Source organism: Malus sylvestris, chromosome 3, assembly GCF_916048215.2.
Source record: "Malus sylvestris chromosome 3, drMalSylv7.2, whole genome shotgun sequence".
NCBI classification, from domain to species: Eukaryota; Viridiplantae; Streptophyta; class Magnoliopsida; order Rosales; family Rosaceae; genus Malus; species Malus sylvestris.
Window position 1 is genome coordinate 20181216 of NC_062262.1, and position 144179 is coordinate 20325394.

The window sequence follows — 144179 nt, forward strand, 5'->3', positions numbered from 1 at the left end:
TTGGAATCCCTTTGTGGCTGGAACATAGGTGAGGAAAGATTAGGAAACTTCCAAGCCACGAATAGAAACTATCAAGAATGGAAACCTCCAAGAATAGAAACTTCCAACTTTAGAAACTTTGGCTTCCAATTTTGAACACTTCGTTCTTTATTTGTCTTGAATCCAATTCTTCACATCATCATTCAATCCTATGCTCATTTGATCTTCAATTTCGTCCATCTTCTTACCTCCAAGCATATGCAATCCATTTGATGCCCAAAATTGCTCCAAAAGGCTCCAAAAAGCACATGTATGCATACTTTGTCCTTAAAACCTGAAATTGCACGAAAATAGCTTAAAATACTAAAATTACTAAGTACTAGCAACGTAAATGCAAGGAAACAAGCTAATTAAGTCGCATAAATATGCTCCTATCAGAATGGCAAGGGAAAGTGATCCTTCCTTGTAGTGGCATTTAGCTTCCTATAGTCGATACACACTCTCCAACTGGTTTGAATGCGAGTAGGCACAAGTTCATTCTTTGCATTTGCTACCACCGTCACTCCAGATTTCTTCAGAACGCATTGAACGGGCGAAACCCACCTACTATCCGAGATTGGATAGATAACTCCACAATCTAAAAGCTTGATAACTTCTTTTTTCACAACTTCCATCGTAGGAGGGTTGAGTCGGCGTTGAGCCTCTCGAGATGTTTTAGACCCCTCCTCCAAAAGTATGCGATGCATGCAAGTTGTGGGGCTAATTCCTTTGATGTCGGCCAACGTCCATCCAATCGCTGTTTTGTACTCCTTTAGTGCCCTCACTAACTTACCTTCTTCTTGTGCCGTGAGTGAAGTGGAAATGATAACGGCAACGTCTCATCCTCCCCCAAGTAAACATACTTCAAGTGACTAGGCAATGGCTTAAGTTCAAGTGTAGGTGGCTGCACAACTGAGGGAAGCATCTTATTAGTTGAAATTGAACTTAAAATTGGGTAAAAAAACTTACCAGATTGTGATGGCAATGACTCAAGGGCAGCCACCATCTCAATGACTTCATCACTAGGGGGTACAGCAAAAGAGTGTCCATGTATGCCGTGGGTTCCCATGGTTGGTGCTTCAACGTTTTGCTTGTCCATTCCTCGTGCAATGACCAATTCAAGTGCATCGTCATTCAATTTGTCAAAATGGTCCTGTGCTAAAGAGTCAATTACATCAATAGCAAAACATGAATGATTCTCACTAGGATATTTCATAGAATCAGAAAGATTGAAATTAATAACTTCCCCATCAAATTCCATCGTCAAAGTGCCATTAAACACATCAATCTTTGTACGAGCAGTTTTCATGAATGGCCTTCCAAGTAGGATGGGCAACGAAGGGGCATGGTCTGACTCGTCCATCTCAAGCACGTAGAAATCCGCCGGAAAGATCAAATGATTAACCTGCACTAAAACATCTTCCAAAACTCCCTTTGGATAGGCATTAGATCTATCGGCTAATTGTATAATCACACCATCATTTTTCAACTCTCCTAGGTTCATAGATGCATAAATCGAATATGGCATGACATTTATGGATGCACCTAAGTCTAACATGGCAGATTCAAACCTAGTATTACCAATGACACAAGGAATTGTAAAACTACCCGGATCTTTGCATTTAGGAGGTAGTTTGCGTTGCAAGATGGCTGAGACATTTTCACTTACCTTTACAACCTCCTTGGTCGAAATCCTCTTCCTAGTGGTGCAAAGTTCTTTCAAAAATTTAGCATACCTTGGTACTTGTTTAATTGCATGGTTCTTGATGCATCCTTTGTGTCTAGTGCTGAACGGTCCGGTCCTATCTTTGCTATTTTATCAATGGCACAACAAGAATGAACAACATTAGGAGTCTCTGATGCGTTATAAACTAACACACAAATTAAACCCTCTTGTTGTCAAATTGTAGTAAAGATGCAAGTAGGGATCGTTCTGGACCGGGGATTAGGAGGGCTTGCTAAAACCTCTAAACTGACTTAGAAACACAAAAATAAACTTAAAAACACTTAACAAGACTCACAAGACTCAAATCAAACTTAAAAGACTCAAAACAGCACAAAACAATGAAATTGACTCAAATCTGCCACCTAGAGTAAATTTGGACGAAAATTGGTTTTAACTTGACTCAAGACACTTAAAAACACAAACCAAAACAGATTTTAACTAATCTAACACTTCAAAGTAAAGGGGATTGGGTTTTTGGACGAAAATAAGCAAAACAAAACAGAAACTTAAAACTAAACAGATTTTGGACGAAATTAAGATGAATGGATGGATGATGGATTAGCTAGAAGGTCCTTCCCCACACATGACACACTTGCACATAAACCAATTTTCAGTTGTTCTTTCGATAAATCATGAAACTCAACACCCCAGGTTAATTAGGTCCGCTTAAATTAACCTTCAAGTTCTCCTTAAGTTAATGAATTGGATGGGAAAGCGCATACAACAATTCAAAGCATTCTTCAAAAGTCCTTTACGTGAAAAGCACAATAAAGATACAATCAAAGATCATTAAGCATCATGAAAACTATAAGTATTGACGAGGCATTCGTTACTATGATGAGCATGAAACTAGTGCCAAGAATTCATTTAACGCGATCGTTTATAAGCGACCTCCACTACTTGTGAATATAAGTTTGTAACTATTAGGTGAAACTCCCTTATACTCTAGCATCATATTCATGCATGCAAACTAAGTAGGCCTCCTTAATCAACATACACGAATAAGTTATCAATCAAGCAGTTAAACAAATTGAATTCACAACTTATGAAATCACAACTGAAGGTAATCAATTCATATTGCAAATATAATCATGGTTTCGAAATTCCCCCTAGCCAAGAGGGGTTTAGTTCCTCATACTCGCAAAACAAAGATACATAAATTTAGATATTGAAAACAAAGAATGAAAACACCTAGAAACGCTCCAACAATCCAATGTCTTGAATGGCAAGCACGTCCAAGGGTCTCCTTCCTTCTTCTTTTCTGCGGCACAAAGGATGGGTGATGGTTTTTGTGGTGATTTGTGGTGGTGGATGGATATAGGTTAGTTATGGTGAAGGGTGAAACTCCCAAAAGCTGCTGCAAGGGTCTTTTTTTATAGGGCAAGGAAGGGCTACGAATTTGAAGTAGTTTTAGGGAAGGATTTAGCTTTCCAAATCCCCAAGAAAACCTAACAGAAATTAATGAATTTAGGAGAGGAAAATATATGGCAGATTTGAAGGAAAAGAGGTAAATAATTGTGGCAGAGAAAAGGAAAGTGAATAGAGGTCAGAAATTTGAAGGAAAAAGGGAAGGTAAGTGCAGGAATTAAAGAGAAAAAGAAGGGAAATTCGGCAAAGATTTTAGGGCAGATTTTAGGAATGTGTTTTGGGTCACAAAATAGGTAAGAACCTCTCCCCTTGTGTGGCAAGGCTTTATAACAAAGGGGAATGTAATTTTGGGTCAGAAAATAGGTAAGGAGATGAGGTAGGGTGCAGCAAGGATGGAAGAAACAAAAGGGGAATGTGAATTAAAATCAGAAAATAGGAAAGGAGAGGATCCCATGTGCTGCAAGGATTAGGGATAGGTCTAGGTCTCCTAAAATCATATAATTAAGTGTCCTAAATGATTTAGGAACCCCTTTTGTGGCTGGAACATATGTGACTTAGGATTAGGAAAGTGTAGAGCCAAAGATGGAAACCTTCACAAATGGAAACCTCCAAGAATAGAAACTTCCAACTTTAGAAACTTTGGCTTCCAATTTTGAACTCTTCATTCTTCATTTGTCTTGAATCCAATTCTTCACATCTTCATTCAATCCTAAGCTCATTTGATCTTCAATTTCGTCCATCTTCTTAGCTCCAAGCATGTGCAATCCATTTGATGCCCAAAACTGCTCCAAAAGGCTCCAAAATACACTTCTTTGCCACTTTAAACCATTGGACCTACAAACACACGAAAATAGCTTAAAATACTAAAATAACTACGAACTAACAACGTAAATGCATAAGAACAAGCTAACTAAGTGGCATAAATATGCTCCTATCAGTCTCAATGGATTCAGAAATTTAAAAACTAATCATGTCACCACCAAATGCCATAGTTACTAATCCTTTGGCCACATTAATCTTCGTTTGAGCCGTTTTCATGAATGGCCTTCCAAGGAGGATAGGCAATGAAGGGATATGGTCCGATTCATCCATTTCGAGGACATAGAAATCCGCTGGAAAGATTAAATGATCAACCTGCACTAAAACGTCTGATATGATATTAACTAGCACTCAAATTAACCCTCTTTTTATCAATTGTAGTAAGTATGTAAGTAGGGATCGTTCTAGGCCGGGGATTAGGAGGGATTGCTAAATCACTTGAAAACTGACTCAAAAACGTAAAAACAAAGTTTAAAACACTAAACTATAACTTAAAACACCAAAACAAACCAAAAGACTCAAAATAACACAAAAACACTCAAAACTACCTTAAAACCACTTTCTGGGCAGTTTTGAACTCTAAACAAGATTTTGACGAAAATAGGTTTTAACTTGACTCAAAACACTTAAAAACACAAACTAACACACTCTCTAACTAATTTGACACTTGAAAACAAAGGGGGATTTGGTTTTTACGAAATTGAAAACAAAACATAAACTTGTAAATCAAAACAGATTTTAAAACGAATTTGATTGAATTGAATGGATAGAAAGCTAGCTAAGGGGTTCATCTCCACACATGTTATACTTGCATTCAAAACGATTTCCAATTGCTTTTCGATAACCCATGAATTCTCAACGCCCCAAGTTAATTAGGTCCGCTTAAATTAACCTTCAGATTTTCCTAACGTTATTGAATTGGATGATTGCATACGACAACCCAAAGCATTCCCCACAAGTCCCCTACATGATTGCATAATAGAGATACAAGCAAGAATCATTAAGTTCTATGAAAACCATAAGCATTGACGAAGCACTTGTTACTATGATTGCATGAAACTTATGCCAAGAATTTACTTAACACGATTGAGATCATCAACCTTTACTACTTATGAATATAAGTCCATAACGATTAGGTGAAATTTCCTTATATCCTAGCATCAAATTCATGCATGCAAATTAAGTGTCGACCCTCAACCAACATACACAAATCAGTTTTAATTCTTGTAGATAAGTAAATTGAATTCACAACTTATGAAATGCAATTAGAAGTAATCAAATCATATAGCAAGCATAAACATGGTTTCGAATTCCCCCCCTAGCCAAGGGGGGGTTTAGTTCCTCATACTCGCAAAGCAAAGATACATAAATTTAGAAATTAAAATCCAAAGAAAGAAAACACCTAGAACGCTCCAACTTGGCAGCAAGCGCATCCAAGAATTCTCCTTCCTCCTTGCTACGGCAGAGAACTTTAGAACAGGTTTTGGGTGGTATTTATGGTGTAGAATGGATGGGGAATGGTATGGAAAGGTGTAGGGTTGATGGGTGGTGCGGCTAGGGATGATTTTGGGCAGAAAATATGGAATATGGTGGTGGAAAGGTGCGGCAAAGAGAGCCTTTTTGTTTCTGACGTGAATGATGTATATGGGAGGTGATATATCCGGCCAAAAGGGTTTAATGAGTATATATAGGCACTTCAAAACCCTAGCAATCAGATTAGGGTTTCTAGAAGCCCAAATCCACCATAAATTAGGTTAAAACAATCAGATTTTTAGTGGGAATAAGGCCTAAGGTGCGGCTAGGGTTAGGGTTTAGAGATGGGCCTTCTAGAATGCCTTGCAAGGCAAGGAAATCAGATATTCTAGAGGCCTAGGTGCGGCTAGGGTTAGGGTCCACAAGGAATTAGGGTTTAGGTCATCTAAAGCCCAAAGCCAAGAATAGAAACTCTCGAAAATGGAAACCTCCAAGAATAGAAACTTCCAACTTTAGAAACTTTGGTTTCCAAATCTGAATTCTTTGTTCTTCACTTTCATTTCTTCATTTCTTAAGCTCCTTTGACCTTCAAACTCGTCCATTCCTTGTGCTCCATTAGCATACACTCCATTCCAGCTCAATTTTGCTCTAAAATGCTCCATTTTGCACTTCTTTGCATACTTCGTCTCTAAACCTGAAATTGCACGAAAATGACTTTAAACACTAAAATAACTAAAGAAAAACAACATAAATGCTTAAGAACAAGCCAACTAAGTCGCATAAATATGCTCCTATCAAATTCCCCCACACTTAGCTTCTGCTAGTCCTCGAGCAAAACAAAGAAACAAAACAAAACAAAAACACAATCTAAGCCTTCCAACATTTGCCTCAGGGATTTCCAATGCACATGACATGTTAAAAATCATCACTCCCACAGATTTTAGTCATCTTCACACTTAAGCACATACTTAATCATAGTCACCACGTACTAGTTCACATTTAACCAATTAAAACATGATTTTGAATGTAGTAACATGCCTTAGAGAATGTGCTCAATTCCTTACTAGATATGCACTCAATTTTCACTCAGATTTTCTGACTACACACCCTATACTAGTTATATGTGAGAAGATTGATGTAAATATGAAAACGAATGCTCACATATATGTATAACAAAGAAAGCACTTTTCGGAGTTAATAAGCATGTTTAGATATAATCTCATGAATGGAATGCTACTACTTAGATGCGAGAACCAGTGACATCATATGCTCATACCAATTTTAAACTCCACAAATTGAAACACATAACACTCAAGATTAAAGTCAAGGGTTGTAACAGGGCTAGGGGAGTTGGCTAACAACGAAAGGATAGGGAAAACAAACATTCTTTAAGCAATAGTAAGCAAAACAATGAAATCGTACTCAGAATTCCCATTAGCATGCAGAAATTAACTTTTAAACACAAAGGGAAGATTCAACAACAATTAGGGCCGAATTCACTGTTTTGGACCCTTCCTTCAACAAACAACACTTAAGAACTCTTTTTCACATCTTTTCAACTCCTTTTCATTCTTTTCACAACTTTTTCGTTCTTTTTTTTTTCTTTTTATTTCCCACGAAATTTTTCTTTTTCTTTTCTTTTTCGTGCCTCATTGAAGACTTTGGCACATCCACAACAAAACTCACTTCCCCCACACTTGTTTTCTGCCAACAATGACCAAAAGGAATTCATTTTGAGTCATTCATTACTATGCTTCAAGAACGAAGGTATGGATGGTCCTAATCTAGGCTAGGTGAGGATAATGTGGGTTAACGAAGAAAACATAGGCTAAACAAGGCTCAACGGGGTTAAAACCTACAAAAACGACTGCATGGAATGAAGGCTTTTTTGCTATGGTGGTAACTACTAACTTCATCTTGAATATGTGTTATGTAATTCAATAACATGTTTTGAATGAAATTGGCATGAGTTCTAGCATTTGGAACTAAATGATGAAACGCCTTCTAAGTAATAACCAAGCAAAGAATAATGAGATCATGCAACGACTTTAGAAAACAACAATGCACAGATGTTAACTCTCCAAATAAACGTTTAGGCTCAAGTCTCACAAGGTTGTAGCGTTTGTTTGAGTTCCTTCCTTCAAGCATGTTACAAAAACTAATTTTTTTTTCTTTATGATTACATGTGAATTCATAAGTTATAACCACAACCAAGCATAAACCAAAGAGTAAATCAAACTTTTATCCATGTTTATAACTCGCTTTAACAATCATGCAATTACAAACCGAATCCTCATCATTGTGTTGGAAGGTACCCTAAGACACAAACAAACACACAAAAACAACTCTTTTTGGGTTTTTAAAACAATTTTTTCAAATTTGTATGGGATTTTCGGATTTTTGAATAAAAACACACTAGAACAGCTTAAAAACACTTAAAAACAGCAAGGAACAACATTTAGAAGTTATGAGTGATAAACCCTACGAATTTGCATCAAAACACTTTGGTTACCCCCCCCACACTTAAATCAAACATTGTCCTCAATGTTTCAAGCATAGATGCACACAAATAACAAACAAACAAACCAAACAACAACTAACACACTAATCATGGCAGAAACGAAATAGCAACAAAGAGAAGGGTTTAGGAACGCAAATCTGGAATTGGAGTGCTTTCTCGGTCTTCCTTTGTTGAATGCATGGGTTGCCTCCCAAGTAGTGCTTTCTTTAACGTCTTGCAGCCAGACGATGCTCCATTAAAAGTTTATGGAACCCCACGGCATGGAGGGGTTTTTCCACAACCTGTCCTACGAAATACTTCATTCTTTGGGTCCTTGAATGGCATGGGATAATGATCCTTTCTTATTGTCATGTTTTGCTTCTCTAAATCAACACGAACTCTCCCACCACGTTGTCTTCGATTAGGTACCTGCACCATACAAGGTAACAACCTATTAGTTGAAATGGGAATCGAATTTGGAATAGGTGGCTTACCTTTGTACGGCAAAGAAGTGGTAGCACTATGGACATATGCACAAGGGTTGCACTCGGGCAGATTTGATGATTTCAAGGTTGGGGCCGTGCACTCTTTGTTGTTCACTCCAATTCCTTCCTCGATGGTGGGTTGTGGTACATTCTTCTTGACTAGTGTTGAACATTCCTGCCCTATATTTTCAATTACATTAATAGCACAACAAGAACGAACATCATTAGTATTCTCTACCGATTCAGAAATCTTAAAGTTAATCATATCACCACCAAAGGCCATAGTTACTGCTCCCTTGGCCACGTCAATCTTGGTTTGAGCCGTTTTCATGAATGGTCGTCCAAGTAAGAGTGGTGATGGTGGAGAGTGGGTTGAGTCCTCCATATCAAGCACATAGAAATCTGCAGGAAAAATCAAATGGTCTACCTGCACCAAAACATCTTCCAACACTCCTTTGGGATATGCATTAGATCGATCGGCTAATTGAATAATAACACCATCATTTTTAAGCTTTCCTAGATTCATAGATGCATAAACAGAATATGGCATGACATTTATAGATGCACCTAAATCTAACATAGCATGATCAAACCTCGTATTGCCAATAACACAAGGGATAGTGAAACTACCTGGATCTTTGCATTTAGGTGGTAACTTTCTTTGCAACAATGCAGATACATTCTCACTTACGTGTACCACCTCTTTCTCCCGAATCCGTTTCCTTGTTGTACAAAGCTTCTTCAAAAACTTGGCATACTTCGGGATTTGCTTTATAGCATCGAGGAGAGGGATATTGACATGCACCTTTCTAAACGTCTCAAGAACGTCTTGTTCCTCTTCTTCGTTCTTGGCATGCAAAAATCTGCTAGGAAAGGGTACATCCGGAGGAATAACATTAGAATTAACTTGAATTGTACCTGCCTTACCTTTATTGGCCGAATTGGATGGCCTGGGTGGTTGCGGCAAGGATTGCTCAATCCTTGCCGTGGCTTTTGCTTGCTCCTCCTCTTCTATTTGCAACTTCTCGTCCTCCTTGAGGGCAGATTTGGATGGTTTTGGCTCGGTTCCCACTTCTTTTCCGCTTCTTAGCATGATGGCCTTGGCAATTTCGACTCCTCCCCTCGGATTGACAACCGTTGAACTAGGCAACCTTCTGATAGGAGCATATTTATGCGCCTTAGTTAGCTAGTTCTTATGCATCTTTGTTATGTTTTCTTCGTTAAAGTAGTCTTTTAAGCTACTTTCATGTGTTTTCAGGTTTAAAGGACATATTACATGAAATGATGCAATTTGGAGCTTTTGGAGCAAAATGTGAGATTGGATTAAAAAGGACATGCTTCGAACACAAGGTTGGGATGGAATTGAAGATTTGAAGATTTGAGGTTTCCTACTTGAAGTAGGAAAGCTAAGCCTAAAAGTTTCCATTTTGGGTCGATCTTTCCTAAATCGGAATTGGCAACCAAAGTTTCTAAAAGTTGGAAGTTTCTATTCTTGGAGGTTTCCATTTTCGAGAGTTTCTATTCTTGGCGTTGGGCTTTTAGATGACCTAAACCCAAATTTCCTTGTGGACCTTCAACCCATGCCGAACACTAGGGCCTAATCATCTAAAATCTGCCATGTTAAACCCTAGCCCATTCCTCCTAAACCCAAGCCGCACCTTTCCACCTAGAAGCCCTATTTTACAAACCCTAAACCCTAGTCCACTTAAGTAGCCGCACCTAACCTTAGCCCAATCTGATTTATTTAGGGTTTTAGGTGTCTATATATATGTATTTTTACACCTAGCCGCACACTATCACCCTCTCCATAATCCAGAAATTAATCCTTCACGCCAGAAACCATTCCCCATCTTCAACAGCACCTATCCTTCATCATTCACCATATTTTCTGACCCAAAACCACTCTAGCCGTCCCATACACCTATCCTACACACTTTTCCACCATTCTACACCATCCATAACCCCCAAAAACCATCACAAACCCCTGTGCCGGAACCAAGGAAGAGGAGGAAGGTTCTTAGATGTTCCTGCTGTGCAATTTAGATTGCTGGAATTTTTAGGTGTGATCTTTCTTATGTCTTCGATGTTTCAATTCAATAAACTTTATGTTGTGAGTATGAGGAACTAAACCCCCTTGGTTGGGGGGTAATTCGAAACCATGTACATGCTTGCAATTTGATCCGATTACATTCAGTTGTTATTTCATAAGTTGTGGATTCAATTCGTTCATCTATTTTATTGATAATTTATTTGTGTATGTTGATTGAGAGTGCACGCTTAGTTTTCATGCATGAATATGATGCTAGATTATGAGGGAGTTTCACCTAATAGTTACAATCTTATAATCACAAGTAGTGAAGATCGCTTGAAACGATCGCGTTGAATGAATTCTTAGCATAAGTTTCATGCAATTCATAGTAACAAATGCTTCGTCAATGCTTATGTTTTTCATAGAACGTAATGATTCTTGCTTGTATCTCTATTATGCAATTCATGTAGGGAACTTGTAGGGAATGTTTTGGGTTGTCGTATGCAATCATCCAACTTGATAACTTATGGAAAAACTGAGGGTTAATTAGTGCAATTCACGGTTAATCTGGGGCGTTGAGTATTTATAATTTATTGGAAGAACAACTGAAAATCGTTTTGTTTGCAAGTGTGACATGTGTGGAGAAGAACCTCCTAACTAGCCTTTTATCCATCTATTTCACCAAAATCGTTTTTACAATCTGTTTAGTTTCAAGTTTCTGTTTTGTGTTAAATTTTCGTCCAAAACAAATCCCCCTTTCATTTGAAGTCTTAGATTAGTTAGAAAGTGTTTTGATTTGTGTTTCTAAGTATTTTGATTCAAGTTTTCATCAAATTTCGTCCAAATTAGTGTAGGTGCTCAAAACTGCCCAGAAAGTGGTTTTTAGGCAGTTTTGAGCCTTCTAGTTGCTGTTTTGAGTTTTAGGTTTGTTTAAGTGTTTTAACCTTTAGTTTTGCATTCTTTGAGTCTAGTTTAGTGTTTTAAACTTTGTTTTTGAGTTTTTAAGTCAGTTTCCAAGTGTTTAGCAATCCCTCCTAATCCCCGGTCTAGAACGATCCCTACTTACATCTTTGCTACAATTTGACAAAAAGAGGGTTTAATTTGTGTGCTTATCTATTTCGCATCAAATTTTTGGCGCCGTTGCCGGGGATTAGCAAAGTTGCTAATCCCTTGGATTGTTTTTGTTTCTTTTATTTCACTTTGTTTCTGACTTTGTTTAAGTTTCTGACCTAAATTTTGTTTCTTGTTTCTTAGGTACTAATGTATGACTAGAAGCTCTCAACCGATTCGTACAAACATCTTGGATTTTGACGACGATTTTGAGAGGAAGTTAAGAAGAGCTAGAAACCAGCAAGAACACCATCCACCCAATTCCGAATCTGACCTTGAAGAAAACGTACAAGAAGAGGAGGAGGAAGCCACGGCAGGGATATTTGAAGAAGTCCAAGGCATGGCCATGGACAATCGTACACTCAAGGAGCTCTCCGCCTCGGGTTTGGATAATGCCGCACCCTTGTGCATCCAATACCCTAGGGCTGCCCAAGGTAAGACGGATGAGTTTGAATTAAAGTCAAGTTTGCTTCATCATATTCCTAAATACCATGGCTTGTCCATGGAAGATCCTAACAAACATTTGAAAGAATTTGAAGTAGTTTGCTCTAGTATGACTCCCGTCAATGTTGACGGAAATATATTGAAGATGAAGGCTTTTCCATTCTCTTTGATGGATAAAGCCAAGGATTGGTTATATGAGTTAGCTCCCGGCACTGTCACTTCTTGGGAGAGTATGAAGAGAGCGTTTTTGGAGAAGTTCTTTCCAACTTCTCGCATCATCCTCCTACGCAAAAAGATAAGCGGAATTCAGCAAGAAGAAGGTGAGTCTTTTCCTACATATTATGAACGGTTTAAATCACTTGTTGCTTCTTGTCCACAGCATCAGATGAAGGAGGAATTGCTCTTGCAATATTTCTACGAGGGCCTCCTACCTCTAGAACGTCAAATGCTTGATGCTTCGGCGGGCGGAGCATTGGTGGATAAAACACCCATGGCTGCCAAGGTCTTGATTGCTAATAGAGCGTTGAACGCTCAATAGTACGAGGGTGTAGGCCAAAGAGGACCCTCACGGCACCATGTACATGAGGTAAGTGCGACTTCCGATCTTCATTCATAATTGGCTAATCTTACTTCTATTGTTTCACAGATGGCCGAGGGAATGAAGATGCAAGGACCTGTGATATGTGGCGTATGTTCTATCCAAGGACATGTCTCCGAAAAATGTCCTCAACTCATCGAGAATGGCGGATGGGAGAGTGCGAATGCCATTGGGTTTCAAAGCCAAAATCAGTCAAGACACGATCCATACTCCAACACATATAATCCGGGGTGGCGAGACCATCCAAACTTCAAGTGGAGGGATCCCCAGCAACCTCAGAACCAAGGAGGCTTTAGGCAACAACCCCCGGGGTTCTTTCCCAAAACCTACGGCCCACCCCAAAATCAAGCTCAATCCGGCCCAAGTGCCTCAGGTACGTCTCTTGACAATGATGCACTTCTTAAGATACTAACTAAGTTGTCTAATGGGCAGGAAGATCAAGCTAAGGCTATGCAAAACCAAGATAAAAGGGTGGATCAACTTGAGAAACAAATTGGGCAGATTGCCGAGTTTGTAGGTAAGTTTCGAGATCCCGGACAACTCCCTAGTTCCACCATTCCAAATCCGAAGGGAGGTTTCGAAAGTGCCAAAGCTATCACCCTAAGAAGTGGTAAGGAAGTTGGGGCAGGTTCTACACCAAAAACAGGTCATAATGAGGATGAACTTTTGGAATTGGAAGAGGAGGCATCAAAGCAGCCCACGGCAAAGGTGGTTCCACCTTTGCCGCAAATCCCTAATGTCCCAAATCTGCCCAATTCGTCCCACAAAGGTAAGAACGTGTCCAATCCAGTTCATACTAATGTTTTCCCTTCAAATGTGCCTTTTCCTAGTAGGTTCATGCAAACGAAGAAAGAAGAGGCCGAAAAGGATATCCTTGAAACCTTTAGGAAAGTTCAAGTTAACATACCTTTGTTAGATGCAATCAAGCAAGTTCCGAGGTATGCTAAGTTCTTGAAGGAGTTGTGTACCACAAGGAAGAGGATGGCGACCAAGGAAGTGGTCAAGGTAGGTGAGAATGTGTCCGCCATCTTGCAACGCAAATTACCTCCCAAATGTAAAGATCCAGGTAGCTTTACCATTCCTTGTGTTATTGGGAATACTAGATTTGAGTCTGCCATGCTTGACTTAGGTGCTTCTATAAATGTTATGCCATATTCCATTTATGCATCTATGAACTTAGGAGCATTGAAAAATGATGGGGTAATAATACAATTGGCCGATAGATCTAACGCCTATCCAAAGGGAGTTTTGGAAGATGTTCTTGTGCAGGTTAATCATTTAGTCTTCCCAGCGGATTTCTATGTCCTCGAAATGGATGAATCGGACCATGCTCCTTCGCTGCCCATTTTACTTGGAAGGCCATTCATGAAGACGGCCCGGACGAAGATTGACGTGTATAGTGGAACTTTGTCTATGGAATTCGATGGGGAAGTTGTTAATTTTAATATTTCTGATTCCATTAAATACCCTAGTGAGGACCATTCATGCTTTTCTATTGATATAATTGACTCTTTGGCGCAGGGATATCTCGACGATTTAAATGACGATGCGCTTGAAAAAGTCATTACACGAGGCATGGAACTCAAAACAAAGGGGGCTGATTGCATGCATGCTCACGGCATACATGGTTCATCCCATGCCGTGCCCCCTAGTGAGGAATTACTTGAAGTTGTGGCTGCCCTTGAGTCCTTACCTAAGCTTGATGGTAAGTATACTAACCGTGAGTCCATTCCCATTTCGACTAACAAATTGCTTCCATCTATAATTCAGGCACCTATCCTTGAACTCAAGCCTTTGCCAAGCCATCTGAAGTACATTTTCTTGGGAGAAAAGGAAACATTACCTGCCATCATTTCCTCTTCCCTCACGACACAAGAGGAGGAGAAGTTGCTTCGCGTTTTGAAGGAGTTCAAATCTGCTCTAGGTTGGACATTGGCCGACATCAAAGGTATAAGCCCTACGACTTGTATGCATCACATATTTCTTGAGGAGGGGGCCAAACCAACTAGAGAGGCTCAACGCCGTCTCAACCCTCCGATGATGGAAGTAGTGAAAAAGGAGATCATAAAGCTTCTAGATTGTGGGGTTATCTATCCAATCTCGGATAGTAGGTGGGTTTCGCCGGTTCAATGCGTACCAAAGAAATCAGGAGTGACGGTGGTAGCTAATGCTGAGAATGAGCTTGTCCCTCAACGGATTCAAACCGGTTGGAGGGTGTGCATTGACTATAGGAAGCTAAACACCACAACGAGGAAGGACCACTTCCCATTGCCGTTCATTGACCAAATGCTTGAGAGGTTAGCGGGTTATGCTTTTTATTGTTTTCTTGATGGTTATTCTGGTTATAATCAAATTGTCATTTCACCCGAGGACCAAGAAAAAACCACTTTTACATGCCCGTTTGGTACCTTTGCATATCGTCGCATGCCTTTTGGTTTATGTAATGCACCTGCTACATTTCAAAGATGTATGATGAGCATATTTTCTGATCATGTAGAAAAGATAATTGAAGTGTTTATGGATGATTTTAGCGTATTTGGTGATTCGTTTGATAGTTGCTTGCATAATCTAAGTGTGATCCTAAAACGTTGTGTTGAAACTAACCTTGTACTTAATTGGGAAAAGTGTCATTTTATGGTTAAACAAGGTATCGTTTTAGGTCATATAATCTCTGAAAAGGGTATTGAGGTTGATAAGGCGAAAATAGATCTTGTACGTCACTTACCCTCTCCGACTTCGGTTAGAGAGGTTCGTTCGTTTCTTGGTCATGCAGGATTCTATCGTAGATTTATCAAAGATTTCTCGAAGATAGCACAACCTCTTTGCCGACTCCTACAAAAAGAAGTGGCTTTTGAATTCACCAAGGAGTGCACGGCATCATTCAACCAACTCAAGGAGTTGTTGACCACGGCACCCATCATTGTTCCACCGGATTGGAGTCTACCTTTCGAGCTCATGTGTGATGCGTCCGACTATGCTTTAGGAGCTGTTTTAGGACAAAGAAAAGACAAGAGGCCGCATGTCATTTACTACGCCTCACGGACGTTGAACGATGCACAATTGAACTACTCCACTACGGAAAAAGAACTTCTTGCCGTTGTCTTTGCTTTAGATAAATTTCGATCATATTTAATTAGAACTAAAGTAATTGTTTTCACTGATCATGCAGCTCTGAAGTACTTGCTCACCAAAAAGGAGGCCAAGCCACGGCTAATTCGATGGATATTGTTACTTCAAGAGTTCGACATAGAGATTCGGGACAAGAAGGGAAGTGAGAACGTGGTGGCGGACCACTTAAGCCGAATGGTGCATAATGAGGAGTTGGTGCCGATTTTGGAGACATTCCCCGATGAACAATTGCTGTCCATTAAGGTTAGTGCACCTTGGTATGCCGATATTGTTAATTTTTTGGTGTCAAAACGTATTCCAAGTGAGTTCACTAGGCACCAACGTGATAAACTTAGGCATGATGCACGGTTTTATGTGTGGGATGATCCGTACTTATGGAAATTTTGCCCCGATCAGATTATACGTCGTTGTGTGCACGATTCTGAATGTCATTCAATTTTGAGTTTTTGTCACACATATGCATGTGGAGGGCACTTTGGTACACAACGCACAGCCCTTAAGGTGTTACAATGTGGATTTTATTGGCCTAGTATTTTTAAAGATGCTAAAACTTTTTGCTTAACATGTGATAAATGCCAACGAATGGGTGGTATTAGTGCTAGGGACCAAATGCCGCAGGTTTCTATCCTAAATGTTGAAATTTTTGATGTTTGGGGTATTGATTTTATGGGTCCTTTTCCTTCTTCGTATGGTTTTACATATATTTTGCTTGCGGTTGATTATGTGTCGAAGTGGGTGGAAGCAAAGGCCACCCGAACTAATGATTCTAAAGTGGTTGCAGATTTTATTAGAACTAACATTTTTGCAAGGTTCGGAATGCCACGAGTGATCATTAGTGACGGAGGGTCACACTTTTGCAATCGGACCATTGAAGCGTTATTGAGGAAATACAGTGTCACCCATAAGGTTTCTACACCTTACCATCCTCAAACTAATGGGCAAGCCGAGGTTTCCAACCGTGAGATCAAGCAAATCCTAGAGAAGACCGTTGGGCCAACGAGGAAGGATTGGAGTCTACGACTTGATGACGCACTTTGGGCATATCGTACGGCGTACAAAACCCCCATTGGGATGTCCCCCTTCCGACTTGTCTATGGCAAGGCGTGCCATCTTCCTGTTGAATTGGAGCACAAAGCACTTTGGGCCATTAAGAGATTTAACATGAACCTCGAGGAAGCAGGAAGTCAAAGGAGATTGCAATTGAATGAGCTTGATGAGATACGGCTTGAGGCGTACGATAATGCAAGCATTTACAAGCAAAAGACCAAAGCTTTCCATGACAACATGATCCGTGGGAAATCATTCTCAATTGGGCAGAAAGTGCTATTGTTCAATTCCCGGTTACGGTTGTTTCCCGGTAAGTTACGTTCTAAGTGGATTGGACCGTTTGTTATTACTAACATATCTTCTTATGGTGCCATCCAGATTCAAAGTCTCAAAACAGGTCATGAATTCCGAGTGAACGGACACCGTTTGAAGCCATATTATGAGAACTTTGTTGAACAAACCGTGGAGGATATTTCTTTGGGTGCCGTGAGCACAAATGGAGAATAAAAGGGCTTTTCGTCCGGCTGTACGACGTTAAAGAAAGCGCTACTTGGGAGGCAACCCATGCAATTCAACAAAGGAAGCCCAAGGAATCACTCCAATTCCAGATTTGCGTTCCTAAACCCTTCTCTTTGTTGTTTATTTTGAATCTGCCTATTTAGTTGTTTTACTTGCTGTTTTATGTTTCTTTTTGGTTAGTTTGATTTTATGCTTGAAACATTGAGGACAATGTTTGATTTAAGTGTGGGGGGGGTAACTAAGTGTTTTAGATGCAAATTCGTGGGATTTTATCACCCTAAACTTGAAGACTTGTTCCTTGCTGTTTTTAAGTGTTTTTGAGCAGTTTTGATGTGTTTTAGTGTGTTTTGAAGTAAAAATCCGAAAATTACATAAAAAATTTAAAAATTTGTTTTAAAAACCCAAAAAGAGTTGTTTTTGTGTGTTTGTTTGTGTCTTAGGGTACCTTCCAACACAATGATGAGGATTCGGTTTGTAATTACATGGCTGTTAAAGAGAGTGATTAACATGGATGAAAGTTTGATTTACTCTTTGTTATGCTTAGTTGTGGTTATAACTTATGAATTCACATGCAATCATAAAAGAAAAAAATTAGTTTTTGTAACATGCTTGAAGGAAGAAACTCAAACTAACGCTACAACCTTGTAAGACTTGAGCCTAAACGTTTATTTGGAGAGTTAAACTCTGTGCATTCTTTGTTTTCTAAGTCGTTGCATGATCTCATTATTCTTTGCTTGGGTGCTACTTAGAAGGCGTTTCATCATTTAGTTCCAAATGCTAGAACTCATGCCCATTTCATTCAAAGCATGTTATTGATGTGCATAACACATATTCAAGATGAAGTTGTGTAGTGACCACCACCTTAGCCAAAAAGCCGGGTGCCCTATGTCATTGTGATTTGTAGGTTTTAACCCCATTGAGCCTTGTTAGCCTTCGTTATTTGTTAACCCATGTTTTCCTCACCTAGCCTAGTTTAGGACCATCCAAACCCTTGTTCTTAAAGCGTAGTAAAGCATGATTCAAATTGAATTCCTTTTGATTTATGTTGGCAGAAAACTAGTTTAGGACCATCCAAACCCTTGTTCGTGGAAAAAGAAAAAAATGAAGAGAAAAAATATGAAAAGTGTGAAAAAGAGTTGAAAAGTTGAGAAAAAGAGTTCCAAAGTATTGTTTGTTGAAGTAAGGGTCCAAAACAATGAATTCGGCCCTAAGGAGTTGTTTAAATCTTTCCCTTGTGTTTTAAAGTTAATTTCTGCACTCTAAGTGAATTCTAAGTCTCAATTTCATTGCTTTGCTTACTATTGCTTGAAGAACGTTTGTTTTCCTTATCCTTTCCTTGTTAACCAACACCCCAAGCCCCGTTACAACCCTTAACTTCTATCTTGAGTGTTATGTGTTTCAATTTGTGGAGTTTGAATTTGGTATGAGCATATGGTGTCACTGGTTCTCGCATCTAAGTAGTAGCATTCCATTCATGAGATCATATCTAAACATGCTTCTTAACTCTAGAAATTGCGTTCTTTGTGATACATATATGTGAGCATTCGTTTCATTTCTACATCAATCTTCTCACATATGACTAGTGTAGGGTGTGGAGTTAGAAAATCTGAGTGAAAATAGAGTGTATATCTTGTAAGGAATTGAGGGAATTCTCTAAGGCATGTTACTACATTCAAAGCGTTGTTTTGATTGATTACTTGTGAATTAGTAAGTGGTGGCTTTAATTAAGTATGTGCTTGTGTAAAGATGACTCAAATCTGTGGGGATAACAATCTTTAACATGTCATGTGCATTGGAAATCCCTGAGGCAAACGTTGGAAGGTTTAGGTTTTGTTTTGGGTAGTTGGTTTCGTTCTGTTTCCTTTCTTTTGTTTGTTTTGCTCGAGGACTAGCAAAAGCTAAGTGTGGGGGAATTTGATAGGAGCATATTTATGCGCCTTAGTTAGCTAGTTCTTATGCATCTTTGTTATGTTTTCTTCGTTAAAGTAGTCTTTTAAGCTACTTTCATGTGTTTTCAGGTTTAAAGGACATATTACATGAAATGATGCAATTTGGAGCTTTTGGAGCAAAATGTGAGATTGGATTAAAAAGGACATGCTTGGAACACAAGGTTGGGATGGAATTGAAGATTTGAAGATTTGAGGTTTCCTACTTGAAGTAGGAAAGCTAAGCCTAAAAGTTTCCATTTTGGGTCGATCTTTCCTAAATCGGAATTGGCAACCAAAGTTTCTAAAAGTTGGAAGTTTCTATTCTTGGAGGTTTCCATTTTCGAGAGTTTCTATTCTTGGCGTTGGGCTTTTAGATGACCTAAACCCAAATTTCCTTGTGGACCTTCAACCCATGCCGAACACTAGGGCCTAATCATCTAAAATCTGCCATGTTAAACCCTAGCCCATTCCTCCTAAACCCAAGCCGCACCTTTCCACCTAGAAGCCCTATTTTACAAACCCTAAACCCTAGTCCACTTAAGTAGCCGCACCTAACCTTAGCCCAATCTGATTTATTTAGGGTTTTAGGTGTCTATATATATGTATTTTTACACCTAGCCGCACACTATCACCCTCTCCATAATCCAGAAATTAATCCTTCACGCCAGAAACCATTCCCCATCTTCAACAGCACCTATCCTTCATCATTCACCATATTTTCTGACCCAAAACCACTCTAGCCGTCCCATACACCTATCCTACACACTTTTCCACCATTCTACACCATCCATAACCCCCAAAAACCATCACAAACCCCTGTGCCGCAACCAAGGAAGAGGAGGAAGGTTCTTAGATGTTCCTGCTGTGCAATTTAGATTGCTGGAATTTTTAGGTGTGATCTTTCTTATGTCTTCGATGTTTCAATTCAATAAACTTTATGTTGTGAGTATGAGGAACTAAACCCCCTTGGTTGGGGGGTAATTCGAAACCATGTACATGCTTGCAATTTGATCCGATTACATTCAGTTGTTATTTCATAAGTTGTGGATTCAATTCGTTCATCTATTTTATTGATAATTTATTTGTGTATGTTGATTGAGAGTGCACGCTTAGTTTTCATGCATGAATATGATGCTAGATTATGAGGGAGTTTCACCTAATAGTTACAATCTTATAATCACAAGTAGTGAAGATCGCTTGAAACGATCGCGTTGAATGAATTCTTAGCATAAGTTTCATGCAATTCATAGTAACAAATGCTTCGTCAATGCTTATGTTTTTCATAGAACGTAATGATTCTTGCTTGTATCTCTATTATGCAATTCATGTAGGGAACTTGTAGGGAATGTTTTGGGTTGTCGTATGCAATCATCCAACTTGATAACTTATGGAAAAACTGAGGGTTAATTAGTGCAATTCACGGTTAATCTGGGGCGTTGAGTATTTATAATTTATTGGAAGAACAACTGAAAATCGTTTTGTTTGCAAGTGTGACATGTGTGGAGAAGAACCTCCTAACTAGCCTTTTATCCATCTATTTCACCAAAATCGTTTTTACAATCTGTTTAGTTTCAAGTTTCTGTTTTGTGTTAAATTTTCGTCCAAAACAAATCCCCCTTTCATTTGAAGTCTTAGATTAGTTAGAAAGTGTTTTGATTTGTGTTTCTAAGTATTTTGATTCAAGTTTTCATCAAATTTCGTCCAAATTAGTGTAGGTGCTCAAAACTGCCCAGAAAGTGGTTTTTAGGCAGTTTTGAGCCTTCTAGTTGCTGTTTTGAGTTTTAGGTTTGTTTAAGTGTTTTAACCTTTAGTTTTGCATTCTTTGAGTCTAGTTTAGTGTTTTAAACTTTGTTTTTGAGTTTTTAAGTCAGTTTCCAAGTGTTTAGCAATCCCTCCTAATCCCCGGTCTAGAACGATCCCTACTTACATCTTTGCTACAATTTGACAAAAAGAGGGTTTAATTTGTGTGCTTATCTATTTCGCATCACCTTCCTTGCTCACGAAATTGCCCCATGAACTCGGCAATTTGTCCCACTTGCTTCTCCAAGTTGTCCACCCTCTTGTCTTGGCTTTGCCTCTATTTGTTTTGAGTTTGGACTTCCTGCGTCAAAGTAGTAAGTAATTGAAAAATCTTATCATTATCACTTGAATTACCTGCATTGCTTTGGGCAGGTTGTGCTTGGGCTTGTGGTGGTGCCAACGGCTTTTGATAGAAACCCGGGGGTTGTTGCCTAAATCCATCTTGTTGTTGGCCTTGTTGGGGGTCTCGCCATTTGAAATTCGGATGATCACGCCAACCGGGATTGTAAGTATTGGAAAACGGATCACCACGTGATTGGTATTCGTTGCCATATCCCACGGCATTTAGGGTCTCCCACCCTCCGTTCTCAATCAGTTGTGGGCACTTGTCCGTAGGGTGTCCTTGCATGGAACATACGCCACACGCACTTACATTTTGAACTTTTGGCCCTTCCACAACCTGAGAAAGCAAAGTAGTAAGGTTAGCCATTTGATTTTGAAGTTCGGTTATGGCACTTACCTCATTCACTTGGTGTTGCCGTGTGGTGCCTCTTTGTCCAACACCTTCGTATTGTTGAGCGTTCAACGCTCGATTGGCAATCAAAGTCTTTGCTGCCGTAGGGGTCTTGTCCACCAACGCTCCTCCCGCCGAGGCATCTAGCATTTGTCGTTCGATTGGTAGAAGTCCCTCGTAGAAGTATTGCAGAAGAAGCTCCGCATTTGATGCTGTGGACAAGAAGCAACAAGAGATTTAAAACGTTCATAGTATGTAGGAAAAGACTCACCTTCTTCTTGTTGAATTCCACTTATCCTTTTTCGTAGGAGAATAACTCGAGAAGTTGGAAAAAAACTTCTCCAAGAAAGCTCGTTTCATGCTCTCCCATGATGTGACAGTTCCGGGAGCCAATTCGTACAACCAATCTTTCGCCTTCTCTAGGAGAGAAAAGGGAAAGGCCTTCATCTTCAAGATGCTCTCATCCACGTTCACCGGAGTCATGCTTGAGCAAACGACTTCAAACTCCTTCAAGTGCTTGTTCGGATCTTCCATGGACAGCCCATGGTACTTCGGAATGTGATGTAACAAGCTTGACTTCAATTCGAACTCGGCAGTTTTGTCCGGAGCCGCCCTAGGGTATTGGATACACAGAGGTGCGGCATTATCCAATCCCGAAGCGGAAAGCTCCTTGATCGTTCGGTTGTCCACTGCCATGTCTTCCACTTCCTCTTCAAATTCAGAAACGGACTCGGAACTTGCACTTGATTCACTAGGTTCCGGGTTCTTCCTCTTTCGTCTCAACTCACGCTCAAAATCGTCGTCAAAGTCTAAAATATGTTCGTGAACCGGATTAGAACTCCGAGTCATAAACAAGTACCTAAAACAAGAAACAAAATAACATAAGAATCTGATCTAATAAGAAAAACGAAAATAACAATCCAAGGGATTAGCAAAGTTGCTAATACCCGGCAACGGCGCCAAAATTTGATATGATATTAACTAGCACTCAAATTAACCTTCTTTTTATCAATTGTAGTAAGTATGTAAGTAGAGATCGTTCTAGGCCGGGGATTAGGAGGGATTGCTAAATCACTTGAAAACTGACTCAAAAACGTAAAAACAAAGTTTAAAACACTAAACTAGACTCAAAGAATGTAAAACTATAACTTAAAACACCAAAACAAACCAAAAGACTCAAAATAACACAAAAACACTCAAAACTACCTTAAAACCACTTTCTGGGCAGTTTTGAACTCTAAACAAGATTTTGACGAAAATAGGTTTTAACTTGACTCAAAACACTTAAAAACACAAACTAACACACTCTCTAACTAATTTGACACTTGAAAACAAAGGGGGATTTGGTTTTTACGAAATTGAAAACAAAACATAAACTTGTAAATCAAAACAGATTTTAAAACGAATTTGATTGAATTGAATGGATAGAAAGCTAGCTAAGGGGTTCATCTCCACACATGTTATACTTGCATTCAAAACGATTTCCAATTGCTTTTCAATAACCCATGAATTCTCAACGCCCCAAGTTAATTAGGTCCGCTTAAATTAACCTTCAGATTTTCCTAACGTTATTGAATTGGATGATTGCATACGACAACCCAAAGCATTCCCCACAAGTCCCCTACATGATTGCATAATAGAGATACAAGCAAGAATCATTAAGTTCTATGAAAACCATAAGCATTGACGAAGCACTTGTTACTATGATTGCATGAAACTTATGCCAAGAATTTGCTTAACGCGATTGAGATCATCAACCTTTACTACTTATGAATATAAGTCCATAACGATTAGGTGAAATTTCCTTATATCCTAGCATCAAATTCATGCATGCAAATTAAGTGTCGACCCTCAACCAGCATACACAAATCAGTTTTAATTCTTGTAGATAAGTAAATTGAATTCACAACTTATGAAACGCAATTAGAAGTAATCAAATCATATAGCAAGCATAAACATGGTTTCGAATCCCCCCCCTAGCCAAGGGGGGGTTTAGTTCCTCATACTCGCAAAGCAAAGATACATAAATTTAGAAATTAAAATCCAAAGAAAGAAAACACGTAGAACGCTCCAACTTGGCAGCAAGCGCATCCAAGAATTCTCCTTCCTCCTTGCTACGGCAGAGAACTTTAGAACAGGTTTTGGGTGGTATTTATGGTGTAGAATGGATGGGGAATGGTATGGAAAGGTGTAGGGTTGATGGGTGGTGCGGCTAGGGATGATTTTGGGCAGAAAATATGGAATATGGTGGTGGAAAGGTGCGGCAAAGAGAACCTCTTTGTTTCTGACGTGAATGATGTATATGGGAGGTGATATATCTGGCCAAAAGGGTTTAATGAGTATATATAGGCACTTCAAAACCCTAGCAATCAGATTAGGGTTTCTAGAAGCCCAAATCCACCAGAAATTAGGTTAAAACAATCAGATTTTTAGTGGGAATAAGGCCTAAGGTGCGGCTAGGGTTAGGGTTTAGAGATGGGCCTTCTAGAATGCCTTGCAAGGCATGGAAATCAGATATTCTAGAGGCCTAGGTGCGGCTAGGGTTAGGGTCCACAAGGAATTGGGGTTTAGGTCATCTAAAGCCCAAAGCCAAGAATAGAAACTCTCGAAAATGGAAACCTCCAAGAATAGAAACTTCCAACTTTAGAAACTTTGGTTTCCAAATCTGAATTCTTTGTTCTTCACTTTCATTTGTTCATTTCTTAAGCTCCTTTGACCTTCAAACTCATCCATTCCTTGTGCTCCATTAGCATACACTCCATTCCAGCTCAATTTTGCTCTAAAATGCTCCATTTTGCACTTCTTTGCATACTTCGTCTCTAAACCTGAAATTGCACGAAAATGACTTTAAACACTAAAATAACTAAAGAAAAACAACATAAATGCTTAAGAACAAGCCAACTAAGTCGCATAAATATGCTCCTATCAACGTCTTCCAAAACTCCCTTTGGATAAGTGTTAGATCTATCGGCCAATTGTATGATTACACCATCATGTTTAAGTGCTCCTAGATTCATAGATGCATAAACAGAATATGGCATGACATTAATAGATGCTCCTAAATCTAGCATGGCAGATGTGAAACGGGTATTACCAATGACACACGGAATTGTAAAACTCCCCGGATCTTTGCATTTGGGGGGTAGTTTGCGTTGCAAGATGGCGGAGACATTCTCGCTTACATGTACCACTTCTTTCTCCTGGACACGTTTCTTTGTTGTACAAAGCTTATTAAACACTTGGCATACTTCGGGATTTGCTTTATGGCATCAAGGAGGGGAATGTTGACATGTGATATGAAAAATAAGTTAACACACAAAATTAAACCCTCTTTTTATCAATTGTAGCAAAGTATGTAAATAGGGATCGTTCTAGACCGGGGATTAGGAGGGATTGCTAAACACTTGAAAACTGACTTAGAAATGTAAAAACAAAGTTTAAAGCACTAGATTAGACTCAAAGAATGCAAAACTCACGTTTAAAATACTAAAACAAACCAAAAACTCAAAACAGCAATCAAAAGATTCAAAACTGCCTTAAAAACACTTTCTGGGCAGTTTTGAACACAAAGCATCAAATTGGACGAATTTGGGTTTTAACTAGTACCAAAACACTTAAAAACATAAACCAACACACTTTCCAATTAATCTAGGAATTCAAAATAATTGGGGATTTGATTTGGACGAAAATAAACTTAAATGGCAGATTGTAAGAGAAACATATTGTAATACAAAGTTATGAAGAATCAATGGATGATGGAATGGCTAAGGGGTTCTTCTCCACACATGAAATATATGCAACCTAAATCGATTTCCAGTTATCAATTGAATAAGTTATGAACCTCGACACTCCAAGTTAATTAGATCCGCTTAAATTAACCTTTAGATTTCCCTAGAATCATTGAATTGGATGAATATGCATCGCAAACAAATTATTCCCAACAAGTTCTTTATATGAACAGCATGATAAAGACACAAGTTAGAATCATTACGTTCTTTGGAAATCATAAGCATCGACAAGGCATTCGTAACTATGAAAAGCATGATACTCTTGCCAGGAATCTACTTAACACGATCGTGACTAGCGACCTTTACTACTTACGAATATAAATTCATAACGATTAGGTGAAACAAACTTATATCCTAGCATCAAATTCAAGTATGCAAATTAAGCGTGCACTCTCAACCAACATACAAGAATAAGTTCTAAATCAAACGGTTAAGCAAATTGTATTCACGACTCATGCAACGATAACCGAGAGTAATCAATTTATTTCACATATATAATCATGGTTTTGAATCCACCCTTAGCCAAAACGAATTTAGCTAATCATACTCAAAGCAAAAAAAAGATTACATGAATTAGACATTGAAATATAAGATAGAAAACACCTAAAATCGTTCAACAACTCAGAATGAATAGCCAAACAATCGTAGTGAATCTGTCCCCTTCTTTGCTTGCGGCAGATTGGGTTGTGAAGATGTTTTGGGTAGTTTTATGGTGTAGAATGGATGGGGAATGGTATGGAGAGGTTTAGGGTGAGTATGGAGGAGTGTTTGATGGTTGAAGGATGGTAGAGAACTCAGCAAAGAGGGTGGAATAAGGTGGAGTGGCTGTTATGTTTTCTGGGCACTAGAATGGTGTTTTTGGGGTGTTTTGCTGCCTAGGGTGAGTATGGACGAATTTTCTGCATGAATGATGAATATGGGAGGTTGAACCCTTTGCCAAGGGTTGTAAACAAGTATATATAGGCCCCAAAAACCCTAGAGAATCAGATTAGGCTGTGGGGGAAATGCACAGCAAGGAGGGTGAATTTGTGGTGTGCAATGGTCCAAGGATGAAAATGGAGCAATGATGCAAAGTATGGAGGGTAAAATGGAGTGGTATTTCAGCTAGGGAGCATGAATGATTGTGTTCATTGCATGGAAATGAAAAGGGGAGGTGAAATGTTTCAGAAATTAGTCAAAGGTGCAGCAACATGTGTTGCACACGGCATTGGATCCCAAATGTGGATGATGGAGCATCAATTGGTGCATGGAATGGTTGTGAAAGTTGTGTGAAATCTGATGGGTGAAGGGAACAAGAGGTATGCAGCAATTGAGTGTATTAAGGCATGAAATCAGAAATATTTTAGGGGACAAGGATGATTAAGCATGCATGGGAATCCAAAGGGAATGCTATGTGGATTGCACGGCAAGGATGTGTGTCCTTTTGTGGCTGAGTTCTTGATCCTTTGTACACTAATTCTTCACATTCTTAGCCTTTTTAAGTCTTCAATTTCGTCCAAACCTTGGTTCCAAATATGTGACATGCATTCCAAGCTCCATTTTGCTCCAAAATGCTCCAAAATGCATCTTCTTGCCTACTTTGTCCTTAAAATCTGAAACACATGAAAATGACTTTAAACATTAAAATAACTAAGGAAACACGACATAAATGCACAAGAACAAGCCAACTAAGTCGCATAAATATGCTCCTATCAACATGCACCTTTCTAAATGTCTCTAGAACATCTTTTTCCTCCTCTTCGTTCTTTGATTGCAAAAATCTGCTAGGAAATGGGACATTCAAAGGAAAAACATTAGTAGGAATTGAATTTAACACATTCTTACCCTTATTGGACAGATTTGAAGGTTTAGGGGCCATGGACACTTGCGGCAAAGGTACTTCCACCTTTGCCGTGGGGTGACTTGATTCCTCCTCTTCCATTTGCAACATTTCATCCTCTTTGTGACCTGTTTTTGATGAAGAACCTGCCCCAACCTCCTTACCACTTCATAGGGTGATCGCTTTGGCTGATTCAAACCCTCCCTTCGGATTTGGAATGGTAGAACTAGGAAGTTGGCCTTGGTCTCGAAACTTCCCTACAAAATCTGCAATCTGCCCAATTTGCTTTTCCAATTGATCCACCCTAATGTTCGTGTTGTGCATTGCTTGGGTGTGATCGTCTTGCCCCTAAGATAACTTGGTTAGTATCTTAAGAAGTGCATCATTATCTAGAGACGTACCTGAAGCATTTGGGGCAGATTGTGGTTGGACTTGAGGGGTTGCGTATGGTTTGGTGTAGAAACCCAGGGGTTGTTGCTTAAAGCCTCCTTGCGGTTGGGATTGTTGTGGCTCCCTCCACTTGAAATTTCGGTGGTCTCTCCAACCGGGATTGTAGGTATTGGAATATGGATCGTTCCTCGGTTGATTTTGGCTTTGAAATCCAATGGCATTCGCGCTCTCCCATCCACCATTCTCAATGAGTTGAGGACACTTTTTGGAGGCATGTCCTTGGATAAAACATACACCACACACCATTGGTCCTTGAATCTTCATTCCCTCGGACATCTGTGAAACAATGGAAGTAAGATTAGCTAATTGTGAATGAATGTCGGGTGTGGAACTTACCTCATGAACATGTTGCCGTGGGGGTCCTCTTTGGCCTACTCCTTCGTATTGTTGAGCGTTCTGATAGGAGCATATTTATGCACCTTAGTTAGCTAGTTCTTATGCATTTATGTTGTGTTTTCTTAGTTAAGTTAGTCTTTTAAGCTATTTTCATGTGTTTTCAGGTTTTAAGGACAAAGTAAGCAAAAAGATGCAATTTGGAGCATTTTGGAGCAAAATTGAGCTAGAATGGAGCTCATGCATGTGGAGCAAAAAGAATGGACGAATTTGAAGGATTGAAGAGCTAGGATTGTGTTTCAAAGTTGAAGACTTGAAGAAGAAAAGTTTCCTAATTGAAGTGGGAAAGTGCTTAATTGAAGATGAAATCCTAGTCAAACATGGATTCCTAGTTGAAGATGGATTCCTAGTTGAAGTTGGATTCCTAGTTGAAGTTGGATTCCTAGAAGATTGAAGTTTCCTACTCAAACAAGGTTTCCTACTTGAAGAAGGGAAGTTGAAGCCAAAGAATCAGCTCAAGTGAAGAAACCTTATCCAAAACATTATCCAAACCCTATCCTATCCAATCCTATCCTATCTTATCCTAATCCTAATCCACCTATATTTCAGCTACTTGGGAGGATTCCTAGCTATATTAGGATGCTTAAAACCTGATTTCTATAAGCCTTATCCCTTCCTACAAAGGTGCCACACCTTATCCCTTGTTTTTCTAGAAATCAGCCACAAAACAACCTTTCTAGAAGGCCTTATCCCTTGTCCTACAAAAGTGACGCCCCAAACCTTTCTAGAACTTCTAGAAACCTGATTATTCCTTTCCCCCTTGGTTTCTAAAAGCCTTAACCTTTTCCTTCAAGGATTGTGTGTTATTATCCTATACAAATTAGGCCTTTAAATCCTTTTCCTTTGCTACATAGGGGCTGCGAATTTCAGCCTATAAATACCATCCTTTGCTGCACCATTTAGTGACCACCCTCTACCATATTTTCACTACACCATTCACCCAAACATCCCTCTTGTGCCGTGAGTTTGCAAAGGAGAAGGAAGGAGACTCTTGATAAGAATAATTTGGTTGTAATGCGTATTCCATTCAATTCAATGAATCTAGGGAAATCTGAGAATTAATTGGTGCAATCTAGTTAATTTGGGGCATTGTCATTCATGTTTTGTTGAAAGAGGAACTGGAAATCGAGTCGTATGCATATGTTTCATGTGTGGAGAAGGAACCCTCTAACTAGTCTTTCACCATTCTATTTCATCAAAATCGTTTTTGTTAAAGTTTGTTTTCAAAGTTTATGTTTTAAATTTCAATTTTCGTCAAAACCAAACCCCTTACTTTTAAGTCTTGTTTTTAGAGTCAAAACTTGTTTCTTTTAAGTCTTTTGAGTCTTTGAAGTCCTATTTTCGTCCAAGTCACTTGTTAGGTCTAGAATTGAGTCTTTTTGGTTGTTATTTGCTGTTTTGAGTCTATAGAGTCTAGTTTAGTGTTTTTGAGTCTTATTTGTGTTGATTAGCATCCCTAGTTAATCCCCGGTCTAGAAAGATCCCTACTTGCATCATTACTACAATTGTCATAAATAGGGTTTAATTTGTGTGTCAACTTAATTTTCACATCACGTTCAACGCTCGATTAGCAATCAAGATCTTGGCAGCCATAGGTGTTTTGTCTACCAATGCTCCACCCGCCGAGGCATCGAGCATTTGACGTTCTAGTGGTAGGAGCCCCTCGTAAAAATATTGGAGAAGTAGTTCCTCCTTCATCTGATGCTGTGGAGAAGAAGCAACAAGTGATTTAAAACGTTCATAATAGGTGGGAAAAGACTCACCTTCCTCTTGCTGAATACCGCTTATCTTTTTACGAAGAAGGATGATTCGAGAAGTTGGGAAGAACTTCTCCAAAAATGCCCTCTTCATACTCTACCAAGACGTAACTGTTCCGGGAGCCAATTCGTATAACCAATCCTTGGTTTTGTCCATCAAAGAGAATGGAAAAGCCTTCATCTTCAAAATAATTTCGTCAACGTTAACCGGAGGCATGCTTGAGCAAACCACCTCAAACTCTTTCAAATGTTTGTTCGGATCCTCCATGGACAGCCCATGGAACTTTGGAATGTGGTGGAGCAAACTTGACTTTAACTCGAACTCTTCGGTTTTACCTTGAGCAGCCATGGGATATTGGATACACAAGGGTGCGACATTATCCAATCCCGAGGTGGAAAGCTCCTTCAGTGTACGATTGTCCATGGCCATACCTTGCTCTTCTTCACCCACTTGTGCCGTGGGATCCTCCTCCTCTTCTAGAACTTGTTCTTCAAGGTCAGGTTCCGGGCTAGGTGGGTTAGACTCTTGTTGGTTCCTCCTCCTCCTCAAAGTTCTCTCGAAATCGTCGTCGAAGTCCAAAATATGCTCACGAACAGGTTGGGAACTTTGAGTCATGCACTAGTACCTAAAAACAAAGAAACAAAACAAGTCAGAAACTTCAACAAACTAAAATAGATGAAAAGAAAACAATCCAAGGGATTAGCAAAGTTGCTAATCCCCGGCAACGGCGCCAAAAATTTGATGCGTAAAATAATTAAACACACAAATTAAACCCTCTTTTTATCAATTGTAGTAAAGTATGTAAGTAGGGATCGTTCTAAACCGGGGATTAGGAGGGATTGCTAAACACTTGAAAACTGACTTAAAAACGTAAAAACAAAGTTTAAAACACTAAACTAGACTCAAAGAATGCAAAACTAAAGTTTAAAACACTAAAACAAACCAAAAACTCAAAACAGCAACCAAAAGACTCAAAACTGCCTTAAAAACACTTTCTGGGCAGTTTTGAACACAAAGCACCAAATTGGACGAATTTGGGTTTTAACTTGTACCAAAACACTTAAAACATAAACCAAAATACTTTCTAACTAATTTAGGACTTCAAAATAAATGGGGGTTTGATTTGGACGAAAATAAACTGACAAAACAGATTGCAAAGTAAAAACAGATTTGAAAACGATTTTGGGGTTTTAAATGGATGATGGATTAGTTAGAGGCTCTTTCTCCACACATGACAAGTATGCAAACGACTCGATTTCCAGTTATTCCTTCATTGAATTATGAATGACAATGCCCCAAATTAACCATGACATCACTAGTTAATTCTCAAGTTTTCCTTGTGTTATTGGATTGGATGACATCATTCGACAACCCAAAGCATTCCTCAAAAGTTCCCTACATGACATCATAATAAAGATACAATCAAAGATCATTACGTTCAATGAAAACTATAAGCATTGACAAAGCATTTGCAACTATGACATCATGTCACTCATGCTAGGAATTGGACTTAACGCGATCGTGACTAACGACCTTCACTGCATATGAATATAAGTGTGTGACGATTATGTGAAACAACCTTATATTCTAGCATCATATTCATGCAAGCCAATTAAGTGTCGACCCCTAATTAACAAACACAAATAAGTTATTACTCGCACAGTTAAGCCAATTGCATTCATGATTCAAGAACTCATAACTGGAATTTATCAAATCAAATTGCACACATAGTCATGGCTTCGAAATCACCCCTAACCAATAGGGGTTTAGCCACTCATGTTCATAGCAAAACGAAAGGAAAAGAAATTAAACATTGAAATCATAAAACGAATTACACCTAGAATGCACCAACGATGAAGCTTGAGCATCCAAGAGTCCTTCCTTCTTTCTCCTTGCTACGACACACGAATGGGTGAGTTTTGGGGGTTATGGATGGTGTAGAACGATGGGTTTATGGCTGGGATAGGTGTATGGGACGGCTAGGGTGGTTTTGGGTCAGAAAATATGGTGAATGGTGAAGGAAAGGTGCGGCAGAGAGTGGGATGGTGTTTCTGGCGTGAATGGGAGTGAATGGGGATCTTTGTGGTTGCACAAGGATGTTTATTTAAAGGAATTAGGAAATTAAAAACCCTAGGCTATGTAGGTAATCAGAAATTAAGTCAAAAGCTTCTAGAAATAGGAAATCAAATCAAAAAATTAAAGGAAAGGCAAGGGGATATGCGGCAAGGTCCTAAAACACATTAGGAATGTGTTTTAATGCTTAAAATAAGGAAAGGACCCTTTCCCTTGCACGTCAAGGAAGAGGAAAGGTTAAGGGGGTGCGGCAAGGTATGTTTTTATGCAAGGAATGTGTATTTGATGTCCTAGAATGCTTAGGATGCCTTCAAAGTTGATAAAACTTAGGAACATTTAGGAAAGGTCAAACCAAAGTAGGAAATCTTGGCTTAACTTTCCTATTTCAAGTAGGAATCCTTCTTGGAGTAGGAATCCTTGTTCTTCTAGGATTTCTCAAGTGATTAGGAATCCATCTTCAATTAGGAATCCTTCGTTGATTAGGAATCATTCTTCAATTAGGAATCCTTCGTTGATTAGGAATCCTACTTTCTTCAAGTTTCCAATTCATCCATTCATTTTGCTCCAAGCATGTGATAATCATTCCAAGCTCCATTTTGCTCCAAAATGCATACTTTGCCTTTAGAATCTGAAAACACACAAAAGTAACTTTAAACACTAAAATAGCTAACAAAACATAACATAAATGCACGAGAACAAGCCAATTAAGTCGCATAAATATGCTCATATCAGGCACAAGGGATGGTTGAAGGTTTTTGTGGTGATTTGTTGTGGTGGATGGATATAGGTTGGTTATAGTGAAGGGTGGAGTGTGGAATGGCTGATTAGAAGAGAAGAGAGTTGCGGCATAAAGGGGTTTTATATAGGGCTAGGGCACGGTTTTTATAAGTTTTGGGGAAAGAAATAACTTAGCTATTTTGTCCTATAATTAAAAGTCAGAAATCAATGGAAAATAGGCAAGTAAGGTGCAAGAATTAAAGAGAAAAGGAAGGGGAAATTCGGCAGAAATTGTAGGACAGATTTAGGAATGTGTTTTGAGGCACAAAATAGGTAAGAATCCTATCCCCTTGTATGGCAAGGCTTTAGAACAAAGGGGAATGTAATTTTGGGTCAGAAAATAGGTAAGAAAGAGGGGAAAGGTGCAGCTGGTTGCTTGAATAAAAGGGAATGTGGTTTTAAGATCAGAAAATAGGAAAGAAAGGATGCTTTTGTGCGGCAAGGACTTTAGGGAAGGTTTAGGGTTTCTAGAACAACCAATTAAGTGCCCTAATATGTTTTGGAATCCCTTTGTTGCTGGAACATAGGTGAGGAAAGATTAGGAAACTTCCAAGCCACGAATAGAAACTATCAAGAATGGAAACCTCTAAGAATAGAAACTCCCAACTTTAGAAACTTTGGCTTCCAATTTTGAACACTTTGTTCTTTATTTGTCTTGAATCCAATTCTTCACATCATCATTCAATCCTATGCTCATTTGATCTTCAATTTCGTCCATCTTCTTACCTCCAAGCATATGCAATCCATTTGATGCCCAAAACTGCTCCAAAAGGCTCCAAAATGCACATGTTTGCATACTTTGTCCTTCAAACCTAAAATTGCACGAAAATAGCTTAAAATACTAAAATTACTAAGTACTAGCAACGTAAATGCAAGGAAACAAGCTAATTAAGTCACATAAATATGCTCCTATCAAATTCCCCCACACTTAGCTTTTGCTAGTCCTCGAGCACAACAAAACAAAACAAAACACAACCTAGACCTTCCAACAATTGTCTTAGGGATTTCCAATGCACATGACATGCTAAAAATCATTACTTACACAGATTTTAGTCATCTCTACTACAATTTGACAAAAGAGGGTTTAATTTGTGTGCTTATATATTTCGCATCAAATTTTTGGCGCCGTTGCCGGGGATTAGCAAATTTGCTAATCCCTTGGATTGTTTTTGTTTCTTTTATTTCACTTTGTTTCTGATTTTGTTTAAGTTTCTGATCTAATTTTGTTTCTTGTTTCTTAGGTACTAGTGTATGACTAGAAGCTCTCAAACGATTCGTGCGAACATCTTGGATTTTGACAACGACTTTGAGAGGAAATTGAGAAGAGCTAGAAACCAGCAAGAACACCATCCACCCAATTCCGAATCTGACCTTGAAGAAAACGTACAAGAAGAGGAGGAGGCCACGGCAGGGATATTTAAAGAGGTCCAAGGCATGGCGGTGGACAACCGTACACTCAAAGAGCTTTCCGCCTCAGGTTTGGATAATGCCGCACCCTTGTGCATCCAATACCCCACGGCTGCCCAAGGCAAGACGGACGAGTTTGAATTAAAGTCAAGTTTGCTTCATCATATTCCTAAATACCATGGCTTGTCCATGGAAGATCCTAACAAACATTTGAAAGAATTTGAAGTGGTTTGCTCTAGTATGACGGATGTATCTTGAAGATGAAGGCTTTTCCATTCTCTTTGATGGATAAAGCCAAGAATTGGTTATACGAGTTAGCTCCCGGCACTGTCACTTCTTGGGAGAGTATGAAGAGAGCGTTCTTGGAGAAGTTCTTTCCAACTTCTCGCATCATCCTCCTACGCAAAAAGATAAGCGGAATTCAGCAAGAAGAAGGTGAGTCTTTTCCTACATATTATGAATGATTTAAATCACTTGTTGCTTCTTGTCCACAGCATCAGATGAAGGAGGAGTTGCTTTTGCAATATTTCTACGAGGGTCTCCTACCTCTAGAACGTCAAATGCTTGATGCTTCGGCGGGGGGAGCATTGGTGGACAAAACACCCATGGCTGCCAAGATCTTGATCTCTAATCGAGCGTTGAACGCTCAACAATATGAGGGAGTAGGCCAAAGGGGACCCCCACGGCACCAAGTACATGAGGTAAGTACAACTTCCGATCTTCATTCACAATTGGCTAATCTTACTTCTCTTGTGTCTCAGATGGCCGAGGGCATGAAGATGCAAGGACCAATTGTATGTGGCGTATGTTCCATCCAAGGACATGTCTCTGAAAAGTGTCCACAGTTGATTGAAAATGGTGGATGGGAAAGCGCCCATGCAATTGGGTTTCAAGGTCACAACCAACCAAGGAACGATCCATATTCAAACACATATAATCCCGGTTGGAGAGACCACCCAAATTTCAAGTGGAGGGAGCCCCAACAACCTCAAAACCAAGGAGGCTTTAGGCAACAACCCCCGGGGTTCTTCACCAAGCCGTACACACCCAATCAAAACCAACCACAATCTGGCCCAAGTGCCTCAGGTACGTCTCTTGACAATGATGCACTTCTTAAGATACTAACCAAGTTGACTCATGGGCAGGAAAAGCAAACCCAAGCAATGCAAAGCACGAACATTAGGGTAGATCAATTGGAGAAGCAAATTGGGCAGATTGCGGAGTTTGTTGGGCAGTTTAGAGAACAAGGAAAGCTTCCTAGTTCAACCATTGCGAATCGAAAAGGAGGTTTTGAAACCGCCAATGCAATCATGCTAAAGAGTGGAAAAGAAGTTGGGGCAGGTCCTACACCACCAAAATCAGGTCCCAAAGAGGATGAAACGTTGAAATATGAAGAGGAGACACCAAGTCCACTCACGGCAAAGGTAGCACCACCTTTGCCGCAAGCACCCATGGCCCCTAAGCCATCCAATCTGTCCACCCTAGGTAAGATGAGTCCAAGTTTGGTTAATTCTAACATTATTCCACCCAATGTGCCCTTTCCTAGCAGATTTTTGCAATTCAAGAATGAAGAGGAGGAAAAAGATGTTCTAGAGACATTTAGGAAGGTTCAAGTTAACATACCTCTCTTGGATGCAATCAAGCAAATCCCGAAGTACGCCAAGTGTTTGAAGAAGCTTTGTACAACAAAGAAACGTTTTCGGGAGAAAGAAGTGGTACAGGTAAGTGAGAATGTGTCTGCCATGATACAACGTAAACTACCTCCTAAATTCAAAGATCCGGGTAGTTTCACCATTCCTTGTGTCATTGGTAATACTAGGTTCAAATCTGCCATGTTAGACTTAGGTGCATCCATAAATGTTATGCCATATTCAATTTATGCATCTATGAACCTAGGCAAGTTAAAAAATGATGGTGTAATCATACAATTGGCCGATAGATCTAATGCATATCCAAAGGGAGTTGTGGAAGATGTTTTGGTGCAGGTTAATCATTTGATCTTTCCGGCGGATTTCTATGTTCTTGAGATGGATGAATCAGATCATCCTCCTTCATTGCCCATTCTCCTTGGACGGCCTTTCATGAAAACGGCTCAAACCAAGATTGATGTAGCCAAAGGAGAAGTAACTATGGCATTTGGTGGTGATATGATTTGTTTTAAAATTTCTGAATCCATTGAGACTCCTAACGTTGTTCGTTCTTGTTGTATTATGGATACAATAGAAAAGATAGGGACAGACCATTCAGCCCCTAACACAAAGGTTGCATCAAGAGCCATGCAAGACGAGGGAATTGGAGTAGAGCATAAGGACCCCACGGCCACTGCCCTTAAGATACCCAATGTGGCCGAGAACACCATGAGAAAAAAAGTTCATGTTGCTGCCACTTCATCACAACACCAAGGTAAGGCACCTAGTCCAAATCCAATTCCCATTAAAGTTGAGAGGTGGTTTCCTTCTTTGGTGCAGGCACCCAAGCAAATCTCCGATGGTGGGCGCATGAACATGAACCTTAGGCAACACAACGCACCCATCAACAAACATCACTATCCATTTCCGTTCAAGGATGCAATGTACAAGAACTTTGTGGGGCAGGTTGTGGAGGAGATCCCACTCCATGCCGTGGGCTCCAATGGGGCATGATTGTGTTTTTCGTCCGGCTGTACCACGTTAAGGAAAGCGCTACTTGGGAGGCAACCCATGCAATTCAACAAAGGAAGACCAAGGAATTACTTCAATTCCAGATTTGCGTTCCTAAACTCTTCACTTTGTTATTTATTTCGAATCTGCCTATTTAGTTGTTTTAGTTGCTGTTTGTGTGTTTCTTTTTGTTTAGTGTGATTTTATGCTTGAAACATTGAGGACAATGTTTGATTTAAGTATGGGGGGGTAACTAAGTGTTTTAAATGCAAATTCGTGGGATTTTATCACCCTTAACTTGGAGACTTGTTCCTTGCTGTTTTTAAGTGTTTTTGAGCAGTTTTGGTGTGTTTTAGTGTGTTTTGAAGTAAAAATCCGAAAATCACATAAAAATTTGAAAAATTTGTTTTAAAAACCCAAAAAGAGTTGTTTTTGTGTGTTTGTTTGTGTCTTAGGGTACCTTCCAACACAATGATGAGGATTTGGTTTTTAAGTGCATGACTGTTAAAGAGAGTGATTAACATGGATGAAAGTTTGATTTACTCTTTGTTTATGCTTGGTTGTGGTTATAACTTATGAATTCACATGCAATCATAAAAGAAAAAAAATCAGTTTTTGTAACATGCTTGAAGGAAGGAACTCAAACTAACGCTACAACCTTGTGAGACTTGAGCCTAAACGTTTATTTGGAGAGTTAAAATCTGTGCATTCTTTGTTTTCTAAGTCGTTGCATGATCTCATTATTCCTTGCTTGGTTACTATTTAGAAGGCGTTTCATCATTTAGTTCCAAATGCTAGAACTCATGCCCATTTCATTCAAAGCATGTTATTGATTTGCATAACACATATTCAAGATAAAGTTGTGTAGTTACCACCACCTTAGCCAAACTGCCGTGTATCCCATATCATTTTATGTTTAAGTTTAACCCCGTTGAGCCTTGTTTAGCCTATGTTGTTGTTAACCCACATTATCCTCACCTAGCCTAGATTAGGACCATCCATAACTTGTTCTTAAAGCATAGTAAAGCATGATTCAAATTGAATTCCTTTTGATTTATGTTGGCAGAAAACAAGTGTGGGGGAAGTATTTCTTTTGTGATTTTGTGTGCCATAGGCACGTGTGGAAAGAAAAGAAAAAAAAAAGAAAAAAAAAATTCGTGGAAAAAGAAAAAAAATGAAGAAAGAGTATGAGAAGTATGAAAAAAAGAGTTGAAAAGTTGAGACAAAGACTTCCAAAGTATTGTTGGTTGAAGTAAGGGTCCAAAACAATGAATTTGACCCTAAGGAGTTGTTTAAGTATCCCCCTTGTGTGTTAAAGTTAATTTCTGCAATCTAAGTGAATTCTAAGTCTCAATTTCATTGCTTTGCTTACTATCGCTTGAAGAACGTTTGTTTTCCTTATCCTTTCCTTGTTAACCAATACCCCGAGCCCCATTACAACCCTTAACTTCTATCTTGAGTGTTATGTGTTTCAATCTGTGGAGTTTGAATTTGGTATGAGCATATGGTGTCACTGGTTCTCGCATCTAAGTAGTAGCATTCCATTCATGAGATCATATCTAAACATGCTTCTTAACTCTAGAAATTGCGTTCTTTGTGATACATATATGTGAGCATTCGTTGTCATATCTACATCAATCTTCTCACATATGACTAGTGTAGGGTGTGGAGTTAGAAAATCTGAGTGAAAATAGAGTGTATATCTTGTAAGGAATTGAGGGAATTCTCTAAGGCATGTTACTACATTCAAAGCATTGTTTTAATTGATTACTTGTGAACTAGTGAGTAGTGGCTTTAATTAAGTATGTGCTTGTGTAAAGATGACTCAAATATGTGGGGATAACAATCTTTAACATGTCATGTGCATTGGAAATCCCTGAGGCAAACGTTGGAAGGTTTAGGCTTTGTTTTGGTTAGTTTGTTTCGTTTTGTTTTCTTTCTTTTGTTTGTTTTGCTCGAGGACTAGCAAAAGCTAAGTGTGGGGGAATTTGATAGGAGCATATTTATGCGCCTTAGTTAGCTAGTTCTTATGCATTTTCGTTATGTTTTCTTCGTTAAAGTAGTCTTTTAAGCTACTTTCATGTGTTTTCAGGTTTAAAGGACATATTACATGAAATGATGCAATTTGGAGCTTTTGGAGCAAAAAGTGAGCTTGGATTGAAAAGGACATGCTTGGAACACAAGGTTGGGATGAAATGGACGAGTTGAAGGTCAAAGGGAGCTTAAGAAATGAAGAAAAGAAAGTGAAGAACAAAGAATTCAGAATTAGAACCCGAAGTTTCTAAAGTTGGAAGTTTCTATTCTTGGAGGTTTCCATTTGTGAGAGTTTCTATTCTTGGCTTTGGGCTTCTAGATGACCCATCCTTACATTCTTGGACATTGCCGCACCATAGGCCCATCTCTAAACCCTAACCCTAGCCGCACCTTAGGCCTTATTCCCACTAAAAATCTGATTGTTTTAACCTAATTTCTGGTGGATTTGGGCTTCTAGAAACCCTAATCTGATTACCCTAGGGTTTTGGATGCCTATATATACTCATTATAACCCCTAGATCAGATCACCACCTCTCATACACAATCATTCACGCCAGAAATCTGCCCTTGCATTCTGCCGCACTTTCCCATCACCAAAGTCCCAAAATTCTGCCCAAAAATCATCCCTAGCCGTACCCCCATCAACCCTAAACCTTTCCCTACCATTCCCCATCCATTCTACACCCTAAATACCACCCAAAACCTGTTCTAAACTTCTCTGCCGCAGCAAGGAGGAAAGGGAAATCATTGATGATCTTGCTGCCAAGTTGGAGCCTTCTAGGTGTTTTCTTTCTTTGGGTTTTAATTTCTAAATTTATGTATATTTGCTTTGCGAGTATGAGGAACTAAACCCCTCTTAGTTAGGGGGTGATTCGAAACCATGTACATGCTTGCAATATGATTTGATTACATTCAGTTGTTATTTCATAAGTTGTGGATTCAATTCGTTCATCTATTTGATTGATAACTTATTTGTGTATGTTGATTGAGAGTGCACGCTTAGTTTTCATGCATGAATATGATGCTAGATTATGAGGGAGTTTCACCTAATAGTTACAATCTTATAATCACAAGTAGTGAAGGTCACTTGAAAACGATCGCGTTGAATGAATTCTTGGCATAAGTTTCATGCAATTCATAGTAACGAATGCTTTGTCAATGCTTATGTTTTTCATAGAACTTAATGATTCTTGCTTGTATCTCTATTATGCAATTCATGTAGGGAACTTGTAGGGAATGTTTTGGGTTGTCGTATGCAATCATCCAACTTAATAACTTGTGGAGAAACTGAGGGTTAATTAGTGCAATTCACGGTTAATTTGGGGCGTTGAGTATTTATAATTTATTGGAAGAACAACTGAAAATCGTTTCGTTTGCAAGTGTGACATGTGTGGAGAAGAACCTCCTAACTAGCCTTTTATCCATCCTTTTCATCCAAAAACGTTTTACAATCTGTTTAGTTTTAAGTTTCTGTTTTGTTTTCAATTTTCGTCCAAAACAAATCCCCCTTTATTTTGAAGTCTTAGATTAGTTAGAAAGTGTTTTGATTTGTGTTTCTAAGTGTTTTGATTCAAGTTTTCACTCAAATTCGTCCAAGTTCTTGTTAGGTTCTCAAAACTGCCCAGAAAGTGGTTTTTAGGCAGTTTTGAGTCATTAGGTTGCTGTTTTGAGTTTTAGGTTTGTTTAAGTGTTTTAACCTTTAGTTTTGCATTCTTTGAGTCTAGTTTAGTGGTTTAAACTTTGTTTTTGAGTTTTTAAGTCAGTTTCCAAGTGTTTAGCAATCCCTCCTAATCCCCGGTCTAGAACGATCCCTACTTACATCTCTACTACAATTTGACAAAAGAGGGTTTAATTTGTGTGCTTATATATTTCGCATCAACCTCCAAGAATAGAAACTTCCAACTTTAGAAACTTTGGCTTCCAATTTTGAACACTTCGTTCTTTATTTGTCTTGAATCCAATTCTTCACATCATCATTCAATCCTATGCTCATTTGATCTTCAATTTCGTCCATCTTCTTACCTCCAAGCATATGCAATCCATTTGATGCCCAAAACTGCTCCAAAAGGCTCCAAAATGCACATGTTTGCATACTTTGTCCTTAAAACCTGAAATTGCACGAAAATAGCTTAAAATACTAAAATTACTAAGTACTAGCAACGTAAATGCAAGGAAACAAGCTAATTAAGTCGCATAAATATGCTCCTATCATGATCAACAACCTTTACTACTTGTGAATATAAGTTCATAACGATTAGGTGAAACTCCCTTATATCCTAGCATCAAACTTATGCATGAAAATTAAGCGTGCACTCTCAACCAACATACACAAATCAGTTTTAATTCATGTAGATAAGCAAATTTAATTCACAACTTATGAAACGCAATTAGAAGTAATCAAATCATATAGCAAGCATAAACATGGTTTCAAATCCCCCCCTAGCCAAGGGGGTAATAGGAGCATATTTATGCGACTTAATTAGCTTGTTTCCTTGCATTTACGTTGCTAGTACTTAGTAATTTTAGTATTTTAAGCTATTTTCGTGCAATTTCAGGTTTTAAGGACAAAGTATGCATACATGTGCATTTTGGAGCCTTTTGGAGCAGTTTTGGGCATCAAATGGATTGCATATGCTTGGAGGTAAGAAGATGGACGAAATTGAAGATCAAATGAGCATAGGATTTGATGTGAAAATTATGTTGACACACAAATTAAACCCTATTTGTGACAATTGTAGTAATGATGTATGTAGGGATCATTCTAACCGGGGATTAACTAGGGGTGCTAATCTAATATAAATTGATTTAAAAACACAAAAACTAAACTTAAAGACTCTAACAAGACTACTATGACTCAAAACAGATTTGAAACACTCAAAACTGCCTAAAACAATCAAACTGACTCAAAAAGAAACTTGAATTTGATTTGGACGAATTTGAAAGTGTTTATGACTCCAAATGCTTAAAAACACAAAATAACCAGATTTGAATGACTACGACTCAACAAAATATGGGGGGATTGTGTTTGGACAAAATTAAATTAAATGGGTAGATTGTAAAGAAAATAGATTGTAAGACAAAATTGTGATGAATCAATGGATGATGGAATAGCTAAGGGGTTCTTCTCCACACATGAAATATATGCAACGTAAATCAATTTCCAGTTATCAATTTAATAAGTTATGAACCTCGACACTCCAAGTTAATTAGGTCCGCTTAAATTAACCTTCAGATTTCCCTAGAATCATTGAATTGGATGAATATGCATCGCAAACAAATTATTCCTAACAAGTTCTCTATATGAACAGCATGATAAAGACACAAGTTAGAATCATTACGTTCTTTGGAAATCATAAGCATCGACAAGGCATTTGTAACTATGAAAAGCATGATACTCTTGCCAGGAATCTACTTAACCTGATCGTGACTAGCGACCTTCACTACTTGCGAATATAAATTCATAACGATTAGGTGAAACAAACTTATATCCTAGCACCAAATTCAAGCATGCAAATTAAGCGTGCACTCTCAATCAACATACAAGAATAAGTTCTAAATCAAACGGTTAAGCAAATTGTATTCACGACTTATGCAACGATAACTGGAAGTAATCAACTTATTTCACATATATAATCATGGTTTTGAATACACCCTTAGCCAAAACAAATTTAGCCAATCATACTTAAAGCAAAACAAAGATTACATGAATTAGACATTGAAATATAAGATAGAATACACCTAAAATTGTTCAACAACTCAAAATGAAGAGCCAAACAATTGAGTGAATCTGTCCCTTTTCCTTACTTGCGGCAGATTGGGTGTTGATGGTTTCTGGGCTGTTTTGATGATGTAGACTTGATTTTTGGGGGGGGGGGGGGGGGGTTGTAGAGGCACGGCAAGGGGTGTAGGGTGAGTGTGGAAGAGTGTTTGATGGTTGGAAGGTGGTGGAGAACTTGGCAAAGAGGGTGGAAGAAGGTGGAGCGGCTGCTTGTATTTTCTGGGCGCTAGAATGGTGTTTTTGGGGGGGGGGGGTTGTAGAGGCACGGCAAGGGGTGTAGGGTGAGTGTGGAAGAGTGTTTGATGGTTGGAAGGTGGTGGAGAACTTGGCAAAGAGGGTGGAAGAAGGTGGAGCGGCTGCTTGTATTTTCTGGGCGCTAGAATGGTGTTTTTGGGGTGTTTTGCTCCCTAGGGTGTGTATGGACGAATTTATGTGATGAATGATGAATGGCTGCTTAGGTTCTGTGTCGGGGGGTGCGGCAACTTAAGGTCCATATATATATAGCATGGTAAAAACCCTAGGAATTAGAATTACGGTTAAACCTAGCAGATACAAGTGATTAGGGCCCTTAGGGCTTGCGGCAAAGGTTGGGAACTTAAGTCCTAGCCCAATTGGTTTCAGATATGGACTTAAACAATCCAAATCCAAGAGAAAAAGGGCCAAATAAAATCAGAATCCAATTAGAAATAGGTTTAAGAATTTTCGTCCAAAATTGGGCCTTCTAGAAACTAAGTGTCTTATGGCTGATTTTGGGTATTCTAGAAGGCATAAAAGGGGGGGAAGGTGTGGCACCCTTTTAGGGTCAGATAGGGCCTCTAGAAATTAGGTTTTTAGGTCCACTTGTAGCTAGGATTAAGGTGGAACAAGATTAGGTTAGGATAAGATAGGATAAGGTTTGGATAAGATAAGGTTGGATAAGGTTTTGGATAATGTTTCCTCTTTTCTTGCACTTTCCTTATCTTCTTTGTCATGAACTTTCCTTTTCTGATTGGTAGCATGTTTCTAACCTCTTGTATAACTTATTAAGAGTGCACACTTAGTTTTCATGCAAGGATTTGAAGCTAAAATATAAGGGAGTTTCACCTAATAGTTACAAGCTTATATTTGCAAGTAGTGGAGGTCGCTTATAAACGATCGTGTTAAGTGAATTCTTGGCAAAAGTTTCATGCTTTTCATAGTTACAATTGCCTTGTCAATGCTTATAGTTTTCATGAAACTTAATGATCTTTGATTGTGCCTTTATTGTGCTTTTCACGTAGGGGACTTTTAGAGAATGTTTTGAATTGTTGTATGTGCTTTCCCATCCAATTCATTAACTTAAGGAGAACTTGAAGGTTAAAATGAAGGAAAAATTTTGTCCTAGCTAAGAACAAGTATGAACATTTGAATACATATGCAAGCTATTAACACTTTAAAGTAGACATGCATTCAAAAACAATTCATAAAACCCATGACTTTCAAAGCCTAGTATATGGTGAACCAATAAACTCTTTAACAACATTAAAGAGAAGTAAAGATTTAGAGTTTCTTTACCCTTGAAGCTCATCCTTGTTTACACAAGGGATTCACCCAAGTGGAGGGCCTTCAAGTCACCTCCAAGCTCCTTGAATATTCCTTGTGATTTTCCTCCTTTTAGTGCTCCTTTGATTCTTTGAGGATTTGAGGATTTGTTCTCCAAAACACCAAAAGTTTGATGTCTCTAAGTCTCCACACCAAGGATGTATTTTGTGAAGATAATATGGATGACTTAGGGAAGAAGAGATTGCTAGATATCCCTCCCCTAAGTGGCCGGCCTCTTTAGAGAAAAATGAGAGAAAGTGTTTCACCCAATTTCTTTAAGAAAACCCTAAGTAGAAATAAAGCTATAAAGTTGATTTTATACTTCATTTCAAGTGAATGGCAAACTTGTAATTGATCCAAGTTTGCTACCCTCACCCTTATGGCCGGCCTTACCTTTGTTATTGGGCTAATTGCCCATTTTGTTTTAGTTGTCATACAACTTAAACATAATGGGCCTTGTGGACCAAAACGCTTTTGAGCCCCGAAGCCCAAAACCAACTTAAAAGCCCAATACGAACCTTTCGTAAAATTAATTAACTAATTAATTAATCTTGACCATTCTTCAATTAAACCATTTAATTGCTTATCCATTTCATTTAATTTCCTCACATACATCCTTACTCGGTGTACGATCCATTAGGTTCCAATTAGCGAGGTAGTGGGCGATTGTTACTCTTAATGATCGATTGTGAAATTGAAACCACATTTCAATTCTCCCTTAATGATTAGTGTTTGCTAATCATTTAGGGCTTCCACAAACCATGAGTGACACCTAGCAGTATGTCATGGTTACCCAAGCTAAGTAGAATTGGTTGGAGAACCTATCCAGTTGCAACTACAATGCAATACGGTCCTTCTCTAATACAATACTCTTAATCACATTGTTTGAGTGATAGTTTGTTTCATGTCTACTATCCAATGTGATACATCTCTATATGATTCCCTTGAATATGATTTGGAACAAACTTCCTAAGTCATATTCATATGCTTTGGCCAAAGACTTTAGAATCATATCTTAGAGTATTCTCCTTCCACCATGGAAGGTTAGAGATCCCTTGTTGTGCATTCATATGCCTACATGACTAGATAGCTTGACCCCAACAATGCCGTGGACACTCCGATGGAATGCCGTTTGACATGATCAAAGATCAAGGACCTAACCATTAGACATCTATGATGCCTCAGGTCAAAGGACTACTTTGCATATTGCAACTTTAGAGTTCATACATGACATGTATGTTCGAACTCTCTTTTGATCGTAGTTCAGTGTATTCGATTACTCTTTCGAGCACCTATGTGTTTGTCTTAGTGTCCAATGATAGGAGCATATTTATGCGCCTTAGTTAGCTAGTTCTTATGCATCTTTGTTATGTTTTCTTCGTTAAAGTAGTCTTTTAAGCTACTTTCATGTGTTTTCAGGTTTAAATGACATATTACATGAAATGATGCAATTTGGAGCTTTTGGAGCAAAAAGTGAGCTTGGAATGAAAAGGACATGCTTGGAACACAAGGTTGGGTTGAAATTGAAGAGATCGAGATTTGAGGTTTCCTACTTGAAGTAGGAAAGCTAAGCCTAAAAGTTTCCATTTTGGGTTGATCTTTCCTAAATCGGAATTGGCAACCAAAGTTTCTAAAGTTGGAAGTTTCTATTTTTGGAGGTTTCCAATTTCGAGAGTTTCTATTCTCGGCTTTGGGCTTTTGGATGACCCATCTTTGCCTCTTGGACCTATGCCGCACCTAACCCTAACCCTAGCCCACTTAATCAGCCGCACCTAGGCCTTGTTCACATGAAAAAAATCTGATTACTTACCCTAAGCCCATGCCGCACCTAATGTTCTAGAAACCCTAGTTTTTGGTGGATTTCCTAACCCTAGCCGCACCTAAACCCTAGCCCATTTGTCTAATCTGATTTCTTTAGGGTTTGGCTGCCTATATATATATGTTTTACCTCCCTTGGCCGAATCACAACCCTCTCCATAATCCAGAAATTAATCCTTCACGCCAGAAACCATTCCCCATCTTCAACAGCACCTATCCTTCATCATTCACCATATTTTCTGACCCAAAACCACCCTAGCCGTCCCATACACCTATCCTACACACTTTTCCACCATTCTACACCATCCATAACCCCCAAAAACCATCACAAACCCCTGTGCCGCAACCAAGGAAGAGGAGGAAGGTTCTTAGATGTTCCTGCTGTGCAATTTAGATTGCTGGAATTTTTAGGTGTGATCTTTCTTATGTTTCAATGTTTCAATTCAATAAACTTTGTGTTGTGAGTATGAGGAACTAAACCCCCTTAGTTGGGGGGTAATTCGAAACCATGTACATGCTTGCAATTTGATTCGATTACATTCAGTTGTTATTTCATAAGTTGTGGATTCAATTCGTTCATCTATTTGATTGATACTTATTTATGTATGTTGATTGAGAGTGCACGCTTAGTTTTCATGCATGAATATGATGCTAGATTATGAGGGAGTTTCACCTAATAGTTACAACCTTATAATCACAAGTAGTGAAGATCGCTTGAAAACGATCGCGTTGAATGAATTCTTAGCATAAGTTTCATGCAATTCATAGTAACAAATGCTTCGTCAATGCTTATGTTTTTCATAGAACGTAATGATTCTTGCTTGTATCTCTATTATGCAATTCATGTAGGGAACTTGTAGGGAATGTTTTGGGTTGTCGTATGCAATCATCCAACTTGATAAATTCTGGAAAAACTGAGGGTTAATTAGTGCAATTCACGGTTAATTCGGGGCATTGAGTCTTTATAATTTATTGGAAGAACAACTGAAAATCGTTTGTTTGCAAGTGTGACATGTGTGGAGAAGAACCTCCTAACTAGCCTTTTATCCATCTATTTCACCAAAATCGTTTTTACAATCTGTTTAGTTTCAAGTTTCTGTTTTGTGTTAAATTTTCGTCCAAAACAAATCTCCCTTTAATTTGAAGTCTTAGATTAGTTAGAAAGTGTTTTGATTTGTGTTTCTAAGTATTTTGATTCAAGTTTTCATCAAATTTCGTCCAAATTAGTGTAGGTGCTCAAAACTGCCCAGAAAGTGGTTTTTAGGCAGTTTTGAGCCTTCTAGTTGCTGTTTTGAGTTTTAGGTTTGTTTAAGTGTTTTAACCTTTACTTTTGCATTCTTTGAGTCTAGTTTAGTGTTTTAAACTTTGTTTTTGAGTTTTTAAGTCAGTTTCCAAGTGTTTAGCAATCCCTCCTAATCCCCGGTTTAGAACGATCCCTACTTACATCTTTGCTACAATTTGACAAAAAGAGGGTTTAATTTGTGTGCTTATCTATTTCGCATCAAATTTTTGGCGCCGTTGCCGGGGATTAGCAATTTTGCTAATCCCTTGGATTGTTTTTGTTTCTTTTATTTCACTTTGTTTCTGACTTTGTTTAAGTTTCTGACCTAATTTTGTTTCTTGTTTCTTAGGTACTAATGTATGACTAGAAGCTCTCAACCGATTCGTACAAACATCTTGGATTTTGACGACGATTTTGAGAGGAAGTTAAGAAGAGCTAGAAACCAGCAAGAACACCATCCACCCAATTCCGAATCTGACCTTGAAGAAAACATACAAGAAGAGGAGGAGGAAGCCACGGCAGGGATATTTGAAGAAGTCCAAGGCATGGCCATGGACAATCGTACACTCAAGGAGCTTTCCGCCTCGGGTTTGGATAATGCCGCACCCTTGTGCATTCAATACCCCATGGCTGCCCAAGGTAAGACGGATGAGTTTGAATTAAAGTCAAGTTTGCTTCATCATATTCCTAAATACCATGGCTTGTCCATGGAAGATCCTAACAAACATTTGAAAGAATTTGAAGTAGTTTGCTCTAGTATGACTCCCGTCAATGTTGACGGAAATATCTTGAAGATGAAGGCTTTTCCATTCTCTTTGATGGATAAAGCCAAGGATTGGTTATACGAGTTAGCTCCCGGCACTGTCACTTCTTGGGAGAGTATGAAGAGAGCGTTCTTGGAGAAGTTCTTTCCAACTTCTCGCATCATCCTCCTACGCAAAAAGATAAGCGGAATTCAGCAAGAAGAAGGTGAGTCTTTTCCTACATATTATGAACGGTTTAAATCACTTGTTGCTTCTTGTCCACAGCATCAGATGAAGGAGGAATTGCTCTTGCAATATTTCTACGAGGGCCTCCTACCTCTAGAACGTCAAATGCTTGATGCTTCGGCGGGGGGAGCATTGGTGGATAAAACACCCATGGCTGCCAAGGTCTTGATTGCTAATAGAGCGTTGAACGCTCAACAGTACGAGGGTGTAGGCCAAAGAGGTCCCTCACGGCACCAAGTACATGAGGTAAGTGCAACTTCCGATCTTCATTCACAATTGGCTAATCTTACTTCTATTGTTTCACAGATGGCCGAGGGAATGAAGATGCAAGGACCTGTGGTATGTGGCGTATGTTCTATCCAAGGACATGTCTCCGAAAAATGTCCTCAACTCATCGAGAATAGCGGTTGGGAGAGTGCGAATGCCATTGGGTTTCAAAGCCAAAATCAGTCAAGACATGATCTATACTCCAACACGTATAATCCGGGGTGGCGAGACCACCCAAATTTCAAGTGGAGGGATCCCCAACAACCTCAAAACCAAGGAGGCTTTAGGCAACAACCCCCGGGGTTCTTTCCCAAAACCTACGGCCCACCCCAAAATCAAGCCCAATCCGGCCCAAGTGCCTCAGGTACGTCTCTTGACAATGATGCACTTCTTAAGATACTAACTAAGTTGTCTAATGGGCAGGAAGATCAAGCGAAGGCTATGCAAAACCAAGATAAGAGGGTGGATCAACTTGAGAAACAAATTGGGCAGATTGCCGAGTTTGTAGGTAAGTTTCGCGATCCCGGACAACTCCCTAGTTCCACCATTCCAAATCCGAAAGGAGGCTTTGAAACCGCAAATGCAATCATGCTAAGGAGTGGAAAAGAAGTTGGGGCAGGCCCTACACCACCAAAATCAGGTCCCCAAAGTGATGTAAATGTGCAAATTGAAGAGGAGGAATCAAGCATGCCCATGGCAAGGGAGGTTCCATCTTTGCCGCAAGCTTCTAATGTCCCCAATCTGTCCAAATCGGCCAATAAAGGTAAGAATGTGTCAAATTCGGTTCCTACTAATGTTTTTCCTTTGAATGTCCCCTTTCCTAGCAGATTTTTGCAATCAAAGAACGAAGAGGAGGAAAAAGATGTTCTAGAGACATTTAGAAAGGTGCATGTCAACATTCCCCTCCTTGATGCCATAAAGCAAATCCCGAAGTATGCCAAGTTCTTGAAGAAGCTTTGTACAACGAGGAAGCGGATTCGGGAAAAGGAGGTGGTACATGTAAGCGAGAATGTCTCTGCAATGTTGCAAAGGAAGCTACCACCTAAATGTAAAGATCCAGGTAGTTTCACAATCCCTTGTGTAATTGGTAATACAAGATTTGAACATGCTATGCTAGATCTAGGTGCATCAATTAATGTCATGCCATATTCTGTTTATGCATCTATGAATCTAGGAAAACTTAAAAATGATGGCGTTATAATTCAATTAGCCGATCGATCTAATGCATATCCCAAGGGAGTGTTGGAAGATGTTTTGGTGCAGGTAGACCATTTGATTTTTCCTGCAGATTTCTATGTGCTTGATATGGAGGACTCAACCCACTATCCACCATCACCACTCTTGCTTGGACGACCATTCATGAAAACGGCTCAAACCAAGATTGATGTGGCCAAGGGAGCCGTAACTATGGCCTTTGGTGGTGATATGATTAACTTTAAGATTCCTGAATCAATTGAGAATACTAATGATGTTCGTTCTTGTTGTGCCATTAATGTAATTGAAAATATAGGGCAGGAATGTTCAACACTAGTCAAGAAAAATGCACCTCGAACTACCATCGAGGAGGGAATTGGAGTGAGCAACAAAGAATGCACGGCCTCAACCTTGAAATCACCAAATTTGGCCGAGTGCAACCTTTGTGCATCTGTCCATTGTACTCCCACTCCTATGCCGCACCTAGGTAAGCCACCTGATCCAATTTCAATTCCCATTTCAACTAATCGGTTGTTACCTTGTATGGTGCAGGTACCTAATCAAAGTCAATATGGTGGGAGAGTTCGTGTTAATTTAGAGAAGCACAACACGACACTACGAAAGGATCATTATCCCATTCCATTCAAGGACCCAATGCATGAAGTGGTTCGAAGGACAAGGTGTAGAGGAAACACCCCTCCATGCCGTGGGGTTCAATAACCTTCAAAGGAGCATTGTCCGGCTGCAAGACGTTAAAGAAAGCGCTACTTGGGAGGCAACCCATGCAATTCAACAAAGGAAGACCAAGGAATTACTCCAATTCCAGATTTGCGTTCCTAAACTCTTCCCTTTGTTATTTATTTCGAATCTGCCTATTTAGTTGTTTTAGTTGCTGTTTGTGTGTTTCTTTTTGTTTAGTGTGATTTCATGCTTGAAACATTGAGGACAATGTTTGATTTAAGTGTGGGGGGGTAACTAAGTGTTTTAGATGCAAACTAAGTGTTTTAGATGCAAATTCGTGGGATTTTATCACCCTAAACTTGAAGACTTGTTCCTTGCTGTTTTTAAGTGTTTTTGAGCAGTTTTGATGTGTTTTAGTGTGTTTTGAAGTAAAAATCCGAAAATTACATAAAAATTTGAAAAATTTTTTTTAAAACCCAAAAAGAGTTGTTTTTGTGTGTTTGTTTGTGTCTTAGGGTACCTTCCAACACAATGATGAGGATTTGGTTTTTAAGTGCATGACTGTTAAAGAAAGTGACTAACATGGATGAAAGTTTGATTTACTCTTTGTTATGCTTAGTTGTGGTTATAACTTATGAATTCACATGCAATCATAAAAGAAAAAATCAGTTTTTGTAACATGCTTGAAGGAAGGAACTCAAACTAACGCTACAACCTTGTGAGACTTGAGCCTAAACGCTTATTTGGAGAGTTAAAATCTGTGCATTCTTTGTTTTCTAAGTCGTTGCATGATCTCATTATTCTTTGCTTGGTTGCTACTTAGAAGGCGTTTCATCATTTAGTTCCAAATGCTAGAACTCATGCCCATTTCATTCAAAGCATGTTATTGATTTGCATAACACACATTCAAGATGAAGTTGTGTAGTGACCACCACCTTAGCCAAAAAGCCGTGTGCCCTATGTCATTATGTTTTGTAGGTTTTTAACCCCATTGAGCCTTGTTAGCCTTCGTTATTTGTTAACCCATATTCTCCTCACCTAGCCTAGATTAGGACCATCCATACCTTGTTCTTAAAGCATAGTAAAGCATGATTCGAATTGAATTCCTTTTGATCTATGTTGGCAGAAACCAAGTGTGGGGGAAGTATTTTTCATGAGGAATTGTGTGCCATAGGCACGGCAAAGAAAAGAAACAAAAAATTCGTGGAAAAAGAAAAAATGAAGAAAAAAAGTGTGAAAAGTATGAAAAAACAGTTTGAAAAAAAAAAAGAGAAAAAGAGTTCCAAAGTATTGTTTGTTGAAGTAAGGGTCCAAAACAATGAATTCGGCCCTAAGGAGTTGTTTAAGTCTTCCCCTTGTGTTTTAAAGTTAATTTCTGCAATCTAAGTGAATTCTAAGTCTCAATTTCATTGCTTTGCTTACTATTGCTTGAAGAACGTTTGTTTTCCCTATCCTTTCCTTGTTAACCAACAACCTAAGCCCCATTACAACCCTTAACTTCTACCTTGAGTGTTATGTGTTTCAATTTGTGGAGTTTGAATTTGGTATGAGCATATGGTGTCACTGGTTCTCGCATCTAAGTAGTAGCATTCCATTCATGAGATCATATCTAAACATGCTTCTTAACTCTAGAAATTGCGTTCTTTGTGAAACATATATGTGAGCATTCGTTTTCATATCTACATCAATCTTCTCACATATGACTAGTGTAGGGTGTGGAGTTAGAAAATCTGAGTGAAAATAGAGTGTATATCTTGTAAGGAATTGAGGGAATTCTCTAAGGCATGTTACTACATTCAAAGCATTGTTTTAATTGATTACTTGTGAACTAGTAAGTGGTGGCTTTAATTAAGTATGTGCTTGTGTAAAGATGACTCAAATCTGTGGGGATAGCAATCTTTAACATGTCATGTGCATTGGAAATCCCTGAGGCAAACGTTGGAAGGTTTAGGTTTGTTTTGGTTAGTTTGTTTCGTTTCGTTTTCTTTCTTTTGTTTGTTTTGCTCGAGGACTAGCAAAAGCTAAGTGTGGGGGAATTTGATAGGAGCATATTTATGCGCCTTAGTTAGCTAGTTCTTATGCATCTTTGTTATGTTTTCTTCGTTAAAGTAGTCTTTTAAGCTACTTTCATGTGTTTTCAGGTTTAAATGACATATTACATGAAATGATGCAATTTGGAGCTTTTGGAGCAAAAAGTGAGCTTGGAATGAAAAGGACATGCTTGGAACACAAGGTTGGGTTGAAATTGAAGAGATCGAGATTTGAGGTTTCCTACTTGAAGTAGGAAAGCTAAGCCTAAAAGTTTCCATTTTGGGTTGATCTTTCCTAAATCGGAATTGGCAACCAAAGTTTCTAAAGTTGGAAGTTTCTATTTTTGGAGGTTTCCAATTTCGAGAGTTTCTATTCTCGGCTTTGGGCTTTTGGATGACCCATCTTTGCCTCTTGGACCTATGCCGCACCTAACCCTAACCCTAGCCCACTTAATCAGCCGCACCTAGGCCTTGTTCACATGAAAAAAATCTGATTACTTACCCTAAGCCCATGCCGCACCTAATGTTCTAGAAACCCTAGTTTTTGGTGGATTTCCTAACCCTAGCCGCACCTAAACCCTAGCCCATTTGTCTAATCTGATTTCTTTAGGGTTTGGCTGCCTATATATATATGTTTTACCTCCCTTGGCCGAATCACAACCCTCTCCATAATCCAGAAATTAATCCTTCACGCCAGAAACCATTCCCCATCTTCAACAGCACCTATCCTTCATCATTCACCATATTTTCTGACCCAAAACCACCCTAGCCGTCCCATACACCTATCCTACACACTTTTCCACCATTCTACACCATCCATAACCCCCAAAAACCATCACAAACCCCTGTGCCGCAACCAAGGAAGAGGAGGAAGGTTCTTAGATGTTCCTGCTGTGCAATTTAGATTGCTGGAATTTTTAGGTGTGATCTTTCTTATGTTTCAATGTTTCAATTCAATAAACTTTGTGTTGTGAGTATGAGGAACTAAACCCCCTTAGTTGGGGGGTAATTCGAAACCATGTACATGCTTGCAATTTGATTCGATTACATTCAGTTGTTATTTCATAAGTTGTGGATTCAATTCGTTCATCTATTTGATTGATACTTATTTATGTATGTTGATTGAGAGTGCACGCTTAGTTTTCATGCATGAATATGATGCTAGATTATGAGGGAGTTTCACCTAATAGTTACAACCTTATAATCACAAGTAGTGAAGATCGCTTGAAAACGATCGCGTTGAATGAATTCTTAGCATAAGTTTCATGCAATTCATAGTAACAAATGCTTCGTCAATGCTTATGTTTTTCATAGAACGTAATGATTCTTGCTTGTATCTCTATTATGCAATTCATGTAGGGAACTTGTAGGGAATGTTTTGGGTTGTCGTATGCAATCATCCAACTTGATAAATTCTGGAAAAACTGAGGGTTAATTAGTGCAATTCACGGTTAATTCGGGGCATTGAGTCTTTATAATTTATTGGAAGAACAACTGAAAATCGTTTGTTTGCAAGTGTGACATGTGTGGAGAAGAACCTCCTAACTAGCCTTTTATCCATCTATTTCACCAAAATCGTTTTTACAATCTGTTTAGTTTCAAGTTTCTGTTTTGTGTTAAATTTTCGTCCAAAACAAATCTCCCTTTAATTTGAAGTCTTAGATTAGTTAGAAAGTGTTTTGATTTGTGTTTCTAAGTATTTTGATTCAAGTTTTCATCAAATTTCGTCCAAATTAGTGTAGGTGCTCAAAACTGCCCAGAAAGTGGTTTTTAGGCAGTTTTGAGCCTTCTAGTTGCTGTTTTGAGTTTTAGGTTTGTTTAAGTGTTTTAACCTTTACTTTTGCATTCTTTGAGTCTAGTTTAGTGTTTTAAACTTTGTTTTTGAGTTTTTAAGTCAGTTTCCAAGTGTTTAGCAATCCCTCCTAATCCCCGGTTTAGAACGATCCCTACTTACATCTTTGCTACAATTTGACAAAAAGAGGGTTTAATTTGTGTGCTTATCTATTTCGCATCATCCAACACCAAATGACTTGAGACTAGTCATACTCACGCTTGAGTCAACATAACACATACTAACCTTAGCGGATTGTCAATGCCCAATTGGCAATCCTATGGCTAGGAACGTTTTAGGAATGAACATAAGAGAATGGTCTCGATAATCTAACTCACTTAGTTCACTTGTCATAGTTAACCTGGAGTAGAGTTTCATGACTTATTGAGAGAAGCAATTGGAAATCAATTTGAATGCAAGTGTGTCATGTGTGGAGAAGAACCCTCTAGTTACCCTGTATCTCATTGATGTGAAAAATAAGTTAACACACAAAATCAAACCCTCTTTTTATCAATTGTAGCAAAGTATGTAAATAGGGATCGTTCTAGACCGGGGATTAGGAGGGATTGCTAAACACTTGAAAACTGACTTAGAAATGTAAAAACAAAGTTTAAAGCACTAGATTAGACTCAAAGAATGCAAAACTCACGTTAAAATACTAAAACGAACCAAAAGAATCAAAACAGCAACCAAACACTCAAAACTGCCTAAAAACCACTTTCTGGGCAGTTTTGAACACAAAACACCAATTTGGACGAATTTGGGTTTTAACTTGTACCAAAACACTTAAAAACATAAACCAACACACTTTCTAACTAATCTAGGACTTCAAAATAAATGGGGAATTGATTTGGATGAAAATGAACTAAATGGACAGATTGCAAGGAAAACAGATTGTAACACAAAGTTATGAATAATCAATGGATGATGGAATGGCTAAGGGGTTCTTCTCCACACATGAAATATATGCAACCTAAATCAATTTTCAGTTATCAATTTAATAAGTTATGAATCTCGACACTCCAAGTTAATTAGGTCCGCTTAAATTATGACACACCCCGTCCCGAAGGAGGGCATGCTGGCCGTCACGTGAGAGTGACGTAACCATTTGCACAGTACGGAAGCTTTAAGATACAATTTAAGTTGATACACCCGAAGGTGAGTCCTAATTTTGTCCAATCTGTCAGAACACCGTCGAATTCCTCGTAGTCACCACACCTTTGTGATTCCTGAACCTGGAGGGGCGCAAAACCAAAATTGAGTGGGTCAGTAAAACAAATCTTTTCAAATCCAACTTTTCTCAAAACATTGTAACCCCTCTCCGTAAAACTTGTATACTTTCCCAGAAATGTAAAATATAAATATACATATATATTCTCAAAACTTCATTTTTACTATCTCAACATTTATCTTTATCAATCATGCCATGCCATGTCTAAATTCAACAGTTAAGTATGAATGCATCAGCAATAATCATATCAGGTGCAAGAAAGAAATCAACCGGAGACCCTACAATGGTCCTGTACGGCTGAATGTAGAGCTCAAAATCTCATCTAACCGGAGTCACCAACTGTGACCTGTTCGGCCATGCCGGAGTCACCTAGTATGACCTGTACGGCACTACACTGCACATAAGTCGGAATTACTTAATGTAATCTGTACGACTTAATGGTAGAATAATATGCTCTAGTGCTTCTCTCATCAATCATCTGTGCACATAATCTAAGGTCACCTACCAGTCGGAACCCCTCTAATGGTCTGTACGACTGGCATGTCGGAACCACCCCCTGTGGTCTGTACGACTAGCATCTACTTGGATCCAAGGTGAGCATGCGATGCGGTGAATAATAATAAGCACTAATACCAAGGTGCAGGTTATGAGCTCAATATATCTCAACATCATCATAACAATAATAAATACTCACCTGATACTCACCTGTGCGTCCACCGCACCAATTCATACATATGCATCATATATCAATTCATACTTTCATATACTTATATACATGGCATCTCAAATCATATCTTTCATATAATCTACTCATGGCATTTGAAAACATACTTTTATACTTTGCATTTAAAGCATACTTTCGTAACATTTTCAATTTCTGGGAAACGTCAATTATATATGTATACGGAAAACAAAACTGCCCACTCACCTGGAGTTCATCCAACAACTCCCTAGCATCACACATCAAGGCGTCATGACGATCGCCGCCTAGAACAGTAATCAAATCCAACCTCAGAATTCATATCGATAGAATATATAACTTATATAAAATACGTCACTACGTAGATCGATCCGGAAGATCTGCCACTCAGATTTTAAATCCATAACTTCCAGAGGTCCACATTATACCTCTAGGACAATATCCTAAAATTTCATTACCATCCAACGGTCGGATCTCCGTCAATTTCCAAAACTAAGTGACGGTTAACATTTTATATTATGGACTTACAATTCCAATTCCGGAAGATCCGTAACTCGGATTCCTAATCCATAAGTTCCAATAGTCCTTAAATATTACGTATTACAACGTATCAAAGTTTGGTGACGATCCAACGGTCGGATCATCAATTCACATTTTCACCAAAACTATAAAACGTTATTCGAACACCTAACCAACAATCCTTAATAACTTTCTCATACGGTGCTCAAATTGGGTATATGAATATACCACGGTGATCTACTCGACGTCACGGACGTCGAAATATTTTTAAAATAATTTTATTTTTATTTTTATTTTTTACTGTAGCACCTTCTTCTTCCTTGGGTCGCCGGACTGTTTTTTTCCGGCGGCCGTTTTCTGGGCAGTTTTTCAAATTGCCATAACTTTGTCATTTCTCAACGAAATCAAGTGATTCAAAAACGAAAGTTGTAGCCCTTGAAGATACCAAGAGAATGGTACCTTTCACAACACCTAGTTCGCCGTGGTTTGGCCGGAAACTGCCTCGAAAGCCTCGGAGGTCGCCGGAAACTGGGTATTTTTCAAATGAGTATAACTTCTTCAATACTCAACGAAAATGAGTGAAACAAAAAGGAAAGTTGTATTACTTGACGAGACGAAGAGATTGATACCTACCTCGACTCCTAACTCGCCGGGGATTCGCCGGAAAATGCCTCGAAAGCTCCGGCCAAACTTTGAACTCGTCGATCTCCGTGTTCTTTCGTCCAAAAACTTCCAACGAAGCACTCCGAGCTTCGTGGGAACCTCCTAAAGCTCCCTGTGAGCTTAGATTTCCCTAAAACACAACATATTCAAAGATCATGAACAGTGCTCTTCACGGGAACTTTTAAAACTACGTTTTTCCGAAATAGAACTTACCTGAAATTGATGTCTACGTGATCGTGGAAGTTCCAGGAGTCCAAATGTGGTCTTATCTTGGACGTTTGTTTATGTTTTAGGTGGTTTTGGGTGAGGTTGAGTGTCGGAGAGGAAGAGAGAGAGAACTGAGAGTGAGAGAGAGTCGTGAGGGAAGAGAGAGAGACAGGGTACGGGAAAGAGGGAGAGAATTAAGGGGTGTGGGATCCTACCCAATCTCCAACTACAAAATTCTAACATAAAATTTAAGTCTAAGTCTCCACTCTACTTACCAAATTTTAGGAGCTTAGATATAACGAACGTAAAAATTATACCTTAGTCACGTATTAGGGCATTTTCGTAATTTCATGTCCTTGGAATTAAAAATTCCGGGACGGGCTGTGACAATCTCCCCTCCTTATAGAATTTCGTCCCCGAAATTCCAGCAACCAACTAAATCATCTATACTCATACAATTTCCTCGGGTAAATCTCTCTCATCCGATTCTCTTTCTCCAACATAATTTTCTACTGAATGATTTCATTCATAAAGCTTTTACCACTTACTCTGTCTTAATTCTCAAGACTTTCTTTTTCCAATCCAAAGTCGTCCTTGGTTCCTTATCAAGTCGAATCCAATTTAATTCTCAATAGTTGCACCAAAATCCCATGTGACGAATCTGCCACCTAGTGACAACGTATCGAACCCAAAATACATTATGTGTCTTAGCCATCCTATGTACAAGGAAACTTGTACACATAATCCAAAGTAATATCTTTCCATTTCCACTGCGAAACAGAAAATAGTTATCTCAATCCAAAGGTTTATTTCTTTCGGCCTCAATCTGCTGACCAAATAAAACTGTCGAATGGTATGATAAATCTTATTACTTTCGGAATATTGCAGAAGCTGAACAGTGTACTTCGTCCAAAATTGCTTGCTTTAAACCCACAGTATTAGGCACATACTTTTCGTTTTCTTGTATCCACATACCATGCGATTCACGAATCCTGTAATCTTTCTTTTTCCCTTCTTTCTCTGCCTTGGTTAATTCTTAAATTTCCTCGTCAAACATTTAAGTTTCGAGTACGACCTTACCAAACAGGCCTAACTTGAAATTTAACAAGTATAACTTCTTCTCGATCTTCCATTCTCAACTTTACTTTAGTTGGTTTCCAATCCACAAGAATATAATCTTGGCAAACGTACCAATCATTAATTCTTACTAGAGTCTTCTCATCAAGTGCTTCAGCTACAACAATTCACGATCACCCTGATCGTACAATCATAATCACTAAGTAATTCAATCCACCTTTGTTGCCTCATATCCCAATCCTTCCAAGTAAACAAATATTGGAGACTCTATTGATTCATAAAATCTTGCATTCTCACTAAAATATAATGTCTCCATAACTTCACAGCAAGGATGGTAATCATGACTTCCAAATCACTAGTAGGGTAATTCATCTCATGAGATTCCATTTGTCGTGAAACGTATGCAATCACCCTAACATTTGCATCAACATGCCTCCAATACCATTCAAGAAACATCACTAAAAATTTATGATTACCACTATTCTCTGGGAATACCAAAATACGTGCATGAGTGAGGAAATATTTCAGTTGTTGAATCCTTTGCTCACAATTTCCTTCCCACTCATACATAACCTCTTTTCTCAACAGTCTCGTCAATGACAAAGCAATGACTAAAAACTCTTTCACAACCATCCAAGATAGCCTGGTAAGTTAAGAAATTTCAAATCTCAATTACGGCTCGTGGTTGTTCCAAATTCTCAATTTCTGCTATCTTTTAAGAATTCACTTGAATACCTTAAGAATATATAACAAATCTCAGAATGCCACCTGATTCATCTAACTTTAGCATTTGCTACTTAGCATACAACCGACATTCTTCCAATCTTTGTTCCACCGACTTAATACGTTTACATATTCTGCTCTGGCTCAGAATATGCCAGAATATCTTCAATGAAAATGATATCTATTTATCAAGGCATTATTGGAATACTTCATCCAATAACTCATAAAACAGCATGAGTATCCATATAGCATCACCAAACTTCATAAAGACTATAACGAGTCCAGAAAAACAATCTTAGGAACAACGTTACTCATAATCTTCAATTGATAATAAACAGACCTCAAGTCAATCTTTGAAAATATACAAGCACCTTTGAACTGATCAAATGAGCGTCAATACACCACAAGGGATAACGGTTCTCATTCGTTACCCGATTCCATTATCTATAATCAATGAACAATCTCTAAGTCCATTTTCTTTCTCACCAACAAAATGGTGCTCCTCAACAGTGTTGTACTAGGTTGAATAAAACTTTTATCAACCAATTCTCTCAACTGAATTTCCAATTCCCCTAACTCATCCTGAACCAATCTTTAACATAAATTTATACCTGGCAACAATTCAATAGTGAACCTCATATCTCTGCCTGAAGGCAATCCAGGTATACTTTCAAGGAAGACATCAAGAAAAGTCTAACCCTTTCAACATTATTCACACTACTCCAAACAACATCATTTAGCACCACATGAGATAAGTATTTTTGACAGCCTTTCGAAAACAATCTCTTTGCTCTCACAGCATAAATAACGGTCTGACTCAATCCACTTTGCATACTAACAAAAGTAATCTCTAGTCATCCAGATCAATGGAAAGTACTGGTTTCCCGTAACATTCTGTCTTGTCACAATTATAACCAACCAATCTAATGGAACAGAATTAACTGATACAATATATATTCTATTATTATTAAGCATTCTAAATAAGTACAATACTAACATAAAATAATCTACCGGGTTGCTTGCTTAATGAATCCACGAATGAGTTATTAATATTACGGTCTGCAGCCCGCAATACTGATAAATCATCGTTGTCTCGATAAGTAAGCAACAATTCCCAAAGGTGTAATACTATCATTTTTTTTTCTTCATTAGAATACACATATACGCCTCTATCACGTTCCAACATTACTTTCTTTGGCATCATCGTCCATACTCAGAAATATATCAGCCGGAGTCAACTAGAATGACCTGTACGGCTGATTCTCTAGCTCAACCATCTATGCTAGCACATTAGTCGGAGTCACTTATAGTGACCTGTACGACTTACACATCAATTCCCCAGTAAATACGTCGGCCAGATCCACATCTTGTGGTCCGTACAGCCGAGCCTATAACTCACCAATTTCTCATGTGTCAGCCGGATCCACCTCTTGTGGCCTGTACGGCTGAACATATAACTCATCAAATCTCTCGGTACTCATGGTCAATCCAACCAAACTACTAAGTCCATAACTCTGCTGAATTGACACTATGATATCATGGAAAATTGTTGAGTACAACTGATTATAGGGACGATTCACAATTATGTGTCCCCTCTGTTTACATAAACACATTCATTAATTTCACATTTCCCAAAGTGTTAATTTTTGTACCTGCGGAATTTTTAATTCCAAGGACATGAAATTACGAAAATGCCCTAATACGTGACTAAGGTATAACTTTTACGTTCGTTATATCTAAGCTCCTAAAATTTGGTAAGTAGAGTGGAGACTTAGACTTAAATTTTATGTTAGAATTTTGTAGTTGGAGATTGGGTAGGATCCCACACCCCTTAATTCTCTCCCTCTTTCCCGTACCCTGTCTCTCTCTCTTCCCTCACGACTCTCTCTCACTCTCAGTTCTCTCTCTCTTCCTCTCCGACACTCAACCTCACCCAAAACCACCTAAAACATAAACAAACGTCCAAGATAAGACCACATTTGGACTCCTGGAACTTCCACGATCACGTAGACATCAATTTCAGGTAAGTTCTACTTCGGAAAAACGTAGTTTTAAAAGTTCCCGTGAAGAGCACTGTTCATGATCTTTGAATATGTTGTGTTTTAGGGAAATCTAAGCTCACAGGGAGCTTTAGGAGGTTCCCACGAAGCTCGGAGTGCTTCGTTGGAAGTTTTTGGACGAAAGAACACGGAGATCGACGAGTTCAAAGTTTGGCCGGAGCTTTCGAGGCATTTTCCGGCGAATCCCCGGCGAGTTAGGAGTCGAGGTAGGTATCAATCTCTTCGTCTCGGCAAGTAATACAACTTTCCTTTTTGTTTCACTCATTTTCGTTGAGTATTGAAGAAGTTATACTCATTTGAAAAATACCCAGTTTCCGGCGACCTCCGAGGCTTTCGAGGCAGTTTCCGGCCAAACCACGGCGAACTAGGTGTTGTGCAAGGTACCATTCTCTTGGTCTCTTCAAGGGCTACAACTTTAGTTTTTGAATCACTTGATTTCGTTGAGAAATGACAAAGTTATGGCAATTTGAAAAACTGCCCAGAAAACGGCCGCCGGAAAAAAACAGTCCGGCGACCCAAGGAAGAAGAAGGTGCTACAGTAAAAAATAAAAATAAAAATAAAATTATTTTAAAAATATGTCGACGTCCGTGACGTCGAGTAGATCACCGTGGTATATTCATATACCCAATTTGAGCACCGTATGAGAAAGTTATTAAGGATTGTTGGTTAGGTGTTCGAATAACGTTTTATAGTTTTGGTGAAAATGTGAATTGATGATCCGACCGTTGGATCGTCACCAAACTTTGATACGTTGTAATACGTAATATTTAAGGACTATTGGAACTTATGGATTAGGAATCTGAGTTACGGATCTTCCGGAATTGGAATTGTAAGTCCATAATATAAAATGTTAACCGTCACTTAGTTTTGGAAATTGACGGAGATCCGACCGTTGGATGGTAATGAAATTTTAGGATATTGTCCTAGAGGTATAATGTGGACCTCTGGAAGTTATGGATTTAAAATCTGAGTGGCAGATCTTCCGGATCGATCTACGTAGTGACGTATTTTATATAAGTTATATATTCTATCGATATGAATTCTGAGGTTGGATTTGATTACTGTTCTAGGCGGCGATCGTCATGACGCCTTGATGTGTGATGCTAGGGAGTTGTTGGATGAACTCCAGGTGAGTGGGCAGTTTTGTTTTCCGTATACATATATAATTGACGTTTCCCAGAAATTGAAAATGTTACGAAAGTATGCTTTAAATGCAAAGTATAAAAGTATGTTTTCAAATGCCATGAGTAGATTATATGAAAGATATGATTTGAGATGCCATGTATATAAGTATATGAAAGTATGAATTGATATATGATGCATATGTATGAATTGGTGCGGTGGACGCACAGGTGAGTATCAGGTGAGTATTTATTATTGTTATGATGATGTTGAGATATATTGAGCTCATAACCTGCACCTTGGTATTAGTGCTTATTATTATTCACCGCATCGCATGCTCACCTTGGATCCAAGTAGATGCTAGTCGTACAGACCACAGGGGGTGGTTCCGACATGCCAGTCGTACAGACCATTAGAGGGGTTCCGACTGGTAGGTGACCTTAGATTATGTGCACAGATGATTGATGAGAGAAGCACTAGAGCATATTATTCTACCATTAAGTCGTACAGATTACATTAAGTAATTCCGACTTATGTGCAGTGTAGTGCCGTACAGGTCATACTAGGTGACTCCGGCATGGCCGAACAGGTCACAGTTGGTGACTCCGGTTAGATGAGATTTTGAGCTCTACATTCAGCCGTACAGGACCATTGTAGGGTCTCCGGTTGATTTCTTTCTTGCACCTGATATGATTATTGCTGATGCATTCATACTTAACTGTTGAATTTAGACATGGCATGGCATGATTGATAAAGATAAATGTTGAGATAGTAAAAATGAAGTTTTGAGAATATATATGTATATTTATATTTTACATTTCTGGGAAAGTATACAAGTTTTACGGAGAGGGGTTACAATGTTTTGAGAAAAGTTGGATTTGAAAAGATTTGTTTTACTGACCCACTCAATTTTGGTTTTGCGCCCCTCCAGGTTCAGGAATCACAAAGGTGTGGTGACTACGAGGAATTCGACGGTGTTCTGACAGATTGGACAAAATTAGGACTCACCTTCGGGTGTATCAACTTAAATTGTATCTTAAAGCTTCCGTACTGTGCAAATGGTTACGTCACTCTCACGTGACGGCCAGCATGCCCTCCTTCGGGACGGGGTGTGTCAAATTAACCTTCAGATTTCCCTAGAATCATTGAATTGGATGAATATGCATCGCAAACAAATTATTCCCAACAAGTTCTTTATATGAACAGCATGATAAAGACACAAGTTAGAATCATTACGTTCTTTGGAAATCATAAGCATCGACAAGGCATTCGTAACTATGAAAAGCATGATACTCTTGCCAGGAATCTACTTAACACGATCGTGACTAGCGACCTTCACTACTTACGAATATAAATTCATAACGATTAGGTGAAACAAACTTATATCCTAGCATCAAATTCAAGCATGCAAATTAAGCGTGCACTCTCAACCAACATACAAGAATAAGTTCTAAATCAAACGGTTAAGCAAATTGTATTCACGACTTATACAACGATAACTGAAAGTAATCAACTTATTTCACATATATAATCATGGTTTTGAATCCACCCTTAGCCAAAACGAAATTAGCCAATCATACTTAAAGCAAAACAAAGATTACATGAATTAGACATTAAAATCCAAAGAAAGAAAACACCTAGAATGCTCCAACTTGGCAGCAAGTGCATCCAAGATTCCTCCTTTCCCTTGCTTGTGGCAGATTGGTTTGTGGACAGGTTTTGGGTAGTTCTATGGTGTAGACTGGATGGGGAATGGTATGGAAAGGTTTATGGTGAGTGTAGAGGAGTGTTTGATAGGAGCATATTTATGCGACTTAGTTGGCTTGTTCTTAAGCATTTATGTTGTTTTTCTTTAGTTATTTTAGTGTTTAAAGTCATTTTCGTGCAATTTCAGGTTTAGAGACGAAGTATGCAAAGAAGTGCAAAATGGAGCATTTTAGAGCAAAATTTAGCTAGAATGGAGTGTATGCTAATGGAGCACAAGGAATGGACGAGTTTGAAGGTCAGAGGGGCTTAAGAAATGAAGAAATGAAAGTGAAGAACAAAGAATTCAGATTTGGAAACCAAAGTTTCTAAAGTTGGAAGTTTCTATTCTTGGAGGTTTCCATTTTCGAGAGTTTCTATTCTTGGCTTTGGGCTTTTAGATGACCTAAACCCTAATTCCTTGTAAACCCTAACCCTAGCCGCACCTAGGCCTCTAGAATATCTGATTTCCTTGCCTTGCAAGGCATTCTAGAAGGCCCATCTCTAAACCCTAACCCTAGCCGCACCTTAGGCCTTATTCCCACTAAAAATCTGATTGTTTTAACCTAATTTCTGGTGGATTTGGGCTTCTAGAAACCCTAATCTGATTGCTAGGGTTTTGAAGTGCCTATATATACTCATTAAACCCTTTTGGCTGGAAAGATGACCTCCCATATACATCATTCACGTCTAGAAACAAAGAGGCTCTCTTTGCCGCACCTTTCCACCACCATATTCCATATTTTCTGCCCAAAATCATCCCTAGCCGCACCACCCATCAACCCTACACCTTTCCATACCATTCCCCATCCATTCTACACCATAAATACCACCCAAAACCTGTTCTAAACTTCTCTGCCGCAGCAAGGAAGAAGGAGAAATCGTTGATGCGCTTGCTGCCAAGTTGGAGCGTTCTAGGTGTTTTCTTTCTTTGGATTTTAATTTCTAAATATATGTATCGTTGCTTTGCGAGTATGAGGAACTAAACCCCCCCTTGGCTAGGGGGGGGATTCGAAACCATGTTTATGCTTGCTATATGATTTGATTACTTCTAATTGCGTTTCATAAGTTGTGAATTCAATTTACTTATCTACAAGAATTAAAACTGATTTGTGTATGTTGGTTGAGGGTCGACACTTAATTTGCATGCATGAATTTGATGCTAGGATATAAGGAAATTTCACCTAATCGTTATGGACTTATATTCATAAGTAGTAAAGGTTGATGATCTCAATCGCGTTAAGTAAATTCTTGGCATAAGTTTCATGCAATCATAGTAACAAGTGCTTCGTCAATGCTTATGGTTTTCATAGAACTTAATGATTCTTGCTTGTATCTCTATTATGCAATCATGTAGGGGACTTGTGGGGAATGCTTTGGGTTGTCGTATGCAATCATCCAATTCAATAACGTTAGGAAAATCTGAAGGTTAATTTAAGTGGACCTAATTAACTTGGGGCGTTGAGAATTCATGGGTTATTGAAAAGCAATTGGAAATCGTTTTGAATGCAAGTATAACATGTGTGGAGATGAACCCCTTAGCTAGCTTTCTATCCATTCAATTCAATCAAATTCGTTTTAAAATCTGTTTTGATTTACAAGTTTATGTTTTGTTTTCAATTTCGTAAAAACCAAATCCCCCTTTGTTTTCAAGTGTCAAATTAGTTAGAGAGTGTGTTAGTTTGTGTTTTTAAGTGTTTTGAGTCAAGTTAAAACCTATTTTCGTCAAAATCTTGTTTAGAGTTCAAAACTGCCCAGAAAGTGGTTTTAAGGCAGTTTTGAGTGTTTTTGTGTTATTTTGAGTCTTTTGGTTTGTTTTGGTGTTTTAAGTTATAGTTTTACATTCTTTGAGTCTAGTTTAGTGTTTTAAACTTTGTTTTTACGTTTTTGAGTCAATTTTCAAGTGATTTAGCAATCCCTCCTAATCCCCGGCCTAGAACGATCCCTACTTACATACTTACTACAATTGATAAAAAGAGGGTTAATTTGAGTGCTAGTTAATATCATATCAGTGTTTGATGGTGGAAGGGTGGTGGAGAACTTCGGCAAAGAGGGTGGAAGAAGGTGGAGTGGCTGTGATATTTTCTGGGCACTAGAATGGTGTTTTTGGGGTGTTTTGCTGCCTAGGGTGAGTATGGACGAATTTCTGTGATGAATGGTGAATATGAGAGTGTGAACCCTTTGCCAAGGGGTGTAAACATGTATATATAGGCCCCAAAAACCTTAGAGAATCAGGTTAGGTCAGGGATGAAGTGCACGGCAATGAAGGCAAGTTGGGGTGACAGAATTTTAGGCTGAGTTCTTCATCTTTTGGACCATAATTCTTCACATTCTTGGCTTCTTTAGTTCTCAAATTCGTCCATCCACTTTGGCCCATGCATTTGCTATCCATTCCAAGCCCGAAACTGCTCCAAAGGCCTCCAAAATGCATCATCTTGCATACTTTGTACTTAGAGTCTGAAAACACACAAAAATAACTTTAAACACTAAAATAACTAAGGAAATACAACGTAAATGCACAAGAACAAGCTAACTAAGTCGCATAAATATGCTCCTATCAAATTCCCCCACACTTAGCTTTTGCTAGTCCTTGAGCAAAACAAAGAAATAAAACGAAACAACACAAATAGAATACAACCTAAACCTTCCAACATTTGCCTCAGGGATTCCAATGCACATGACATGTTAAAAATCATTATCCCCACAGATTTGAGTCATCTTCACACTTAAGCACGTACTTAATCATAGTCACTACTTACTTGTTCACGTTAATCAATTAAAACAATGATTTTGATGTAGTAACATGCCTTAGAGAAATCACTCAATTCCTTACAAGATATGCACTCAATTTTCACTCAGATTTTCTAACTACACACCCTATACTAGTTATATGTGAGAAGATTGATGTAGATATGAAAACGAACGCTCACATATATGTATCACAAAGAAAGCAATTTCTGGAGTTAATAAGCATGTTTAGATATGATCTCATGAATGGAATGCTACTACTTAGATGCGAGAACCAGTGACACCATATGCTCATATCAATTTCAAACTCCACATATTGAACCGCATGACACTCAAGATGAAGTTAAGGGTTGTAACGGGGCTTGGGGTGATGGCTAACAAATGAAGGATAAGGATAACAATCGTTCTTAAAGCAATAGCAAGCAAAGTAATGAAATTGAAACTTAGAATTCACTTAGATTGCATAAATCAGCTTTTAGACACGAAGGGAAAATTCAAGCAATATTTAGGGCCGAATTCTATGTTTTGGACCCTTTCTTCAACAAGCAGCACTTTAAAACTCTTTTTTCACATATTTTTCAACTCCCTTTTCTTTTCAACAAGCATAATAACTCACACTTCCCCCACACTTGTTTTCTGCCATACATTAATCAAAAGAAATTCAATTTGAATCATGCTTTACTATGCTTCAAGAACAAGGGTATGGATGGTCCTAAACTAGGCTAGGTAAGGGTAATGTGGTTTAACAAAGAATGTAGGCTATCAAGGCTCAATGGGGTTAACTTAAACATATAACGATATGGGATACATGGCAGTTTGGCTTTGGTGGTGGTAACTACACAACTTCATCTTGAATATGTGTTATGCAAAACAATAGCATGCTTTGAATGAAATAGGCATGAGTTCTAGCATTTGGAACTAAATGATGAAACGCCTTCTAAATAATAACCAAGCAAAGAATAATGAGATCATGCAACGACTTTAGAAAACAATAATGCACATATTTTAACTCTCCAAATAAACATTTAGGCTCAAGTCTCACAAGGTTGTAGCGTTAGTTTGAGTTCCTTCCTTCAAGCATGTTACAAAAACTAATGTTTTTTTCTTTTATGATTACATGTGATTTCATAAGTTATAACCACAACCAAGCATAAATAAAGAGTAAATCAAACTTTCATCCATGTTTATAACTCTCTTTAACAGTCATGCAATTACAAACCGAATCCTCATCATTGTGTTGGAAGGTACCCTAAGACACAAATAAGCACACAAAAACAACTCTTTTTGGGATTTTCAAAACAATTTTTCAAATTTTTATGAATTTTCGGATTTTTATGTCAAAACACACTGAAACACTCCAAAATAGCTTAAAAATACTTAAAACAGCAAAGAACAACACTAGAAGTAATGGGTGATAATTTTCTACGAATTTTATGCAAAACACTAGTTACCCCCCCACACTTAAATCAAACATTGTCCTCAATGTTTCAAGCATATACTCACACAAAAACAAGCAACGAATAACAGAACAAATATAGCAAAGTAAAGAAAAAAAAAAAAATTAGACAGAGTAGAGGTTAAGAACGCAAATCTGGTTTTTGAGATAGATGATCTTGGTGACTTTCCACAGCTTTGATCTTGAACTGGTTTGGAATTCTGAGCAGGGAATATCAGAGTGCAGTCTGCATTCTTCTCTGCTTGTTTCTTCTGCACGGCGGGCAGGCACGAGGGAGAGGTGTTGGTCTGTTTCCTTCTTCAATCTTTCCAAGTGCCCACCTCTTGCTTTCTTTCTCCTTGTCCCTAGTTGAGGATGAATCAGCACGTTGTCTCCACATGCTTCTAGGTATCATCTTCACTTCCCTTATACGTGAGAGACGAAGAGGAAACACAAGATGATGAGTACTCGAGAGCAGGTGCTGGCTGGAGAAAGGACAGGGAGAAAACATGATATGAGATACTCGTGCTCTCAACCTTTATGATATGAAATACTTGTGCTCTGGATGGGTTGTTTGCAGGGGTGTCCCAGGGGATGAGAAATACAGAGTGACTCGAGAGGGTTTGTTGGAAAGCCATTTCAGAGAGGATGAAGGGTTAAGTGAGGCTGAAAGTTGGGTGAGACTGCTTCACTTTGAAGTTCAACATTTATAGAATTTTCTTAATAGCTGGGAAGGTGATAGGAGCATATTTATGCGCCTTAGTTAGCTAGTTCTTATGCATCTTTGTTATGTTTTCTTCGTTAAAGTAGTCTTTTAAGCTACTTTCATGTGTTTTCAGGTTTAAAGGACATATTACATGAAATGATGCAATTTGGAGCTTTTGGAGCAAAAAGTGAGCTTGGAATGAAAAGGACATGCTTGGAACACAAGGTTGGGTTGAAATTGAAGAGTTCGAGATTTGAGGTTTCCTACTTGAAGTAGGAAAGCTAAGCCTAAAAGTTTCCATTTTGGGTTGATCTTTCCTAAATCGGAATTGGCAACCAAAGTTTCTAAAGTTGGAAGTTTCTATTCTTGGAGGTTTCCAATTTCGAGAGTTTCTATTCTTGGCTTTGGGCTTTTAGACGACCTAAACCCGAACTCCTTGTGGACCCTAAGCCTATGCCGCACCTTTCCATTCTAGAAGGCCTATTTTACAAACCCTAGCCCTAGCCCACTTAATTGCCGAACCCTAGGCCTTTGCTCATTAAAATTCTGATTGCTTAACCTATTTTTCTGATGGATTTGTGTTTTAAAGGCCCTAATCTGATTTGCTAGGGTTTTTAAGTGCCTATATATATGTTTCTACACCCTAGCCGCAAGGGGGATCCCCTCTACACAAATCAGAAATTCACCATCACCCTAATCCCCTCTTTGCCGCAGCCACCACCCATTCCAGCAACCTTTCCCACCTTTTGCTGCAGCTTCCATCGATTCCAACACCATTCCACACATCCATACATCATTCTCCACCTCCATAAACCATTCCCACACCTTGCCGCACCACCATACTATCCTATCTACCTTTCAAAAACCCAAAAACACATCCAGAAAACTCCATTCACGCCAGAACCTGTCCCTCACCTTTGCCGAGCCCAACCTTCACCCAACTCCATATTTTCTGACCCCAAAACCTTCCTAGCCGTGCCCTACACCCAGCCTAGACATTTTTCCACCATTCTTCCTCGTCCAAAATCATCCAAAACTACCCAAAAATCCCCTAAACCCTCTCTGCCGCAGCAAGGAGAAGAAGAAAGAGGAGCTTACTGTGCAGAATTCAAAGTGGAATTCTTTGGCTTTTTAGGTGTAATCTTTCTTATGTCTTCGATGTTTCAATTTAATAAACTTTGTGTTGTGAGTATGAGGAACTAAACCCCCTTAGTTGGGGGATGATTCGAAACCATGTACATGCTTGCAATTTGATTCGATTACATTCAGTTGTTATTTCATAAGTTATGGATTCAATTCATTCATCTATTTGATTGATAACTTATTTGTGTATGTTGATTGAGAGTGCACGCTTAGTTTTCATGCATGAATATGATGCTAGATTATGAGGGAGTTTCACCTAATAGTTACAATCTTATAATCACAAGTAGTGAAGATCGCTTGAAAACGATCGCGTTGAATGAATTCTTAGCATAAGTTTCATGCAATTCATAGTAACAAATGCTTCGTCAATGCTTATGTTTTTCATAGAACGTAATGATTCTTGCTTGTATCTCTATTATGCAATTCATGTAGGGAATGTTTTGGGTTGTCGTATGCAATCATCCAACTTAATAACTTGTGGAAAAACTGAGGGTTAATTAGTGCAATTCACGGTTAACTTGGGGCGTTGAGTATTCATAGTTTATCGGAAGAACAACTGAAAATCGTTTTGTTTGCAAGTGTGACATGTGTGGAGAAGAACCTCCTAACTAGCCTTTTATCCATCCTTTTCACCAAAATCGTTTTTACAATCTGTGTTAATTAAAGTTTCTGTTTTGTTTTCAATTTCTGTCCAAAACTATTCCCCCTTTAATTTGAAGTCTTAGATTAGTTAGAAAGTGTTTTGATTTGTGTTTCTAAGTATTTTGATTCAAGTTTTCATCAAATTTCGTCCAAATTAGTGTAGGTGCTCAAAACTGCCCAGAAAGTGGTTTTTAGGCAGTTTTGAGCCTTCTAGTTGCTGTTTTGAGTTTTAGGTTTGTTTAAGTGTTTTAACCTCTACTTTTGCATTCTTTGAGTCTAGTTTAGTGTTTTAAACTTTGTTTTTGAGTTTTTAAGTCAGTTTCCAAGTGTTTAGCAATCCCTCCTAATCCCCGGTTTAGAACGATCCCTACTTACATCTTTGCTACAATTTGACAAAAAGAGGGTTTAATTTGTGTGCTTATCTATTTCGCATCAGAAGGCATTGTTCCATTACTCGTGTCGGCAAGCCTGGGATAATTTAACAGTAGTTTTCACGTCCATTCCGCTTCTCCAAAAATTTTCGACAGATTGGGCGTGATTTAAGCAACGCAAATGTGCAAATTGACAGATGCTGACATGTCTCGATAAAGCAGAGGCCTCTTAATATCCGGAATTTACGCTTCGAGTTCTGAGCTTCGTTGAGGGCAGAGATTGCATGTGACAAGTGCTGACGAGGCTGAGAGAGACAGATGGTTGGAATCGGTGCTTCGACAGACTGCCCGTGATTTTCGCATAGCTGAGTTGCGTGTGATGGGTGCTGACGAGGCTGAGACAGTTGACACTCTTCGGTATCTGGAATTGGTGGTTTGTGAGCAAGCCCAACTTTTGAGAAAGCTGGCGCCTCTTCGATCTCCGAATGGCTTCTTCGATTTCTGAGCTCACCTCTTCAATCTCTGAAATCCCATCGCGTGCTAATTTTTATAGAGGTATGCAGGACGTTCAAAGCACTCTTGAATTTCCGCCTGTAAAAACTCCCGTTTTGCACTTCTACGATCTTGACTTGTCCGATCTCCTCTTTCTTTAACACCTCTGAAAAATGTCTGGCCCTTCCGACCGTCGTTTTGACTTGAACCTTGGTGAAGGAGCAACCCCTCCTTTTCCAGACAACATATGGCGCCCGTCCCTCATATCCCCTACTGGTCCTCTTACCGTTGGGGATTCGGTGATGAAAAATGACATGACCGCTGCGGTGGTGGCCCGGAACCTTGTCACCCCCAGAGATAACAGACTGCTTGCTAGACGGTTGATAGGAGCATATTTATGCGCCTTAGTTTAGCCTGTTCTTGTGCATTTATAGTGTTTTTCCTTAGTAAAGTAGTCTTTTAAGCTAGTTTTATGTGTTTTCAGGTTTTAAAGGCATATTACATCAAAAGAAGCATTTTTGAGCCTTTTGGAGCACATTTGAGCTTGGAATGGATGTCATATGCTTGGAGCCAAGAGGATGGACGAAATTGAAGATTTGAAGATGATGTTTCCTACTTTAACAAAGTTTCCTAGTTGAAGTGGGAAAGTCCCTAAGTGAAGATGGAATCCTAGTTGAATTAGGATTCCTAGTCAAAATGGGTTTCCTAGTTGCATTAGGATTCCTTGAAGATGAAGATTCCTACTCAAACAAGGTTTCCTACGTGATGTAGGAAAGTCAAAATCCAAATGGTCTCAAGTGAAGCAACAAAGAAGTTTTCCAAGTCCAAGAAGGAAAAGGAGTCCAAGATGAAGAAGGAATGATAAAGACAAGGTTTCCTAATCCAAATAGGCAAAGTTTCCAAGTGCAATGAGGAACCCTTATCCATTTAGGGCACCTTATCCATTTAGGATACCTTATCCTTGTTCTAGAAACCTTATCCATCCTTGCCGTGAGTTTTCCTTGCATTAGAGGGTTTCTAGAAGCCCTAATCTGCCCTATCCTTTAGTGCCGCACCTATCCCTTCTAGAAAGCTGATTTCCCTTGCCTTGCAAGGCATTCTAGAAGCCTTATCACCTCATCACCTTACCTGCCGCACCTAGGAAGCATTATCCTTTTTTATTTCTGATTTCTAAGCCCTTTCCTGATGGGATTTAATCCTCCAAGTCCTAATCTGATTTGCTAGACTTTTAGGACCCTATAAATACATGATGCCGCACCCATTCATTGAGACCACTCACCACAATTCACAATTCAATCTAGAAATTCACAAGATCCCTTTGCCGCACCAATTCACTCCCATTCACCATACAATCTGACCTTGCCGCACCCCCCACCCTTCCTAAACACTTCTACCTTAGTCCATACCCAACCATCCCTCATTGTGCCGTGAGTTTGCAAGGAGAAGAAGGAAGACAACTTGGAGCCGTGCATGCCATTCAAGGAGCTTGGATTGTGGAGCGTTTCTAGGTGTTTTCTATCTTTATGTCAATGTTTAAATATATTTATCTTTGTTTATTTGCGAACATGAGGAACTAATTTCTTTATAGTTAGAGGGGAATTCAAAGCCATGATCATATGTTTTATATAACTTGATTTCTTCCAATTATGATTTCATGAATCGTGAATGTGGTTTACTTATCTATTTGATTGATAACATGTTTATGTATGTTGATTGAGGGTCGACACTTAGTTTGCATGCATGAATTTGATGCTAGAGTATAAGGCAATTTCACCTAATCGTTATTAACTTATATTCATAAGTAGTAAAAGTCGCTAGTCACGATTGTGTTAAGTGAATCCTAGGCAAGAGTAACATGCGTATCCCATAGTTATGAATGCCTCGTCAATGCTTGTGATTTCCATTGAACTTAATGATCTTTGATATGTGTCTCTATCATGCGTATTCCATAGTTAGGGTCCTTGATAAGAATAATTTGGTTGTAATGCGTATCCCATTCAATTCAATGAATCTAGGGAAATCTGAGAATTAATTGGTCAATCTAGTTAATTTGGGGCATTGTCATTCATGGTTTATTGAAAGAGTAATTGGAAATCGAGTCGTATGCATATGTTTCATGTGTGGAGAAGGAACCTTCTAACTAGCCTTTCACCATCTTAGTTTTCATCAAAACGTTTTTGTCAAAGTTTGTTTTCAAAGTTTCTGTTTTCAAAGTTAAATTCGTCCAAAATCAATCCCCCTTTACTTAGTTGAGTCATAGTAGTTAGAAATCACTTTAGTTTGTGTTTTTAAGTGTCTTAGGTCAAGTTAAAACCAATTTTCGTCCAAGTGTGTGTCTAGTGTTCAAAACTGCCCAGATTGTGGTTTTAAGGCAGTTTTGAGTGTTTTTGGGCTGTTTTGAGTCTTTTGGTTTGTTTTGGTGTTTTAAAGTTTAGTTCTGCATTCTTTGAGTCTAGTTTAGTGTTTTAAACTTGTTTTTACGTATTTGAGTCAGTTTTCAAGTGATTTTGCAATCCCTCCTAATCCCCGGTTTAGAACGATCCCTACTTACATACTTTGCTACAATTGATAAAAAGAGGGTTAATTTGTGTGTCAACATAATTTTCACATCAACGGTCTAATGAATTGGCGGTTAAGGAGTCTCTGGCTCTTAGCGTGCAGTGTGCGGGTTCTGTGTCCAACATGGCCCAACGCCTATTTGCTCAAACCCGTCACGTTGAATCGTTGGCGGCTGAAATACAGAGTCTCAAAGAGGAGATTAGAGGACTCAAGCATGAAAATAAACAATTGCACAAGCTTGCACACAATTATGCCAGAAACATGAAGAGGAAAATTGACCAGCTGCAGGAAACTGATGGTCAGATTTTACTTGATCACCGGAGGTTTGTGGGTTTGTTCCAACAGCATCTGCCTTCGTCTTCTGGGGCCGCACCGCGTAGTGAAGCTCCAACTGATCAACCTCCGATACCTCCTCCTTCCGTGGCCCCACCGACTGCTGAGACTCCGCCGACTACTGCGACCTCTCCCAAGCAGCCTTTGTGAAGGCTCCCTCTTGTATTATGCTATGTTTTTTTATTTCCCCGTTTCCTGTTCATTTCCATGAAGGTTAATGTTAAAATCCTTTGCATATTTGTTAATGTTTCAAAATAGAAAGTCACAACAAAAAATAATTAAACAAGTAATAAAATTGACAATCAAGCAGAATAAATAGGTTGCCTCCCTTAAAGCGCTTGCTTTAACGTCTTCCAGCCGGACGATGAACACCTTCATTTCTCCTTGGAACCCACGGCATGCAGTGGGATCTCCTCCACAACATGCTCCACAAAGTGCTCGTAGTATGGCTTCAAGCGATGTCCATTCACCTTGAATTCTTGCCCGGTTCTCAAGCTCTTAATTTGGATTGCACCATGCACAAAAAGATTAGTAACAACAAACGGGCCAACCCACTTGGAACGTAACTTACCAGGGAATAGACGAAGGCGGGAGTTGAACAACAACACTTTCTGCCCAATTTCGAAAGTCTTGCCTCGAAGCATCTTATCATGGAATGCCGTGGTCTTCTCTTTGTAAATTCTAGCATTCTCATAAGCTTCATGCCTTATCTCATCAAGTTCACTCAATTGAAGCTTTCGATGAATTCCGGCTTGGTCCACATTCAAATTGAAGGTCTTGATGGCCCAATGTGCTCTATGTTCTAATTCCACGGGAAGATGACATGGCTTGCCATACACAAGCCGAAAAGGAGACATACCAATAGGGGTTTTGTAAGCCGTTCGATACGCCCATAATGCATCATCCAACTGTAAGCTCCAATATTTTCTATTTGGCCCAATGGTCTTCTCCAAAATCTGTTTGATCTCACGATTCGACACCTCGGCTCGGCCATTGGTTTGGGGGTGGTAAGGTGTGGAGACCTTATGCGTCACATGGTACTTCTTGAGTAATGCCTCAATGGTACGGTTGCAAAAATGAGACCCGCCATCACTGATTAGCACCCTAGGCATCCCAAACCTAGAAAAGATATTAGTTTTCACAAAATCTGCCACAACTTTAGAATCGTTAGTTTGAGTGGCTTTCGCTTCCACCCACTTGGAAACATAATCAACGGCAAGTAATATGTAAGTGAAACCAAAAGATGAAGGAAAATGACCCATAAAATCGATACCCCAAACATCAAAGATTTCAACAACAAAGATGGGTACCTGCGGCATTTGATCTTTTTGGCCAATATTACCTGTCCTTTGGCATCGATCACATGTTAAACAAAAGGTTCTAGCATCTTTAAACAAAGTAGGCCAATAAAAACCACATTCAAGAACCTTAAAAGCTGTCCTTTGGGTGCCAAATTGACCCCCACATGCATATGTGTGACAAAAACTTAAAATTGAGTGAAAATCTGATTCATGCACACATCTTCTTATAACCTGATCTGAACAATATTTCCACAAGTATGGGTCATCCCAAACATAAAATCTAGCATCCTTTTTAAGTTTATCACGTTGAAATTTGTTTAGGGTGCTAGGAACTTGTTTAGTCACCAAATAATTCACCAAATCTGCGTACCAAGGAGCACTTACCTGAACGGACAAGAGTTGTTCATCCGAAAATGTTTCGGAGATGGGAAGATCCTCTTCTTCACGCACCAACCTGCTTAGGTGGTCGGCAACAACATTATCACTCCCCTTCTTGTCCTTGATTTCGATGTCAAACTCTTGAAGTAGAAGCATCCAACGAATGAGTCTAGGTTTAGCTTCTTTCTTGGTGAACAAGTACTTCAAGGCTGCATGGTCAGTGAAAACAATAATTTTAGTACCAATTAGATATGATTTAAATTTATCTAAAACAAATACAACCGCCAAGAGTTCTTTTTCGGTTGTAGAATAATTCAACTGAGCATCATTCAAAGTGCGTGAAGCATAATAAATAACATGTGGCTGTTTATTCTTTCTTTGACCCAAAACAGCTCCAAGTGCATAATCCGATGCATCACACATCAATTCAAAGGGAATGGACCAATCCGGGGGAGTTATGATGGGTACCGTGGTGAGGAGGTCCTTAAGATGCTTGAATGCTTGCTCACACGCCTCGTTGAACTCGAAAGGCACTTCCTTTTGTAGGAGACGGCATAGGGGTTGTGCAATCTTGGAAAAATCCTTAATAAATCGTCTATAGAATCCTGCATGACCAAGGAAAGAACGAACCTCTCTCACAGAAGTGGGAGAGGGTAAGTAGCGTACAAGATCTATTTTAGACTTATCAACTTCAATTCCATGTTCAGAGATAATATGACCCAAAACAATACCTTGTTTAACCATAAAATGGCATTTCTCCCAATTTAACACAAGGTTTGTTTCAACACAACGTTTCAAGATTAAAGTGAGATTATCCAAGCAATTATCAAAGGAATTACCAAACACACTAAAATCATCCATGAATATCTCAATAATCCTCTCAACATAATCAGAAAAGATGCTAACCATACACCTTTGAAACGTGGCAGGAGCATTGCACAAACCGAATGGCATGCGTCGATATGCAAACGTTCCAAAGGGACAAGTAAAAGTGGTCTTTTCTTGATCATCCGGTGCAATAACAATTTGATTATAACCGGAGTATCCATCAAGAAAGCAATAAAAGGAATGACCGGCTAACCTTTCTAGCATTTGATCTAGGAATGGCAATGGGAAGTGATCTTTCCTTGTGGTTGCATTTAGCTTCCTATAATCAATGCACACTCGCCAACCGGTTTGAATTCGGGTGGGCACAAGCTCATTCTCCGCATTCTCGACAACCGTCTCTCTAGATTTCTTGGGCACACATTGGATAGGTGAAACCCAACGGCTATCGGAGATGGGATAAATCACCCCACAATCTAGAAGTTTGATTATCTCCTTTTTCACAACTTCCATCATCGGAGGGTTAAGACGGCGTTGAGCCTCTCTAGTTGGTTTGGCCCCCTCCTCAAGAAATATGTGATGCATACAAGTCGTAGGGCTTATACCTTTAATATCGGCCAATGTCCAACCTAGGGCAGATTTGAACTCCTTCAAAACTCGAACTAGTTTCTCCTCTTCTTGTGCCGTGAGGGATGAGGAGATGATGGCAGGTAGTGTCTCGTTTTCCCCCAAAAAGATGTACTTCAAATGGCTTGGTAGGGGTTTGAGATCAAGTATGGGTGCCTGAACGATGGATGGAAGCAACTTGTTAGTCGAAATTGGAATGGAATCAAAGTTAGGAGACTTACCACCATGCTTAGGTAGTGACTCAAGGGCAGCAACCAACTCAAAAATTTCATCACTAGGGGGCACGGCATGGCCTAGTCCATGTATGCCGTGGGTTGCCCTAGAATCTGCCCCCTTGGTTGTGAGTTCCATTCCTCGTGTAATGACTTTTTCAAGCGCATCGTCATTCAAATCTTCAAGATATCCCTGCGCCAAAGAGTCAATTATATCAATAGAGAAACATGAATGGTCCTCACTAGGGTACTTAATGGAATCAGAAAGATTAAAATTAACAACTTCCCCATCAAATTCCATGGACAACGTTCCACTATACACGTCAATCTTCGTCCGGGCCGTCTTCATGAATGGCCTTCCAAAGAGGATGGGCAATGAAGGAGCATGATCCGATTCATCCATTTCGAGCACATAAAAATCTGCTGGGAAGACTAAATGATCAACCTGCACCAAAACGTCTTCCAACACTCCTTTTGGATAAGCGTTAGATCTATCGGCCAATTGTATGATTACACCATCATGTTTCAACTCACCTAAGTTCATAGATACATAAATGGAGTATGGCATAACATTTATAGAGGCTCCTAAATCTAGCATGGCAGATTTGAAACGAGTGTTACCAATGACGCACGGAATTGTAAAGCTACCCGGATCTTTGCATTTGGGGGGTAGTTTGCGTTGCAAGATGGCGGAGACATTCTCACCTACCTTTACCACTTCCTTAGTCGCCATCCTCTTCCTAGTGGTGCACAATTCCTTCAAAAACTTGGCGTACCTCGGGACATATTGATTGCATCCAACAAAGGTATGTTTACTTGAACTTTCCTAAATGTCTCAAGGATGTCCTTTTCAGCTTCCTCCTTCTTTGTTTGCATAAACCTACTAGGAAAAGGAGCATTCAAAGGAAAAACATTAGTAGGAACCGAATTTGACACATTCTTACCTTTATTGGCCGATTTGGACAGATTGGGGACATTAGAAACTTGCGGCAAAGGTGCTCCCACCTTTGCCGTGAGTGGGCTTGCTTCCTCCTCTTCAAATTGAAGTTTTTCATCCTCTTTGTGACCTGTTTTTGATGAAGAACCTGCCCCAATCTCTTTTCCACTTCTCAAGAGTATGGCCTTTGCACTTTCAAAGCCTCCCTTCGGGTTTGGAATGGTAGAACTAGGAAGCCTTCCTTGGTCTCTAATCTGCCCAACAACGTCGGCAATCTGCCCCATTTGTTTCTCTAGTTGGTCCACTCTTTTGTTTTGATTTTCCTGCCCATTAGTCAAAGTGGTTAGTAACTTAACAAGTGTATCATTATCCAAAGCATTACCTGAATTATTTGGGGTAGATTGTGGTTGGACTTGAGGGGGTGCGTATGGTTTGTTATAGAAGCCCGGGGGTTGTTGCCTAAAGCCTCCTTGTGGTTGGGCTTGTTGTGGCTCTCTCCATTTGAAGTTTGGATGGTCTCTCCACCCCGGATTATACGTGTTGGAATATGGATCATGTCTTGGCTGATTTGGGCTTTGAAACCCAATGGCATTAGCGCTCTCCCATCCACTATTCTTAATGAGTTGAGGACACTTTTCGGATGCATGTCCTTGGATAGAACATACGCCACACACCATGGGTCCTTGAATCTTCATTCCCTCGGCCATCTGTGAAACAAGAGAAGTAAGATTAGCTAACTGAGATTGAATATTGGAAGTGGAACTTACCTCATGCACTTGTTGCCGTGGGGGTCCTCTTTGGCCTACACCCTCGTATTGTTGAGCGTTCAATGCTCGATTAGCAATCAAGATTTTTGCAACCATGGGCGTTTTGTCTACCAATGCTCCACCTGTCGAGGCATCGAGCATTTGACGTTCTAGTGGTAGGAGCCCTTCGTAGAAGTATTGCAAAAGCAATTCCTCCTTCATTTGATGCTGTGGACAAGAAGCAACAAGTGATTTAAATCGTTCATAATATGTAGGAAAAGACTCACCTTCATCTTGTTGAATTCCACTTATTTTTTTACGAAGAAGAATGATGTGAGAAGTTGGGAAAAACTTCTCCAGAAACGCCCTCTTCATACTCTCCCAAGATGTAACTGTACCGGGAGCCAACTCGTATAACCAATCCTTGGCTTTGTCCATTAAAGAGAATGGAAAAGCCTTCATCTTTAAAATACTTCCGTCAACGGTAACCGGAGTCATACTTGAGCACACCACTTCAAATTCTTTCAAATGTTTGTTCGGATCCTCCATGGACAGCCCATGGAACTTTGGAATGTGGTGGAGCAAATTTGACTTTAACTCGAACTCTTCGGTTTTACCTTGAGCAGCCATGGGATATTGGATACACAATGGTGCGGCATTATCCAAACCCGAGGCGGCAAGCTCCTTGAGCGTACGGTTGTCCATGGCTATACCTTGCTCTTCTCCACCCACTTGTGCCGTGGGATCCTCCTTGTGCTGTTGTTTCCTCCTTCTTCTCAAAGTTCTCTCGAAGTCGTCGTCAAAGTCTAAGATATGCTCATGAACAGGTCGGGAACTTCGAGTCATGCACTAGTACCTAAAAACAGAAACTTAAACAAAATACAATAATTCGAAAGAAAACAATCCAAGAGATTAGCAAAGTTGCTAATCCCTGGCAACGGCGCCAAAATTTGATGTGAAAAATAAGTTAACACACAAAATCAAACCCTCTTTTTATCAATTGTAGCAAAGTATGTAAATAGGGATCGTTCTAGACCGGGGATTAGGAGGGATTGCTAAACACTTGAAAACTGACTTAGAAATGTAAAAACAAAGTTTAAAGCACTAGATTAGACTCAAAGAATGCAAAACTCACGTTAAAATACTAAAACGAACCAAAAGAATCAAAACAGCAACCAAACACTCAAAACTGCCTAAAAACCACTTTCTGGGCAGTTTTGAACACAAAACACCAATTTGGACGAATTTGGGTTTTAACTTGTACCAAAACACTTAAAAACATAAACCAACACACTTTCTAACTAATCTAGGACTTCAAAATAAATGGGGAATTGATTTGGATGAAAATGAACTAAATGGACAGATTGCAAGGAAAACAGATTGTAATAGAAACAGATTGTAACACAAAGTTATGAATAATCAATGGATGATGGAACGGCTAAGGGGTTCTTCTCCACACATGAAATATATGCAACCTAAATCAATTTTCAGTTATCAATTTAATAAGTTATGAATCTCGACACTCCAAGTTAATTAGGTCCGCTTAAATTAACCTTCAGATTTCCCTAGAATCATTGAATTGGATGAATATGCATCGCAAACAAATTATTCCCAACAAGTTCTTTATATGAACAGCATGATAAAGACACAAGTTAGAATCATTACATTCTTTGGAAATCATAAGCATCGACAAGGCATTCGTAACTATGAAAAGCATGATACTCTTGCCAGGAATCTACTTAACACGATCGTGACTAGCGACCTTCACTACTTACGAATATAAATTCATAACGATTAGGTGAAACAAACTTATATCCTAGCATCAAATTCAAGCATGCAAATTAAGCGTGCACTCTCAACCAACATACAAGAATAAGTTCTAAATCAAACGGTTAAGCAAATTGTATTCACGACTTATACAACGATAACTGAAAGTAATCAACTTATTTCACATATATAATCATGGTTTTGAATCCACCCTTAGCCAAAACAAAATTAGCCAATCATACTTAAAGCAAAACAAAGATTACATGAATTAGACATTAAAATCCAAAGAAAGAAAACACCTAGAATGCTCCAACTTGGCAGCAAGTGCATCCAAGATTCCTCCTTTCCCTTGCTTGTGGCAGATTGGTTTGTGGACAGGTTTTGGGTAGTTCTATGGTGTAGACTGGATGGGGAATGGTATGGAAAGGTTTATGGTGAGTGTAGAGGAGTGTTTGATGGTGGAAGGGTGGTGGAGAACTTCGGCAAAGAGGTTGGAAGAAGGTGGAGTGGCTGTGATATTTTCTGGGCACTAGAATGGTGTTTTTGGGGTGTTTTGCTGCCTAGGGTGAGTATGGACGAATTTCTGTGATGAATGGTGAATATGAGAGTGTGAAACCTTTGCCAAGGGGTGTAAACATGTATATATAGGCCCCAAAAACCTTAGAGAATCAGGTTAGGTCAGGGATGAAGTGCACGGCAATGAAGGCAAGTTGGGGTGACAGAATTTTGGGCTGAGTTCTTCATCTTTTGGACCATAATTCTTCACATTCTTGGCTTCTTTAGTTCTCAAATTCGTCCATCCACTTTGGCCCATGCATTTGCTATCCATTCCAAGCCCGAAACTGCTCCAAAGGCCTCCAAAATGCATCATCTTGCATACTTTATACTTAGAGTCTGAAAACACACAAAAATAACTTTAAACACTAAAATAACTAAGGAAATACAACGTAAATGCACAAGAACAAGCTAACTAAGTTGCATAAATATGCTCCTATCACTCATCAATTCACCTAAATTTGCTTAAGAATCTGTTTAAATTGTTCTTGTTTTAATTTATTTATTTTCGTCCAAAACCAAACCCCCTTTACTTTGTTAAGTCATATTAGTTAGAACTTGTCTTAGATTGTGTTTTTAAGTGTTTTGAGCCTTTAGAAACCCAAATTTCGTCCAAATTGTGTTTAGAGCTCAAAACTGCGCAGTTTGTGTTTTTAGCTTGTTTTGAGTCTTTTGAGTTTTTTTTTAGTCTTGTGAGTCTTGTTAAGTGTTTTTAAGTTTATTTTTGTGTTTCTAAGTTAGTTTAGAGTAGATTAGCAATCCCTCCTAATCCCCGGTCCAGAACGATCCTTACTTATCCATACTACAATTGTCAACAAGAGGGTTTAATTTGTGTGTTAAGTTATTTTACGCATCAATTTGGATGAAGTTGAAGCAAACAAACAAGTATGAAAAACTCGACAGATTGTAAAACAAATTTGAGAAATAAGATGATGGATGGGATAGCTAGAGGCTTTTTCTCCACACATGACATGTATGCAAACAACTCGATTTCCAGTTACTACTTCATTGAATTATGAACGACAATGCCCCAAATTAACTGTGACATCACTAGTTAACCCTCGGATTTTCCTTGTTTTATTGGATTGGTTGACATCATTCGACAACCCAAAACATTCTTCAAAAGTTCCCTACATGACATCATAATAGAGATACAATCAAAGATAGTTACGTTTAATGAAAATCATAAGCATTGACAAAGCACTTGCAACTATGACATCATGTCACGCATGCTAGAATTAAACTTAACGCGATCGTTTATAAGCGACCTCCACTACTTATGAATATAAGTTTGTAACGATTATGTGAAACTTTCTTATATTCTTGCATTGGATTTATGCATGCTAATTCAGTGTCGACTCTTAATCAACAAATACAAATAAGTTATCAATCAAATAGTTAAGCCAATTGCATTCACGATTCAAGAGTTCATAACTGGAATTTATCAAATTATATTACACACATAATCATGGCTTTGAAATCACCCCTAGCCAAGAGGGGTTTAGCCACTCATGTTCACAACAAAACGAAAGATAATGAATTTAAACATAGTAAATAAAGAACGAGTTACACCTAAAACGCTCCAATCTTCAAGCTTGAAATGCCAAGGACCTTCTTTTTCACCACCTTGTTGCGGCTTAAGTGTCTATGGATGTGTATGGATACATGGAAGGGAATGGCTGAATGTGTTTAGGTTGGATGGAGGTCTGATGTGAAAATTATGTTGACACTCAAATTAACCCTCTTTTTATCAATTGTAGCAAGTATGTAAGTAGGGATCGTTCTAGGCCGGGGATTAGGAGGGATTGCAAAATCACTTGGACTTGACTCAAAAACGTAAAAACAAGTTTAAAACACTAACTAGACTCAAAGAATGTAAAACTAAACTTTAACACACTAAAACAAACCAAAAGACTCAAAACAGCAAATAAACACTCAAAACTGCCTTAAAACCACTTTCTGGGCAGTTTTGCACACTAGGGAAGAATTTGGACGAAAATTGGTTTAAACTTGACTCAAGACACCTAAAAACACAAACTAAATGGGTTTCTAACTAATATGACACTTAAAACTAAAGGGGGATTGATTTTGGACGAATTTAACTTTGAAAACAGAAACTTTGAAAACAAACTTTGACAAAAACGTTTTGATGAAAATTAAGATGGTGAAAGGCTAGTTAGAAGGTTCCTTCTCCACACATGAAACATATGCATACGACTTGATTTCCAATTACTCTTTCAATAAACCATGAATGACAATAACCCAAATTAAGTAGATTGACCAATTAATTCTCAGATTTCCCTAGATTCATTGAATTGAATGGGATACGCATTACAACCAAATTATTCTTATCAAGGACCCTAACTATGGAATACGCATGATAGAGACACATATCAAAGATCATTAAGTTCAATGGAAATCATAAGCATTGACGAAGCATTCATAACTATGGGATACGCATGTTACTTTTGCCAAGGATTTACTTAACACAATCGTGACTAGCGACTTTTACTACTTATGAATATAAGTTAATAACGATTAGGTGAAATTCCCTTATACTCTAGCATCAAATTCATGCATGCGAACTAAGTATGCATCCTTAATTAACACACAAGAACAAGTTATCAATCAAATAGATAAGTAAACCACATTCACGATTCATGAAATCATAACTGGAGGTAATCAAGTCATATAAAACATATGATCCTGGCTTTGAATTCCCCTATAACTATAAAGAAATTAGTTCCTCATGTTCGCAAATAAACAAAGATAAATAAATTTAAACATTCTAACAAAGATAGAAAACACCTAGAATCGCTCCACAATCCAAGCTCCTTGAATGACATGCACGGCTCCAAGAGTTCTTCCTTCTTTTCCTTGCAAACTCACGGCACAATGAGGGATGTTTGGGTGAATGGTGTAGTGAAAATATGGTAGAGGATGGTGAATGAAAGGGTGCAGCAAAGGATGGTATTTATAGGCTGAAATTCGCAGCCCCTATGTAGCAAAGGAAAAGGATTTAAAAGCCTAATTTGTATAGGATAATAACACACAATCCTTGAAGGAAAAGGCTAAGGCTTTTAGAAACCAAGGGGGAAAGGAATAATCAGGTTTCTAGAAGTTCTAGAAAGGTTTGGGGCGTCACTTTTGTAGGACAAGGAATAAGGCCTTCTAGAAAGGTTGTTTTGTGGCTGATTTCTAGAAAAAACAAGGGATAAGGTGTGGCACCTTTGTAGGAGTGGATAAGGGCTTCTAGAAACCAATTTTAATGTGTCCTAATCTGAAAATAAATCCCCCATGCAGCTGGAATTAAATTAGGATAGGATTAGGATAGGATAAGATAAGATAGGATTGGATAGGATAGGGTTTGGATAATGTTTTGGATAAGGTTTCTTCACTTGAGCTGATTCTTTGGCTTCAACTTCCCTTCTTCAAGTAGGAAACCTTGTTTGAGTAGGAAACTTCAATCTTCTAGGAATCCAACTTCAACTAGGAATCCATCTTCAACTAGGATTTCATCTTCAATTAAGCACTTTCCCACTTCAATTAGGAATCTTTGTATCTTCAATTCTTCAACTTCAAAACACATTCCTAGCTTCATCAATCCTTCAAATTCGTCCATCCCTTGTGCTTCATGTGCATGAACTCCATTCTAGCCCAATTTTGCTCCAAAATGCTCCAAATTGCATCCTTTTGCTCACTTTGTCTCTAAAACCTGAAAACACATGAAAATAGCTTAAAAGACTACTTTAACTAAGAAAACACAACATAAATGCATAAGAACTAGCTAACTAAGGCGCATAAATATGCTCCTATCATGGTCACGGCAAGGAAAGGGAAATGAAAGTGCTTGAGAGAATGAATGGATGTTTATGGATGAAGGTTGTATTGAAATGGGGATGAATGATCAAGCAAAAACTAAACTCTATGGCTGCCACACACACTTCCTTTTATAGAGGAAGTGCACGGCAAGGAGGGGAAATTGGTGGTGTGTGCAATGATTCAAGGGTGAAAATGAAGTAATGATGCAAAGCATGGGGGGTAAAATGGAGTGGTGTTGCAGCAATGAGTGCATGAAGTGGTGTTGAAATGATTCAAAGGTGAAAGTGAAGTGATGATGCAAAGCATGGGGGGTAAAATAGAGTGGTGTTGCAGCTATGAATGCAAGTAGGGAACATGAATGATTGTGCACATGGTAGAGAAAAGAAAGGGAGGTGGAATGGTGCAGAAATGAGTCAAATGTGCAGCAAGAGTCATGATGCACGGCATGGGATTCCAAATGTGGTGGATGGTGCATCAATGAGTGCATGTAGTAGAGGTAAAAGTTGTATGAAATCTGATGGGTGAAGGGGACAAGGAATATGCAGCAATTAAGTGTAATGATTCAATGTCTTGGTGCATGAAATCAGAAATAATGAAGGAGACAAGGGTGTGTTGGAAAATTTGCCCTGAAAGTCAATCTTTGGAAGAAACCTTTTCAGGACAAATGAATGGATGTATAGATGATTCTTATACATCAAATGGCAAAGATACTAATTAGGACTATCTCAATAAACGATATATGTCCTAAATAGTGAATCCATGGACAATGGATCGATTGAAAAAGTAATCTAATGATGTTAGACTACAGAGACCTTCTTCACATAACCATAATGTCCAAAAAGGTTCCTGGTCATTGGATTGTCGGAGGGATACTGACAATGCTTAGACCGGTACATACTGTGTCTGCTTCAAATGGAAGGATGGAAGGTCTCATCCCATTCGTGTGGTGACACTAAGACAAGTATGTAGGTGCTCATTAAGGGAATGAGTTCACTGAACACAATCGAACGAGAGTACTTGCATGGAGGTCTACTCACATGTCAAGCAAGTAACTCTAATGGTTGGAATAATGTAAGTAGTCATTTGACCTGAGGCATCGTCGTTGTCTTGTGGCTAAGTACTTAATCTTTGATTATGTCAAAGTCACCCCATTCGCGGATGTCCATGGCATAATTAGGGTTAAGCCACTTAGTCATGAAGGCAAGTGAAAGCGCAACAAGGAATCTCTAATCCTCGATAAGAGAGGAAGAATACTCTAAGATATGATTCGGGAATCTTCGGCCGAAGTATCGAGCGTAATAAAGGAAAGCGTTCCTATGCGACTCAATTGAATCATATAAGAAGGAATAATCACATTAGGGGTTTGACATAATATATCCATACCCTAGTAATGTGATTGAGAGTATTGTTTTAGAGAATGATCAAATTACATTGTAATTCCAACTGAATAGGTTCTCCGAACAACTTCTACATTAGCTTGGGTAGCTATGATATATGGTTAGATGTCACTCATAGCTTGTGAGTTCTTCTAGATGATTAAATGTAGTCATCAAAGAAGAAGGTGAATCAAAAGGAAGTTTTAATTCACTAAGTGATTGAATTAAATATAATCAATTGGATTGATGTCAATCACCTCACTACCTTGCTAATTAGAACCTAAAATGATTGTTCACCGATACACTCTTGTGGTGAGTAATTAATGGATGATGGAAATAATTAATTGGATTAATTAAGTGTTGTGATTAATTTAGAAAGTCTAAAGAAATCATAAAAGCGATAAAAGATCGTTTTGGGCTTAAAGAAACGTTCGGGTTTAATTGGGCCCATTGGGCCTAAACCCATTGGGCCTAAACCCATTGGGCTTTTATTCAAGCATTGGATGACTAGAAATAAATAAAAGCCCAAAGCCCAAACCAACACAAAGGGGCCGGCCATTTAAAGTGGAGAGGGAGAGATATTAAGTCAAGTTGTTAACTGGGTTTCTTTTTGTCTATATAAGGAACTTTATAGAGATTTATTCCTTAGGGTTTTTTGTGTGTTTAAAACAACAAAGAGGCAAAAGAAATAGCTCTCTAAAACTACACAAAGGCCGGCCACCTTAAGGGTGATTTAGCTAATCCTTTTTCACTCTTTTGGTTATTCCTCCATCCATCTCACTACACTAGTGGGTGTGGATCTTTAGAGGTCTTCTCCTTTGGAGACTAAAGGAGAACCTAGGAGCACTCTTACCAACAAAGTGGAGGAGGCAAGGAGGGAGGCTAGGCTCAAGGAGTTCAAGGAGCAAAGGGCTTGGAGGTGGTCCATCCTTGGTCTAAAATCTAGATCAAGAGGTATAGATCTATTCCTTCACTTTGTTCTTAACTTAAATGTTTTAGATGCATTACATATAAACCTATGAACCTTGAAGGGGATTTTCATGACTATAGCTTTGATTTTATTTGATAACATGCTTCCGTTGCTTATGTATATTAATTTTTAATTGTATATGCATGCTAGTCATTTCGAAATCCCATATTAATCTCATAGATTTCCCTTCAAGTGGTATCAGAGCCAAAGGTTTATGTATAATGTGGCCTTTTGGATTTTATGCATATGGGTATTAATATTATGTATGACATAATTATTGCTTCTTTCAAAATATGTTTATCTTTTGTTTTTCAATAGTTGAAAAATGTTAGTCAATAGTTGAGAAAGATATGTATGCAAAAGATGTTTTGTATGCATGAATGAAAATTGAGTTTTGAACTAGTTTGACATATTATTTCTTCATTTAAAGTATGTTTATCTTTTGTTTTTCAATGGTTGAAAAATACAAATCAAGAGTTGAAAAAGATATGCATGTAAAAGGTGTTTTGGATGCATGAATGAAGAGTAAGTTTTGAACAAAATTTGGGGTTTTGTTCCTTGTGGTAGGCACGGCATTAAGGGGGTTTTTTGGGCATGTGTTTGTGTTTTATTGTAAGACACTCACACATCATTTTAAAGCTAGAAAGTAGAGCCCTTGTCACTTTAGTTTTTGGGTTTGAAAAATCACCAAGAATACACAAATCTTGAAAAAGTGTTCATGGTTTTGTTCTTGGTGTTCATGGTTTGTTTTTGGGTGAAAATGGTTTTATTTGGTTTTGGTAAATTGTTTTATGGTTTTGGATGATATACTTATCATCCATAGCCTTCCCAAAATTTTTTAAATCCTAGACTTGACTAGGAAATTTCCATCACCCTTTTCACCTAAGTTTTAATGACAAAACCAAGTGACAAGCAAATTTGGATTTTTCTACCTTGCATTGAATTAAAGCAAGATGGGTGAGACTTCCCATCTCCCCTTAATGTGGCCGGGCACCCTAGTGGATTTATCCACTTGTGGGGTTTTTTGTAATTTGGAAAAAGATATTTTATACTTTTGAGTATTTACGGTTTGACCCCTAACTTTTTCATATTTGCATTTAGGCCCCTACTAACTAGAAAGTTAAAATATTTGATTTTAATTTTGTTAGTTGTTTAAACTCATAATACTATTATGCCCATATGCACTAAATCTAATTGTTTATGTTGCATTCCATTTGATTATTTAATGTGATTAAGTAGTTAGAAAAATGGGTGACTATGGACTTTTGCCTTAAACGATAATTGAGCTATGAGATAAGGCGCTAAAATCAAATTGTTTGAACCTTGGGAATGTGTTTTAATTACTGTTTTAATTGGACCTTGTCACGTTTGACATTAATCTATCTCTCCCTCTTAGTATGTGTAATTTGTAGGAATTTGTACAAATCGGTTTGTAATTCTTATTATTTCTTAATCTCTTTTAGTTAGTTGATTCCCTCTAGTGCTAGACTAGAGTTTCTTTAACTATTGGTAAGGAGACATAACTAAAAGAGGGTTTTGACATGAGATTAAAGATTAAATGGGTCCAATGTCCTAATTAGCAATGAATGATTGTCTTTCATTTCTAATGGCTCAATGAAAATGTTTTAATTGGATTGAAAAGCACGTAATTAAATTGACACAACCTCCCCGAGTTTATATTCAACAATGTTGGCTCGTTGTTGCAATAACCTAATAAGTCCATGGTCATCCAAGAGCCTAAGATAACTATAAAGTCCAATTTCAAAGGAATGCAAAAACCTTAGTAGTAGTAGTTACTTCCAATATTTGAAAAAAATTCGTTTTTGATATTGATTTGTTTTTCTTAAACCAAATAGTGGGAGTATCATACGCTACTAAACTATAATGAATACAATTAGTAGTTATATATATCTCCAATATTTTGAAAAATATTTTGATATTGATTTGTTTTATGAAAACGAATAGTGGGGATATCATATGCTACTAATTTCATTAACTTTGGACTAGTAGTTGTAATAGGACATGATGTGAAAATTAAGTTGACACACAAATTAAACCCTATTGATGACAATTGTAGTAATGATGCAAGTAGGGATTGTTCTAGACCGGGGATTAACTAGGGATGCTAATCAACACAAATAAGACTCAAAAACACTAAACTAGACTCTATAGACTCAGAACTAACTCAAAACACTCAAAACAGCAGATAACAACCAAAAAGACTCAATTCTAGACCTAACAAGTGATTTGGACGAAAATAGAACTCCAAAGACTCAAAAGACTTAAAAGAAACAAGTTTTGACTCTAAAAACAAGACTTAAAAGTAAGGGGGTTGGTTTTGACGAAATTGGACTTTAAAACATAAACTTTTGAAAACAAACTTAACAAAAACGATTTTGGATGAAAAAGAATGGTGAAAGGCTAGTTAGAGGGTTCCTTCTCCACACATGAAACATATGCATACGACTCGATTTCCAGTTACTCTTTCAACAAACCATGAATGACAATGTCCCAAATTAACTAGATTGCACCAATTAATTCTCAGATTTCCCTAGATTCATTGAATTGAATGGAATACGCATTACAACCAAATTATTCTTATCAATGACCCTAACTATGGAATACGCATGATAGAGACACATATCAAAGTTAATAACGATTAGGTGAAACTCCCTTATACTCTAGCGTCAAATTCATGCATGCAAACTAAGTATGCATCCTTAATTAACACACAAGAACAAGTTATCAATCAAATAGATAAGTAAACCACATTCACGATTTATGAAATCATAACTGGAGGAAATCAAGTCATATAAAACATATGATCATGGCTTTGAATTCCCCTCTAACTATAAAGAAATTAGTTCCTCATGTTCGCAAATAAACAAAGATAAATAAATCTAAACATTAACATAAAGATAGAAAACACCTAGAAACGCTCCAACAATCCAAGCTCCTTGAATGGCATGCACGGCTCCAAGAGTCTCCTTCCTTCTCCTTTACAAACTCACTGCACAAGAAGGATGATTGGGTGAAAATCTGGTAGAGGGTGGTGAGAATGAAAGGGTGCGGCACTACATATATATAGGCTGAAAATCACAGCCCCTAGGTAGCAAAGGAAAAGGATTTAAAGGCCTAAGTTGCATAGGAAAATAAAACACAATCCTTGAAGGAAAACAAATCAGAAATCCAAAGGGAATGGGAGGATAAGGTGCGGCACTTATCTAGGAAGGGATAAGGGCTTCTAGAAACCAAAATCCCAAGGGAATTGGGTAAAAACTCACGGCACAAAGTGGAGGGAAAGTGGCTGATTTGCAATGCAAGGCAAAGGTCTTCTAGAAAGGTTCTAGGCGCCATTTTTGTAGAAAAGGATTAGGTTTTCTAGAAATCTGATTTTAAGTATCCTAATATAGCTAGGAATCCTCCCAAGTAGCTGAAATATAGGTGGATTAGGATTAGGATAAGATAGGATAGGATAGGGTTTGGATAATGTTTTGGATAAGGTTTCTTCACTTGAGCTGATTCTTTGGCTTTAACTTCCCTTCTTCAAGTAGGAAACCTTGTTTTAGTAGGAAACTTCAATCTTCTAGGAATCCAACTTCACTTAGGAATCATTCTTCAACTAGGAATCCATTGTTGACTAGGATTTCATCTTCAATTAAGCACTTTCCCACTTCAATTAGGAAACTTTGCATCTTCAAGTCTTCAACTTTGAAACACATTCCTAGCTCTTCAATCCTTCAAATTCGTCCATTCTTTGTGCTCCACATGCATGAGCTCCATTCTAGCTCAAATTTGCTCCAAAATGCTCCAAATTGCATCTTTTTGCTTACTTTGTCCTTAAAACCTGAAAACACATGAAAATAGCTTAAAAGACTAACTTAACTAAGAAAACACAACATAAATGCATAAGAACTAACTAACTAAGGCGCATAAATATGCTCCTATTAGGACATTATTTATTTGAATGTGATTAAATAAATAAAATTGATGAAACCTTAAAATCCCTCAACCAACATACAATATTAAGTTGAAAGCGTAAGAGTACTTTGAACACTTTTTCGTGGCCTTCCACCGTGGTAGGCTCCAATCGTTTATGACTTGTACACCGCCTTCACCCTATCATGGGGGAGTGCAAAGTGCATGCTTATACTCAGGAGGAGTTTATTTAAAACATTTGATGAGGTTAAGGTAGGCAACGAGTGTGGCCAACATCGTATCATCGTGAGGTCATGCTTGAACCCCTATCTAAACCGACATGGTGGGAAAGAACTTAACTAAGAGAAATGATGCCAATATCGTATCATCGTGAGGCATTGTTCTCTAGAGGCCAAAAAGATGGGTAATCACAAGAGGTTGTTGTGAATGGGTAAGTGTACCCTCTCATTATTATTTTTGCTAACCAACATCGTATCATCGTGAGGTGGGCTTGGTAATAGTGAGCCTCCCATAACCCGCTAGGAGCTTTCTTTGAAAACTCCCGGATTCCATCTTGAGGGATATGGAATTTGCCAAAAATGGTGGGTGGTGTCATTCGGTTTAAAGACCCGAATCGTTTGACTTAATCGACAATCAAACTAATTATTTTATTGTTTATGTATTTAGATATGGTTGGAAGCACACTCGCGAAAATACTCGACAAACGTTGCCTAGAGGGGCACAATTTCCCATCGTGGTATCGTAATGTCAAGATTCTCCTAACATTGGAGAAGATTGTTTACGTACTAGACAAGGCTCACCTCACATACCTCTCGGCCCTGAGGCTACTGAGGATGAACGTGCTAAGTTTGACAAGCACGTTGAGGATGACACACAAGCCAAGTGCTATCTGTTGGCTTCCATGAATGAAGAGCTACAGAGACAGCACAAGGGCATGGACAGTGCATCTTCCATAATACTCCATCTTACGGAGTTATATGGTGAAGGGACGCGCAACCGTCGCTTTAGCACTGTCTGTGAGCTTGTGAAGACCAAGATGGTCAAGGGGGCTCCAGTACACCAACATGTACTGAAGATGATAGGATTCATTGAACAATTGGAGAACCTTGGTACTCCACTTAACGGGGAATTGGCCCAGGACTTCGTATTGGTGATATGATATTAACTAGCACTCAAATTAACCCTCTTTTTATCAATTGTAGTAAGTATGTAAGTAGGGATCGTTCTAGGCCGGGGATTAGGAGGGATTGCTAAATCACTTGAAAACTGACTCAAAAACGTAAAAACAAAGTTTAAAACACTAAACTAGACTCAAAGAATGTAAAACTATAACTTAAAACACCAAAACAAACCAAAAGACTCAAAATAACACAAAAACACTCAAAACTGCCTTAAAACCACTTTCTGGGCAGTTTTGAACTCTAAACAAGATTTTGATGAAAATAGGTTTTAACTTGACTCAAAACACTTAAAAACACAAACTAACACACTCTCTAACTAATTTGACACTTGAAAACAAAGGGGGATTTGGTTTTTACGAAATTGAAAACAAAAATAAACTTGTAAATCAAAACAGATTTTAAAACGAATTTGATTGACTTGAATGGATAGAAAGCTAGCTAAGGGGTTCATCTCCACACATGTTATACTTGCATTCAAAACGATTTCCAATTGCTTTTCAATAACCCATGAATTCTCAACGCCCCAAGTTAATTAGGTCCGCTTAAATTAACCTTCAGATTTTCCTAACGTTATTGAATTGGATGATTGCATACGACAACCCAAAGCATTCCCCACAAGTCCCCTACATGATTGCATAATAGAGATACAAGCAAGAATCATTAAGTTCTATGAAAACCATAAGCATTGACGAAGCACTTGTTACTATGATTGCATAAAACTTATGCCAAGAATTTACTTAACGCGATTGAGATCATCAACCTTTACTACTTATGAATATAAGTCCATAACGATTAGGTGAAATTTCCTTATATCCTAGCATCAAATTCATGCATGCAAATTAAGTGTCGACCCTCAACCAACATACACAAATCAGTTTTAATTCTTGTAGATAAGTAAATTGAATTCACAACTTATGAAACGCAATTAGAAGTAATCAAATCATATAGCAAGCATAAACATGGTTTCGAATCCCCCCCTAGCCAAGGGGGGGTTTAGTTCCTCATACTCGCAAAGCAAAGATACATAAATTTAGAAATTAAAATCCAAAGAAAGAAAACACCTAGAACGCTCCAACTTGGCAGCAAGCGCATCCAAGAATTCTCCTTCCTCCTTGCTACGGCAGAGAACTTTAGAACAGGTTTTGGGTGGTATTTATGGTGTAGAATGGATGGGGAATGGTATGGAAAGGTGTAGGGTTGATGGGTGGTGCGGCTAGGGATGATTTTGGGCAGAAAATATGGAATATGGTGGTGGAAAGGTGCGGCAAAGAGAGCTTCTTTGTTTCTGACGTGAATGATGTATATGGGAGGTGATATCTCCGGCCAAAAGGGTTTAATGAGTATATATAGGCACTTCAAAACCCTAGCAATCAGATTAGGGTTTCTAGAAGCCCAAATCCACCAGAAATTAGGTTAAAACAATCAGAGTTTTAGTGGAAATAAGGCCTAAGGTGCGGCTAGGGTTAGGGTTTAGAGATGGGTCTTCTAGAATGCCTTGCAAGGCAAGGAAATCAGATATTCTAGAGGCCTAGGTGCGGCTAGGGTTAGAGTCCACAAGGAATTAGGGTTTAGGTCATCTAAAAGCCCAAAGCCAAGAATAGAAACTCTCGAAAATGGAAACTTCCAAGAATAGAAACTTCCAACTTTAGAAACTTTGGTTTCCAAATCTGAATTCTTTGTTCTTCACTTTCATTTCTTCATTTCTTAAGCTCCTTTGACCTTCAAACTCGTCCATTCCTTGTGCTCCATTAGCATACACTCCATTCCAGCTCAATTTTGCTCTAAAATGCTCCATTTTGCACTTCTTTGCATACTTCGTCTCTAAACCTGAAATTGCACGAAAATGACTTTAAACACTAAAATAACTAAAGAAAAACAACATAAATGCTTAAGAACAAGCCAACTAAGTCGCATAAATATGCTCCTATCAAATTCCCCCCACACTTAGCTTTTGCTAGTCCTCGAGCAAAACAAAGAAACAAAACAAAACAAAAACACAATCTAAACCTTCCAACATTTGCCTCAGGGATTTCCAATGCACATGACATGTTAAAAATCATCACTCCCATAGATTTTAGTCATCTTCACAATTAAGCACATACTTAATCATAGTCACCACGTACTAGTTCACATTTAACCAATTAAAACATGATTTTGAATGTAGTAACATGCCTTAGAGAATGTGCTCAATTCCTTACTAGATATGCACTCAATTTTCACTCAGATTTTCTGACTACACACCCTATACTAGTTATATGTGAGAAGATTGATGTAAATATGAAAACGAATGCTCACATATATGTATAACAAAGAAAGCACTTTTCGGAGTTAATAAGCATGTTTAGATATAATCTCATGAATGGAATGCTACTACTTAGATGCGAGAACCAGTGACACCATATGCTCATACCAATTTTAAACTCCACAAATTGAAACACATAACACTCAAGATTAAAGTCAAGGGTTGTAACGGGGCTAGGGGAGTTGGCTAACAACGAAAGGATAGGGAAAACAAACGTTCTTTAAGCAATAGTAAGCAAAACAATGAAATCGTACTCAGAATTCCCATTAGCCTGCAGAAATTAACTTTAAAACACAAAGGGAAGATTCAACAACAATTAGGGGCGAATTCACTGTTTTGGACCATTCCTTCAACAAACAACACTTAAGAACTCTTTTTCACATCTTTTCAATTCCTTTTCATTCTTTTCACAACTTTTTCGTTCTTTTTTTTTTCTTTTTATTTCCCACGAAATTTTTCTTTTTCGTGCCTCATTCAAGACTTTGGCACACCCACAACAAAACTCACTTCCCCCACACTTGTTTTCTGCCAACAATGACCAAAAGGAATTCATTTTGAGTCATTCATTACTATGCTTCAAGAACGAAGGTATGGATGGTCCTAATCTAGGCTAGGTGAGGATAATGTGGGTTAACGAAGAAAACATAGGCTAAACAAGGCTCAACGGGGTTAAAAACGACTGCATGGAATGAAGGCTTTTTGGCTATGGTGGTAACTACTAACTTCATCTTGAATATGTGTTATGTAATTCAATAACATGTTTTGAATGAAATTGGCATGAGTTCTAGCATTTGGAACTAAATGATGAAACGCCTTCTAAGTAATAACCAAGCAAAGAATAATGAGATCATGCAACGACTTTAGAAAACAACAATGCACAGATTTTAACTCTCCAAACAAACGTTTAGGCTCAAGTCTCACAAGGTTGTAGCGTTTGTTTGAGTTCCTTCCTTCAAGCATGTTACAAAAACTAATTTTTTTTTTCTTTATGATTACATGTGAATTCATAAGTTATAACCACAACCAAGCATAAACCAAAGAGTAAATCAAACTTTTATCCATGTTTATAACTCGCTTTAACAATCATGCAATTACAAACCGAATCCTCATCATTGTGTTGGAAGGTACCCTAAGACACAAACAAACACACAAAAACAACTCTTTTTGGGTTTTTAAAACAATTTTTTCAAATTTGTATGGGATTTTCGGATTTTTGAATAAAAACACACTAGAACAGCTTAAAAACACTTAAAAACAGCAAGGAACAACATTTAGAAGTTATGAGTGATAAACCCTACGAATTTGCATCAAAACACTTTGGTTACCCCCCCACACTTAAATCAAACATTGTCCTCAATGTTTCAAGCATAGATGCACACAAATAACAAACAAACAAACCAAACAACAACTAACACACTAATCATGGCAGAAACGAAATAGCAACAAAGAGAAGGGTTTAGGAACGCAAATCTGGAATTGGAGTGCTTTCTCGGTCTTCCTTTGTTGAATGCATGGGTTGCCTCCCAAGTAGTGCTTTCTTTAACGTCTTGCAGCCGGACGATGCTCCATTAAAAGTTTATGGAACCCCACGGCATGGAGGGGTTTTTCCACAACCTGTCCTACGAAATACTTCATTCTTTGGGTCCTTGAATGGCATGGGATAATGATCCTTTCTTATTGTCATGTTTTGCTTCTCTAAATCAACACGAACTCTCCCACCACGTTGTCTTCGATTAGGTACCTGCACCATACAAGGTAACAACCTATTAATTGAAATGGGAATCGAATTTGGAATAGGTGGCTTACCTTTGTACGGCAAAGAAGTGGTAGCACTATGGACATATGCACAAGGGTTGCACTCGGGCAGATTTGATGATTTCAAGGTTGGGGCCGTGCACTCTTTGTTGTTCACTCCAATTCCTTCCTCGATAGTGGGTTGTGGTACATTCTTCTTGACTAGTGTTGAACATTCCTGCCCTATATTTTCAATTACATTAATAGCACAACAAGAACGAACATCATTAGTATTCTCTACCGATTCAGAAATCTTAAAGTTAATCATATCACCACCAAAGGCCATAGTTACTGCTCCCTTGGCCACGTCAATCTTGGTTTGAGCCGTTTTCATGAATGGTCGTCCAAGTAAGAGTGGTGATGGTGGAGAGTGGGTTGAGTCCTCCATATCAAGCACATAGAAATCTGCAGGAAAAATCAAATGGTCTACCTGCACCAAAACATCTTCCAACACTCCTTTGGGATATGCATTAGATCGATCGGCTAATTGAATAATAACACCATCATTTTTAAGCTTTCCTAGATTCATAGATGCATAAACAGAATATGGCATGACATTTATAGATGCACCTAAATCTAACATAGCATGATCAAACCTCGTATTGCCAATAACACAAGGGATAGTGAAACTACCTGGATCTTTGCATTTAGGTGGTAACTTTCTTTGCAACAATGCAGATACATTCTCACTTACGTGTACCACCTCCTTCTCCCATATCCATTTCCTTGTTGTACAAAGCTTCTTAAAAAACTTGGCATACTTCGGGATTTGCTTTATAGCATCAAGGAGTGGGATATTGACATGCACTTTCCTAAACGTCTCGAGAACGTCTTTCTCCTCTTCTTCGTTCTTGGCTTGCAAAAATCTGCTAGGAAACGGTACATTCGGAGGAATGACATTAGAATTAACTTGAATTGGACCTTCCTTACCTATGGTGGCCGAATTGGAATGCTTGGGTGGTTGCAGCATTGTTGGTTCCACCTTGGCCGTGAGTGGCCTTTGCTCCTCCTCTTCAATTCTCAACTTTTCCTCCTCGTTGGAACGTGACTTGGATGGTTTGAGGTCAGATCCGACTTGCTTTCCACTTCGCAAATGCATAGCTTTTGCAGATTCGAATCCACCTTTCGGATTGACCACCGTTGAGCTAGGCAACCTTCCTTGCTCACGAAATTGCCCCATGAACTCGGCAATTTGTCCCACTTGCTTCTCCAAGTTGTCCACCCTCTTGTCTTGGATTTGCCTCTCTTTGTTTTGAGTTTGGACTTCCTGCGTCAAAGTAGTAAGTAATTGAAAAATCTTATCATTATCACTTGAATCACCTGCATTGCTTTGGGCAGGTTGTGCTTGGGCTTGTGGTGGTGCCAACGGCTTTTGATAGAAACACGGGGGTTGTTGCCTAAATCCGCTTTGTTGTTGGCCTTGTTGGGGGTCTCGCCATTTGAAATTCGGATGATCACGCCAACCGGGATTGTAAGTATTGGAAAACGGATCACCACGTGATTGGTATTGGTTGCCATATCCCACGGCATTGAGTGTCTCCCACCCTCCATTCTCGATCAATTGTGGGCACTTGTCCGTATTGTGGTTTTGCATGGAGCATACGCCATAAGAAGCTACGGGTTTGACTTTTGGACCTTCCACCACCTGAGAAAGCAACGTAGTAAGGTTAGCCATTTGATTTTGAAGTTCGGTTATGGCACTTACCTCATTGACTTGATGTTGCCGTGGCATGCTCCTTTGTCCAACACCTTCGTATTGTTGAGCGTTCAACGCTCGATTAGCAATCAACATCTTTGCAGCCGTAGGGGTCTTGTCCACCAATGCTCCTCCCGCTGAGGCATCTAGCATTTGACGTTCAATTGGTAGAAGTCCCTCGTAGAAGTATTGTAGAAGTAGTTCCTCCTTCATTTGATGTTGTGGACATGAAGCAACAAGAGATTTAAAACGTTCATAATAAGTAGGAAAGGATTCACCTTCATCTTGTTGAATGCCACTTATCCTTTTACGTAGGAGGATGACTCGAGAAGTTGGGAAAAACTTCTCCAAGAAAGCTCGTTTCATGCTCTCCCATGATGTGACAGTTCCGGGAGCCAATTCGTACAACCAATCTTTCGCCTTCTCTAGGAGAGAAAAGGGGAAGGCCTTCATCTTCAAGATGCTCTCATCCACGTTCACCGGAGTCATGCTTGAGCATACGACTTCAAACTCCTTCAAGTGCTTGTTCGGATCTTCCATGGACAGCCCATGGTACTTCGGAATGTGATGTAACAAACTTGACTTCAATTCGAACTCGGCAGTTTTGTCCGGAGCCGCCCTAGGGTATTGGATACATAGAGGTGCGGCATTATCCAATCCCGAAGCGGAAAGCTCCTTGATCGTTCGGTTGTCCACTGCCATGTCTTCCACTTCCTCTTCAAATTCAGAAACGGACTCGGAACTTGCACTTGATTCACTAGGTTCCGGGTTCTTCCTCTTTCGTCTCAACTCACGCTCAAAATCGTCGTCAAAGTCTAAAATATGTTCGTGAACCGGATTAGAACTCCGAGTCATAAACAAGTACCTAAAACAAGAAACAAAATAACATAAGAATCTGATCTAATAAGAAAAACGAAAATAAGAATCCAAGGGATTAGCAAAGTTGCTAATCCCCGGCAACGGCGCCAAAATTTGATATGATATTAACTAGCACTCAAATTAACCCTCTTTTTATCAATTGTAGTAAGTATGTAAGTAGGGATCGTTCTAGGCCGGGGATTAGGAGGGATTGCTAAATCACTTGAAAACTGACTCAAAAACGTAAAAACAAAGTTTAAAACACTAAACTAGACTCAAAGAATGTAAAACTATAACTTAAAACACCAAAACAAACCAAAAGACTCAAAATAACACAAAAACACTCAAAACTGCCTTAAAACCACTTTCTGGGCAGTTTTGAACTCTAAACAAGATTTTGACGAAAATAGGTTTTAACTTGACTCAAAACACTTAAAAACACAAACTAACACACTCTCTAACTAATTTGACACTTGAAAACAAAGGGGGATTTGGTTTTTACGAAATTGAAAACAAAACATAAACTTGTAAATCAAAACAGATTTGAAAACGAATTTGATTGACTTGAATGGATAGAAAGCTAGCTAAGGGGTTCATCTCCACACATGTTATACTTGCATTCAAAACGATTTCCAATTGCTTTTCAATAACCCATGAATTCTCAACGCCCCAAGTTAATTAGGTCCGCTTAAATTAACCTTCAGATTTTCCTAACGTTATTGAATTGGATGATTGCATACAACAACCCAAAGCATTCCCCACAAGTCCCCTACATGATTGCATAATAGAGATACAAGCAAGAATCATTAAGTTCTATGAAAACCATAAGCATTGACGAAGCACTTGTTACTATGATTGCATGAAACTTATGCCAAGAATTTACTTAACGCGATTGAGATCATCAACCTTTACTACTTATGAATATAAGTCCATAACGATTAGGTGAAATTTCCTTATATCCTAGCATCAAATTCATGCATGCAAATTAAGTGTCGACCCTCAACCAACATACACAAATCAGTTTTAATTCTTGTAGATAAGTAAATTGAATTCACAACTTATGAAACGCAATTAGAAGTAATCAAATCATATAGCAAGCATAAACATGGTTTCGAATCCCCCCCCTAGCCAAGGGGGGGTTTAGTTCCTCATACTCGCAAAGCAAAGATACATAAATTTAGAAATTAAAATTCAAAGAAAGAAAACACCTAGAACGCTCCGACTTGGCAGCAAGCGCATCCAAGAATTCTCCTTCCTCCTTGCTACGGCAGAGAACTTTAGAACAGGTTTTGGGTGGTATTTATGGTGTAGAATGGATGGGGAATGGTATGGAAAGGTGTAGGGTTGATGGGTGGTGCGGCTAGGGATGATTTTGGGCAGAAAATATGGAATATGGTGGTGGAAAGGTGCGGAAAAGAGAGCTTCTTTGTTTCTGACGTGAATGATGTATATGGGAGGTGATATCTCCGGCCAAAAGGGTTTAATGAGTATATATAGGCACTTCAAAACCCTAGCAATCAGATTAGGGTTTCTAGAAGCCCAAATCCACCAGAAATTAGGTTAAAACAATCAGATTTTTAGTGGGAATAAGGCCTAAGGTGCGGCTAGGGTTAGGGTTTAGAGATGGGCCTTCTAGAATGCCTTGCAAGGCAAGGAAATCAGATATTCTAGAGGCCTAGGTGCGGCTAGGGTTAGGGTCCACAAGGAATTAGGGTTTAGGTCATCTAAAAGCCCAAAGCCAAGAATAGAAACTCTCGAAAATGGAAACCTCCAAGAATAGAAACTTCCAACTTTAGAAACTTTGGTTTCCAAATCTGAATTCTTTGTTCTTCACTTTCATTTCTTCATTTCTTAAGCTCCTTTGACCTTCAAACTCGTCCATTCCTTGTGCTCCATTAGCATACACTCCATTCCAGCTCAATTTTGCTCTAAAATGCTCCATTTTGCACTTCTTTGCATACTTCGTCTCTAAACCTGAAATTGCACGAAAATGACTTTAAACACTAAAATAACTAAAGAAAAACAACATAAATGCTTAAGAACAAGCCAACTAAGTCGCATAAATATGCTCCTATCAATTGGCTTCTCTTTCTGATTCATTCGCGCAGTTCGTAATGAACTACAATATGAATAAGATGGATAGTACTCTCTCTGAGTTACTAAATATGTTAGTAACTGCCGAGAAGACTATGAAGAAAGAGAACGTTGTAGGGACTTCTGCAGTAGCCTACAACAAGCCATCCTCTTCCAAGGCCAAGCCGCAAGGCAAAGGCAAAGGGAAGGAGAAGAAGTCACCCACTCCTAAGCCGAAAGGAGGAGTGAAGAAAAAGAAGGTAATGGAACCCAAGGGGACTTGCCACTACTGTGGAAAGGAGGGGCATTGGAAGAGGAATTGCAGGTTATACCTTGCAACTCTTAAGGACAAGCCACAAGGTATGGTTTATGTTCTTATCTTCAATTCTAAATGTTAGATCTTCTAAATATTTATATTTGATATAAAGGGCTAATCACTTGTATAATTGTATATAGGTGGAGGAGCCAAGTAGAAGAGGAACAAGCAAGGAAAAATGTGGAGAAGGGTTCGGCCACTAAGTTTTTTGCTCACTACTTAGGAAGTTTGTTAGGCATTAAAGATTGTCTTTAAACTTTCTTATTTTGATAAGAACTTATTATGTGGCTTCATATGATGGAATACCACTATTAGTGCCTAAATGTATAAAGGTATTTAAATTAGTCTCTAAATGTATAGAGCTAATACTTTTTGTATTAAACATTATGAATGTTTGAATTATCATATTAATGTAATGTGAAGAATGCCTTTTTAATATACTATTTCCTTAAAGTAGTGTTATGAATTGAAAAATTGTCTTGTTGTATCCTAGATGAGATACAAGAGTTATATCACTTATTGTAATGTGATAACCAAACTTTAGATTTATCAATTATGGATAGATCTCACATGTAGGACATAAAAGGATACAATGAATCTTTAGATTTGGTTCCATTTGTCTACCTATGAGTTCTATATGAATTGACAAAAGTCTAGAGTATCCTTTCTTGAAGAAAAGGAAGATCACATTATAATGATATAAGTAATAAGAAAAACGTTTCTTATATGGTTATCACTTGAAACACAATGATCAAGATCACTCTTGATTCAATTAGTAGTTTTGAACAACTAATTGGGCATTCTTTAAAAGGTTTTAAAATGTCAATTGTGTTAGTGATTAAACCAAGAAAGAAGTTTCTAAATCTATAAAATGTTTAAAGACTTTAGTCACTTAATAACAAGACATTAACTTAGTGAAGATTGAAACAAATAAGCTTGAAATGTTTTAAAGCTACTACACAATGTCTTCTTCCAATATACTCCACTTTTATACATTTTGAATGTATGAAATGATTTCTCATTAAAGTCATGAGAAATAGTGGGAGGTGTGAAAATGTATATAAACTTGAATGTGATTGGTTTATAGTTGTCTAAAGAATAATAGTACTTGACTATTATTAAAAGTTTGTAATTTTAATTGTTAAAAGGACTCAAGTTCTTCAAACGTTAAAATTCTATGTTGTGTGACATTCTAAAGAATAGTCTTTGAATGTTGGTTTCGTCAACCTAGCATAAAATGGTTATATGTTGGGAGTTGTCCATCATTCTCTTTTATGAGAACAAGCTAAATAACTAAGCATATGGACAAGTTGATGAAACAAAAGGGAAATAGTTTCAAAATGAGTCACAACATATGGTTTAACAACAAGACAATCCAAATTCAACATCTCATGTAACTATAACGCTCTATGTAGTTTTGATAAAGAATTATATCAACCACCTAGAAGGAATGGTTGAGTTTCTATATCCTTAGTAGGAGCCATGCTTCCACTAAAGACTTGGATAATTCTTATATGACTACAGTAAAGGTCTTAGTATGACTAAAACTTGAAGTATGGTGTATGACACCATATAATTTAAATGAATAGACTTAATGAAACAAGTCACACATTTCAAATGGAATCACTTGAGAAGGAATTCTTTTGTGTATGATTCATTTAAGTTAAGTGGGAGCAATATGCATTCAAATCAAGAAAATATAATTATTATTTTTGAATGAATGCTAAGTTACAACAAGGCCAGTGGGAGTGATGTCATAATTTGAGCAACAAGATGTGAATAAAGTCTATTTGATAGACTTGATAAAACATAGATGTTACTCGAGAAATGACAAAACATGACACGGTCAATTTTGAAGTATAGACTTGAAATTGGACTTATTGATATAGCAAGGCAATCTCAAGGATATTAAATAGGGAAATTAAATCTCAAATGTTGTAGATTTAAGAAAGCATTTTCCTATAGGAAATCACTTTCATAACCCTTATAATGAATGTGTCACAAAATCACAAAAGGGACACATGTATGGACATGTGAAGTAGATATCCAAAAGTGAAGAACCACAGGGGTTGTCACTATAAGATATTACTAAATCCCAGGATTAGAAACAAAGCAACTGAAAGAGTATTATTGCCTTTAAAGAAAGAAACATCAGAGTGGGACTCTGGAAGCGTGCATTCACTTAGGTTGTTAACCAAAGTGAAAATAATCCATTTTAACAAATGGAACTTCATAATGGATGAAGTACTAATCATATGAATGAATTGTTAGTATTGTACTACATGATGCGTAAAATAACTTAACACATAAATTAAACCCTCTTGTTGACAATTGTAGTATGGATAAGTAGGGATCGTTCTTAAACCGGGGATTAGGAGGGATTGCTAAAACACTCTAAACTGACTCAAATCTGTAAAACAAAGTTTAAAATACAAAACTAGACTCAAAGAATGCAAAACTAAACTCTAAAACACTAAAACGAACCAAAAGAATCAAAACAGCAACCAAACACTCAAAACTGCCTAAAAACCACTTTCTGGGCAGTTTTGGGACTCTAACACAACTTGGACGAATTTTGGTTTCCTAATGACCTAAAACACCTAAAAACATATTCTAAGACAAGTTCTAAGTAATATGACTCAAAGAAATAAGGTGGGGTTGATTTTGGACGAAATTAATTAAAACAAAGTAAGAACAAAGTAAACAGATTTTAAGACAAAGTTAAGTAAATTGATGGGTGATAGATCAACTAGAGGGTTATTCTCCACACATGATACACTTGCATTCAACTTTGATTTCCAATTGTTTCTTTCAATGAATTATGAATCTCAACGCCCTAGGTTAACTGTGATAGCACTTTTTTAACCTTCAAGTTTTCCTAAAGCTAGTGAATTGGATGGGAATGCACATGCAACAACTCAAAACATTCTCTAAAAGTTCCTTACGTGAAAAGCACAATAAAGATACAATCAAAGATCATTAAGCTTCATGAAAACTATAAGCATTGACGAGGCAATTGTTACTATGAAAAGCATGAAACGTTTGCCAAGAATTCACTTAACGTGATCGTTTATAAGCGACCTCCACTACTTTCAAACATAAAGTTGTAACTATTAGGTGAAACTTCCTTATGTTTTAGCTTCAAATTCCTGCATGAAAACTAAGTTGGCCATCTTAATTAACACACAAAAATAAGTCATCAATCAAACGGTTAAGCAAATTGCATTCACGATTCATGAAATAACAATTAGACGTAATCAATTCATCTTGCAAGCATAATCATGGTATTGAATAACCCCCTAGCCAAAAGGCTTAGTTCCTCATGTTCACAAAACAAAGGAAAACAGATTCATACATTCTAAATATAAGAAAGAGAACACCTAAATATTCCAACGATTCGATGTTGAACGGCTAGAATCTCCAAGTACTTCTTCTTCCTCTCCTTTGCTGCGGCACAGGGACTATGGGCAGGTTCTTGGGTTCTTGGATGATGTAGAATGGATGGAGGATGTATGGAAGTGTTTAGGGTTGATGGGTGGTGCGGCTAGGGTAGTTTTGGGTCAGAAAATATGGTGAATGGTGAAGGAATGGGGCTGTTGAATATGAGGTTCAGTTTCTAGCGTGAATGGGTATTTTCTGGATGAATGGGGGCTGTTTGTGGCTGCACAAGGATGTTTATTTAAAGGGATTAGGAAATTAAAAACCCTAGACTATTTTGGTAAACAGAAATTAAGTCAAAAGCTTCTAGAAATAGGAAATTAAATCAGAAACTTAAGGGAAATTAGCCAAAAGGTGCGGCACTAACCTAAAACAGATTAGGAAGGTGTTTACAAGCAAGGAAACAGGAAATAACTCCCTCCCTTGCACGGCAAGGAAGAGGGAAGGTGGGAAAGGTGCGGCAAGAATGAGGACTATGCAAGGAATATGTAATTTGTGTCCTAGAATGCTTAAAAGGCCTTCAAAGTTGCTGGAACATAGGGATAATTAGGATTAGGAAAGGTCAAACCAAAATAAGAAACCTTGGCTTAACTTTCCTACTTCAAGTAGGAATCCTTGTTGGAGTAGGAATCCTTGTTCTTCTAGGAATCCTCATGTGATTAGGAATCCATCTTCAATTAGGAATCCTTCTTCAATTAGGAATCCTTCGTCAATTAGGAATCCTTCATTAATTAGGAATCCTTCGTTGATTAGGAATCCTAATTTCTTCAAGTCTTCAATTCATCCATTCCTTTTGCTCCAAGCATGTGATAATCATTCCAAGCTCCATTTTGCTCCAAAAGGCTCCAAAATGCATACTTTGCCTTTAGAATCTGAAAACACACAAAAGTAACTTTAAACACTAAAATAGCTAACGAAACATAACATAAATGCACGAGAACAAGCCAATTAAGTCGCATAAATATGCTCCTATCACTACAATGGTCTCAAGGTTGGAGCAAAGTTTGTATAAAGTATACAAACGAAATATATGACGATATATTGTTTTAGAAACTGCTTCAAAAAGATGTTTTGAATGAAGGGGTTCTTATAGAGCCAATGATTGAATCCAAACCATAAGGTCGTTAGTAGGATACTACGACGTAATGGGGCGATAGCTCAAGCCATGGAATCAAGGTCTCATCAAAGTATTCGAACACAAGAAAGAGACATCATCAAATGTTTTGGAAACATTTGATAAGTAAATCCCTTTTAAATAATAAAAGGGATTAATACATAACCGAGTTAACCTACAAGCATAAGCTCTCTCAACTAGCATGTATAAGATACACTAGTGATTGACTTTAGTGCAAGTGGGAGATTGTTGGAAATATGCCCTGAAAGTCAATCTTTGGAAGAAACCTTTCAGGACAAATGAATGGATGTATTGATGATTCTTATACATCAAATGGCAAAGATACTAATTAAGACTATCTCAATAAACGATATATGTCCTAAATAGTGAATCCATGGACAATGGATCGATTGAAGAAGTAATCTAATGATGTTAGACTACAGAGACCTTCTTCACAACCATAATGTCCAAAAAGGTTCCTGGTCATTGGATTGTCGGAGGGATACTGACAATGCTTAGACCGGTACATACTGTGTCTGCTTCAAATGGAAGGATGGAAAGTCTCATCCCATTCGTGTGGTGACACTAAGACAAGTATGTAGGTGCTCATTAAGGGAATGAGTTCACTGAACACAATCCAACGAGAGTACTTGCATGGAGGTCTACTCACATGTCAAGCAAGTAACTCTAATGGTTGGAATAATGTAAGTAGTCCTTTGACCTGAGGCATCGTCGTTGTCTTGTGGCTAAGTACTTAATCTTTGATTATGTCAAAGTCACCCCATTCGCGGTTGTCCACGACATAATTGGGGTTAAGCCACTTAGTCATGAAGGCAAGTGAATGCGCAACAAGGAATCTCTAATCCTCGATAAGAGAGGAAGAATACTCTAAGATATGATTCGGGAATCTTCGGCCGAAGTATCGAGCGTAATAAAGGAAAGCGTTCCTATGCGACTCAATTGAATCATATAAGAAGGAATAATCACATTAGGGGTTTGACATAATATATCCATACCATAGTAATGTGATTGAGAGTATTGTTTTAGAGAAGGATCAAATTACATTGTAATTCCAACTGAATAGGTTCTCCGAACAACTTCTACATTAGCTTGGGTAGCTATGATATATGGTTAGATGTCATTCATAGCTTGTGAGTTCTTCTAGATGATTAAATGTAGTCATCAAAGAAGAAGGTGAATCAAAAGGAAGTTTTAATTCACTAAGTGATTGAATTAAATATAATCAATTGGATGGATGTCAATCACCTCACTACCTTGCTAATTAGAACCTAAAATGATTGTACACCGATACACTCTTGTGGTGAGTAATTAATGGATGATGGAAATAATTAATTGGATTAATTAAGTGTTGTGATTAATTTAGAAAGTCTAAAGAAATCATAAAAGCGATAAAAGATCGTTTTGGGCTTAAAGAAACGTTCGGGTTTAATTGGGCCCATTGGGCCTAAACCCATTGGGCTTTTATTCAAGCATTGGATGACTAGAAATAAATAAAAGCCCAAAGCCCAAACCAACACAAAGGGCCGGCCATTTAAAGTGGAGAGGGAGAGATATTAAGTCAAGTTGTTGACTAGGTTTCTTTTTGTCTATATAAGGAACTTTATAGAGATTTATTCCTTAGGGTTTTTTGTGTGTTTAAAACAACAAAGAGGCAAAAGAAATAGCTCTCTAAAACTACACAAAGGCCGGCCACCTTAAGGGTGATTTAGCTAATCCTTTTTCACTCTTTTGGTTATTCCTCCATCCATCTCACTACACTAATGGGTGTGGATCTTTAGAGGTCTACTCCTTTGGAGACTAAAGGAGAACCTAGGAGCACTCTTACCAACAAAGTGGAGGAGGCAAGGAGGGAGGCTAGGCTCAAGGAGTTCAAGGAGCAAAGGGCTTGGAGGTGGTCCATCCTTGGTCTAAAATCTAAATCAAGAGGTATAGATCTATTCCTTCACTTTGTTCTTAACTTAAATGTTTTAGATGCATTATATATAAACCTATGAACCTTGAAGGGGATTTGCATGACTATAGCTTTGATTTTATTTGATAACATGCTTCCGTTGCTTATGTATATTAATTTTGAATTGTATATGCATGCTAGTCATTTCAAAATCCCATATTAATCTCATATATTTCCCTTCAGGGTGGTGCACGGCATGGAGGGATAATGAGTGTAATGGTGGATGAAATGAGTGCAAGGAGTGGACAAGAATATTGTGCACATGGTAGACAAAGGAAAGGTGAAAGGTTGTTGCAACAATGGATGGAGTGCACGGCAAAGGAGCTGTCCATGTGCCTTCAAACTTGATTTTCTGCACTCTTTGCCTTGTGTTCCAGCTCACTTCCACATGTACTAGTTGTTAAACAACTTTCACACACATGTTTTTCATCATTTCATCTTGTAAACACCAAATTTTGGCCACTTTACACCTCTTCACACATGCACCTACTGCTAGACACTTTCACACACATGCTATGCATCATTTCAGCTTGCAATTATGTTTGTAGTTGCTGGAAATGTGAATATAACTTGTAAAACAATCCAACAAATGGCATCTTTCACTTCCTTTCAAATTGTTCCGTAAGTGTATGTATTTGCACACTTCCACACTTCAACTTCATTATTCTGATTTTTACATATGTTGAAACCCTTTTTAAAACACCAAAAACGTCCATCCAACTTGCTCCATATGCATGCAATCCATTTCAGCCCAAAATTGCTCCAAAATGCACTTTCTTGCCAACTTTGTTATTAGGACCTACAAACACACAAAAATAGCATAAAATACATAATTGACTAAGAAATAACAACATAAATGCACAAGAACAAGCTAACTAAGTCGCATAAATATGCTCCTATCAAATTCCCCCACACTTAGCTTTTGCTAGTCCTCGAGCAAAACAAAACAAACGAAACAAACAAAACACAACCTAGACCTTCCAACATTTGCCTCAAGGATTTTTAATGAAACATGACATGTTAAAAATCATCATTCCCACAAATTTTGGTCATCTTCACACTTGAGCACATACTTAATCACAGTCACCACTACTAGTTCACAATTAACCAATTAAAATGATGTTTTGAATGTAGTAACATGCCTTAGAGAATTTGCTCAATTCCTTACAAGATACTGTATTTTCACACACATTTTCTGACTACACACCCTACACTAGTTATATGTGAGAAGATTGATGTAAACACGAAAGACTAGGACTCACATATGTTATAGCAAAGAAATAAATTTTCTAGAGTTATTAAGCATGTTTAGATGTGATCTCATGAATGGAATGCTACTACTTAGATGCAAGAACCAGTGACACCATATGCTCATACCAATTTCGAACTCCACAAATTGAAACACACAACACTCAAGATTGAAGTCAAGGGTTGTAACAGGGCTTGGGGTTAATGGCTAATAAAGAAAGGATAGGGATAACAAACGTTCTTAAAGCGATAGCAAGCAAAGAAATGAAATAGACACTTGGAATTCACTTTAGAATGCAGAATCAACTTTTAAATACAAAGGGAAGATTCATGCAACACTTAGGGCCGAATTCAATGTTTTGGACCCTTTCTTTAACAAACAACACTTTAGAGCTCTTTTTCATACTCTTTTCAATTCTTTTTTTTTCACTCTTTTTACATCTCTTTTTTTTTTCTCTTGTTTTCTTCTTTTCTACCCGTGCCTTATTAAGGACTTTGGCGCACACACACACACAAGAATCACTTCCCCCACACTTGCTTTCTGCAATATATTGACAAAAAAGGAGTTCATTTTAAGTCATGCTTTACTATGCTTCAAGAACAAGGGTATGGATGGTCCTAAAACTAGGCTAGGTAAGGATATTGTGGGTTAACAAAGAACATAGGCTTAACGGGGTTAAAGTTAAACACATAATGAAATAAGGGCACGACAATTTGGCTTTGGTGGTCAATACACAACTTCATCTTGAATATGTGTTATGCAAATCAATAACATGCTTTGAATGAAATAGGCATGAGTTCTAGCATTTGGAACTAAATGATGAAACGCCTTCTAAGTAGCAACCAAGCAAAGAATAATGAGATCATGGAACTACTTTAGAAAACAATGATGCACAGATTATTAACTCTCCAAATAAACGTTTAAGCTCAAGTCTCACAAGGTTGTAGCGTTCATTTGAGTTCCTTCCTTCAAGCATGTTACAACAACTGATTTTTCCTTTATGATTGCATGTGAGTTCATAAATTATAACCACAACTAAGCATACACCAAAGAGTAAATCAAATTTTCATCCATGTTTATAACTCTCTTTAACAGTCATGTACTTAAAAACCGAATCATCATCATTGTGTTGGAAAGTACCCTAAGACACAAACAAACCCACAAAAACAACTCTTTTTGGGTTTTTCAAAACAATTTTTCAAATTGTTTATGAGATTTTCGTATTTTTATGTCAAAACACACTAAAACACTCCAAAACAGCTTAAACACACTTAAAAACAGCAAGGAACAACACTAAAAGTAATGGGTGATAAACTCCTACAAATTTCATGCAAAACAACTTGGTTTAAGAACGCAAATGTTTCAAGCATTGTCCTCAATGCTTCAAGCATAAACTTACACAGAAACAAGCAAACAAACAAACAACGAATAAACATGACAAGTATGGCAAAGTAAAAACAAGACAGAGTAGAGTTTAAGAACGCAAATCTGGTTATGGAGATAGATGATCTTGTTGACCTTCCACATCTTTGATCTCGAACTGGTTTGGAATTCTGAGCGAGGAATATGAGAGTTCCTTGGTTTCAAATCAAACTCTTTCTGCTTGGTTGATTTGATTGTGCAGTCTGCATTCTTCTCTGCTTGTTTCTTCTGCACGGCAGGCAGGCATGAGGTAGAGGTGATGGTCTGTTTCTTTGTTCAATCTTTCCAAGTGCCGACCATTTGCTTTCTTTCTCCTTGTCCCTAGCTGAGGATGAATTAGCACATTGTCTCCCCATGTTTCGATGTATCATTTTCATTTCCCTTATCTGTTCTCCAGGCAGATGTGGTAGCTTTTCAGGAAGCATAAGATGTTGAAAGATGAGTACTCGAGAGCAAGGCTAGGTAAGTAATCAGGAAGGGGTTGCAGGTAGTCGATTCCAGATCAGAAGATTGATACCAAGTGATAGTTGATTGCTCTCTTTCTCCTTGTCCCCAGGTGAAAACAACGACAAAAAGAAGAACAGGGAGAAAGCATGATATGAGATACTCTTTCTTTCAACCTTCATGATATGAAATGCTTTTGCTTTTGATGAGTTGTTTGCAGGGGTACCCCAAGGAATAAGGAACATTGAGTGACTCGAAAGGCTTCGTTGGGAAGGCTTCTCGGAGATGAAGAAAGGTTATGTATGTCTGCCTTGCTATGGAGGGTGAAGGTCGACATTTATATGAATTAATAACCGGTACTATTCTTTCACTCTTGTCGGCAACCGTTGGATGATTGAACAGTAAACTTCATGTGCTTTCTACTTCACCAGAAATCTTCAACAGGTTGCCCGTAATTTCTGCAAGGCTAAGTGTGCATGTGACAGGTGCTGACACGTCTGGAAAAGCAGGTGCCTCTTCGATATCTGAAATCGGCGCTTCGACAAATTGCCCGTGATTTCTGCAAAGCTGAGTGTGCATGTGACAGATGCTGACACGTCTGGAAAAGCTGATGCCTCTCCGATTTCTGAGCTTGCTTTTCGAGTTCTGAGCTCCGTCGAGTGCATAGGTTGTATGTGACAAGTGTTGACACGTCTGGAAAAGAAGATTGGCCCGTGGTTTCTGAGCAAGCCCAGCTTTTGAGAAAGCTAGCGCCTCTTCGATTTCTGAGCTCGTGATAGAAGCATATTTATGCAACTTAGTCAACTTGTTTTCTTGCATTTTCATAGTTTGTTTGTGTTTATTATAATGTTTTAAGCTATTTTCGTGTGTTTGTAGGTCTATATGACAAAGTTGGCAAGAAAGTGCAATTTGGAGCATTTTGAGGAAGTTTTGCGCATCAAATGGATAGCTTATGAATGGAGCAAGATGGATGGATGAATTTGAAGTTCAAGAGGCTAGGAATGAGCTGAAAAGAGTGAAGAAATAAATCCAAGTCAAGGAAGATAAGAAATCAGCTCAAAAGAAAGAACATTATCCAAAACCTTATCCAATCTTATCTTATCTTATCCTTACCTAACCTAACCTTATCTTATCCTATCTTATCCAAATCAATTTGTGCCTTGATTCCAGCTAATTCTAAGGGATAATTATGCATTTAAAACATGTATTTCAGATTCTAGAACTCTTATCCCTTAAGTGCCGCATATATGACCTTACCTAGGTGAATTAGGACTTGTAATCTTTCTCTACAACCATGCCATGTATCCTTATTCATTTAGGATCAGAAATTGGTGCTGGAACATCCTTTCTAGAAGGCCTTATTCCTTGCCCCTATAAATCTGGCGCCCAAACCTTTCTAGAAGTTTTAGAAACCTGATTCTATTCTCCCTATTTCCTTTGGATTTCTGATTTCTAGAAGACCCTTTTCCTCTAAGGATTGTGTATTAACTTCCTATACAAATTAGGCCTTCAAATCCTTTTCCTTTGCTACATAGAATGCCGTGGGTTTTAACCTATAAATACTACATTCTGCAACACAAATCATTCACCACCCTTTACCATATAATTCTACATTCATACATCCATCATTGTGCCATGAGTATTGCAAGGAAGGAGAAGGAGCTACCTGGTGCCGAGCCTATGCCCAAGTCTTTGGGAGTGTTGGAGCGTTTCTAGGTGTTTTCCATCTTTTACTTTCAATGTTTAATTCAAGTTATCTTTGTTTATTTCGAACATGAGGAACTAATTTCTTTATAGTTAAAGGTGAACTCGAAGCCATGATTATATGTTTTATATGAATTGATTTCATCCAGTTATTGTTTCATGAATCGTAGATGTGGTTTACTTATCTGTTCTATTAAGAACTTGTTCTTGTGTGTTAATTGGGGATGCATACTTAGTTTGCATGCATGAATTTGATGCTAGAGTATAACGAAATTTCACCTAATCGTTATGAACTTATATTCATGAGTAGTAAAAGTCGTTAGTCACGATTGTCTTAAGTAAATTCTAGGCAAGAGTAACATGCTTTTCATAGTTATGAATGCCTCTGATAGGAGCATATTTATGCGACTTAGTTAGCTTGTTTTCTTGCATTTTCATAGTTTGTTTGTGTTTATTATAGTGTTTTAAGCTATTTTCGTGCGTTTGTAGGTCCATATGACAAAGTTGGCAAGAAAGTGCATTTTGGAGCATTTTTAGGCAGTTTTGGGCACCAAATGGATAGCTTATGAATGGAGCAAGATGGATGGACGAATTTGAAGTTCAAGAGGCTAGGAATGTGCTAAAAAGAGTGAAGAAATAAATCCAAGTCAAGGAAGATAAGAAATCAGCTCAAAAGAAGGAACATTATCCAAAACCTTATCCAACCTTATCTTATCCTATCCTAATCCTATCCTAATTTAATTCCAGCTGCATGGGGGATTAATTTTCAGATTAGGACACATTAAAATAGGGTTCTAGAAGCCCTTATCCACTCATACAAAGGTGCCGCACCTTATCCCTTGTTTTTCTAGGAAATCAGCCACAAAACTACCTTTCTAGAAGACCTTATCCCTTGTCCTACAAATCTGGCACCTGGACCCTTTCTAGAAGCCCTAGAATGTGCAATCCTTTTCCCTTCAGATTTTGGTGAACCCTAGTCCTTTTCCTTCATGAATTGTGCCAAATACACATTCCTTTCCTTCAGAAATTCGTGGGTTCCCCTAGCCCTATAAATACAAACCTTTGTGCAACAATTAATCCACCACCCTCTACCATAAATCACCTACATCCATCCACCACACCATCCACCACAATCCTCTTGTGCCGCAGCTAAGGAAGGAGAAGAATGAGTCATTTGGAGTGTTTCTAGGTGTATTCTATCTTTGTTTTCAATGTTTAATTCAAGTTATCTTTGTTTAATTGCAAACATGAGGAACTAATTTCTTTATAGTTAGAGGGGAATTCGAAACCATGATTATACTTGCAATATGAATTGATTACTTTCAATTGAGATTTGATAAATTGTGAATGCAATTCGCTTAATTGTTTTATTCAAAACTTATTCTTGTATGGTTATTAAGGTGGCCAACTTAGTTTGCATGCATGAATTTGATGCTAGAATATAAGGGATTTTCACCTAATCGTTATGAACTTATATTCACAAGTAGTGAAGGTTGCTTGTCACAATCGCGTTAAGTAAATTCTTGGCATAAGTTTCATGCGCTTTCATAGTTACGAATGCCTTGTCAACACTTATGATTTTCATAGCACTTAATGATCTTTGATTGTGTCTCTATTATGCGCTTTCATGTAGGGAACTTTTAAGGAATAATTTGATTGCGATGCGCTATTTCCATTCAATTCATTGACATAAGGGAAATCTGAAAGTTAATTTAAGCGTATCTAATTAACTTGGGGTGTTGAGATTCATGGTTTATTGAAAAGCAATTGGAGATTGATTTGTATGCAAGTGTGTCATGTGTGGAGAAGAACCTTATAGCTAGACCATCACCCATCCAATTTCCCAATTTCGTCCAAAATCTGTTTTAGTCTTTAATTTGTTTGTTTTACTTTATTTTCGTCCAAAACCCAATCCCCCTTTACTTTGAAGTGTTAGATTAGTTAAAATCTGTTTTGGTTTGTGTTTTTAAGTGTCTTGAGTCAAGTTAAAACCAATTTTAATCCAAATAACTACCTAGAGTCAGTTTTGAGTCTATTTGGTTGTTTTGTGCTGTTTTGAGTCTTTTAAGTTTATTTTGAGTCTTGTGAGTCTTGTTAAGTGTTTTTAAGTTTATTTTTGTGTTTCTAAGTCAGTTTCAATTAGATTAGCAATCCCTCCTAATCCCCGGTCCAGAACGATCCCCACTTATACATATACTACAATTATCAAAAGAGGGTTTAATTTGTGTGCTTAACTTTTATCACATCAGCCTCGTCAATGCTTATGGTTTCCATTGAACTTAATGATCTTTGTTAAGTGTTTCTATCATGCGTATTCCATAGTTAGGGAACTTGATAAAGAATGATTTGGTTGTGATGCGTTATCCCTTCAATTCAATGAATCTAGGGAAATCTGAGAATTAATTAGTTCAATACAGTTAATTTGGGGCATTGTCATTCATGGTTTGTCGAAAGAATAATTGAAAATCGATTCGTATGCATATGTCATGTGTGGAGAAGGAACCCTCTAACTAGCCTTTCACCATTCTATTTCATCAAATTCGTGTCTTCTTAAGTTTCGTTTACAAGTTTCTGTTTTTAAGTTTTAATTTCGTCAAAAACAATCCCTCATTCCTTAAGTCTTGTTTTTAGAGTCAAAACCTGTTTTCTTTTAATCTTTTGAGTCAAGTTAAGTCTTATTTTCGTCCAAATCACTTCTTAGGTCTAGAATTGAGTCTTTTTTATTGTTTCTTGCTGTTTTGAGTGTTTTGAATTAGTTTTGAGTCTATAGAGTCTAGTTTAGTGTTTTTGAGTCTTATTTATGTTAATTAGCATCCCTAGTTAATCTCTGGTCTAGAACGATCCCTACTTGCTTAATACTACAATTGTCATCAATAGGGTTTAATTTGTGTGTCAACTTAATTTTCACATCAAATTTTGGCGCCGTTGCCGGGGATTAGCAAACTTGCTAATCCCTTGTGTTTGCCGTGTGTTTTACTAGTTTTCTGATTTTGTTTTGTTTTCTTTGTTTAGGTACTAGTTTATGACTCGGAGTTCTCAACCGGTTCGTGAACATATCTTGGACTTTAATGACGATTTTGAACGAGATTTGAGAAAAAGAAAGATGAGGCATCCATAACCTAGTGAACCTAGTTCAAGTTCAGAGGCCGAATCTGAATTTGAAGAAGAAGAAGAAGAAGTCATGGCAGCGGACAACCGTACAATAAAGGAGCTCTCGGCCTCGGGATTAGCCAATGCCATACCCCGTTGCATTCAATATCCTGCGGCTGCCCAAGGCAAGACTGATGAGTTTGAATTGAAGTCAAGCTTGTTGCATCACATTCCTAAATACCATGGGCTGTCCATGGAAAATCCAAACAAGCATCTTAAGGAGTTCGAGGTGGTTTGTTCGAGCATGACACCCATTAATGTTGATGGGAACATTCTAAAGATGAAAGCCTTTCCATTCTCTCTTTTGGAGAAGGCTAAAGATTGGCTATATGAATTGGCACCCGGAATGGTCACGTCTTGGGAAAGCATGAAGATGGCATTTTTAGATAAGTTCTTCCCCACTTCGAGAGTCATTCTCTTAAGGAAGAAGATTAGTGGCATTCAACAAAGCCAAGGAGAATCCTTTCCCGCATACTATAAGCATTTTAAGGCTATTGTCGCCTCGTGTCCTCAACATCAAATGAAAGAAGAACTTCTACTTCAATATTTCTATGAGGGACTCCTCTCAATTGAGCAACAAATGCTTGATGCTTCAGCGGGAGGTGCATTGGTTGACAAAACACCAATTGTCGCAAAGACCCTAATTGCCAATCGAGCATTGAATGCACAACAATACGAAGGCCTTGGACAAAGAGACCTTCCACGGCAGCAAGTTAATGAGGTAAGTTCTATGTCCGACATTCAATCACAATTAACTAACCTCACTTCCATTGTGTCTCAGATGGTCGAAGGGATGAAGCTACAAGGACCAAGTGTTTGTAGAATGTGTTCTATGCAAGGACATCTCAATGACCAATGCCCTCAATTGATTGAGAATGGAGGGTGGGAATCTGCCAATGCCGTGGGTTTTAGGAGCCAAAATCAGCCACGCAACGATCCATACTCCAACACTTACAATCCGGGTTGGAGAGATCATCCAAATTTCAAATGGAGAGAACCACAACAACATGCCCAACAAGGGGGATTTCGAAAAACACCACCTGGGGTGTTTCAAAAGCCATTCGTACCAAATCAATACTAAACACAACCTGCCTAAACCAGTTCAGGTACACCCTTGGATAATGATACACTTCTTAAGTTACTCACCAATTTGTCTCAGGGGCAAGAGAATCAAACCAAAGCAATGCAAAACCAAGACAAAAGGGTGGATCACTTGGAGAAGCAAATTGGGCAGATTGCGGAGTTTGTAGGACAGTTTCGAGACCAAGGTAGACTCCCTAGTTCAACCATTGAAAATCGGAATGGAGGATTCAAAACTGCCAAAGCAATCATATTAGGGAGTGGCAAGCAAGTTGGAACCAAACCCCAAGCATCTACATCAAGTAAAAAAAAGGATGAAAAGTTGCTGTTTGAGGAGGAAGCACAAGCTACACCCACGGCAAGGGTGGAGCAACCCTTGCCGCAGCCATCTTCCATCCCTAAACCATCCAATTCGGCGAAGGTAAGTCCTAATTCGAAATTTTCTAGTTCTATTCCATTAAATGCACCCTTTCCTAGCAGGTTTAAGCAATCAAAGAAGGAAGAGAGCAAGAAAGACATTCTGGAGACGTTTCGGAAAGTGCAAGTCAACATACCTCTTCTTGATGCAATTAAGCAAGTTCCAAGGTATGCTAAGTTTTTGAAAGAACTTTGTACCACAAGGAGAAGAATTTCGAACAAAGAGGTTGTCCAAGTAAGTGAGAATGTCTCCGCTGTTTTGCAAAGGAAATTACCCCCTAAATGCAAAGATCCGGGTAGTTTTACAATTCCTTGTGTTATTGGCAATACTAAATTTGAACATGCTATGTTAGACTTAGGAGCTTCAATTAATGTCATGCCTTATTCAATTTATGCATCTATGAACTTAGGCGAGCTTAAAAACGATGGTGTTATAATTCAATTAGCCAATCGTTCTAATGCATATCCGAAAGGTGTTTTGGAAGATGTCTTGGTGCAGGTGGATAACTTGATATTCCTAGCAGATTTCTATGTGTTAGAGATGGAGGATTCACCCAATGTCACCCCATTGCCGATCCTACTTGGGAGGCCCTTCCTGAAAACAGCACGCACCAAGATCGATGTGTTCAAGGGGACTTTAACAATGGAATTTGATGGGGAGATTATTAATTTTAACATTTTTGAAGTTATTAAATTTCCTAAAGATGATCGTTCTTGTTTTTCTATTGATGCATTGGTGCAGGAATTTCTTGACTCGTTGGAAGACGATCCCCTTAAAACAACAATTGCACAAGGAATTTCTTGACTCGTTGGTTCATAATCACCCTTTTCTTAATCAATCACATTAACTAAGAAAGCAACTTAAACAATTGGTTTTCGGATTCATAGACTTGATTTAAATGGAACTAATTGAAATGAAAATCCAACTCTCATTAAAGAGACAAAACCATTTTGTTCTCATCTTATTTGGGCCAAAAACAATGACCTCAACAATTGGGCCATTATTTAATAAACAATGACCTCAACAATTGGTCCATTATTTAATAAACATAAACTTTTGGGGTCACTTTGTAAAAACACAAAAGTCCACAACTTCATGTAATTACAACTAGAACCCAAAAAATTTAACAATAACAAAACATCAATAAAGGAACAAAACAATTTGTCCTTTAGAGTTTTTGGGCCTTAACATAAAAATGTAAACTTTTGGGCCAAAATACAAAAACACAAAGTATCAAAACTTTATGTAATTGCATAAAAGGCCCAAAATCACCCCCCACTTGGGGTTGGCCGGTTTTAGTAGTGAAAAGGAGTGTGAAAGGGTTTTGGTGATAAATGTGCATGCAAGTGGAATAGGTGGGTGAGGATAAAGGTGAATGGGATAGGTTGTAAGAAAAATGTTTTGTGAAACATTAATAGCATTTATCATCCTCACCAATAATCCATCACCCATCACAAATAAACCAAAACTTTATGAAAAACACCAAACAATTTGAATCAAAATTCCAAACCTTTTTGTTATGGGTAAGAATATCAAGAACATTGAAGAACACACATGAAAACTCATAAGAGCTCCATGAATGTTTTCACTCATTAAAACTCAAATTTTCACAACACAAAAAAGGGTTAATATCCTAGGTGTTGGAAATGTGCCCTAAAACCAATCATATGATGATACTTTACGGACATTTCACATGTTAAACTAATCTAGTTTAATATCAAGGGCAAAGATTATTGTTTGAGCCGTCTCATATAAATGTTATATGCTTAAACGATAAGTCCAAGGAATATGTGATTGGGAGAATGCGATCTAAAGAAGTTAGATTCATGAGACCATTCTTTCGTAGACACATCCTAAACGTTCCTGATCATAGGATTGCCAATTGGGCATTGACAGTCCGTTAAGATCAGTACGTGTTGTGTATTCTCTCAGGGAGAGTGACTAGTCTCGAGTCATTGGTGTGTGTGACATCAAGACAAGTACGTAGGTGCTCAATAGAGAATGAGTTCACTGAACACGATCAACGAAGAGTTCTCATATTCATGTCACATGAGAACTCATGGTTGGGATAATGCAAAGTAGTCCTTTGACCTGAGGCATCATAGTTGTCTTGTGGTTAAGTCCTTGATCTTTGATTATGTCAAAAGTCACTCCAAAAGGAGGGTGTCCACGACATAGTTGGGGTTAAGCCACTTAGTTATGGAGGCAAGTGAATGCGCAATAAGGGATCTCTAACCTTCAAACCATTTGGGGGAGAATACTCTATGATATGATTTAGAATCTCTGGCCAGAGTATGAATGAGATTTAGGAAAGTCGTTCCAAATCACATTCAAGGTAATCATATAAGCACACGAATCACATTGGATAGTAGACATGAATAAACTATCAAACCAAACAATGTGGTCAAGAGTATTGTATTAGAGAAAGACCGTATTGCATTTGTAATCCTAAACTGAATAGGTTCTCTACCTCTTCTGATTAGCTTGGGTAACCATGATATGCTGCTAGGTGTCACTCTTGGTTTGTGGAAGCCCTAAACGTGTATAAACACTAAAGGGAGAATTGAAAGTAAGTTTCAATTCACAATCGATTTGAAAGAGTTTTAATCGCCCACTGCCTCGCTAAAAGGAACCTAATGGATCGTACACCGTGTAAGGTGGAGATTGAATAAACAATGGAGATGAGTAAGAATAATTAAATGGTTTAATTATTTATGGCAAGGATTAATTAATATGTTAATTAATCAAACGAATAAGTTCGTTAAAGACCTCGGGATAGTTTTGGACCTTAACGCCCAATGGGCTTCGAACGTCAAGCCCATTGACTTAAGTTGTATGACAATTTAATGAATAAAGATTCACAAAGGCCCAAAAGCCCAAATCCCTTATGTGGCCGGCCATGTGTGTTGAATTAGGGTTTTTGGTTCTTAAGTCATTTAAAGAAGTGACTATATAAAGAACTTTATAGCCTAAAATTCATAAAAGGGTTCTTTTGGAGAAAATTGGAGAGAACATGTCTCTCCTTTTCTCTCTAGGAGGCCGGCCCCCTTGGAGGGATTAGCTAGCAATCCCACTCCTCCAAGGTCACTCATTTCTTCTCCAATCCAACCTTGGTGTAGACACTTAGAGGTTCTCAATTGTGGGAACTTGGAGAACCATATTCTTCCATCCAAATCCATGGATCTAAGAAACAAGGAATGAAGGCCCTCTCCTTGGGTGATTAGCCTTTGCTTATGCAAAGAAGAATCTACAAAGGTATAAATTTCTCAACTCACTTTGATTTGAGTTGAGTCTTGGTTCACCAATCTACTAGGCTTTGAATTTCATTGGTAATGTTTTGTTTTTGAATGCATGCAAGCATGATTCCGCCTGTTAATTGTTAAATGCATGCTATAGATGTTATTCAAATGAACATGTTTTCACAAAATCATCCTTCAAGTGGTATCAGAGCCTAGGTCTAGTAGTTGGTGAATCCTTTTGGGTTTTGTGGTTCATAGTTTGTGATTTAAAAGTTGTAATATGTTACAAGCTTTATTCTTGTTTCTTTGAATGTAAATTTTGTTAGAAAATTTGCCATCTCAAATGTTGTTGATGTAGTTCATATGAGCATGAATATTGGAGCTAAAATTTGGTGCCATGTTTTTGGGAATTTTCGGCCAAATCCAAAGGGTGGATTTTTGGGTTCTTGTTTGACTTGTTAAAAGTGTTTTCAAGTAACTTTTGGAACCCCTATGTACCCTAGTTTGGTTATATGTTATTTCCCTAAAGTTTGAATGGTTTTGGGATGTTTTTGGAGTAAAAATGTTCATGGAATTTTTTGGGTTTTTTCATGAATGTTCTTCATTGTTCTTGACATTTTTGCCAAGAACAAAAGTTTTGTGTTTTGATTCAAAGTTTTGATTTTTTACATAAAGTTTATGTTTTATGTTTTTCAAATGATTTAATATGTTAGATATTTGTTTAAAAGGTGTAAGAAATATTGGTGGGTGTGTAAGGATTAATTTCCTTTCACACACACCACTTGCATGCTTTATGTCAAAACTCACATCACTCTAATCCTTCTCCAAAACCGGCCCTCCCTCAAGTGGGAGTACTTTTGGGGCTTTTATGCAATTACATAAAGTTTTGATACTTTTGTGTATTTGCACTTTGGCCCAAAAGTTTACGTTTTTACGTTTAGGTCCAAAAACGCTAAAGGATAAATTGTTTTGCTCCTTTAATGAAGCTTTTGCATTATTAAAAGTTTGGGTTCTAGTTGTAATTACATGAAGTAGTGGACTTTTGTGTTTTTACAAAGTGACCCCAAAAGTTTATGTTTTTGGAATATAGCCCAATTAGTTGTGGTTATTGCATATTGGCCCAAATTAGGTAGAGAACAAAATTGTTTTGTCTCTTTAAATGAGAATTGAATTTTCATTTCATTTAGCTCCATTTAAATCAATCTTATGGATACAAAAACCAAATGAAAATGTTGCATTCAATTTAATTAGTTAAAGTGTTAATTAATTAAAGGGTGATTATGAACCTAAGCCTACGATAATTGAGCTATGTGAAAGGCCGTTTCAAATTTGTTTGAACCATGGGAATGTGTAGATTAGATTTTGGTTGTAATTTGATTTGATCAAAGGTTGTAAAAGAACATAAGCTCTTCTTTACTTTAAAGTAATTTGATTTATGCAAATGTTGTAATGAGCATAAGCTCACCTTTACTTTGAAGTACTTCTTTCTTGCTTTATTTGATATGCATGAAAATGAAGTAGTTGGGTCCAACGCCCCTAAGACAACACGCCTTAATGTGATTAAACGCATAACTAAAATCAATCACCATCCCTAGACCGAGATTCAACACTAGGCTCGTGTTGAATCTAAACAAAGGTTCATAGTCATCCTAAGGCCCTAAGGCAACTATATAGTCCATCAATGAATGCAAGAAAGAACCGTTTTATAAGCATAGTGGGAGTATTATATACAACTAAAACAATCAAATGGACCAATAGTTGTAATAGGACCAAAATTGTTTTAATAAGATTAAAATGTATATTTATATGTGATGAGACCTAAAACCCTCAACCAAACCATTATTAAGTTGATAAGCGTGAGATTGCTTTGAACACTCTTTCGTGGCCTTCCACCGTGGTAGCTCCGATCGTTTGTGACTCGTACACCGGCTTCACCCTATCATGGGGGAGTACAAAGTGCGTGCTTACACTCAGGAGGAGTCTATATACATACTTGATGAGGTGAGTGTAGGCAACGAGGATGGCCAACATCATATCATTGTGAGGCTATTCTTGAACCCCTTCATGAACTAAGCATGGTGGGAATGACTTAACTAAGTGCAATGGAGCCAACATCATATCATTGTGAGGTGACATTCTCTAGAGGCCAAATAAGATGGGTACTTGCAAGAGATGCAAATGAGTAAGCGTACTCTCTCATTATTATTAATGCTAGCCAACATCATATCATTGTGAGGTGGGGTTGGTAATAGTGAGTCTCCCATACCCTCCTAAGAGTTTCATCCAAAACTCTCGAATTCCAATGAGGGATATGGAATTTGCCAAAAATAGTGGGTGGTACTATTTGATTTAAAGACCCGAATCAAATGGCTTAAAATCAATCAATTTATATTCGTTATGTATTTACTTACCATTATATTTGCAAACGCTATCACACACTTGACAAATAAAAACCGAAAGTTTAGTTTCCGGACTTGGTACTACAAAACCATAGATTGTCTTTAAATGGCTTGTAAATGTACCTAAGTAGTCTCATCCTCACAATCTTCCTATTGATAATGTATCATTGGAAGAACATGTTAGATAAAGTCTATCATAAAGAGGACAACACTTTTAATGTCATAATTCTTCAATTACAATTTGTTGTATGAAGAAATAAGAGTTGCTTTGAACAACCCTTAATCAATGCAAACATTAGTGCTTGTTTCTTTGTTACATGAACAAGGAACTTTAGAAGAAAGCACAAAGGCATGGACACTTAATGTGCCATGATTCTTCACTTACAAATTGTTGTATGAAGAAATGAGAGTTGCCTTGTACAACTCTTGAAAGTTTGTAATTATGTTTAGAACATAATGGTTGGTTGACAAAAATAGTCCATTAACATGGACTTATGATGATGTTGAATCATTGAGTGTTGAAGTGATAAACCACTTAACGAGACGGAAACTAGGCTAGGACTTCACCTTTATGTCCCTATCCTAATGGTTCACTAAGTTTATTGTAAACTATGTAGTGAACAATAAACACATGCTCTCCAAAATGTTTGATGTGTATAACACAATTGAAAAAGGTTTCAAGAGAGATAGTGGGAGTTTAGGGACCATGACTATTGTAGTCAAATGAGAAGTCAAATGAAGAAGATAAAATTAACTCCAAGGGAACAAACTTTCTTTATGAAAGGATGGACATTGGAAGGGGTATTTGCAAGAAATGTCTTGCAAGTGTCAAGAACACACCTTTCGAAGGTGTTGTAAATTGTTCTTGAATAGTTCAAAACAGTTGGTTCTTCTACTTGAATGCTTAATTCCGTATTAGTAACTATGTTTTACAATCGTTGTAAAAGTGTGACTAATAAGAAGTAGAAGATATATGATAGAAGAAAAGGTACTTCACATTCGGAACGTGAATAAAATATAGATCTCTGCGAAAGTAGATAGTACTTACTTCCTCATAAGAACTACCAAAGAAATTGGAAAAACCAAAGATTGTCTTTACATTCCAATTTTAAGGAATTTCATTCCGTCACTATAGTAGAGATGGATGAATGTTTTGTTTGACAAAACATTGTTCTTTATTAATCAATGATTGGATTATAGTAATCTAATTGATTGTCTCTATAGTAGAGATGATATGGTAGTGTTAACTGTTTAGAATATAATGATGCTTAAAACCCAAAAGGTTGCAAGGTAGTGACTAATCCCAACTAAATTGTGATACCTCTAAAACATAAGTTACGAGTTGGTGAAAGATGGATGCTATGGATCGTTAGATCCGGATCCAATACCTTCCTTTTAAAATTGTATAAAGGCGAAATGTTCGAATCTTTATTCTTTTGGAAAGAAGAAAGAATCACAAAGTTGTTAAGGTTAATTCACTTAGATGTTGGTGGCACTTGTCCACAACATAATACTGAAGGATGATTTTGTGAAAACATGTTCATTTAAGCAACATCAATAAGCATGCAATTAACAATTAAAGGCGGAATCATGCTAGCATGCACTTAAAAACAAAACATTAACCTTGAAATTCAAAGCCTAGTAGATTGGTGAACCAAAACTCAACTCAAAACAAAGTGAGTTGAAATTTATACCTTTGTAGATTCCTCTTTGCATAAGCAAGGGCTAATCACCCAAAGAGAGGGCCTTCATTCCTTGCATCTTAAATCTATGGATTTGGATGGAAGAATAGGTTTCTCCAAGTTCCCAAAATTGAGAACCTCTAAGTCTCTTCACCAAGGAGAGATTGGAGAAGAAATGAGTGACCTTGGAGTAGTGGGATTGCAAGATGCACCCCCCAAGGGGCCGGCCTCTTTAGAGAGAAATGGAGAGACAAGTTCTCACCAATTTTCTCCAAAACAAACCCTTAATGAATTTTAGCTATAAAGTCATATTTATACCTTTATTCATTTGAGTGGCAAACTTGTAAATAAGTCCAAGTTCACTACCCTAAACATCATGGCCGGCCATTGGGATATTATTGGGCTATTATGCCCTTGTGAATCTTTATTCATTAAGTTGTCATACAACCTAAGTCAATGGGCTTGACGTTCGAAGCCCATTGGGCCTAAACGTCCAAAACTATTCCGAGGTCTTTTAACGAACTTATTCGTTTGATTAATTAACATATTAATTAATCATTGCCATAAATAAATGATTAAACCATTTAATCATTCTTACTCATCTCCGTTTAATCTCCAATCTCCACCTCTTATGGTGTGCGATCCATTAGGTTCCTTTTAGCGAGGCAGTGGGCGATTAAAACCATTTCAAATCGATTGTGAATTGAAACTTACTTTCAATTCTCCCTTTAGTGATTATACACGTTTAGGGCTTCCACAAACCATGAGTGACACCTTGCAGCATATCATGGTTACCCAAGCTAATCAAAAGAGGTAGAGAAAACCTATTCAGTTTGGGATTACAAATGCAGTACGGTCTTTCTCTAATACAATACTTTTGACCACATTGTTTGGTTTGATAGTTTATTTATTCATGTCTACTATCCAATGTGATTTGTGTGCTTATATGATTTCCTTGAATGTGATTCGGAACGCATTCCCAAATCTCATTCATACTCTGGCCAGAGATTCTAAATCATATCATAGAGTATTCTCCCTCAAACAGTTTGAAGGTTAGAGATCCCTTGTTGCGCATTCACTTGCCTCCATGGCTAAGTGGATTAACCCCAACGATGCCGTGGACACCTCGATGGGGTGACTTTGACATAATCAAAGATCAAGGACTTAACCACAAGACAACTGTGATGCCTCAGGTCAAAGGACTAATTTGCATTATCCCAAACATGAGTTCTCATGTGACATGAGTATGAGAACTCTTCGTTGATCACGTTCAGTGAACTCATTCTCTACTGAGCACCTACGTACTTGTCTTGATGTCACACACATCAATGACTCAAGACTAGTCACTCTCCCTGAGAGAAGACATAGCACGTACCGATCTTGACGGACTGTCAATGCCCAATTGACAATCCTATGATCAGGAACATTTAGGATGTGTCTACGAAAGAATGGTCTCATGAATCTAACTTCATTAGATTGCATTCTCCCAATCACATATTCCTTGGACTTTATCGTTTAAGCATATAACATTTATATGAGATGGCTCAAACAATAATCTTTGCCCTTTATAGTTAAACTAGATTAGTTTAACATGTAAAATGTCCGTAAAGTATCATCATATGATTGGCTTTAGGGCACATTTCCAACAATCTCCCACTTGCACTAGAGCCAATCAGCTTAGTCATCAGTGATGATATCTCTTCTGTAGTCATTTCATAAATGGCTGAGTAGTAGGCCTAGGCAATGGATATCTATATGTTATCCATAGAAGCAACCTTGAGAATAACGACGTCACCATTATACATGATTCTTAATCATGTGGTTCAGTCTCTCATTTGAGTTCGGATCTTGATGAGACCTTGATTCCCAGGCTTGAGCTATCGCCCCATTAGTGTCATAGTGTCAGTACACTAGATACACTTTCTGGTTGGAACCGAATAGAGAGTTCACTAAATGAATTTTCCCATCCAAACAACATTGTTGCAAACTTCTATATGGCAATATATCTTGCATTCATAATGGAACACACTAAAGTCATTACTTTAATGTTTCCATCCAAATATCTCTTTAGTCATAATAAAGAGATATCTGTTTATCTCTTCATTCATAATGAAGAAACATCCAATGATGGATTAGATTCATAATCTAATACATTTACGCTTCCATTACGTTACTCTAATTCTTCCTCGATCTTTGAGGAATTTATCCTTTAGTATTTCTTAAATACTTAAGGACTCACTTGACAGTTGCCATGGTTCTGATCCTGGGCTTGCACTGATATCATCTTGTACCGTTCTAGGTACAACTCATATCAATGTTTTTCATACAATATGAAATACATAAATCACCTTTGTGCGTATGCATAAAGGATTCTATTTACGCATTATTTCTTTGGGAGTTAAAAGGGCACGTTCCCTTTGAGAAGGGCAACTTGCTAGTCACACTAGAGTCATCCTTCTATTTGAAGTTTATCATCATATGAGAAACTTCCTAGCATCTTTTGTCTATTATTAGGAATTGATATAATCCAATTATATCCTAAAAAATCTATCATTATAGATTTCTATCCCATGTATATAGACTATGTCTCCCATATACATTATATCGTTATAGAATGTTTAAAGTCATAACTTTAACGAAGAAATATTCTTTTCAATTCCAAAATTAATATATCATATATACATTCATATATATCACATATATATTTATATATTTATATATATATATATATATATGTATATATATATATATATATATATATATATATATACAAATTTAGGAATATGATTAACTCCCACTAATCTTTTGTAAACCTAGTAAACAAAAGATTCATTTACATCTTTATGAGAAAGCAAACGATTTGACCTTTTTTCTCATAAGACGCTTATAGCTCCCACTAGCTTGCTAAGATCCATGATGGATGGATCTCTACAACTTACATGTCTTGTGATTCATAGTTTTAGACATATATTATCAAGACTATCTTAATAATGGTTTCGGAAACCTATATTATGTCCAAACATTGAATCACCATTTAGTTGTAGCTAGCAATCTTCGAATTAATTGAAACTAAGACTACGTCAAAAATGGTTCCTTCAAAGTCAACCATTCTCTTTGATTGTAGTCACCTTAAGCTACCAATTAGCTTATGAAGGTTTCATTATTTCGGGTTAAATGGTACTTTACCATTTCCTTGAGTATATATCATATATACACTCAATGTAGTCATAAGGATTTTCATTCTTATTTCTTTCGAATTAAGAGGTGCAACTCTATGACATAGTCATAAAGTTCAAACCATTTAACTGAGACGGTTTATAAATCCTTATCGACTACCTTGGAGCTTTTGATATAGGAACTAGGTTGTTTATATTTGTTGATTACTTTCTTGTCTCTCAAAGAACCCATTCTTTGAGTTCTATCTCTCGTTTATTCGCTTTTAGGCAAATCACATTGTAGGATTACAATGAACTACCCAACAAAACAACATTTGTTAGTTGGTTTATAGAAGTGATATCCAAAAGTTAATTTAAGGATATCCCACAAGATTGTTATCAAACAAATATTGCTTATTAGCACACAACCCCAAATCTTAACATGCTTAAGATTTTTCTTTCTTTCCAACTACATCTTATGGAGTCATGAAAAATTTGGAAGATCTTCTAATTGACAATCATATTGTCTTAGAAGCATATATATCCTATATATGGGTAATTGATAATATCCAACGAACTAAATCTTATTCAAGTTCGTTCTTCTCCTAATGGAGAAATCTATTATCTTATGATGCTTCTTTCCTTGATATCTTTCAAGAAAACTATTCCAAAGTGTTACCATTCCTTGGATCAAATCTAAGGATGTAAATACTTTAGACGTCTTACTCATCAACTTACATTTCTTGAATTCTTTGAAACCTTTTGCAAAGTATTCGGACTTGTGTTTATTTAAAATAAACTATAGTCCAACCGAGGGTGATCTTCGGTGAATGTCATACAACATGAGTAGTATTATGTTGTGGACAAGTGCCACTAACATCTAAGTGAATTAACCTCAACAACTTTGTGATTCTTTATTCTTTCCAAAAGAATGAAGATTCAAACATTTTGCCTCTATACAATTTTAACAAGAAGGCATTGGATCCGGATCTAACGATCCTAAGTATCCATCTATGACTAACTTGTAATTTATGTTTTTAGAGGTATCACAACTTTAGTTGGGATTAGTCACTACCTTGCAACCTTTTGGGTTTTAAGCATCGTTGTATTCTAAACAGTTAACACTACCATATCATCTCTACTATAGAGACAATCAATTAGATTACTATAATCCAATCATTGATTAATAAAGAACAATGTTTTGTCAAACAAAACATTCATCCATCTCTACTATAGTGACGGAATTAAATTCCTTAAAATTGGAATGTAAAGACAATCTTTGGTTTTCCAATTTCTTTGGTAGTTCATATGAGGAAGTAAGTACCATCTGCTTTCGTAGAAATCTATATTTTATTCACTTTCCGAATGTGAAGTACTTTCTCTTCTCTCATTAATCTTCTACTTCTTATTAGCCACACTTTTACAACGATTGTAAAACATAGTTACTAATACGGAATCAAACATTCAAATAGAAGAACCAACTGTTTTGAACTATTCAAGAACAATTTACAACACCTTCGAAAGGTGTGTTCTTGACACTTGCAAGACATTTCTTGCAAATACCCCTTCCAATGTCCATCCTTTCATAAAGAAAGTTTGTTCTCTTGGAGTTAATTTAATCTTCTTCATTTGACTTCTCCTTTGACTACATTAGTCATGGTCCTTAAACTCCCACTATCTCTCTTGAAACTTTATTTCAATTGTGTTATACACATCAAACATTTTGGAGAGCATGTGGTTATTGTACACTACATAGTTTACAATAAACTTAGTGAACCATTAGGATAAGGAAACAAAGGTGAAGTCATTGCCTAGTTTCCGTCTCGTTAAGTGGTTTTAACACTTCAACACTCAATGATTCAAAATCATCATAAGTCCATGTTAATGGACTATTTTTGTCAACCAACCATTATGTTCTAAACATAATTACAAACTTTCAAGAGTTGTTTAAGGCAACTCTCATTTCTTCGTACAACAATTTTGTAAGTGAAGAATCATAGCACATAAAGTGTCCATGCCTTTGTGCGTTCTTCTCAAGTTCTTTGTTCATTTAACAAAGAAACAAGCACTAGTGTTTGCATTGACTAAGGGTTGTTCAAAACAACTATTATTTCTTCATACAAGGATTTGTAAGTGAAGAACTAATAACACTAAAAGTGTCCTTGTCATTATGCTAATCTTCGTAAGTTCCTTTGTTCATTTAACAAAGGATTAAGCATTGGTTGTTTGTGTTGTCCTCTTCATGATAGACTTATCTAACATGTTCTTTCAATGATACATTACCAATAGAACGATTTTGAGGATGAGACTACTTAGGTACATATACAATCCATTTAAGACATTCTTTGGGATTGTGGTACCAAGTCCGGAAACTAAAATATTCGGTTTTATTTGTCAAGTGTTGGATAGCGTTTGCAAATATATTGGTAAACAAATACATAACGAATATAAATTGATTGATTTTAAGCCATTTGATTCGGGTCTTTAAATCAAATAGCACCACCTACTATTTTTGGCAAATTCCATATCCCTCATTGGAATTCGAGAGTTTTGGATGAAACTCTTAGTAGGTTATGGGAGACTCACTATTACCAAGCCCACCTCACAATGATATGATATTGGCTAGCATTAATAATAATGAGAGAGTACGCTTACTCATTTGCAACTAATGCAAGTACCCATCTTATTTGGCCTCTAGAGAATGTTACCTCACAATGATATGATATTGGCTCCATTGCACTTAGTTAAGTCATTCCCACCATGCTTAGTTCATGAAGGGGTTCAAGAATAGCCTCACAATGATATGATATTGGCCATCCTCGTTGCCTACATCAACCTCATCATATGTTTATGGATTCCTCCTGAGTATAAGCATGCACTTTGTACTCCCCCATGATAGGGTGAAGCCGGTGTACAAGTCATAAACGATTGGATCCCACCACGGTGGAAGGCCTACGAAAGAGTGTTCTAAGCACTCTCACGCTTATCAACTTAATAATGGTTTGGTTGAGGGTTTTAGGTCTCATCACATATAAACATACATTTTAATCTCTATTAAAACTATTTTGGTCCTATTACAACTATTGGTCCATATGATTGTTTTTAGTTGTATATAATACTCCCACTATGCTTATAAAACGGTTTTTAAAGCAAGAGTATATGATACTACTAACACAACCTTTGCATTCATTTGATGGACTATATAGTTGCCTTAGGGCCTTAGGATGATTATGAACCTTTATTTAGATTCAACACGAGCCTTGTGTTGAATCTCGGTCTAGGGATGGTGATTGATTTTAGTTACGCGTTTAATCACATTAAGGCGTGTTGTCTTAGGGGCGTTGGACCCAACTACTTCATTTTCATGCATATCAAATAAAGCAAGAAAGAAGTACTTCAAAGTAAAGGTGAGCTTATGCTCATTACAACATTTGCATATAACAAATTACTTTAAAGTAAAGAAGAGCTTAAGCCCTTTTACAACATTTGATCAAATCAAATTACAACCAAAATCTAATCTACACATTCCCATGGTTCAAACAAATTTGAAACGGCCTATCACATAGCTCAATTATATTAGGCTTAGGTTCATAATCACCCTTTAATTAATTAACACTTTAACTAATTAAATTGAATGCAACATTTTCATTTGGTTTTTGTATCCATAAAATTGATTTAAATGGAGCTAAACAAAATGAAAATCCAATTCTCATTTAAAGAGACAAAACAATTTTGTTCTCAATCTAATTTGGGCCATCATGCAATAACCACAACTTATTTGGGTCATAAAGCAATTAACCTCAACTTTTGGGCTATATTGCAAAACTTTTGGGGTCACTTTGTAAAGACACAAAAGTCCACTACTTCATGTAATTACAATAGAACCCAAAATTTAATCAATGCAAAAACTTCATTAAAGGAGCAAAACAATTTGTCCTTTAGCGTTTTTGGACCTAAACGTAAAAACGTAAACTTTTGGGCCAAAGTGCAAATACACAAAAGTATCAAAACTTTATGTAATGCATAAAAGCCCCAAAAGTACTCCCACTTGAGGGAGGGCCGGTTTTGGAAGAAGAAATAGAGTGATGTGTGTGTTGATTTGTAGTTTGACATAAAGCATGCAAGTGCACAAGTGGTGTGTGTGAAAGGGTTTTAATCCTTTCACACCCACCATTATTTCTATTGCCATTTAAACAAATATCTAAAACATTTAAACATTTGAAAATGCATAAAACATAAACTTTATGAAATAATTCAAAACTTTGAATCAAAACACAAACCTTTTTGTTCTTGGCAAAAATGTCAAGAACAATGAAGAACATTCATGAAAAACCCAAAATTTTTCCATGAACTTTTTCCACCCAAAAACATCCCAAAACCATTCAAACTTTAGGGAAATAACATCTAACCAAACTAGGGTACATAGGGGTTCCAAAAGTCACTTGAAAACACTTTTAACAAGTCAAACAAGAACCCAAAAATCCACCCTTTGTATTTGGCCGAAAATTCCCAAAGTCATGGCACCAAATTTTAGCTCCAATATTCATGCTCATATGAACTACATCTACAACATTTGAGATGGCAAATTTTCTAGCAAAATTTACATTCAAAAAACAAGAATAAAGCTTGTAACATATTACAACTTTTAAATCACAAACTATGAACTACAAAACCCAAAAGGATTCACCAACTACTAGACCTAGGCTCTGATACCACTTGAAGGATGATTTTGTGAAAACATGTTCATTTAAGCAACATCAATAAGCATGCAATTAACAATTAAAGGCGGAATCATGCTAGCATGCACTTAAAAACAAAACATTAACCATGAAATTCAAAGCCTAGTAGATTGGTGAACCAAAACTCAACTCAAAACAAAGTGAGTTGAAATTTATACCTTTGTAGATTCCTCTTTGCATAAGCAAAGGCTAATCACCCAAAGAGAGGGCCTTCATTCCTTGCATCTTAAATCTATGGATTTGGATGGAAGAATAGGTTTCTCCAAGTTCCCAAAATTGAGAACCTCTAAGTCTCTTCACCAAGGAGAGATTGGAGAAGAAATGAGTGACCTTGGAGTAGTGGGATTACAAGATGCACCCCCCAAGGGGCCGGCCTCTTTAGAGAGAAATGGAGAGACAAGTTCTCACCAATTTTCTCCAAAACAAACCCTTAATGAATTTTAGCTATAAAGTCATATTTATACCTTTATTCATTTGAGTGGCAAACTTGTAAATAAGTCCAAGTTCACTACCCTAAACATCATGGCCGGCCATTGGGATATTATTGGGCTATTATGCCCTTGTGAATCTTTATTCATTAAGTTGTCATACAACCTAAGTCAATGGGCTTGACGTTCGAAGCCCATTGGGCCTAAACGTCCAAAACTATCCCGAGGTCTTTTAACGAACTTATTCGTTTGATTAATTAACATATTAATTAATCCTTGCCATAAATAAATGATTAAACCATTTAATCATTCTTACTCATCTCCGTTTAATCTCCAATCTCCACCTCTTATGGTGTGCGATCCATTAGGTTCCTTTTAGCGAGGCAGTGGGCGATTAAAACCATTTCAAATCGATTGTGAATTGAAACTTACTTTCAATTCTCCCTTTAGTGATTATACACGTTTAGGGCTTCCACAAACCATGAGTGACACCTTGCAGCATATCATGGTTACCCAAGCTAATCAGAAGAGGTAGAGAAAACCTATTCAGTTTGGGATTACAAATGCAGTACGGTCTTTCTCTAATACAATACTCTTGACCACATTGTTTGGTTTGATAGTTTATTTATTCATGTCTACTATCCAATGTGATTTGTGTGCTTATATGATTTCCTTGAATGTGATTCGGAACGCATTCCCAAATCTCATTCATACTCTGGCCAGAGATTCTAAATCATATCATAGAGTATTCTCCCTCAAACAGTTTGAAGGTTAGAGATCCCTTGTTGCGCATTCACTTGCCTCCATGGCTAAGTGGCTTAACCCCAACGATGCCGTGGACACCCCGATGGGGTGACTTTGACATAATCAAAGATCAAGGACTTAACCACAAGACAACTGTGATGCCTCAGGTCAAAGGACTAATTTGCATTATCCCAAACATGAGTTCTCATGTGACATGAGTATGAGAACTCTTCGTTGATCACGTTCAGTGAACTCATTCTCTACTGAGCACCTACGTACTTGTCTTGATGTCACACACACCAATGACTCGAGACTAGTCACTCTCCCTGAGAGAAGACATAGCACGTACTGATCTTGACGGACTGTCAATGCCCAATTGACAATCCTATGATCAGGAACATTTAGGATGTGTCTACGAAAGAATGGTCTCATGAATCTAACTTCATTAGATTGCATTCTCCCAATCACATATTCCTTGGACTTTATCGTTTAAGCATATAACATTTATATGAGATGGCTCAAACAATAATCTTTGCCCTTTATTGTTAAACTAGATTAGTTTAACATGTAAAATGTCCGTAAAGTATCATCATATGATTGGCTTTAGGGCACATTTCCAACAAATACTACTCATGTTATATGACATTCACCGAAGATCACTCTCGGTTGGACTATAGTTTATTTTGAATAAACACAAATCTGAATACTTTGCAAAAGGTTTCAAAGAATTCAAGAAATGTAAGTTGATGAGTAAGACGTCTAAAGTATTTACCTTCTTAGATTTGATCCAAGGAAAAGAAACACTTTAGATGAGTCTCCTTGAAAGATATCAAGGAAAGAAGCATCATAAGATAATAAATTTCTCCATTAAGGAGAAGAACGAACTCGAATAAGATTTAGTTCGTTAGATGTTATCTATTACCCATATATAGGATATATACTTCTAAAAACAATATGGTTGTCAATTAGAAGATCTTCGAAATTTTTCATGACTCCATAAGATGTAGTTGGAAAGAAAGACAAATCTCAAGCATGTTAAGATTTGGGGTTGTGAGCTAATAAGCAATATTTGTTTGATAACAATCTTGTGTGATATCCTTAAATTAACTTTTGGATATCGCTTCGATAAACCAACTAACAAATGTTGTTTTGTTGGGTAGTTCATTGTAATCCTACAATGTGATTTGCCTAAGAGCAAATGAACGAGGGATAGAACTCAAAGAATGGTTCTTTAAGAAACAAGATAGTGATCAACAAATATAACAACCTAGTTCCTATACCACAAGCTCCAAGGTAGTCGAGAAGGATTTATAAACCGTCTCAGTTGAATGGTTTGAACTTTATGACTATGTCATAGAGTTACACCTCTTAATTTGAAAGAAATAAGAATGAAAATCCTTATGACTACATTGAGTGTATATATGATATATACTCAAGGAAATGGTAAAATACCATTTGACCCGAAATAATGAAACCTTCATAAGCTAATTGGTAGCTTAAGGTAACTACAATCAAAAGGATGGTTGACTTTGAAGAAACCATTTTTGACGTAGTCTTGGTTTCAATTAATTCGAAGATAGCTAGCTACAACTAAATGGTGATTCAATGTTTGGACATAATATGGGTTTCCGAAACCATTATTAAGATAGTCTTGATAATATATGTCTAAAACTATAAATCACAAGACATGTAAGTTGTAGAGATCCATCCATCATGAATCTTAGCAAGCTAGTGGGAGCTATATGCATCTTATGAGAGAAAGTTCAAATTGTTTAATTTCTCATAAAGATGTAAATGAATCTTTTGTTTACTAGGTTTACAAAAGATTAGTGGGAGTTAATCATATTCCTGAATTTAAATATATATTTGATATATTAATTTTGGAAATGAAAAGAATACTTCTTCGTTAAAGTTATGACTTTAAAACATTATATGAAGATAGATTGTATATGGGAGATATAGTCTATATACATGGGATGGAAATCTATAATGATATATTTCATGATATAATTGGATTATATCAATCCCTAATAATAGACAATAGATGCTAGGAAGTTTCTCATATGATGATAAACTTCAATTAGAAGGACAACTCTAGTGAGACTAAGAAGTTGCTCTTCTCAAAGAGAACGTACTCTTTGACTCCCAAATAAATAATGCGTAAATAGAATCCTTTATGCATACGCATAAAGGGGATTTATGTATTTCATATTGTATGAAAAACATTGATATGAGTTGTACCTAGAACGGTACAAGACGATATCAGTGCAAGCCCAGGATCAGAACCATGGCAACTGTCAAGTGAGTCCTTAAGTATTTAAGAAATACTAAAGGATAGATTCCTCAAAGAATGAGGAAGAATTAGAGTAACGTAAAGGAAGCGTAAATGTATTAGATTATGAATCTAATCCACCATTGGATGTTTCTTCATTATGAATGAAGAGATAATCAGATATCTCTTTATTATGACTAAAGAGATATTTGGATGGAAACATTAAAAGTAATGACTTTAGTGTGTTCCATTATGAATGCAAAATATATTGCCATATAGAAGCTTACAACAATGTTGTTTGGATGGGAAAGTTCATTTATGAACTCTCTATTCGGTTCCAACCAAAAAGTGTATCTAGTGTACTGACACTATGACACTAATGGGGCGATAGCTCAAGCCAGGGAATCAAGGTCTCATCAAGGTCCGAACTCAAATGAGAGACTGAACCACATGATTGAGAATCATGTATAATGGTGACGTCGTTATTCTCAAGGTTGCTTCTATGGATAACATATAGATATCCATTGTCTAGGCCTACTATTCAGCCATTTATGAAATGACTACATAAGAGGTATCATCACTGATGACCAAGCTGATTGGCTCTAGTGCAAGTGGGAGATTGTTGGAAATGTGCCCTAAAACCAATCATATGATGATACTTTACGGACATTTCACATGTTAAACTAATCTAGTTTAATATCAAGGGCAAAGATTATTGTTTGAGCCATCTCATATAAATGTTATATGCTTAAACGATAAGTCCAAGGAATATGTGATTGGGAGAATGCGATCTAAAGAAGTTAGATTCATGAGACCATTCTTTCGTAGACACATCCTAAACGTTCCTGATCAAAGGATTGCCAATTGGGCATTGACAGTCCGTTAAGATCAATACGTGCTGTGTATTCTCTCAGGGAGAGTGACTAGTCTCGAGTCATTGGTGTGTGTGACATCAAGACAAGTACGTAGGTGCTCAATAGAGAATGAGTTCACTGAACACGATCAACGAAGAGTTCTCATATTCATGTCACATGAGAACTCATGGTTGGGATAATGCAAAGTAGTCCTTTGACCTGAGGCATCATAGTTGTCTTGTGGTTAAGTCCTTGATCTTTGATTATGTCAAAAGTCACTCCAAAAGGAGGGTGTCCACGGCATAGTTGGGGTTAAGCCACTTAGCTATGGAGGCAAGTGAATGCGCAATAAGGGATCTCTAACCTTCAAACCGTTTGGGGGAGAATACTCTATGATATGATTTAGAATCTCTGGCCAGAGTATGAATGAGATTTAGGAAAGTCGTTCCAAATCACATTCAAGGTAATCATATAAGCACACGAATCACATTGGATAGTAGACATGAATAAACTATCAAACCAAACAATGTGGTCAAGAGTATTGTATTAGAGAAAGACCGTATTGCATTTGTAATCCTAAACTGAATAGGTTCTCTACCTATTTTGATTAGCTTGGGTAACCATGATATGCTGCTAGGTGTCACTCTTGGTTTGTGGAAGCCCTAAACGTGTATAAACACTAAAAGGAGAATTGAAAGTAAGTTTCAATTCATAATCGATTTAAAAGAGTTTTAATCGCCCACTGCCTCGTTAAAAGGAACCTAATGGATCGTACATCGTGTAAGGTGGAGATTGAAGAAACAATGGAGATGAGTAAGAATAATTAAATGGTTTAATTATTTATGGCAAGGATTAATTAATATGTTAATTAATCAAACGAATAAGTTCGTTAAAGACCTCGGGATAGTTTTGGACCTTAAGGCCCAATGGGCTTCGAACGTCAAGCCCATTGACTTAAGTTGTATGACAATTTAATGAATAAAGATTCACAAAGGCCCAAAAGCCCAAATCCCTTATGTGGCCGGCCATGTGTGTTGAATTAGGGTTTTTGGTTCTTAAGTCATTTAAAGAAGTGACTATATAAAGAACTTTATAGCCTAAAATTCATAAAAGGGTTCTTTTGGAGAAAAATTGGAGAGAACATGTCTCTCCTTTTCTCTCTAGGAGGCCGGCCCCCTTGGAGGGATTAGCTAGCAATCCCACTCCTCCAAGGTCACTCATTTCTTCTCCAATCCAACCTTGGTGTAGACACTTAGAGGTTCTCAATTTTGGGAACTTGGAGAACCATATTCTTCCATCCAAATCCATGGATCTAAGAAGCAAGGAATGAAGGCCCTATCCTTGGGTGATTAGCCTTTGCTTATGCAAAGAGGAATCTACAAAGGTATAAATTTCTCAACTCACTTTGATTTGAGTTGAGTCTTGGTTCACCAATCTACTAGGCTTTGAATTTCATGGGTAATGTTTTGTTTTTGAATGCATGCAAGCATGATTCCGCCTTCTAATTGTTAAATGCATGCTATAGATGTTATTCAAATGAACATGTTTTCACAAAATCATCCTTCACTAGGGTACTTAGGGGTTCCAAAAGTCACTTTAAAACCATTTTAACAAGACAAACATGAACCCAAAAAAATCCTCCCTTTGGTTTGGCCGAATTTCCCAACATACATGGCACCAAATTTTAGTTCCAATATTAATGCTTTTGCTTTAATGAACTACATCTACAACATTTGAGATGCTATATTTTCAAGCAAAATTTATATTCAAAAGCAAGAACAAAGCTTGTAACATTTACAACATTTAAATCACAAATCATGAAAATCACAAAACCCAAAAGGATTCACCATAAACTAGACCTAGGCTCTGATACCACTTGAAGGAAAATTTTTGTCCTAGCTAAGAACATGTGAGAATATTTGTACACATATGCAAACTATTAACACATTAAAGTAGGCATGCATTCAAAAACAATTCTAAAACCCATGACTTTCAAAGCCTAGTGAATGGTGAACCATGAGACTCTTTAACAATATTAAAGAGAAGGTAGGATTTAAAGATTCATTACCCTTGAAGCTCATCCTTGTTTACACAAGGGATTCACCCAAGTGGAGGGCCTTCAAGTCACTTCCTAGCTCCTTGGATCTTCCTTTTTGATGCTCATTTGCTCCTTGAGGATGTGAGGAAAGGATCTCCAAAACACCAAAGGTTTGGTGTCTCTAAGTCTCCACACCAAAGATGAGGTGTGAAGATGAAATGAATGACTTAGAGAAGAAAAGATTACTAGCTAAATCCTCTCTAAGTGGCCAGCCTCCTTGTTGAAAAAGAGAGAAAGTGTTTCACCTCTTTTGCCTCAAGAAAACCCTTAATGAGAAAATAGCTATAAAGTTAACTTTATACTAGATCACATTTGAGTGGCAAACTTGTAATTAATTCAAGTTTGCATCCACTCTCCCTTATGGCCGGCCTTGTCTTTGTTATTGGGCTAATTGCCCATTTTGTTTTAGTTGTCATACAACTTAAACATAATGGGCTTTGTGGACCAAAACACTTTTGGGCCCCGAAACCCAAAACCAACTTAAAAGCCCAATACGAACCTTTCGTAAAATTAATTAACTAATTAATTAATCTTGACCATTTTCAATTAAACCATTTAATTGCATATCCATTTCATTTATATTTCTTCACTTTCATCCTTACTCGGTGTACGATCCATTAGGTTCCAATTAGCGAGGCAGTGGGCGATTGTTACTCTTAACGATCGATTATGAATTGAAACTACATTTCAATTCTCCCTTTGATTAAGATTAGTGTTTGCTAATCTTCAGGGCTTCCACAAACCATGAGTGACACCTAGCAGCATGTCATGGTTACCCAAGCTAAGTAGAAGTGGTTGGAGAACCTATCCAGTTACAACTACAACGCAATATGGTTCTTCTCTAATACAATACTCTTAATCACATTGTTTGAGTGATAGTTTGTTTCATGTCTACTATCCAATGTGATACTTCTTTATATGATTCAATTTAATATGATTTGGAACATACTTCCTAAGTCATATTCGTATGCTTTGGCCAAAGACTCCCGAATCATATCTTAGAGTATTCTCCTTCCACCATGGAAGGTTAGAGATCCCTTGTTGTGCATTCATATGCCTACATGACTAGATAGCTTGACCCCAACAATGCCGTGGACACTCTCAATGGAATGCCTTTGACATGATCAAAGATCAAGGACCTAACCATTAGACATCTATGAATCCTCAGGTCAAAGGACTACTTTGCATATTACAACTATCGAGTTCTTACATGACATGTATGTTCGAACTCTCTTTTGATCGTTGTTCAGTGTACTCGATTACTCTTTCGAGCACCTATGTGTTTGTCTTAGTGTCCAACACTAAATGACTTGAGACTAGTCATACTCACGCTTGAGTTGACATAACACATACTAACCTTAGCGGATTGTCAATGCCCAATTGGCAATCCTATGGCTAGGAACGTTTTAGGAATGAACATAAGAGAAAGGTCTCGTTAATCTAACTTACTTAAATCACTTATCTCTTAGATCAAATACATTCCTTGGATTCCCTTATTGCTTAAACACATGATACAATAAATAGTAATTAAGAATAAGCTTTGCCCTTCATTAAACATATAATAGTTTAATACAATAAGTATTCCAAAAGCTATTACATCAAATGAGTGGCTTTGTGGGCATACTTCCAACACTGAGTGGGATTTCTTCCACAATCTGCCCCACATCACTCTCATAGTATAGCTTCAGACGATGCCCGTTCACTTTCAATTCGTTGCTATTCCTTAAGCTTTTAACTTGGACTGCACCATGGGGAAAAACATTAGTGACAACAAATGGCCCAATCCACTTAGATCGTAACTTACCAGGGAACAATCGTAGATGGGAATTGAATAATAGCATTTTCTGTCCAATTGAGAATGGTTTTCCCCGAATCATTTTATCATGAAACGCCTTTGTTTTCTCCTTGTAAATTAGTGCATTCTCATAGGCTTCGTTCCGTATCTCCTCAAGTTCATTCAGTTGGAGCTTCCTATTTATTCCAGCAACATCTAAGTCCAAATTAAATGTTTTCACAGCCCAACGCGCTTTGTGCTCCAGTTCCACAGGTAGGTGACACGACTTGCTGTAGATTAGTCGAAATGGAGACATCCTTAGAGGTGTTTTGTAGGCAGTGCGATATGCCCACAGTGCATCATCTAAACGCAAGCTCAAATCCTTCCGGTTTAGCCCAACAGTCTTCTCCAAGATTTGCTTGATTTATCTATTCGAGACTTCGGCTTGGCCACTTGTTTGAGGGTGGTATGGCGTGAAAACCCGATGCTTCACATTGTACTTTTTAAACAGCGCCTCAATTGTGCGATTGCAAAAGTGGGAGCCTCTATCTCTTATGAACACCCTCGGCATGCCAAATCTGGAAAAGATGTTAGCCTTGAAAAAATCTGCCACCACTCTAGAATCGTTAGTACGGGTGGCTTTGGCTTCCACCCATTTCGACACATAATTAACGGCTAGCAAAATATAAGTAAAACCATATGAGGGCGTAAAGGGTCCCATGAAATCCATACCTCATACATCAAAGATCTCCACATTAAAGATGGGGGTTTGCGGCATTTGGTCCTTGGCACCTATTGTACCTGTTCTTTGGCATCTATCACAAGTTTTGCAAAATGTTCTAGCATCCTTAAACAATGTAGGCTAATAGAAACCACTCCCTAAAACCTTAAGGGCTGTCCTTTGGGTGCCAAAATGACCCCCACATGCATAACTATGGCAGAATGCAAGAATTGAATTAAACTCAAAATTGTGCACACATCTACGAATAATCTGGTCAGGACAATACTTCCACAAATATGGATCATCCCACACATAAAAGTGTGCATCATTTTTTAGTTTGTCACGCTTGTATTTATCTAGAGTTCTAGGAACTTGTTTTGTGACAAAATAATTTACCAAATCAGCATACCAGGGCTCACTTACCTCTAGGGACAGCAATTGCTCGTCAGGGAATGTCTCTAGAATGGGTAAGGAGTCTTCCTCGTGCACCAAACGGCTGAGGTGGTCAGCCACCACGTTTTCACTCCCCTTTTTGTCTCTTATTTCAATGTTGAACTCTTGAAGTAGGAGCATCCAACGAATCAGCCTTGGTTTGGCCTCTTTCTTGGTGAGAAGACATTTCAACGCTGCATGGTCAGAATATACAATCACTTTAGTGCCAAGTAAGTATGAACAAAATTTATCTAAAGCAAAGACAACTGCAAGAAGTTCTTTCTCCGCGATAAAATAATTCAATTGAGCATCATTTAGGGTCCGGGAAGCGTAATGGATGACGTGGGGCTGTTTGTTCCTCCTTTGGCCTAAAACAGCGCCAATGGCATAGTCGGATGCATCACACATTAGCTTAAATGGAAGGCTCCAATCTGGTGGCATGATGATGGGGGCCGAAGTCAACATGTCCTTGAGGGTTTTGAAAGCAGTCTCACACTCCTTATTGAACTGGAAGGTTACTTCCTTTTGGAGTAAACGGCAAAAGGGTTGGGCAATTTTTGAGAAATCATTGATGAATCTCCTATAAAATCCTGCATGGCCAAGAAAAGAACAAACCTCCCTCACCGAAGTGGGAGAGGGTAAGTGACGTACAAAATCTATTTTAGATTTATCAACCTCAATCCCTTTTTCTGATATGATATGCCCCAAAACTATACGTTGTTTTACCATAAAATGGCACTTTTCCCAATTCAAGACAAGATTAGTTTCGATGCATCGTTGTAAGATCAAAGTAAGATTATTCAAGCATGCATCAAATGAGTCACCAAAAACACTAAAGTCATCCATAAACACTTCAATGATATTTTCCACAAATTCTGAGAAAATACTTACCATACACCTTTGGAATGTGGCTAATGCATTGCATAGCCCAAATAACATGCATCGATAAGCAAAGGTACCAAAGGGACATGTGAATGTAGTCTTTTCTTGGTCATCGAGAGTTATCACAATCTGATTATAACCCGAATAGCCATCAAGAAAACAATAAAATGAATGACCGGCTAACCTTTCCAGCATTTGATCAATAAAGGGCAGCGGGAAGTGATATTTTCTTGTCGTAGCGTTGAGCTTCCGATAGTCAATACAAACTCTCCATCCAGTTTGGATTCAGGTGGGCACAAGCTCATTATCTTCGCTTTTTACCATT

At 37.9% G+C, this 144179-nt stretch overlaps 1 protein-coding gene and 3 long non-coding RNA genes across 6 annotated transcripts; 2 read left to right on the plus strand and 2 right to left on the minus strand.

Annotated features, from left to right (window-relative positions):
* Positions 1 to 17490: 17490 nt before the first annotated feature.
* On the plus strand, positions 17491 to 38013 carry LOC126616178 (uncharacterized). Its single transcript, XR_007621052.1, has 2 exons — positions 17491 to 17763; positions 37343 to 38013. It is a non-coding gene; the product is annotated as an uncharacterized LOC126616178 (long non-coding RNA).
* Positions 26998 to 78454, minus strand: LOC126616172 (uncharacterized). Its single transcript, XM_050284185.1, has 2 exons — positions 78122 to 78454; positions 26998 to 27106 (listed from the first exon to the last, which is right to left on the minus strand). The coding sequence occupies exons 1-2, from the start codon at positions 78411 to 78413 to the stop codon at positions 27000 to 27002; spliced, it is 399 nt and encodes a 132-aa protein (XP_050140142.1). The 5' UTR covers positions 78414 to 78454; the 3' UTR covers positions 26998 to 26999.
* On the minus strand, positions 54431 to 57818 carry LOC126616174 (uncharacterized). Of its 2 annotated transcripts, XR_007621047.1 has the most exons (5): positions 57621 to 57818; positions 57378 to 57537; positions 57204 to 57272; positions 56454 to 56512; positions 54431 to 55529 (listed from the first exon to the last, which is right to left on the minus strand). It is a non-coding gene; the product is annotated as an uncharacterized LOC126616174 (long non-coding RNA). The 2 variants fall into 2 exon arrangements; XR_007621048.1 differs by lacking the exon at positions 56454 to 56512 and having other exon boundaries at positions 57621 to 57811.
* LOC126616175 (uncharacterized) lies at positions 61250 to 63829 on the plus strand. 2 transcript variants are annotated; one of them, XR_007621049.1, is made up of 5 exons: positions 61250 to 61437; positions 61521 to 61680; positions 61786 to 61854; positions 62546 to 62604; positions 63529 to 63829. It is a non-coding gene; the product is annotated as an uncharacterized LOC126616175 (long non-coding RNA). The 2 variants fall into 2 exon arrangements; XR_007621050.1 differs by lacking the exon at positions 62546 to 62604 and having other exon boundaries at positions 61253 to 61437.
* Positions 78455 to 144179: the final 65725 nt, after the last annotated feature.

Bases quoted from the DNA above. Each gene is read 5' to 3' on its own strand.
- LOC126616172 (XM_050284185.1), bottom strand. From the start codon at position 78,413: ATGGAATTTGATGGGGAAGTTGTTAATTTTAATCTTTCTGATTCCATT. The intron at 27,107-78,121 runs GTAAGTCTCCTA...CATGTGTTTCAG, and splicing joins GTCACTACCTAAGCATGGTG to ATTTTAAGGACAAAGTAGGC.